At 42.3% G+C, this 124,584-nt stretch overlaps 1 protein-coding gene across 4 annotated transcripts; it reads right to left on the bottom strand.

The window, feature by feature from the left end:
* Nucleotides 1-7,754: 7,754 nt before the first annotated feature.
* On the bottom strand, nt 7,755-103,104 carry HYCC1 (hyccin PI4KA lipid kinase complex subunit 1). Of its 4 annotated transcripts, none has more exons than XM_075271446.1 (12): nt 102,876-103,103; nt 62,385-62,467; nt 56,765-56,866; nt 52,429-52,608; nt 42,742-42,822; nt 39,796-39,911; nt 34,456-34,551; nt 29,076-29,192; nt 23,736-23,823; nt 23,058-23,217; nt 15,498-15,706; nt 13,474-13,622 (listed from the first exon to the last, which is right to left on the bottom strand). In XM_075271446.1, exons 2-12 carry the CDS (start codon nt 62,433-62,435, stop codon nt 13,608-13,610), a joined length of 1,215 nt encoding a protein of 404 aa, XP_075127547.1. In that variant the 5' UTR covers nt 62,436-62,467; nt 102,876-103,103; the 3' UTR covers nt 13,474-13,607. The 4 variants fall into 4 exon arrangements, with proteins under 4 accessions (XP_075127544.1, XP_075127545.1, XP_075127547.1 ...); XM_075271445.1 differs by having other exon boundaries at nt 13,513-13,622; nt 15,420-15,706; nt 102,876-103,102; XM_075271443.1 differs by lacking the exon at nt 15,498-15,706 and having other exon boundaries at nt 7,755-13,622; nt 102,876-103,104.
* Between the last annotated feature and the right edge of the window lie 21,480 nt (nt 103,105-124,584).

Below are 124,584 nucleotides of genomic sequence, written 5' to 3'. Positions count from 1 at the left end.
ATATATAGTGGGGAAGGTAGCTCGGTAGAAGCAGTGGTGCAGACCCAAACAGTCAAGACAGAGACACAAAATATGCAGCAAACTGGTTTATTTAGAATAAAACAGGAAAATAAATAAACCTTGACTTCAAGAACAAAATAAATAAAACAAAATACAACCTTAACTTCAGGCAAAAATAAAACAAATTCCTGCTTGTCTGAGCAACTAACTAAACAGGAGTAATAACCTAACTATACATGTGTCTTACACCAGCCACATGAAAAATATAAATTGCTTTAGAAAATCTGCTTTGTTTTCCTGCTATGTGAAATTATTCCACCTCATTGTTTACACAACATTGTCAAGGAACTTGGTCCATATCTCTCCTTATCTAACATTATAGATCAGATAATGTGACTCACTGCTGTCTGGAGGGGAGGGGGGGGGGGTGAATTCACTGGATTATGCTTGCTCTCAGAGCTAATTATAGTTTGCTAATAAAAGCTCGGACAGTGTCTTATTTCTTTGTTGAAACAAAGATAACATTGGATTTACTGCATGTCTGTTTTTTTTTTCTCCAAACCTATATAATGAAATATACATTATGGGTCAGTGCACACAGAGTTTTTGACACTGAATTCGCCTCAAAATCAGCCTCCAAAAAAGCCTCCTAACTCTATTGGGAGGCTTTTTTGGAGGCTGATTTTGAGGCGGATTCAGTGTCACAATCAGCGCCACAAAACTCTGTGTGCACTGACCCTTATGGTGCATATTACTCGATCTGCAATATCATAGATTTAGAGTAATCATAATAAATTATGTCTCAGAGTAAATGTGGTGTCTATATTTATTGAGATACTTCATGTGTCCTGTCCATCAAACAGTCAAAGCCCACCACTAGCTGGCTGAAGAATAGAGGAAGTGAGAAAAAGAGACAGCAGGCAAACTGGTGAGAGAGGGAGATGGGAAAACCTCTTTAGTTTGGCGAGGTTTCTGTTTCTGAGGACCATGGCATTATTCACTTGACAGTGAAAAATAGCAGTGTGACAAATAATGTATAGAAAGTGGATGCAAAATGGCCATTAAAATTGAACCAATTCATCTGTTTTTCACAGCTGAGAAACAGACACGATCGTGTGAATATGGTCTATAACAGATATTAGAGACCTGATGATCTAAGACATGGAAAGTTATGAAGACGAAGGTAGGGAAGTAGTTGGGTATTATTTTTAGAAGCGGGCTGGCTTCTGGGCTCATCCATTAGCCCCTTCTCATGCTTTGCATCAGCCATGATTGATAAAAGGAATGACTTAGGTGTTGAACTTTTCTAGACAGCTAGTCCTTCACATATCACCAACATAGAGACCCTTGTATCAGTATGAAAGCAAAAGCGGGTTTCTAAGACCATGGCAACAATTTTATTAATGCATATTTCCATAACAACCAAATATCTTTCTATGTCCCTGGACAACGCAGTTAAATATTCAGCTTTTGGTTGTGAAATTCCTTTTACAGAATAAGAGCTCAACCATATCCGTATTTGCAATCTGTCTCATACACATACTTAATAGGGTGGCATTGCATCCCTAGAGATACATAACTATGGTATTATCTTTAGACGCTTGAATAGGTTTTTTTTTCTTGAAGAAAATAAAATACTTATTGCCAAAAATGCATTGCATCCCATCATAGGAAAGAACACCTTTCCTTCCTGCTTTGCTCTGCTGAAATCTTTTCCCATTTTTTGGCAAGAAACAAAGCCTTCACATGCAGGGATAGCATAAAAAACGTGACCCCAACCTCACTTTCTGCCTTAAATAGACACGTTACGTTAAAAACATGTTTTCTTGTGTTCTCCTTGTCTATTGCTACATTTTCTGTAAGTATCAGAACTTGTGTTCTCTGCTCAGAAACAAACTGAATGGTTCCCCCTGGAGTAAGTATGAACTGAGCCTTACAGCAGAAAGAACTACTTTATTTTCTTGTCAGACATAGGATTAATACATTGGAGCAAGGAAGGAATGGAGAGCAGAATCATCACAGATACCTCAAGGCTGCCAGCTGTGTAGTTCCAATTGTATTTATTCTGAAGAAGAGATTCAGAGAATAAAAAAAGAATATGTAATGGGAGCATTTGAAAAGCTGATGTGAACTAGTGTATAACAATGGAAATCTGGGCAAACAGCAATTCCTCAGCCTATCTACCTCCTCCTAGCAGCAGCAGAAGGCTCCTCAGACCTATCTACCTCCTCCTAGCAGCAGCAGAGGGCTCCTCAGGCCTATCTACCTCCTCCTAGCAGCAGCAGAGGACTCCACAGACCTATCTACCTCCTCCTAACAGCAGAGAGCCTATCTACCTCCTTCTAGCAGCAGCAGAAGGCTCCTCAGACCTATCTACCTCCTCCTAGCAGCAGCAGAGGACTCCACAGACCTATCTACCTCCTCCTAGCAACAGCAGAGGGCTCCTCAGGCCTATCTATCTCCTAGCAGCAGCAGAGGACTCCAAAGACCTATCTACCTTCTCCTAGCAGCAGCAGAGGGCTCCTCAGGCCTATCTACCTCCTCCTAACAGCAGAGAGCCTATCTACCTCCTTCTAGCAGCAGCAGAGGGCTCCTCAGACCTATCTACCTTCTCCTAGCAGCAGCAGAAGGCTCCTCAGACCTATCTACCTCCTCCTAGCAGCAGCAGAAGGCTCCTCAGACCTATCTACCTCCTCCTAGCAGCAGCAGAGGACTCCAAAGACCTATCTACCTTTTCCTAGCAGCAGCAGAGGGCTCCTCAGGCCTATCTACCTCCTCCTAACAGCAGAGAGCCTATCTACCTCCTTCTAGCAGCAGCAGCAGAGGGCTCCTCAGACCTATCTACCTTCTCCTAGCAGCAGCAGAGGACTCCACAGACCTACCTACCTCCTCCTAGCAGCAACAGAGGACTCCACAGACCTATCTACCGCCTCCTAGCAGCAGCAGAAGGCTCCTCAGACCTATCTACCTCCTCCTAGCAGCAGCAGAAGGCTCCTCAGACCTATCTACCTTCTCCTAGCAGCAGCAGAGGGCTCCTCAGGCCTATCTACCTCCTCCTAGCAGCAGCAGAAGGCTCCTCAGACCTATCTACCTTCTCCTAGCAGCAGCAGAGGGCTCCTCAGGCCTATCTACCTCCTCCTAGCAGCAGCAGAAGGCTCCTCAGACCTATCTACCTTCTCCTAGCAGCAGCAGAGGGCTCCTCAGACCTATCTACCTCCTTCTAGCAGCAGCAGAGGGCTCCTCAGGCCTATCTGACTCCTCCTAGCAGAAGCAGAAGGCTCCACAGATCAACCTACCTCCTCCTAACAGCAGAGAGCCTATCTACCTCCTCCTAGTAGCAGCAGTAGGGGGCTCCACAAACCTATCTACCGCCTCCTAGCAGCAGCAAAAGGGGGTCTGACAAAGGAGGAAGTCTCTGGTTATAACTGGGGAGTGGTACTCGTTGGGAAAGCTGTGACAATGCCAGACTGATACTATAGCTACTGGTGATATTCCCAATGCTGATGCTCTGAATAGTTTTCTGGTTGCTATGTCTGAATTTATGAATTGGTCTGGAACTAATGGGTTATTGGCTAATACATGGTCTGGTGAAGAACCCTCAGCTGTAACATTCAATCCAATAGTTTTTGTTTCGCCTTCAATAATGGCTCAACAACTGTCATGAATGCTTGCTTTGTGGTGGGTCTCATGCAATGGCGAATTGCTATAAGAAAGCCAGTCAGTCCAATTTGCAGCAAAACTACCACAAAAGAGTTTATTTCAAAGAGCATTGACACCAGTGAGGCTCTGAAGAACGTCTCCTTGGTTGGAAATTTATTCCGACAAGCAGAAAGCAAAGCATATTAGATACGACTTTAGTCATGGTGTCTGTATGCTTGAATATACAAGGTAGAAATGTGCTTAGGTTTAACCATTTGAAGTCTATTGATGCTCATAAAAGCATTGTGAAGTCTGAAATTGAGAAGGAGCTTTCTGGTGGCAGACAAGTAGGTCTTTTTGATGACCCACCTTTTGTTAACCTCAGACTTTCATAGTTAAGCGCTATCCTCTAAAAGGAGCAAAGTATGTGTAGTATTTCATCCATCATATAATTATGTGGCTGACTCTATCGATGACTCTTTGTCTCCTGTGGAACAAAACTCCTTGGAAAGTGTCTTAGTTTTTAAAGGGGTTTTCTGGGCAAAAAAATGATTTTTTATAAAAGGTGTGTTAGTGCTACCAATGGGTTAATAAGTGCACCCAAATACCTTTTGCAGTATTTTGAGTGATTTCTGGCTCTCTCTCATGTCCTCTACATTTGTTTACATGGGCAGCTTCCTGCTGTCTTACCCTACAACTACCATGATGCATTGCTTCACTCAGATTCCCCTCCCCCACCTTTTCTTTAGCTAATGGACTACAAGCCCTATCTACCCTCCTAGTTACCTAAGGATGCATTCACACAGAGTAAAGTGGCGCTGATTTTGCCGCAATAACTCAAGTAAAGAATCAGCGCTGAAAAACAAGCTCCCATTGATTTCAATGGGTTCCATCTTTCGTGTGGAACATACTGAAATCAATGGGTAAAAAAGCCTCCCATGATTTCAATGTGTACTGCGCGGAAAACGCAACCCATTGAACTCAATGGGAGTCTGTTTTTCAGCGCCGATACTTTACTCAAGTTATTGTGGCAAAATCAGCGCCACTTTACTCTGTATGAACGCACCCTAATTCTTCTCATCCTGGAGATGACTTTGGGGTGCTGCTGCCCCCTCTTCTGCCTCTGCACCTGGAATCTGGAACTGGAGCCTGTGCAATAGAACACCAGCAGAAGCCACACGTGCAGTAGAACACGGCTTCTTTTTGGTTCTGCCAACATATTGTGCAGGTGCCGGCTCCCTTGTGAAGGAAACGACGCTCAGCAGAAGAGGAACTCAGCATTGGTGAGTATGAGGGGGGGGGTGGAAGAGAAATACTAGTTGCCTCCCGTCTCCAGAAACGCCAAAACAGAACATCACCAGGAGATTAGAAAATGTGCCTGGGCGGTCACATGACTGCCCCAAGCATATGGGTAAATATATATATATATTTTTTTTTATAGGGAGTAAATTAGAGGTTAGGCAGGGGAGGGGATTTAGCTTAGAGGTAAAGTTTTAATGTAGCCCAGACAACCCCTTTAAGGTGTTTTGCTGAGGTAAATCTGCCTTCAGGAGTTGGTTTAACTCATTAGGATTAACACTATGTTTTACTGTGCCGTATGTCTCCCAGTTGAGTTTACCCTGTCACGCTTTTTACTTTGAATGTTTTGTGACCTTTATTGAATATGTTGCGACTAAGAGTACGGCCACATGTTGCAGCAGCCATGATAATTCAAGATAATTATTTACTTCAGAATATGCAAATTATTTTGTGTTCAAGGAAAGGGCACCTAAGTTAGGCTGAGAACCTATCGTTTGATGTTAACAAACTTAAATGGGTTATTTGCCCTTTAAAAATTGATGTCTTATCTTTAAGCTCAGCTGTTTCCTGAAGTGTGCAGGCTGCAGCGACATTGCGCTGTTCACTCGCCATACTTTTAGTAGCAGTATTTGCAAGTACTAAAGTTGTGTCCCATTCAAGTCTATGGGACACCAATGCAGTACACCTAACACCAGGCCCATACACGATGCTGGGAGGTGTGCAGGGGACCCACAGTTGGACCCCAGCTTATTTAAAGAGATTCTACCACTAAAGCAAACTTTTTTCTAAATACCACGTCGGAATAGCCTTATGAAAGGCTATTCGTCTCTTACCTTTAGACGTGGTCTCCGTGGTGCCGTTCCTTAGAAATACCGGTTTTAACCGGTATGCGAATGAGTTCTCCGCAGCAATGAGGGTGGGCCCCAGCGCTCAAATGGCGATGGGAGCGTCCCCACTGCTGCCCGAGAGCTCACTCCAGCGCCGCCTCTATCTTCAGCTGCAAGCTCGCCTCTTCTGTCTTCCGTCTCGGTCCAACTTCTGACACCTGTGCTGTACGCTCCTGTATTGAACTACAAGAGCAAGAGCAGCCTCATAAAATTGGCCGCCGTAATTCAATACAGGAGCGTACTGTGCAGGCGTCGGAAGTTGGACCAACAGAAGAAGACAGAAGAGGCGGGGTTGCAGCTGAAGATGGAGACGGCGCTGGAGTGAGCTCTCGGGCAGCAGTGGGGACGCTCCCATCGCCGTTTGAGTGCTGGGGTCCGCCCCCATCACTGCGAGAGAACTCATTAGCATACCGGTAAAAACCGGTATTTCTAAGGAACGGCGCGGCGAAGACCACGTCTAAAGGTAAGAGACGAATAGCCTTTCTAAAGGCTATTCTGACGTCTAAAGCAGAAAAAACAGCGTTTTAGTGGTAGAATCCCTTTAAAATTGATGGCCTAACTTAAGATTAGGCTATTAACTTTTAAGGATGATTGGGTGAGTATTAGTAGGTGGTAAGGCAAGCTTTAAGGAGGAATTTTGGTCTGTTCCAGATGTGTTGATACTACATGTGGGAGGAAACTAGTTGGCAAAGTGGCTTAGCCCTAAAGGCACACGAACATATCTGGTAAAATAGCATGGACAGCCAACAATGGTCATCATTTCAGTCAATAAAATCAATTTCCAGTTAACTAATGTTTAGAGCTATGTAACTTTGGTCTGCACAATACCCAGTGCTTAAATTAGGAAAAAAAAATTTTTTTGGGGGGGGAGAAATGTGTCTCCCCCCTTATCCCCTGGATTCCTGCACACACTATTATTGGGCATAATACTTTTCCCAAAGTAGCCCCTGCACATAGGATTATGCCCCATTGTGAACACCCATGAAGGAGGATACAAACAAAGAATACTGTTACTTAAGTCTCCCTGGCTCCAACGCACTCCCCGCAGATGTCAGCCATCTTTAATGATGTAGGGACATCATGTGAGCAGGGGCTTGCGTCACAAAGCATAAGGACACAAGCCCTGGCCCACGGTATGCCTGGGATGTCATCAAGTTGGCCTCAAGGCTTCTGGAGCCAGGAGAGGTAAGTAACTGTTTTTTATGTTCCACATCAGAAATTGGGCATTCCGGCCCAAATTAACCACTGAAAATACCATATCATGACAGCTGGAGATTCTGTGTGCCAGAACAGAAATCCACACAAGTCAGGTATGGTATACAATTCAGATATAACTCTTGTAACTTTTCTGGTTAGAGAGTTATAACAAATCTAATTGTCTGAGACCCCTCCCCAACTTGTGATGAGCTGGACGCAGAGGGAACAAAGAGTCACATCTTTACTGCAAATATGGACTGTGCAAACAACACTCACCATATATATGTCAGCTTTCTACCATAAACGAGACAGTATATTTCCCCACACACACACTGGATTTAAAATGTGTTTTCAACACCCCGATACTGTACATTGTAGATTGTGGTTTGTTTTTTTATCTTAATTTCTGTGCATGGTCATAGGCAGCCATCTTCCTCGAGTTGGTACTTCATTCTAAAAATAGTTGAGAGATCTACTTTCTGCGGTCACATGGCTATAGGGAACTATAGCCTGCAGATGAGTCATTGACTTCTATAGGAGCATGTCATGGGAGTATTCTATGCAAAGGTCTTCATTCTGCGAGGGGAAGGAGCTGTGATGTCAGCATCACCTACAGTAAATGGTGTGATCATGTTTTATCCATATATAAGCATTAACTTTCATTGTAATCCTGCCCGGGAGTAGTCAAATATTTCTCATTTTTACCATTAAATATTTTTGGAAAAGTGAAAATTCACAAGTAACAAATTTTGCAAGGATTTATTTTTACATGAGAACAAATGTGCAATACTAAGTACATTACTAGGGTGTAAAAAAGCAAGAGAGTCAACACTAATCTTATATTACAATAAAGCAAAAACAGTTTTAACATACAGAAGACGAAGAATCATTTCTACATTAAAGACAAGGAAACAACAGGGTCATCCTAAAGATGAGCATTACAAACCGTATCAGCAGTTACACCGTATGGCACATCCATAGTTCATTACATAACTACACAAGTAACAAAATAATAGAACATTAAACAAGAACACGACACATACATTGAATAAAAAACAAGAAAAAAAAGTCATTGATCATCAGGTCTGGATTTATCTGCCTTCTATGAATGACGTTGTGTTATAAATATCCTATGAAATCTAATAGTGCGTTGCTTGCAGACCATGACATTTTAATGTAAGACCTGCAACTTTATACCCCAGCATTAAGCAATATGTGCCTATATTAATGGCCAGTGCAAGAGCTCCGGAGTGTAACCCTATGATTTGTGCAGTAAACTATAATGGGTTGCTTCATATACCCTACATGTAGGGCTAGGTTCACATCATGTTTTTACATCCTTTTTGGAAAGTGCTCATCTTTTTGGTAAGATCTAAAGATAAAACTATGTCCAAAAAGATACAAAAAATAACGCAGACTTTTTTTTGCCTGCCTGCTCCAAAAAAAACCAGGATATAGAAGGATGTTCTTTTCTGCAATAAAAGTCAATGGTCACAGGATAGCCATCCCTTTGCAAGCCCTTTAGAATCTTGGAGTAAAAAAAACAAAAAAAACAAAAACAGCAGTACTTTGCAACAGGATACCAAAACATGGTGGGTGCGAATCTAGCCAAGTGGAAGCAGACGCCAGGTCGGCCTGCAACTCCAAGCATCATAGACCATTATGAGACATTGATTTTGGCTCAGCAGAGCCCAGGTAAGTCTGGGAAATGTGGCCATATTAACCAGACCACAAATGGCTGCATGAATTCATCCCAAATCAAGATTAAGGCTAAGGCCCCACGGGCCGTAATCGCAGCGCTAAAGCTCTGCGGAAAGAACTGGGGCGTGAACGCATTGCAGTTCTTTCCGCAGCGCTTTTAAGAGAAAGTTCACAGAGTTTTCCTCCGCGGACTTTCTCTTTCCTCCGCCGGCGTTTCCGTAGATATAATTGACATGCTGAGATTTGCAAAGCTGCAATGGCTTTATGTCCACATATGTGTCCGCGCTGCGATCTTTTACGCAAAGTGGGGATGGGATTCGCATGAATCCCATCCACTTTGCCTGCACTGTACAACGCCGCGATTTTTCCCGCAGCGTCTCCGCTGCGGCCAAATCGTGGCATTTACATCTCATGGGGCCCCGGCCTAAAGGAGTTGTCCAGTATTAGAAAAGCATGACTACCAAAAACAGTGCCACAACCTATGGACAGGTGTGGCAAAGTTTTGGGAAACCAATCATGTTTTTGTAATCCTTACCCCTTGAAGGAAATATGTTCCTGTCTTCTAATATGTGACATCTGGGCCTGGCAGAAGAATGACTATTTAAGGCTTAAATGAAACACCAGCTTTATAAATTCAGGATCTGCCATATTGTAGAGATCATGAACATTTGGAGAAGACTGTGCAGCGGTGATCCCGGAATGTTACACAGATACTGTATAGAGTAGCCCAAGGAAAGCTACTAAATAATGGATTGTAGACGAACAAGTGTGACATGCTAGCATATGGACGTATTCATTTCACAAACATTGACGGAGAGGACCCGTCATCTCTCCTGACAGATCTGTCTAGGTAAATAATTGCATTCCTATTAATATAACAATCCTGGAACGCCTCTTCTCTCAGTTATGCTTTTCCTCTGATTTCCTTTGATTTCTACCCTCCAAAATTAAAAAACTATCAAACTGAATTTATCAGTTAAGAACGTGTCCCTTCATAGTCTGACACCATCTAAGGGCAATGATAATACCCAGTTGTCCATTCATAGTTTTCTAGGAGGAATAACTGAGGAATGGCACAATGGCTCCATAAGTCTCCTCTATTTTAGCAATCTGCCTGCCCGTTGTTCTGGTCTGACAGAAGGAAGGACATCCCAGCACTAGTGTGAACCTAGCATCAGGAGAGGCGACACGTCTTTAAGTTGATGTTTTAGGGTGGAAAATTATTTTGGCTTTTCTTGAAGGAGGTTTTCTCCCTGGAAATAAAATGCCAAAACAAAAAAAAACGTCTGGGTATCTGCCCTGGTACACAGCCATATCCTCTTAGTGAGATGCAGGAGATTGTTTTGGCCCTAGGGACCCAGCCTGGACATATTCCCTACTGCTGGAGGAGATTACATCAGTAGTGGGACTGGGGTAGAGTTGGGGGTGAAAGGGGCAGCACTGAGGGGTGGCTTAATGTTAGTTTCTGTCCAGGCTGTGTATCAGTCCTGCAGGATTACTCTGGCACTCACCATGTCTGCACTAATATCAAAAGATGTCGGAGGAGCTAAGAATACAGGTTGTTCTGCTCCATAATCCTCTGGTATTACTGCGACCATGGTCAGTAACAATCCCATCAGACTAATATACAGCATGATCAGAATTGAAGAATGATCCCAGCCCAAGAGCAGACATCCAATCAGGAATGTTTTTTTTATGTAATATAACCACCATACCCCTCTTAGACCCAAAACAAACTACAAAAAGGATACGGGTATGTATCAGGGCAGGTACCACAACTTTTTATTTTTTGGACAACTGTATGAGAATCCCTTTAGCAGGGCAAAAAAACAGCTGCGGGAAAAACTGCAACGGCAACACATCACGTTTTATCCCACAGCGCTTTTCACATGAAGTCCGCAGTTTTCCTCTGCAGACTTTCTGCTTCTCATTATACCTATAGGGAAACCGCTGGCGTTTACATAGGTATTAATTGACATGCTTCAATATCCAAAACTGCAACGGTTTTGCAAACTGCAGTGTGTCCATTGCGTGTATTTCTCTGCAATGTGACTGTAAAACGCTGCACTTTTTGCCCTGGTGTTTTCTGGAAAAGATCAGTCATGTCATGCTTTTTCCCATAGAAATCACAGCATTTCGCAATGTTTTCGTAAAAATCAACCACATCCTATCATATGATACTTGCATAGGTATTCCCAGTCTTACCATACTTACTATTACTCCAGGTATTAAAAGACACAACATCTGGAACCTTTGCAATGATAGAGAAGTCCAGTACGTGATGTAATGATGACATGTCCACTGTATGCTCTGGTCACTTGCTTTATATCCACCTATACTAGTACAATATTCACATCAACTCTACACTTGCATGAAACCACCTTCGTCATTCTGTGCCCACATTACTTCCCCTACAACAAGCTGCTATATGTATGCAAGCCCCCAACACCGGTGTGTAAGTTTGGCAGTGAGTGGCTGAATTCTTTGTGCCATTTAACCTTTAGGATGTGCTTTGTGATCTGCCGAAAAGAACGTTAATGTAAAAAAACCCTCCTGTTGCTTAAATCATTACAATCTATGCCAAAACCTACACATGCATCCAAGCTGCATGTGTAGATTAAATTAACTATTTCATGGCTTAGATGAGTTGGTTTTTTTTGTTTAACTGGCAATAAAAAAGGTAAGAGAATAAAATATTTAGGAATTTCAAAAATATTAAAATATTGTCTAAAAAAGGCCTAAAGGAAGTGTAAAAAATGACTTTTTGGAACGCAATTATAGTCACAAAAAAGTTAAACGTTACAAAACTTTATGACTTTGCTTTTTTCCTATCAAATGAGCAACAGACCTTAAAACACTGGCGCATTACACTGCCATCTACTGGCACACTCAGGTAGTTATGTGCAGGGGTTATCCAGGATGAGAAAATATGGCTGCTTTCTTCTTCTCAGGAAGTGACATCATATACGTTGGAACTGAATGGGACTGAGCTATAGCACTGTCATGCGACCAAAGGATGGGATATCACTTCTTGAGAAGAAGAAAGAAGCCATTTGATCCTGGATAACCCCTTTAAAAGGAGAAACAAATCCACAGTAAAGTGCTATGCCCACTCTATACTGTAGAGAACACCACTTCTTCACTTCCACAGTTCCCAATTCCTTAAAGGGGTTGTCCAGCCCCAAATTGATACTGATCACTTATCCGCAAAAGGGGGTCATCGGTAGGTGATTGGTGAGTTCTAACACCCATACCCTGCACAGATCAGCTACTCTGACAGAGTCTTGATGCCGGAATCTATAGCAGTGGATGAGTGTGCAGGCTCTCCTATGTAATTAATAGGAATGGTGCAGGATATACTCTGTATAGCGCAGGTTCCAAGGAAGTGACATACACTCCCAGCCCACTACTGTAACTGCCGGTGGCCAGATGCTGCCGGGACAGCTGCTGTGCACAGGATCTGGGTGTCGGACCCCCACATATCACTTACTAATGACCCATTCTGTGGATAGATCAGTAGTATGAAAAAAATCAATTTGGGGCTGGAAAACCCCTTTAGGCTGAGGCCCCATATTGTGGAAACACAGCTTTTTTTTGTTGCAGATTTCGCTGCGTTTTTTTGAGCCAAAGCCAAGAATGGCTCCAAAAGGGATGGGAAATATATAGGAAGTTCATACACTTCTCCCTTCTACTCATCCACTCTTGGCTTTGGCTAAAAAAAGCAGCAAAATCTGCAACAAAAAAAAGCAGTGTTTCTGCAACGTGGGGCCATAGCCTTAAGGCTAAGGACCCAAGCTGCGAAAACGCAGCTTTTTTTGTTGCAGATTTTGCTGTGGTTTTTTGAGCCAAAGTCAGGAGTGGATTTAACAGAAGGGAAACATGTAAGAGCTTCCTTTATATCCTACATTCCTTTGGATTAAAAAACCGCAGCAAGACCGGCAACTAAAAATGCTAGGTTTACGCAACATGGGGCCTTAGCCTTAGTCTGGTTTGTAAAGCGCCTAGCCTACGAACCGCTGCATTTTCTAGAATATTCCTTCAAGACACCTGAAAAGAGTCACCTAAGCAGCAGGCAGTGTAAAGGTGCACTTTCAAGTAAAGAGTACAATATTAAAAATCTATGGCTAGATACCGATCCAATGTATAGAAACTGTTTAATGCTCTATTACGTAGCATGTAAAAACTTTGGCAAGTTACTCTATACAAGTCAATGAAATATCAAAGTTTTGCCATTCGTTTTAGAAAAACATAAGGTCAAGAGAATTGAGAAATCCCCATTCCTATTCCACCTGACACTTGGCCGCCAGGTCTAGTCGGTAGACAGGGTAATACAGATACTTGGGGACCTTTGATGGAGATTTGGTTGGGGTTTACCAGGCACTGCAAGCTCAGTTCTCTCAGAAATGTACACCAGGTTTTCCTCTTGCAGGCTACATGCGCTAAACCGATTTGTTTCCACGCAGGAGCCTGTACCAACATTGTTTATACCCACAGCATTATGTAAAACTGCCGCCCCGCTCATTTGCTCAAAGGATTTACTGAATACAGATGTTGCAGTTCGTGCAAGACTGTGACTCCCAGGTTTAGGGAGGGACTGACTTGTTGTCAAGGTCAGCCTCTTCAGAGACACCAGCTCCAGATTTTCACTCATAGCCCGCTGGTTCTGCTTCCTACTGAGATGTTCCCGGCAAGAATCTCCCCCAGAATCCCTTTCTTTAACCCCAGCCCGGGCGCCAAGAGATCTTCTCTGGGCCTTTCCCAATGGCGGTCTGCTGAAACTGCCGCTACTGCTGTGAGACAGGGCCGACTGGCTGGAGCTAGAGGCAGCCCTTGAACAAAAACCTTCATCCACCTCAGCTATTTCGGTCAGCTCATCTTGTAGTGTTAAATCTGCAGAGTCTGGAAGGAGAAAAAGTTCAAGTCATTGTCAAAGTTCTTTGTGCGAGACAACAAAAGAATCTAAAACGCTAAATTGCCATCCAAAGCCAAATCATTGGGAGCAAGAACACTGAATACTTACCCCGATGATTAACCAAAAGCACAAATCAAGAATATTGTGCAGATGTACAAAGAGAAGCATTAAAGGGATTGTCCAGATGTCTAGACGTTTACTTAAAAAACAACTTGGAATAGCCATACTTGCCTTACCGATCCCGCTTTCTGATGCCCTGTCGGTCTCTACTTCCTGCTACGTCGTTGATGTCCCAGGTTGGCTGGTGACTACCACAGCCTATCCATGGCTGTAGTGGGTAATGCTGTGGCCAGTGACTGGTCACATGGTTGAGTCAGGACATCATTACCGAAACAGTAAGTAAGGAGTCTGGCAGGGGATCTAGCAGTATCAGAATGGGAGTGGCAAAGGTTCCTGAAGGTAGAACACTTTTTTATTTTTAACATTCTAAGTTGCTTAACAAATTAAACGTTCGACAACCCCTTTAAGATTTAAAGAAACATGCGCAAGTTGATTGTGATGAAAGCTGTTAATCATGCAAATAAGGAGTTGATTGTGTGATCATCCAAGTCACAGCAAACTGCAACACCCAATTCTGTCAGAATTTAAAGGGTTACAAATGGAAAGGTCGCAGGATGCATGATGTGACTCGCCATGTTAAGTCATATACTACTTCCTCCAAAAGAAGAGAAGAAACCCTCCCCCATTAAGCATATATTCCTTTATATAACAGTATGCTAAAGAGATATATGCCTTCATGCAATCTAGGTTAGTCATCCACGTAACCACCTGAAAGGGTTCGTTCACACAGCAGAAATGGAAGAGGAACTTGAGGCAGAATTACACCTCAAATTCCTCTTCTCCGACAAAAGCAGGGCTTTGGCTTTCCATTGAGGCTTTTACAAATTCATTAAAGGGAGTCTATCATTAGAATCTCATTTTTAACTAAGCCCATGTTGGAATAGCCTTAAGAAGGGCTAATCTTCCCCTACCTCTAGAATTCCTCTCCGTGTTGACGTTTGGTGGATATCCCGGTTTTCGTCATTATGGTAATGAGTCTCCAAACATCCCAGGGTGCAATCCCCTGTGCTGCTTGAAACTCTCTATAGCGCCGCCTCCATCATCTTCTCTGCACCTGGCTCTTCTCTCACGTCACTGTCGCGTCTTCATCCAAAAGCGCCAACTGTGCAGAGTGGGAGAGGCCTTAGGAAAATAGCCGATGGACTTGCGTAGTCAGCCATTTTCCTGTGGCCAAACGGGACATGCACAGTTGGTGCTTTTGGATAACAGTGACACGAGAGAAGAGGCGGAGAAGAAGATGAAGGCAGCAATGGAGAGTTTTCAAGCAGCACAGGTACGCCCCCAGTGCTGTTTGAGCATGCGGGAACGCCCCTGTGCTGTCTGGAGACTCAGCAGAACGATGAAAACCGGGATATCTACCAAACGGCGGCGTGGAGAAGAATTATAAAGGTAGGGGAAGAATAGCCTTTCTTAAAGCTATCCCGACATGGGCTTAGTTAAAAACAAGATTCTAATGATAGACTCCCTTTAAGCTCTTGTAATTTCACCTCAAATTCAGCACGAAATTCCACCATGTGAACAGGTCCTAAGAGCTGGCTAGATGGAATTCAGGCAAACTACTTTTCGTGTAGTGTATAGTAATATACAAGACAAGCATGCTTGACTCATTTCTAAAGACTATAGTGTGCGCACCCATGCATTGTGACCCTTTCACTTGCAGGTACCTTGACGCCCATCTACCAAGTGATTTAACACTGCACTCTGCCAGATGATGCCATTCCGTCCTCCATCAATCTCCTTACAGATTTTTGCCTTCTGATCTCAGGTTTGCCCTCAGCTCTAGCTTCTGAACAGATATCCTGCATTGCCTGAATATGCTGCACATCATTCTCTGTTAGTGATTTCACTCTCTCCCCATTCCCGATTCTGTCTCCGGACACATTTGTGACACTAATCTCGGGAATGACAAGATTTCCCGAATCTGTGGAGTCAATACTTGTGTCATTTTGTTCTAAATGAGAAAAACAAACAAACAAAAAAGAAAAATGGCGGCTGAAATGAGGATGATGGCTTCTCTGGGGAAACAAATACATGGTAATGTAATGTTAACATGGTTACATGAGAAATGACAGAATATTGGTCTAGGCTCCGTCCACACCTAGCAGTTTTCTGATCGCTGCAAAAACATTGCTTATTTCAAACCTACTATTTATACTGAAGTCAGTAGAACAATGAATGGAAGAAGGACAACAGGTGACAATGTCATTTATCATGACTTTTAGATTTCAATGCGATATGAGATAATGATGGTAATGGTTAGAAACTCACGACAATGTTGAATGGATCTATAAAAGCTGATGTCTAAGCACAACATTTAGAACAGAAGCTCCAGTGTGAACACGGTCTTAATACACAAACAGTTTTGGTTAGAAGTTTGAGGATACATTAATACATAGAAAAATAAATAAAGGAGTTTTCTGGGACTTTAAATGGAGTCTGTCAGGTCCAAAATGCCCCCTAAGCCAATAGCTGTGCCATGTAGCAGCCTTTAATAAGGGCAGGAATATACCTTTGCTTTAATTCACCACTTTGTGACCACAAAGATATTGCAATTATCTCTTCATAAATATGCAAATCAGTCAGTGTCTCTAGGGCGGGACCTGATTTGCCTAATTTACATCAGGACAGCAATAAATGCTCTGGTTCTCCTCCGAAATTGGTGCCAATATGTTTCAGCTGTTTGACATTCTAAGCCTCCACCTGCATCACTGTTGTCTGTAGTCAAATCTAGTAAAATCAGACCCCACCCCCAGGGCAGTTGCAGGCTGATTTGCATATTCACAAAAGCTGAATATCCTCATTGTTTTGTGGCTATACAGGTACTCATCTTATCCTATAATGGGCCCCTTCATAACACCATTATTGGTTTCCGAATTACTTTGGACCTGACAGACTCCTAATACTGATGATATAAAGGTCGGTGTCTGCTCCTATAAAAGGCCTCTTTAATTGTGACTTTCTTTAAAGGGATTCTACCATTAAAACTTTTTTTTTTTTTGTGGATAAGACGTCGGAATAGCCTTTAGAAAGGCTATTCGTCTCTTACCTTTAGACGTGGTCTCTGCTGCGCCGTTCCTTAGAAATACCGATTTTTACCTTTATGCAAATGAGTTCTCTCGCAGCGATGGGGGCGGGCCAAAGCGTTCAAACAGCGATGGGGGCATTGCCACCGCTGCCAGAGAATTGTCTCCAGCAACGCCTCCTTCTTCATCCGCAGCGTCATCTTCAATGTCTTCTTCCGGCGCAGGCTTGTAACTTCTAGTCGTCGGGCCTTGAGAAGAGCAGACTGCGCAGGCGCACAGGCCAAGGGAAAATAGCCGCTAACAATACTGTGCAAGCGGCCATTTTCCCGTGGCCTGTACGCCTGCGCAGTCTGCTCTGCTCAAGGCCCGACACCTAGAAGTTACGAGCCTGCGCCGGAAGAAGACATTGAAGATGACGCTGCGGACGAAGAAGGAGGCGGCGTTGGAGACAATTCTCTGGCAGCGGTGGGGACACCTCCACCGCTTTTGAGCGCTGGGACCCGCCCCCATCACTGCAAGAGAACTCATTTGCATACCGTTAAAAACCAGTATTTCTAAGGAACGGCGCAGCGGAAACCACGTCTAAAGGTAAGAGACGAATAGTCTTTCTAAAGGTTATTCCAATGTCTTATCCACAAAAAAAAGGTTTTAATGGTAGAATCCCTTTAAGCTTTTTCAATCAACTCAGGAACAACCTCCCAAAAATATCTACTTTTGAGTATTATCTGCATTATACCCCACCTCTTTGTAAGTTTATTTCATGGGACCATCTCATCCAAAACTGGGAAGGCTATGAGATATTCAATTTCTGGCCCTCAATTTCACCCCGATGTGACAATGATGACTTATATTACGTTGTAGATCATAGACAAATACTCAAAATCTCATGAGAGCATTAAATGGTGTACTGGAAGGAATGACAGTGTTTTCCTTCTGTGTTCTGTCGCTGCTTTCCATCCATGTTCTGACTTCTCCAGGTCACGAGGCTCAGACACAGCACATTACAATGTAATTATACAGTAATCAGTGATAATTGTGACAACCACCCTCAAAGGAGAGCAAGAGGCAGAAACCCGTGCCTAATACTGTCATCACTCCGCAGTAGTACAATCCTAATGCAGGCAGGGGCACCAAAAGCTACAACTGTAAATCCACAGTGCACAACACTCGTTACATTTTAGAGATGTAATTATTACCGCCATACTCCTGATAACATGACTATCAAATGCAGCAGAGTAAGAGGCATATGTACACTCAATGACAAAAAAGCACCCAGGTAGAAATGTCAGGTTACTGCAAAACAATGCATTCAGGCATATATGTAAATTATTAGAGGTGTGGTCTATTAGGTGCTGGGTCTTCTCATAAGAGGGCATAACATTTCTTATCTCACTTCAATATAAAAAAAAGTTCTCAAAGGCTACTTTTGGGTAGTGTATTACTTGGTGAAAACACACTCCATTGACAGACCTTAAGGAGGTGCCTCACTGAACTGAGATAAATAGGATGGTTGTTTCAACTAACTGTCCGCCATCTATTCTGCTGTGACCTGTTAAGAGGTGTCGGTTATGTGAAGGCATGCACACTTGACAAAATGGGCCCCAAACAGCCATGAGATACCACCAGTAGAAAGGATTGTCTGATCCACCAACAAGCACTGAAAGCTCCCACAGTTCCCCTATCCAGATGCAAGTGGCACCTTACACCCCACCATCTCTGGCCAGACCATTTCAGGTGCTTAGCAGAAGGAAGTTTGATGTCCTGGTACCCATTATGTGTCCTCCCATTTACAGCCAGCTTTTGTCACCGTTCATCTGCAGTGGAGGCAAAAAACCTGGACTGTTGTGGACTGGATCTAGGTCCTCTTTAGTGACTAATCCAGGTTTTGTTTGGGATCATTCAATGGTCGTGTTTCAGTATGGAGGCCTCGTGGTGTCAGCTTCAACCCCTCCTTTGCTATGGAATGACACACTGCCCCAATTGCAAGTATGATAATCTGGGGGCCACCAAATATGACAGTATATCACCAGCATACCTCCATTCCAGCCGTATCTCATCATGTATCCAGGCTAGAGGCAGCCCATCCGTGTACTAATTTTACCCAATAAACTTCTCCTTCCACTCCAATATTGTAATTTCTTACATATATCATTATTACGGTCACACATAGAAAGTTTCATTTAATTCCAACAAGTTCTACATGGTGCCTTTTTTTGTCAATGAGTGTATTTTATGTGGTGTTGTCATTTAACATAGAAGCTTTGTATACCAGAGTAAAATACTGCGCACGTCACAACAGGAAAAAGGTTGTCTTACGGTAAAAATGGATTTATAATTTCAGATTGGCAAAGTGTTCACATTGACCCTTTTAAATAGTACAATAATGAATGTGTTTAAAGAGGCAGTACAGAATTAACATGCCTGCTTTATTCCAGAAACCGCACCAGGCATGTATGTGTGTTGTGAATGGTATCGCAGGATGACTTCATTGAGCTGAGATGCAATACCAGACACAACCTGTGAACAGGTGTGGCACTGTTCTTGGAAGAAACAGCCATGTTTTTCTAGATCTGAATACTTTTTCATTTTAAAGTGCACATTAAATAAACTGCCTAAATATTAACTCTCACACAGGGTTAATATTTGTGGCAGCACAGCTCCAACCTGTAATGTTTATCTAGCTTGCAATCACTTGGTAATCTTCTCAGTGCAGACAAAGTCTCTGCTATAAAACGCTTATCTCTTATTAAGCTCATCCCAGCTCTGAGCACATATTGGGCACCTCTCATCTCAGGATTTATTCAGCTACATGGTTTTACGTATCGGAGACTCATTTAGTGATGGACACATTAGCAACCTCCTTAAGTCCACAAAACAAGATAATCCAAAACCACAGCAGATCCTATTGCTGATCCTGCGATTCTGCCCAGCAGGACAAGCCTTTATGGTTGGAGTCATCCTCCATATAGTCTTGGAACTCAGTTAGATGACACTGTTATTTACAAGTGATTGGATACACAAAATCGGTGATAGGTATCTGAACACTGGTAGTCCAATATATATCAATATTAAATAAACACCAGCATCTGATAGCAAACAACAATGCTGTCTACATCTGTAGCTTAAAGGGGTTCTCCAGGGAGTAGTTTACTTCCTCTGGGATTCTATTTGTGATGAACCACTGGATTCTGGGCTGGTTCTGACATGATCAGAACCAGCACCCAGTTCCCAAGTCACTGCACCTCCTCCCTCTTCTCCTGTGTTCACTGCTAGTTACTATGCTATACCGATACTATGAACTATTCAGTCTCTGTTACTAGAGAAGGTCGTCTTTAGAAACCAACTGGTTCAAGACGGAACTCAGGAAATGGAGGGGGGAGGGGCAGGTCTGTCTTCACCTCCTCTGCATGTTCACATACAAAGCTGCTCTGTACTCCCTGCCTGTACACTGCTTAGAGAAAAGAGTAGTTTCTCACAGCTCACAAGGTGAGCCTGTCTACTTCTAACTAGCTGCTTGTGTTATTGCTGATGGGATGTTAGTCAGCAAGCAGCTTTATTATTATGTTCAGATTTATCTTTTTCTGCATTAGGGGTCATTTTAGCTGCATTATAGCATGGATTAGAATCCAATGTCCCTGGATTTCCTATGTTATGTTCACTTGGGCTTTTCTCAGCTATTCATTTGACATTTTACAGTTATTTCTGGCACAATTACATGTAAAGAAACCAGTAGTAGTAATAATGGAGACTGCGTTGTACTGTACATGACTCTGCCTCTGAGATGCAAAATGTGCTGCAGCATCAATACGGCTACTAGCTGCAGTAAAACGGATAGGACACCATGTATGAAGGCTTTTACAGCCGGAGAATAGATTGTCTAGCAAAACCCTGCAGATATTTCAACTTTTGATGAAAACTCATGTGCCCTTTAAGGAGAAGTGGGTGTGCTTACACATTTGCTTTTTAGAATGGCAACTCTTGTATCAAGTAACTTCAGGAGGGGCACCAGGAACAAATGGAAGGTAAGAGTTAAGTCATTAAGGGAACTTTAACCCCTTCACATAGGACAGATATCTTGCATTGAAATTTGCAGATCCATATTTGGTGAAGTGATAGAAGATATGGAAAGGCCAATACAGGCTGTTGCTTGTCATTTACAGGATTAAGCGCTACTTTCTTATATGCCTGTGGCCACAATATCAATCACCGTCAGTGGACACAGTTAATAAAGGCCAGAGGCAGAAAGTACTGCATGGTCAGAGCCTTGGCTGGGACCCTGTGTCTAGAAATAGGTCTTATTTTTGAAGAATATAAAGCATATATGTGTTTCTTATATTCAGAAAAATATATAAAATTCTAATAGCAGGTTTTATAACATTCTAGGTTCTAAATTTTGAGCTATTTTCGAGCTTTAAGAGAGAAAACATTGTGGGCTCGATCACCATTGATCATAAGGGAAAATATAATTCCCACTTCCTTCAGGACATATCGTAGACAATAAGCCATTTCAAGCCAGGACATCAATAAGAATTTGCCTGAATGAAGTAACACATTGCTGAATTCTCACTCGATTAGCGTATCTGCTACACCATCTCAGGAAGGCTATGGAAACAGATCAATTTTAACAAGGCTCATTACGCTGTTATATGAAGGTTAAGTGATGCTCCTTACAGTCTCAAAACAATTGTGCACTCCTAAGTGTACTAATGCTACGTAAACGGAGGCTTATTTAGTGTACATTTATATAGAAGGAGGAATAATTCAATATAACAGCTCTGAAATGTGTATGGAATTTGTGGACGTGTGCATATTGCAAAGCTGAGTTCACATTGCTCTTACATTCTCACGTGTAGTACATTTGAAGCTTTTACCCTGAAACTTTTTTTTTTGTGCATCACCAATTATCAGAACTTCAAGTACAGGTATCTTGTTGTTAAAAAAAAAAAAAACCTACAGCAAACACACATCTTCCATCATAGAAATTGCATAAGGAAGATATGACACTTCTCTGATTGATAGCTTTTTCCATACAGATTTCACAGCTTATTGAGCCGTTGCGTTATTTCTTATACAACTGACTAACCAGATGCTGGTGGAAAGTGATTGGCAGGTGATATGGATAAAGATATATAGAGAATGGGTCTACTGGATAAAATATAAGATAAAATTGGTGTAGTTGGTATTTGCAAACAGGCAAAATCCAACAAGTTAAAGGAAATAAAATATAGAAATGACTGATATGGACAATGGCTCCATTGGGTCCTTGGAGAAAGATGATCATTTGCACTGAAGCCCTACGGGTGCAATCCCTTATCTTTAGCGCTCAAGTGTAGTCTCCAGATCAAAAACATTGCCTACAGAGTTCTTGATCTGACTTGTTGGCAAGTCTGGAATTGTGCCCCATTGAGGCTATACATCACCAGTCAGCCAAACTGTTATAGTTGTGTCCACATCAAGCACAAGATAACTGGATGGACACATCTGATACATGTAAATCCAGCCCTACTAGCCACACCGTTCTGAAACATATTTCACATCTGTGCAATAAGACGTGAATGTTGACTTCCAAGTGATCCCATCTTGAAAACTTCAGTTTCTATTTTACTTATATAGTGCCAGCATATACCGCTTTACAGATATTGTGAACACTATTCCAAGTAGGGTACACTGTCTAAAGATCTCCAGCAGTATGTCTTTGGAGGGTATGAGGAAACCGGAGTACCCAGAAGAAAACAACGCAAACATGGGGAGAACATACAAACTCCTTGCAGATGTTGTCCTTGGTCAGAGTCAAACCCAGGACTCCAGCGCTGCAAGTGCTAGCCACTGAGCCACCATGCTTCCCTATGATCTTCACCAATACTCCTTTCAACGGATTATATTTACATTGAAAACCTTCTTGTAATATTTCCTTTTTTACCTATTTGACGGTATAATTGGAATTGATGTAGAGCAGTGATGCTTGGTTGGCTTTATGTTGTCATGGCCGTCCCAGGTTAACCAATCCTTAATATGTTTATATGTCAAATGCCCTGCTGTGATAAGACTGTTTCGCTGGGTGATTTTAATTGAGATATTTATATGTGTCAAAATTTGTATAAAAATCTTTTTAAAAAACCTATAATGCTATCAGCAACGGTATTCTGTAAAGTAAAGTGGTCTTGAAGAAATCATGAAAAAAAAAAACATTCTAGCTGACTTAACCGAACCTGTCCAAACCCCAAAGTATCCCTTCCTGAACGGTACATTAAAAAACCAGATACAGATTTAGAGTCTCACCGTTCCTCTTCCACCGATGACCCCGTATAGACATACTGGTCACAGCATTTCTAGATATCCTGGAAGATGTAGGGGCAATTTCAACTTGGATGCATTTAGTGCCTTCCTTAGTTCCCTTAATAGCTCCTTGTGGTAATGAGGCCTTTATTGCATTGGCAACCTGAGACAGAAAGTAAAAAAAAAAACCTTAGAATTAGCAGATTTATATAGAATCCCATAAATAAAACACATCCAACATGTCATGGTGCTGATGGAGAGGTTGGTGCCATGAAGAACTCAGGGTCTTAAGGATTAGAAAAGGGCTTCACAGACTATTTTACAGCTGCAATTTGCAAATCACAGATGGGTTGCAGTTTATGATGATAAAGTCTTGTGAGACTTGTGACCGATAATTAAAAACATGTCTGGTTTTCTTTTACAACAGTTGTGGGAGATGTAATGTTGTAATATGACCACATTGCATTACTGAAATGTGAGTGATCTTCACATGACACGGCACAACCCTAGACTGATATAAATGTTCCTACAAGACGACTCTCTTACTCAACCATAGACAATCATTAAATGCGATGACACTATGACACTGCAATCTTCATGTTACCCAACACAAATCTCTCTGTAGTCCTATTCTTAAATGTATCCAGACTGGAAGAATAATCCTGTAATCCACACACTTACCAATAGAGGCTCTGGGAATAATTCCAGCTGTGCCCTGTATAGAACATCATCCAGTGCTCTACGCGCTACATCCCATTCTCCATTGTAGCTATAAGAGACGAGAATATGTGAATACCAAGAAATCCTGGAAAAGATCTGCCACTTACAGTTATAACAAAAAATGCACCAAGCAAACTGATAAAAAAAAAATAAAAAATACAGGGTTAGAATAAATTTAGGCTGCAAATACAATATTATTGCATGGATCGAAAAGTAAGATTTGATATTTTTGATAAGTGTACCAATTTTATAGTATACAATGAGGTCAAGATCCCAAAAGGTTCTTTATTTTACATCTTTGAAAATATGCGCTAAAGGAATTATCCAATTCAGGGCTCGTTCACATCTGCGCCCGGTTCTGCAGGTTTCCGTTTCTGAGCAGGAGACGGAAGCCTGCAGGACTCTCACCCATTCGCGGTGGAGAGCACAAAACGCTCACGGCCGGACCCGGTCTGTGATTCGTTCTGTGGTTTCCGTCTTCTGCATGCAAGGAGACCCCAACGCAGGTGTGAACCTAGTGTCATCCAATAGACTATAATGGAGTGTGCGTTTTCCATGCAGAGAGGAAAGTAGTTCATGAAGTACATTCCTATCTGCATAACTCGTGCGGACAGCATGCGGAAAACACACAGAACCCATTATAGTCTATGGGGTCCGTGTGCTTTCAGAAGCTCACCACTTGTCAATGTGTTCGGTATTCCATTCAGGGGGGTCCCCAAGCGGACTCCCCGAACAGAGTACCGAATGCAGATGAGAACTAAGCCTTACATGGAGGTGGCAGATGAATATGATTGGGAGGAAGGGGGCGATAGACTATTTTAATATGCATACCATTAGCCTTTTACCTAGCCATACCTATCATATATATATATATATATATATATATATATATATATATATATATATATATTCATATCCATTATGTCTCCTAATGTGAAGACTAAGAATAAACACTCAATGATGTGAAACAGTTAACTGAGTTTCACTATATTGTACGCCTGGTACGCACAACTTAACACTGATCACGATAAATTTTTCGCCCCCTTGCATATGGCCTTGGTTAGATTATCAACCATGAAAAGTAAGTAGACAGGTGGGTGTAGGACTGAAAATCACTAATTTCCTAACAGCTTCAACCCGACCATCTATGGCTGTGGGTACCTGCGCGTACTAGTTGCCATGGTTTCATGACTTTCTTTCTCAGCTCTTTACGTTCTTATGCCCTTACATCAATAAGATATTAGCAGCTATTCTGGAACAGATTGCCATCTATATGCAGGAGTTATTCTGCACAACTATTAAACAACGACAACATTTATAAATATATTAGCAGATGACACAAATACACAAGATTGATGGAACGGGCTGTGTACATTGTGATCTAGTGCTCAGACAAGAGATATAACATATGACTTCACCTTCACGTAATATACAACCAGACAATGAATATTGTGCCCATCCTCAGTATAGATCTGGGCATAGCAAGACAACAGGAAGAAAGCCCCTACGTTCTTAAACCTTTAGGCTAAGGCCCCATAGGATGTTCCGCAGCTCTAAAGCTCTGCGGGAAAAACCGTGGCGTCTGAACAGAAAGTTCACAGAGTTTTCCTCCACAGATTTTCTGTTACCATTATATGTAAGGGAAAGCCAACGGCGTTTCCGTAGATATAATTGACAGGCTTTGATTTCCAAAACCACGCCGATTTTCGAAGTCACAGCATGACTGCAAAGTGACCATGGGATTTGCATGAATCTAATCCACTATGCAGATACTGTAAAACGCCGCAATTTTTCCCGCGGCGCAAATCGCTGTGTTTCCAGCTTGTGGGCCCCAGCCTGAAAGAGGTATTCCTATTACCTGCATTATATTTAATGGGTCCATAAAAAGGTGAAATATGTGCAGGGTCTTACTGGGCAGTCTGTTCCATGACTGTATAAGCCTTCGTACATGGTATCCTATCAGTTTTTCTGCTACTAATAATCATATTATGGCTGAAATAGTGTCTACATTTGTAGCTCAGCCAGGGAACTTGTATACAATAAGGAGCAGGCTGCTCCCCTCCCCTAAACCATTGCTGATAATGTTCTGCCATTCTGCCAGCAGTAACTATACAATTGCAAACAATACTTGAATAAAGCCCAAGTGACTGTAATTTTGGAGATCCAGGAACACTGGATTGTAAATACAGGGCAAATACATGCAACCAAGCAGATAAAACGCAAGATAGAAAAACAAAATCAATCTAAGAGCACAATCCATAAAGGAGAATCAACCCCTCCCCTCTCCATTGACTGTGTGAAGAAATGAGGAACGCCCTGTACATTCACATTTCATTCTGTCTTCCTTATCTCAGTATCTATGGATGAACTTCCGTGGTAACAAGAGTGAACTGCAAATTAGTTAGAAGGGAGACACCTAGTGGCAGGAACTTTAGAGGGGTTTTCCAGGCAGTAAGCAGTCACATTTTTAATTAAAGCACATTACATATTGGTCCAGAATCACATGCTCTATAACATTATACTGATTTGGCTGTAAATATAGTGACTATTTAAAGTTGTATCGAAAGGTACGGCCCCAAATGTGAGTTTTCCTACTAATTACCTATTCAGGGGATCTGTGGGGGTCTGCCAACCCAAACCCCACACAAATCATCTGTTCTGGCAGCCACTAGGCATCATGAGTGCATGCAAGGCTTCTCATATTCAATTAGTAGGAGCGATGCTACAACCTATCCATTACATAGTGGTGGATCCAAGGAATTGCTTGCTTGACGTTCCCCATCCACTGCAGCAGCTTTTAGCACAACAAGGCTGTCAGAGCTGCTGATCTGAGTGGGGTTTGGGTGCTAAACTGCATCAGATCACATATTGATAATCTATAATTAGAAAAGGTTATCAATATAAAAACTCCATCTATGGCTGGAAAACTGAAATGTTTACCCAATATATTTCTTTATCTATCTTGCTCTATTAGTTAGATACTGCTCATTATTCCTCCTTAGTGTTTTTGCCTAGGCTTAAAACAACCCTCGCTATCTAGCTGCAGTGGTCCGGCTGTCCATCAGTCCTTGTTCCCAGCCACCTCTTTTCTTTCCTGTGACTGCAGAGGCCATTGATTGACCACAGTGCTCACGTGCAGCAAGGATATCTGCTGGAACAAGTCTCCGGGTGCCCCTGGACCGGACAGCGGCCAGTGAAACTGAAAAACTTGGGGACAGCTGAGTAGGTTTTATTTTTATTTTTCACCTTCCTCATCCTCCTGTCAGAAATCTGGACAAGCCCTTTAGTGGTAGCAGGCAACGGACACAGATGGTGCCCCCTATGTTTGTGTCCGTTCCCACTGACTAATGTAAACAACAAGATGGTCGCGGTCTTCTGTCCTGTGTTTACTTTTGAAATGGAAGAAAGATCTGCATGCACAACTTTTTCTTCTCACAAATGAAGAAAAACAAAAACATGACAGAGGCCTTTTTACATTAGCGTGTCTGTACTGTCATTTAATGTCCGTTGCTCACATCATGTGATGGATGAGAGCAATGGACATCAAATAACGGTAGTGTGACCTTATCCTAACCCTGCCCACTTATCACAGAAACTAGGAAGTGGAGGAGAGAAGAGCCGGTGAAACCCTGATATGGCAAAACCCCTTTAATATTTACATACATGAATATGATATCACTTGACCACTATTTCACCAGCAATGCAGATTAGAGAAAGCCGTCTCCTTACACCGCCAGGGATAGCTGCTAATTTCACACCAGTGGATTTCAGGGCGCTGCAACCAAATATCATCAGTCTCCACTGCAACAGAAGTCAAGCAGACTTATAAGGAGCTGGGATTTGGATGTACAGCCTGGAAATTGATATGAAGTATCAGCTACGCCTGCAAGTGTGCGGAGACACCACTCTCTCATCTGCATGCTGGAGGTATTGTAGTCAAGCTCAACAATATTTGCACAAGTGCCGCTTCACCTTTGCTGATGGGCAGATTTCCAATTACAGCCCAGAATTCCCCTTCTATAAATGAATGGAGGCAGACATGCTTTAATACAGATCCTTTTTTGCCTTGATTTTCTAATATGAGAGAAACGCTGCTTCTGGATAAAAATTCACCTAGAAATATCGGCTTGTCACAGATTCCCCCTAGTATGGTAGCAGACAAATGTAAGGCACAGTGCTGTTGCGGCTTATTTTCCATGTCATATATATCCTCTGCTAGGAACAAAATCTACAGAACTGTACGCTATGGAGATCTTGGCAGCACTGACATTCGAGGCAGAATACACTTACTAGACGTGGACCCCAATGATGGGCTTCAGGTAGGTTTAACAATTTACAGGTGGAAAGAAAAAGTCACCTCGAGGTTTATCTATGCCAGAGGATGACATTACACTCTTCTCCATTAGTCTTCTTGTCTTACACAACATTTGCATGTTCTCTCCTTTAATTTCACCTCAGGCGCTCACAGTGCAGAAAACATGCAAAGTGACTTCACTGCTAGCACAAATCCCCCTCCCCATCATAATGTCCCCTACAATGCACTGTGGATGGTTAGATATTCCCGGTGGCTCCCTTCATCATGTTCAGCCAGGGGATGGGAATAGGCACGACAGTCTAAGCATTTCCTTAACCATCAACGCCATTTTTGTCTAAAAAGGCATCTAATCCTTTTCTGAAGCGGTCAGCTGGGTAGGCTATTCTACAGATTCACAGTCTTTACAGTGAAGAAGCCTTGTCGGCTTCTGAGATTAAACCTTTCTTTTCTCCAGTTGGCCCTATTGTCTTTTAGGAGAATTGTACATAGAACAGCTTTTCCCCATATTTATTATGTCCCTGACAGCCCCTATGTGGCTTAGAAGAAATATTGATGGTGGTCAGGTTTTTGCATTGCACATGGAAGTGTTCAACAAATTCCAACTATCTCATATTTTATAATAAGATGTAAAATATAATGTACATCATCATGGACATACACCACTTGTGCACACATAGGTCAGTAGATGACCTCTATAACAACTCTTTATTTTGACAGTACAAAATTCAAAATGCCCATCAGGTTAGGCCCATTAAGGGTAATTCATCAAGACTAGCATTACATCATGATTTCCATCCCATATTCCAAAGACATACTGATAGGGAAAAAATGTACATTGTGAGCTCTATGTGGGGCTCACAATCTACATAAAAATAAATAAATAAATGTATAAATAACACTCCTCCATTGTGTTGTCTTGTACAATTTTATGCGATTTCAGAAACAAGTCCATGAAATCTAATAATACCGCATAGACATAATCTTACAATGAGTAGTAAATGCCAGTCAGGAGCTGCACCATAAACTCTGAGGACGCTGGTATTCTGTTCTTGACACCTGTATATTTTCTTGCATGTTGCCGAGGATATCCACATACACAAAGCCTGCGAAAATAATAGAGAATATAATAGAAAATGGTATATTTATTTGTTAAAAATCTTAATTTGTTGAAATCAGAATATCCCTTTAAAGAGTCAATGAAGGACTTAGAAAATGTGGCTGCTTTCTTCTCAGGAAGTGACATGTTGGCAATGAACTGTAGCTCTTCCATGTGACCTTGAAATGAATGGGAGCAGGCAGAAGAATGGCCATCTGCCCAATGGATGTGATGTCACTTCGTAAGAAGAAGAAAACAGCTGTGTTTTCTAAGCCTAGCACAACCCTTTTAAGAAGTTGTTTTATAGGCTGATGCCCTCCTGGCATCTAAGACCAGGGCTGCGGAACCAGTTTTTGGTGGAATCAGAAAAAAAAAAGTTACTAAAATAAAATGACTTGTCATTTTTAGTTAAACAATGTTTACTATTGTATAATTATTAGATATATACAGTAATTTACTTCTTATTTACTTTCATAGGGGTTTAATAACTAGCTTTACAGCTTCTATGGCCTCGTTCACATCTGCGTTGGGGAGTCTGCTTGGGGACACCGCAAATGGAATTCCGAATACATTGACAAGTGGTGAGCAATGAAAGCACACGGACCCCTAAAGACGTGTGTTTTCCGCGCAGTGTCCGCACGAGTCATGTGGAGAGGAAAATAGTTCATGAAGTACTTTTCTCTCCGCATGACTCGTTCGGACACCACATGGAAAACACATGGACCCCATTATAGTCTATGGGGTCCATGTGCTTTCATTGCTCACCGCTTGTCAATGCATTCGGTATTCCGCTCGAGGGGTCCCCAAGCGGACTCCCCGACTGGCATACCGAACGCAGATGTGAACCAGGCCTATCTAACCATAGCAGTCAGCCATTTGTGAAGAAGTTGAAGTTGGGCTGAAGTTAAAGATCAGTTATAGTCGGAGACTTGGAGTACGGACTCCATAGCCTTGTCAACAACAGCATGTATTCTGTGGTAGACTTCTCCTGAGTGTATTTATTTTTTGATTGCACAGATTTTTATTTTTACCCTTTTAGGATAAGCATTGTCCATGAACTTGCAACGTACTCTTGCCATGGGCACAAATGTCAGCCCAAAACACTAAAACAAGTCCAATATTTGCTATGCTGTCCAAAAGAAGGCCAGTGAGAGTCTACTATCTGTTTTATTTGCATGCACAAAACACCATTTACTGAATAAGGTCTTTACTTTGCTCAGCCACACAGAAAATTAAACTGCGCTGGGTACTTTTTCTTTTTCAAGCACCGTTCTGTCCATTAGCTACTATATTAATACATGGCGTGCAGAGATGATTGAAATGTATTGGGATGAAGAGTCTGGGACTGTGCAGACTATTGACTGACTCCACACTTAATTAGTTATGTGATCAATACTCTCCGGTCAGCAATCGTTCAGCCGCAGCGCTCATTTCCACTTATATGGCATTTACAATGTAAACCAGTGCTTAAGGGCAGAAAGCTTAAAAAAATAAAATGCACGTTGCTTTTTTTTTTTCTCAAAGCACTTGAAATACTGTGTAAATTGCTTAGACATTTACTTATTTCACTGGAATAATAATCATTATGATATGATGAATTAAAAAACACTGCTGCGCACTTGGTTTCCTGTATTTAAGAAAATTAAAGGGGATGTCAGATTTAGAAAGCACATCTTTAAATAATAATAGAAAATAAGGAGTTAATGGAAAGTGACCCCTATTCTGGAAGCCAGAAATTGTGCAGTACTTCATTACCCATGGGGTGGCGCTGTTGGGGAAATCAGCACCTGCTGATGGATGGAAAACCCAGAAACAGGAAAATCGGTACTCAGCTTTCCAAACCGACCGCTCTGATTTATTTGGAAGACTAGTCAAATACCTAGTTAACACTCTCTCTGTACTATATGGTACCCATCTGGATTACGTGATTGTATCTCAATGTCCCAGATATGTATTATAGGTAGAGTGGACAGGGAGATACTCTTTATTTATTGCAATAGTGTCTTTTAGTTTATATCATATGAAAAAAAGCCTTATAAATATACCTATCGAGTGTCAGTACCTGATGTCAATATTTAACCCTACCTTTAAAGAGAACCTGCTACCAGGTCTGAAAAGCCCAAACATACACCATCTGATAGGCACTGCCACCTTGAAAATGTTAGTGTTTTGTTTATCCAATTCTGTTCGGTCATTACAAAGTTATAAGCCCTTTTAGTGCTAATGTAGATTAGGGTATACTAGACAAGTGGACAGTGCCTTCTTTGGTGGCGGGGTCTCTGCGTCCTGTATATCAAGCAGTGTTACCACCCACTTGGCTAGTATACCCTAATCTGCATCACCACTAAATGGGCTTATAACTTTGGAATGGCTGAACAGATATAGTTAAAACACCAAAATGCTCAGGGTAACAGTGCCTATCATATCAATCGGCTATTTAGACCTAGCAACAGGTCTTTAAAACTACTGCAGTTCCGGTTTATGTCAGCCAGGGTTCAGTCCCCAGCCTTTACACTGAGGCCTGGTTCACATCTGCGTCTGTAATCCGTTCAGGGGAGTACGCATGGTGTGCAGTGAAACCACACAGACACCATAGACTACAATGGGGTCCATGTGCTTTCCGCACGGTCTCTGCATGAGTCATGTGGACAGGAAAGAAGATCGTGAACTACTTTTCTGTCTGCATGTTCCGTGCGGAGACCATTCAGAAAGCACATGGACCCCATTATAGTCTATGGGGTCCGCGTGCTTTCACTGCACACCGCTTGCCAATGTGTTCGGTAGTTTGTTCAGGGGAGTCCCTATGCGGACTCCCCCGAACGGATTACCAACGCAGATGTGAACCAGGCCTGAGCCATATGGAAACGTGATGATTTATAGAAGTTCCTCACATTGCCATAAAAAATATATAGGAACCTCAAGTTCTGGAATGTCTACTGTGCACTAGCCCTTACAATGCAACGCCAACTATCTATCTCATTCAGCTACGACGACTTCTTTGTACATCCATGTTACTATGTTCTACAATAATGTACACATGTAGATGTCCTCTTTACTCATTTATTATAGGAGTCTATGTATATTGACAATTATATGAAATTTCCCTGCAAGGGGGCCATTTTATTATCCTGGCAGATTGATTTAAGAAACATCTCCAGACCTGAACGCGCATAAATAAGTAATTTATTAATAGCTTCTATGATTATTTTTTGTGTGTTTTTGTGTGCAGCTTTGCTTTAGTACTGGGTGGAAAATGTTAGATGTAAAGAAAGAAATACAGAGACTTATTTCTGGCAAGATGGCTCCCATTTTATCCTATTTAGCTGAAGGCCAGGAAAAATTATCCTTGTGGAATTTATAATTGTGCAAGCTGAGAGAAGAACACCAAGGACTGTAGGCTGGAGAACACCAAGCCTGCTCCATCTGTCAGAAGATCTTCGTGTATAATCGGCTGCGCGTTCGCTGTTCTTCATGTACTAGATAAGATAGATGTCATAGTGCGGTCTCATGTAAAAGTACAGTCTGACCATACATTTATAGTACGGTAGACTCATTTTAGTATGAAGGTCCCTTACCTAGGAACGGCCTACAAAGGAAGATTTAAAAAGTTGGTCATTTTCCTTTGTATTCGTTGTACAAAGTGGGTTAAAAATCTTCTTAATCTAAACAATAAATTTCTGCTATCTTCCGATAAGATAGAGAGGTATAAGAAGTATTCATAAAAACACGTCGTTCCCCTTATAAATATGATCACGGCATGGTTTGTTGAAGCAAATAGCATGTAAACTGATCACCGACTGGGCTCTTTTATAAAAGGGCTCAAATAAAACCCGTCAAGAGTTCATTTCGCTTGACCAAGCGATCAAATGAAATGCATTGGTATCAACAGGAGCCTATTACACAATACACTGTTTTGCATATGGTTTGCAAAAAAATGATCCAAGGCTCATTGCTTGCACAGTTGGTTGCCTATGTGTGTTACAGACATAGCTCAGAGGTCATTAGAAAACACGTGAAGTCTGTGCAAGATGAAGATATTGGATTTATTACTGCAAACTATTTCTTTTCCTAATACGTTTGTTTTCAATCTTTGCTTTAACCTCTTCCCATTCTGCAACCGACACTTCTGACACTATGCTGTAATTGTACAGGCAGAAAGAATAGAAAACCGTAATAAAAACGATTGTATAAAAGTGTAACAACTACAGTAACTGTTGTCTGGATCCATTACTAGGCTACATGCACATGACATGGAGTGCACACTGGTGTGTGTGTGTGTGTGTGTGTGGGGGGTAATTTCATATCGGAAAGCACTTGGATGATATCAGTCCGCCACTGACTTCAATGGGGGAAGGGGTTTGGTTCCACTTTGTTCCGATGCCATGGAGCAGGATAGGAATTGCTCTATAATCATCGGACCGACTTGGCCTGCACACTTGTTCATGCTCGCTTGCTATAAGTCACAAAAAAAAGAATAACTTCAATACAGAGCTGTGGAGTTGGAGCCATGGACTCAGGATCAATTTCAGGATGAGGCTCCGGAAAATTGGCTTTTTCTGTTGGAGATTTTTAATATTGCACAATTAAAAAGATATTTTGTATATTTACTTTTATAGAAAATCGATAACTAGGTTGTTAATGAATTTGAGGATCTTTAATTCTTCTGACTGAGCATGGTTGTCACTCAGCCATTTATGAGTCAAAAGATGGCTCAGTAGTTCGCACTGCAGCCTTGCAGCGCTGGAGTCCTAGGTTCAAATCCTGCCAAGGAAAACATCTGCTAGGAGTTTGTTCTCCCCGTGTTTGTGTGGGTTTCCTCCAGGTACTCCGGTTTCCTCCCATACCAAAGACATACTGATAGGGAATGTAGATTGTGGGCCCTATATGGAACAGTGACTGACAATATCTGTAAAGCGCTGAAGAATATGATGGCGCTATATAAGTAAGCATAAGAAATAGATAATAAGTATGTATCAACTTGTGGAAAAATGGAGTAAAGAGTTGGTGGATTGGCCTATTGCAATGATTCCCAAAGTGGTCCAGGAGGACCCCCAGAGGTCTCAGCCACGATGCAAATTTCCATTGTTAGCTCTAATCTTCACATTTTTTGACGAGTTTTGGGAATATGGTAGAAAAGTAGCAGCAGGTAAAATTATGAAAGTGGTCTACAAGAAATAAAAAAAAGTTTGGGAACCTCTGGCCTATTGGCTCCATAGCCCTGCTTAGACAATACTGAAAAGGAGAAAAGAAGAACCCATTTATTGTCTTACCTTGAGGACATCTGACACAGGGATCGGAGGGAAGGTGCTGGCATGAAGTTTAAGGCAGAATTATAACACAATAGGAGGAATGACAACACTTCAAATCTAGAGGAAAGAGATATAACACTATCACTATAGAGGATTCATGGAGAACAGTTATCAAAAGCAACAATATAACATATCTGAACATAGCAACTAGTCTTAGATGTCATTTCAAGTCATTTTGTTATCAAAGAAAGAACAAAGTGCATATTATTCTGGATGAATATACAGAGGTTGTACTGACCCTGATTCATATACTCAGCAGGATTTACATTTGGTACAATATGTAATATGTAAATAATCCAAGGGCAAAGTATTACTGCTGACCCAAACTTACATAAGCATATGCTCGTAGTAAGAAAGTGCAAGGGTTCACGGCGTTACTTCCAAAATAAGTAGTGTTAGGTGGTCACTAGCTTTTCAACAAAGTCTGCATAAATCAATAGTACAAGTGAAGGCAAGAAACTTCTTTCCTCGTTTATCAGGTTCTTTTTCTATTTCCCTTCCCGGCCTCGGTAGAGCAAGACAGACACATTACAGCTTACAAGAGAAGTCTATAGAGAGGAGGAGGGAGGAACGTGCAGGGGCTTAGTCAGGCGTGAACCTGCCCCTTTCACCGCCCGAAGCGAACGACAGAAAGCCCCCCCCCCCCGAGGAGGGGGCGTGGCAGAGAGACGGGGCGGGGCTTAGTGAAGGGGGCGGGGCTTAGCGCCATTCGCAGGCAGAGAGCAGGCACGGAGACGACCTGCTCTCTGCCTGAGCGTGAGGGGAGGCTGCCGGAGCAGCGCTGCTCCAGTGGCCTCCCCAATCCACCGCTCCGTGCTAAGCCAGTCCAGGACAGCTTGTCCTGGACTGGCTTAGGTAAGAAAAAATGCCGCCCTCCCAGGGGCCCTGGCATAGCGCCGTCTGAAGCGCTCGCTTCAGGTCGCCTCATGGGAGGTGCGGCGCTGCAAGAAAGGACAGACAGAAGCACAGAGAGACTTCACCGAGCTACATATGAAGTTTTCTATATCATCCCAAGAGCTTTACGCCTATCAATACAGGTCAGTAACTCAACAAAATGTTCTATAGGACCCTGCTGCAGATTCTCCTCTACTTTCTGTGTGCTATCTATGAAAGACATTAGATAGCTGATAGTCGTCACCCACCAACTCAGAGAGAACTGAATATTAGAGATTCTGCAGGGAGGAAAAGTGTTAAAATGCAGAATACAAGTCATATAATGGGCAAAAAGGTCCAATAATGGAAAAATATGTTAACTCTGATGTGGATTTGACAACAATGCCGCACGAGTACAAGGTTAACCACTGAGAATCCCCCACCTTGTTAAGCACAAGGACATCCATATATCAGAGTTTGCAGATTTGGTCCCATGTCAGAAGACAACATTTTATTAATAATAACTGAATCATACAGATCAAAGGGTAGAATACTATTACTTTCGATCTCTAAGTGAACCTGCACAACATATACAGTAGAACATGGTAATTTATTATATTTAACAATACAGTATTCTGCGCTGTATACACAACATTTAAGAATATATCGACATAAATAAAATAATATATCAGTTAGGTGAAAATCCATCCGCCAAGAAAAACTTCAACATTTCTTGAAATCAATGCCATTTTTGTGCTGCGTTATATAAATCCATAATGACAAAGTAGCTTACGATAAAAGACTTGCAGCGCTTTACTTCCCTATTCTTACAGACTGTACACAAATAAAAGGGTTACGGCATACAATGCTAGACAGGAGATGAATTGCTTTTGTTGTCTGAAGTGCTCGGTTTCTGTAATGATCACATATAAATGCAGATTAAAATTGCCTTTGATAAGTGTTATGCTGCAATGTGCCGACATCGTCATGAAGTGGTGCTCCGCAGGGAAGAGAACACAAACCCTAGACCCATCAAAATGTGCGGCTAGCTTTACCATACCAGCATAAACCTGGAGTTCTCGCTGCACAGTAGAATTCTAAAAACAGGATTATAAATATTAACTATTTAAATGCTGCAGGAACAGCATTTAGAGACATCTTTGTGTTTTGGTCGGGTTCATCTGAGCGTATTTCATTTGTGTTCAAGTGTATATTGTATTGATTGTAAATTGTACTTCATGAGTCTGTTCTTGGATAGAATTATAAAGATTACTTTAGTATTCCAGAAATCAGTTTAACCAAGGGAGGTCATATTGTAATGTCAGACTAGAAGGGGTTAGATAATCGGCCCCCAACTGAAATGGAACAGGAATTTGAGGCCAACAACCGCTTCCAAGTCATCTCCACTTTCTGCCCCCCTGTCCTTCTGCCGGAGGTTTCACTTGCTAGAGGTTTCACACGGTTGGAACCCATGGCAAGACTAAGCAGAAAGCTGAGTTTTTTCCAGCGACCTGTTTTGACTTCTGTCTTCCATTGAATACAAAGCCAGGCAGATTTGGGGTGGAAACTGCCTCAAAATCAGCACCAAATTACTCTCTGTGCTTTTTTACCATTCTATTAAATAAAATGGGAAACCCTGTGAAAATGATCATGTAATTTGTCTTGAATACAAGACAGTAGATTGCATTGCAATCTGGACCACCAGGGACGTGAATGTATACAGCATTTTTTCCCCTTTGATAGCTCTCTAAGGACTAGTTCACATGGGGAAAAATGGTCAGGATTTTGACGCGGAATCTGCGTCAAAATCCTCCTCAAAAAACCGCCTCCCATTAAAATCAATAGCAGCCGGTCATTTCCTTTTTCTGCAAGCGGGAACAAAAAAGAAGCGAGCTGCCCTTTCTTCAGGCTGATTCTGCAGCTGATTCAGCCTCGGACGTCCGCCTCGCGACACCACCCTCTAGACTAGGCCCATTCACTTGGGTGTAATCCGTAGTGGAAAGCCGCGACTGAAAAAGTGTTATGTGGAATCCTGTGTGAACTAGCCCTATGATTTTTGCTGCAGGAAACTTGCTAAAGCATTTTAAAGGGAATCTGTCAGAAGGAAACTGGGTATCAAACTTAAGACCGTACCTTGTAAGGTACACTTTCCAATGATCCCTTACATAATCTTCATTGCAGCTCCATTCTCATGAAAATTAGTGTTTTATTCTTATGTAAATTAGCTGAAAGGGGCTTAAGGGTCAAGTCCTCTCCTCCTTCTCACTCTATCTGAAGCTAAGGGTGGAGAAGCTCCCAGGGTGGTAGTTAGGGGTGATTATCTAGAGCAGAGTAGAGCCCCAGCATAAAATGCAGATTTTAATGAAAATGAAGCTGCAATATAGAATACAAAAAACATCTTTGGAAAGTATAGAAGTCGTCCTACAAGGTACTGTCAACGGTGATACTGATTTTTCTGCTGACAGATTCCCTTTAAGCAGAAATCCATTGAAATTCATAGCAATTTTTTGTGTTGTTATGCAAGATTATTGCAAACAGAAATCAGGCCAGATCTTGAAGGGATTTCCCCATCTGAGAGTTTCCCCTGCTTTCTTGTCTCTTCTCCCCTCTACTTCTTGGTTTCACGTTAGTGGGTGTGCTTAGCCAGTTCAAGCCAGCTTGTCCACATTGATCAGACACTGTTCTAGCCCTTACCAAGGCTTGGCAGCTAAATGCACTTTTCAGAGCTGACAGAAGACTACATTACCTAGCAATTACATTGAAGGGAAACAGGAACTGAGATCACCACCGCATGCAGTACTGCCAAATATCAGAGGTGGTCTGAAACCTAGGCAATGAGCTGTAAACATTGAGTAGATATATTCAGCTGTATCTGACAAAATGGAGCAAGATACTATAGGTAAAGCAATGTTCGCTTAAATTAAGTTTAAGCCTGGAGATGGGAACGGCTCATTAAAGGGTTGTCCACAATCAGATATTGATTGTCACCACAGATATCTGGTGATCAATCACCAGACACAGATCAGCTGATATCATTGGTTTATAGAGCTGGAAGTGGCCGGCTTTGTACACTGTGTAGAGGTTGCTCAGGGTACTGCCGCTCAGCTCCTAGTCAAGTGAATGGGAGCTTAACTGGAACCCCTACCAGCTCTGTACACTATGCAGAATTCAACTGATCAAAGAGGGTGCTGGAGACCCTCACCAATTTTGATACTAAGGAGCTATCTTAAGGATAGGACACCAATATCTGGTCTTGGACAGCCCCTTTAAGATGGACATACACATTAGTTTAGCATCATTTGTTGAATTTCAGCCATGCCCCTACTTCTGTCTAATGTATATGACCACTTTTAGGGCTCTACAGCTTGCTTTTGTTCTGGTCTACGTTACAACTCCTCCATTGTAATCTTCACATACAGTATGCATCTTGGACATATTATTTCCACTTTAATAACTTATGAAAACACCAAATCCTATTCAGAGCCATATTCTTCTTCATGGGGTGCAGTATTACAACACTTAACACTATTGTCACAAAGGAGTGTACGAAATGAACTCTTGTTGTACTCAGAGTTTGTCACTTCCCTCCCTCCACTCCTCTTGGCAGGATATATATAGTCTGCTGTATCCGGTATTGTACTCCCATAGTGCCCATTGTGAGCGATGTACATGACACACAAAGTAAATCTGGTTAAAGAAATACACATTAGTGACCTGTAAGTGACATGAGACAAGTCTGCCGCTGCATGCACCACAACTGCACTTTCTTATCTATATCAACAAGTAGTAAACAGAAAGCAATTGCTAACCAATCTACTGCCAAACACGTGTCTAGTATTAAGTGAGGCAAGACAGACTCTTGGCAATGTACCAGGACAACACACATGATCCTTTGTACCTGACCTGTCTCTTGCAGAGCTCATCTCTTACTGCACAGTCGCTATTCTAAGGATTATTTTATACCAAATGTCACAAAGCACTGCAGTTCTAGAATAAAAATACATTTCTCATCATGTTTTGCTTATACATCTACCATTGTGCTGCTAATGCTTCTGGAGGAAGACTCTGGACAGGATCACAATCCTTCCCCTTCTGGAAGCCAACTAGAAAGCCCCTTCCTTTACAGCTATACAGTCATGCTACTGTAGATTATTTGCTCCTTTCCTGACATGAAGGCAAAAAAAACATTTCTATTGACTGCAATGCAGTGAGAAGAGGATCAGAGTGCAGAGACCTGGCTGCGGTCACAGTGACTGAGCATGCATGACCACTAACACACAGCACACTGCTGAATACCGAGGGGTGTCATACCATGTAAACTAAACATCGTAACTCTTCATTGGATCAATTTTATAAAACATGTAAATGGAAAATATTGTATTAATATGAGATGTACAATAAATATGCAAACTGAATGCTGCACTTTACCTGTTCTGAGCGGTTAACATTTCTCTTTGTGGATGAGGCCCACTGTACACAACTCTGGAAAGACCATGCTGGGATAACGCTCCTTCAGTAAGTGCCATGGACCCTATACTGGAGGGCTAGAGACAAAACAAAGATTTAGGTTGCTACTGCCAAAGAAATTTACAGTGTAAAGGGAATATCTGCCTCTTATCCGGTCTATGTAAGAGCCAAGATTATGTGCAGATTCATTAGTCAATATATCTTTATAGCAGCTGGAAATTTTTTCTGTCACAACATGTTTTATGATGCACTGCCTGGATTTAAACATAAAACATCGAACCCTGGTTGCCTGAAACCACCACTAGAGGGAGCATAGGAGCCAACTACATACTGTCACATCATAGAGTTTCATGTATATGTAGCTCCTTCTAGTGCTGGGTTCTGACGGAACAGAACAACGGGAAAGGCAGCGATAGAGTGAACCTAGCATTAGGCCTTATTCACATGTATGAAATTTGTGGATGTGTGATGCCTGTGATAACCGCAGACAGCACATGGACCAGCTATTTTTGGGTGACACCAAACAAATGTCTTCATGTGCTCAGTAAAAGAAGTAGGTACTAGAGATGAGCGAGTATAAGCCGAATTTTTCAGCACAGTTTTTCGTACTGAAAAAGCCCCCCTCAGCTTATACCCGAGTCAGCAAAAAAAAAAAAAAAAAAATTCTAGGGGGGGGGGGGGGGGGTTATGGGGGTGTCTATGACCAGCCGCAATATCAATGAATAGAATCTCCCATAAAATAGGGGGGGGGGGGGAAGAAGCTTTAAAAATTTTTTTTTTTAAAGTTGTAAATCCCTCCTTTCCCTAGAATACATATAAAAGTAGAAAATGACTGTGAAACACAAACACATTAGGTATCCCTGTGTCTGACAGTGCCCGGTCTACTGAATATAGGGTATCTGCAGTGCTCCTGTTCCGTCAGGAAGGGGTTAATAGGAGCACTGCAGATACCCTATATTCAGCCAGACTGAATTCCAAGTGGGGGAAAAACAGCAGTCCTCAAGCTCAGGGAAGGGGCAGACAGGCAACCAAAACACCCCCTCCACTTCCCCAGCACCCAGGAACTACTGCACCCAAAAACTCCAACCATTTTCATTTTTGACATTTTCCAGTAGCTGCTGCATTCCCCCCCCCCCCCCCCCCCCTCGGCTTATACTCGAGTCAATAAGTTTTCGCAGTTTTTTTGTGGTACAATTAGGAGCCTCGGCTTATATTCGGGCCGGCTTATACTCGAGTATATATGGTTTTCGATCTAATACCTCCCCTGCATACTTATTGGTGTAATTGGTTGCATACCACGTGGTAAACGCAGTAAAAATTCGATGCCCCTCCCACCTTCCCTGGCGCTTTTTTTACACCAATAACAAGGCAGGGGAGGTATTCGCTCATCTCTTGTAGGTACGTATTCTGTCTGTATTTTTGCAATATGTGAATAAGACCATAGACTTCCTATAAAATTACAACAGCTAAGACCCCAGAGTATAATGATCAGAGGCCTATTTAAAGCCTTTCCAATATCCTAAACATTAATCAGATTTTCTTCCTATACACAAGGTCTCTACTTTCTATATATACTCTCAGATATAAGTTGTATGCTACTGCTGTCTCTATACTGGATTCAGTCTATATACTGTATAATAAGGCAATAGCATCGCCGTGATCCAAGCTCATTGATATTCCCAGCAATCTGGACTAATGTGCCCCATTGTTTCCCTGATATGACCAGATAAGCTGCTTAACATTACAGCTCCTGCATTCAGAACAGGAAGATAAATCTTCTCAAATGAAAGTGGGAAAACTTAAAGGAAAATGAATCCCAGATGAAGAAAGATTATGATATCACAGATCACAACATAAGGATCAGATACGTAGAGCAAGTATCAACGATAGCAAGAAGCTTCCCCCATAGGCAGTGGCGTAACTAGAAATGGCGGGGCCCCGTGGCGAACTTTTGGCATGGGGCCCCCCCCCAACCGACACCGAAGACCTCGACCGACCCCCTCCTCCACACTCTATTATGTCCCTTAGTAAGCCATGCACACAGTATTATGTCCCTTAGTGGCCCCTGCACACAGTATTATGTCCCTTAGTGGCCCCTGCACACAGTATTATGTCCCTTAGTGGCCCCTGCACACAGTATTATCCCCAATAGTGGCCCCTGTCACCAGGCCCCCTAATGTCCCGGGCCCTGTGGCAGCCGCCTCCGCTGCCTTTATGGTAGTTACGCCCCTGCCCATAGGGATCCTGTCTGGAGCTTCGTGTTGCCTGAACCAAAGGTATCATGCAAACCAACAGGATTCCTCATTACGAAAAGCTATTTAAAAAAAAGAACCAATGCTGAGCTTTAAGTGAAGGTTTTGTTTTCTTCCAATTTCCTTGTGTGAACCTGATCTTAAAGGAGACTCCTTAAAGTAAATATAAATACAGTCATACCATGTCCTATTTTTGGGCACAGACTATTCTTATTTTTGCCAGACCCACAGATGAGAGTTGAATGAACTAGACATATGGACAGCTCCGTGCACTTGTCTCCTCCACTGTGTATTGCACAATAGTAATAATTTCTGCATAGTGTGAATACTGATGTATATGGAGATCTGCCTGAACAAAAGGTCTCAGTACAAGAACTTCACAGAAATAAGGAACCAAAGTGCTTAGAGACCAGGCAATCATAGTTTAGACTAAACTTGGAAGAATTGGCCACGTAACTCTTCTTCTGTCAGCAATTATGGGATGTCTATGAAAGCTGTAAAGGACATCCAGTCCTTCTCAACAATACATTAGGAAGCAGATCTTTTCCTGTGCCCCCTCCCCGACATAAACGGACATTGGCCATAAGCACAAAATAAGTTGAAGCCTGCAGACAAGTCACAGAGAGAAAAAACAAAAACAAAACTAATTTCCTACCTCATGGAATACAGAAGGTTTTGACAAGGATGGGATGGTGAAAGACAAGATCCTACTGTGCCCTTGTTCATCCATAATTTCCTGAGGGAAAAAGAAAAAAAAAAATATATATATATATAATTTCTTTTTACTTGAACACATTAAACCTCAGCAAAAACATCCCTTATCTGAAAACAATTTCCTCTCTCCCTGCGGCTAAAATCATATATTAATATGTAGTTGGAATAATCCTAATGAAAGAGAAATACATGAATGGCGTATATATAATTATATACATACAAATAGGAACTGGCTGGCAGTGGTCTGTAAAAGGAACCTGCCATAGTGTGGTCTGTAGGCAGAATGTTCCATAGCAGACTGAGCGGAGCAGGATGATATATAGGATCTTGGGAAAAGATTCAGTATAACTTGTCATTTACCATTGAAATCTCTGCTCTATGATGAGAAGTCAAGGAGGCGGAGCTATCAGAGATTGACAACCTCTCCTCTATGACTGTGCATACAGAGATGGCTGTCAGTCACTGATAGGACTGTCTCCTTGACTTCTCAGGATAGACCAAGCAGAGATTTCAATTTTCTCTGTACAATCCGCTCCTCTTGCTCTATAAGATGATGCCTATAGAAAGAACAGTGGACCATAAAACAAAAGTGTCTCCATCATAGAAACTGTTTTGGATGATAAGATGTATCTGGAATAAAAGGCATGCACAATTTTAAGGAAAAGGGGGGAAAAAAAAGAAGAAAAAAAAAAAGTTTCAGATTTCCCGGTCAGACTTCCCTGGTGGTCTAGGGTAGTGGAGAGATTAGTGCCACCATATCTGTTGCTCTGGGGCAGTAGCAAAGTTAAAGGGATTGTCAAGTTGCAGACAAATATTGAGCCACAAATGTAATAGTATAATGAAAAGTTGTACAATTTACATTATACTTTTTGTATCAATTCCTCGCAGTTTTCTAGGACTTATCTTTGTAGAGATAATATAACATTTCTAATGGTTATATTGACGCTATATCATCATTCTGAGACCATTATCTGGTGTCAACCTGTTATAGTATCACAACACATCTAGATAACGTCAGCTATACAACACGATATCTTTTGCACCTTCGTATGACACCATATAAATTTTACCCTTGAAAACTTTTTGCCCCCTGGACTAATGCTGACATCGCCAGTGCAAACAATGACATAGTTATAAGGGCATGTTAAGACACTAATAATACGTACAGATTTTCAGAATAAATCTGTATAAATTTTTACATTTTATACATTTTTTTTCAGACAGTTTTTCGGCAGAAAACATCCAGAGTCTGCATTATCATTACTGGGAACTGCTATCAGGCTTTTCCCTCTAATAACGCAACCCATTAAACATAGTGAGGGCCATCAGTATTTCCAGGGATCTGTCTGAAAATGGATGAGGCACAGCTTTTAATGTCTCCCGTATAAATGGGAGCCTTGATGCTAATATGAACAGATCCTTAGTAGAGTCTTTCCCTCCAGTACAGGATATATGTCTCAAAATAACAGTGACAATAACAGAAGAATACAGAATAAAACAGAAGAAGACATGAAAGAGCTCTGCAGGGAATCCCAGTCATTGACGGTAACATATACTTATTAACCCTACACCTCCCCCACAAGTAGCTCCTTCTAGTACATGATCCAACAATGGCATCCTCAATTACCTTCATTATAGCATCAAACTGCATTGTTAACAAGAAGGTTTCATTTAGCGGGTTAATAGCATCAGGTTTTTCCATTAATGGAAATAAAACGTAAGCACAAACAGTCGTATTTTAGAGCCCATAAAAGTAAGATGTGATAAAAGTAAGCAAAAGCAAAGCTGATGCGGGGTTATTTTCTAAAATTCACTGCTCACCTTTCACCCCTAGTTTTCTCGCATACTTCCCGAATTCCACCCCTTCTTTCTATTAACCGGAACCTCCATCGGCGCTTTATTAAGGTCACTAGAAGTGCTTCGAAAAGTAACCCCATAGATGTATGGCGCGGCGGTCACAGCTGCTGTGCTTGATGATCCCCCCACGGGGGCAGCTGCAACTGACAGCCAATGGACCATGGCAATAGCTGAAATTGTCAGCCAAGTACTGACAACTCTGGGTTGTAAACAAAGGTGACTGTATACAGACAGCCGGAGGCCTACAGAACCCTCCGGTGTACTGTAATATTTGCCTGGTAAGGCATACCTTAGGTGTTTTCCAACAGCTCCCTTTACACGTCATACAACTAAGACAACTAAGATTACAAAGTAAGAAGTAAAAAAATATTTTTATTTTAATAAAAATATAAAAGAGAAAAAAAAAAAAAAAGATAAATTTCAAAATCCCAACAACTCATAAAAAAAATAAATGGCAGAATAGATTGGAAATCCAACAGAAACTTAAATGAACCCTTGTATGACCAGGGGATTTGCAGCTTTATATCCAAAATTATTTCGCCTTTTTTCCCCCTTTGCTTACCAGTTTTGAGTCTTCTTCTACCAGCACTTACACTCCCCCTTGCTCCTTAGGCCCGGTTCACATCTGCATTTGGGTTTCCGTTCAGAGAGTCTGCTTGGGGACCCCTGGAACGGAAACCTATACACATTAAAAAGCAGTTACCTGGGAAACCCGCAGACCCCTTAGATTATAATGGGCTTCATGTGATATAGGAAAGAAAACTCCTGCAAGCAGGTCTGCGGGTTTCCTTAGGTAACCAGTTTTTAAATGCATATAGGTTTCTATTCGGGGGTCCCCAAGTGGAAGCCTGAACGCAGATGTGAACTGGGCCTTATATTGAAAAAGTTCAAAGTAGAATGGACGTGGCAGTGTTACTATGGGGTGACTATGTTAACTACTAGATGTTTAGACATTCCTTTGTGACTGATGTACGGTTATTGTTGACCAAGACTAAGAACCAAGTTTGTTACTCCATGTTATGTGGATTTTGAAGTCTCCAGAATAAAGTTTTGATAAGGTCCTCACACTGTGCCGGACGAACCTACTGTCTACACAATTTACAATAAAGAAAGCCTGATTTGTCTGCCGACAACCGTGACATGGGGAAAGGCTGAAAATGTCATTCACAGCTAAGGGGGTTGGGGGGTTGGGAAGCAAATCCAAAGGAGAGCCAGAGCACTTGTGGTGGTCTGTAGGGCAATCTGGAAAACTTCACGTTCATACTAATTTGCATATGTATAAATGAGTATTATCTCTGCATTGTCTTATTTGTTTGTAGCACAAAGGGGTTTGTGTGACCATTAAGCTTGATGAGTGCATACAGGCCACAACAACTAATTGGACATTGGCAGGAAACCAAGACTCCAAGCATGATGGAGTCCTATGATGTTAGGAGAGTCCGTGTTCCCTCATGACGCAGTCTCGTACTACATACAGTACAGGACAGTGGAGCCATAGACCACAATGATGCAAGGAAACCGGTCTTTGGACTAGTTCAGTCAAGGAAATGCAAGAATAATATGGTCTGGATTTTCCCAATCATATCTGCCTATGTGTATGGGGTTTTAAAATAACCCAACACATCACTATCATTTGGAGGTCATTTGGAACCTGACAGGCTGCCTTTAAAGGGAGTCTGTCACCAGAACACAGCCTTGCAGAGAAATAAAAGCATCCATGAATTGAAAAAATCCAGCATCTATTCCTTTGTATAAAACGTAACTTTTATTATGAAAAAGTTTTCCGGAGCATGAGCCGCTCCATAAAATCAAATACAAGTATGCATGATGGCAGAGATGAAATGACGTCTGACTGACGCGTTTCGGGGCGTTATTGTAGCCCCTTAATCATAGTCTGAGACTATGAGACTATGATTAAGGGGCTACAATAACGCCCCGAAACGCGTCAGTCAGACGTCATTTCATCTCTGCCATCATGCATACTTGTATTTGATTTTATGGAGCGGCTCATGCTCCGGAAAACTTTTTCATAATAAAAGTTACGTTTTATACAAAGGAATAGATGCTGGATTTTTTCAATTCATGGACGCTTGTACTTACACCTTGGGCTGAGAGGCCGAATTTTCCGAGCACCTTCCTTTCTTCATAAGGTAATGGACATTTTTTTTTTTTTCTTTTTAAATCAGAAGATCTGTGGGTGAGCTGACATATGTTATTTATTTAGTCAAGTTGCAGAGAGATAGGTTAGGGTTACCTGAATCAAATCTACTATCCCTTGTGAATCTGTTTCCTTTGTGACCAAGATATCACCATTTTTGTCAATATACAAATTAATTCTATGGCGCAACAAGAGTGTTCATTCTTATTTCTTTGGAGTAATGGCAACACTGTCATTGTTCCAAAAACAGTGATACCTTTGCAATGGAGGCTTCGGATCACAAGCGGAAAACACTGTTGGTTTCAAGTGACCCTAACCCATCTTGGGGATATTAGGGAGTCCAGCACCAGATTTCTCCATATGCAGCTATCAGCAGGGGTGTATAGGGTTTTTTTTTTGTTTTTTTTTACATATCTTTCCTCTGCTTCAACAATATCTCAGCTTTCAAAAATACAGCCAAATGAGCGTAATAGTCCGTCAAGGGCAGTTCTGGTGAATCATTAAGCCCATCTATATAATCAATAAAAGTTTTATTTCTGTAATTTTTGTTGTGCACATAACACATGAAAGTTTTATGAATTTTTGCCGTACTATTTAAGCTACTTACGCAGTTCAGAATCATTACCAGAAATGGATAATCTGCTTGCGTTCTACTCCTCATATGCGTCAACAGTTCTCTTTTATCACAATATTGCTGCACCTGGCTGCCGTATACCAGTGAACGCAATATAGAGGAAGACTGAGCTTGACTCACGCTCATCTGGGAGTCTATACATCCACAGTTGCTAACAGACTAGGTCCTGTATATTAACTCACAAATCATGCTCCCCGGCTTAGAGCCGCGATTATTAGCATAAGTAATGTCAGTAGAGCACCCTCAGGGGACGCAGAAGTCAAATGTGCTGACAGATTCCTGGAAGGATGGAGGCAAGAAACCAATGAAGATGTAAGATGCAGTTTCCTGACACTAAACTGGTGACACAAAACCAAGGAGGACAGGAAAGCTAATTTTTCTTGTCTCTCCATCTTATTAACACAGCAGGGACGAGGCAAAAATCAAGTCATTATCTCCTAAGTATCTATTAGCGTCTACTGTGGACTAGAAGAAAACCTCTATACAACTAGGTAATTCACATATATTACCTTATGCAACAATGGGGCACCGTATATGTGTGTATACATCGTGACTATAACTCATGATGGTTCTTTGGATTCACATTCAGCTACAGAATAAGTTTCTCTTATGTTCTCTGCCACCTTCAAGTCAATCTGGGAAGACTGGACATGAACAGTCTCATTTCATATTTGTCTTGAATCGTAGTTTCCAACCTGAGGTTCTCCAGTTGCTGTAAAGCTAGCTGGCCAAACTGGGCATGCTGGGAGTTGTAGTTCTGCAGCAATTCGAGAGAGCTGCGTTGGTGTAGAGCAGAGGTTCTCAAACTTATTTTGTCTACCGCCCACTTTGAGAATTAATTATTTTCTAGCGCCCCCCCCCCCTCTAATTTTTTTAGCGGCTAAATTCACTTGTTTTCGTAATATCGTCGAATGACATGACTGGCTGTGACATGATGGCGCATGCGCTTTTATATGAGGCAGCGGGCGGGCCTAGTACTTTCGAGAATGGACTAGAAAGTTCTCGCTTCGCATTGGAGCTTACCGCCATCTATGGTACAGTTTGACAACTTTTGGACAGTAAATAGTTACTGTCTAGTCCCCTAGATGGCGTTACACGAGGAAACGCGCGTTAAGCGTAAAGGAGCGGTAAAGTTTGTGTTAAAAGCAAAAAAAACAATTTTAAAGGGGTAGCCTCATGAAGCTTGATCTGCCTTCTAAGCTGCCTAAAAATCTTCTTTCTTCCTGTTTGCTCGCGTCAATTAGCCCCGCCCCAAATTAGTGTGTAGCTCCGCCCACCACATAGCGTGATCCTATGGGATGACTGAAGGGCCTGTGATGTCATCAAAAGGTCCTGTAGACTTGGATTTACCTTGTACGGAGTTTCCTAAAGGACCTGGCTCCTCTGCCCACTAGCAGCCTGCTCTACATAATAAAGCTTTATCCTAGTGAACAGAGAGACCAGGTCCTTTAGCCCAGTAGGATTTAGGGCTAGTTCACACGTAGGCAAAGGGGCGGATTTTGACAGCGGATTTCGCTTCAAAATCCGCCCCTTTACAATGGTGGTCTATGTAGACCACCAGGCTTTTTTTTGCCGCTAGCGGAGAAAAGAAACGACATGCCCTTTCTTCAGGCGGAAGCCGCACGGGCTCAGCTGCGCGGCTTCCGCCCCCGGCAGCTCCCTCCTATGTCAGCTCATTCATTTGAGCCGACAGCGGAGGGGAAAGCCGCGACCACGATGGTCGCGGCAGGCGGGTTTTGACAAGAGAGAGAAGCGGCTCACCGCGTCTCTCTCGGTGTCAAAACCCGCGCGGGCAGTTCACGTGTGAACTGACCCTTAGACTGCTTTATATAAGAAAGCAGCACTTATTCCACACACACCCCTCTATCTCACAGCAGGGAGCTAGGTGATGTGTATGTGATGTGTATGTGTGGTGCAGACACAGGCTGGCTCCATACACTCAGCCCCCCACCCCTCTCTCCCCCCACACAGCAGGGAGCTACGTCATGTGGCTCCCTCAGCAATGAGCAGGGGGCCAGGTGCTAGTGTCCATAATGAAGTGAATAAAGTAAGATAGTGGACAAACAAAGCAGTTTTGCTGAAGCAGTGTATTTAGGAAAAAAGTCTTAAATCCACATTAACAAGCAGTATAGATAGGATCCTTGTTATGATACCACCCCTTTAAATTAGCCATCGCCCCCCTAAACCGCTTCAACGCCCCCCAATCTTCTCTGTGCCCTTTACTGTCCCCCTATAGGCCTCCAGCGCCCACAAGGGGGCGTTATCGCCCACTTTGAGAAAGACTGGTGTAGAGTAACTTAATTAACCACGGTATGGTTGTGCTCATATTTTACCATATCTAGGAACTGCTTATGCAGAAATTTGACCCTTCCATTCATCTGAATATGAAGATACTCCTGTTTTGCCCTATAATAGACAGGCATATCACTTATCAGTACAGGTTACATTGCTACATAGGTCAGGAGGGGTACTAGGGCTGGGCAAATAACTGAATAACCGAAGGTCAGCTCAGTTAATGGATTTCAACTTTCCTATATCATTACTTCAATTATATTGCATCCATGCCATTCTATATCATATAGCCATTTGCTAAAGGATATGTCACTAACTGTACTTTCGGATCAGGATTGCTGATATGTGAATAACTGAAAATAAAATTTAATGGCAAGGCATAAAAATAGTGGACATGGCATGCAAAAATCCCGCAAACTAGGGGTACTAGATCTTCTTATTGAGACTGTGCTTGCAGGCCATCTACATAGTTGTATGTAGAGATGAGCAAACAGTAAAATATTCGATATTCATTTCGAATAGTCCCTCAATATTCGACTATTCGAATGAATATCGAACCTCATTATAGTCTGGGGGGAAAAAATGCTTGTTTTAGGAGATCCCACACTTAGACTCAGGAGAGTCACCAAGTGCACTATGACACCCCAGGAAATTATGCCAACACCCTGGAATGCAACTGGGACAGCAGAGGAAGCATGCCTGGGGGCATATCGCAAGCTGACAGGGATCCCAACCAGATAGAGCCCCAAAGATCTGGTTGAGTAACATTCCCACCTAAATAAAGGTAATCCCTAGCTAACCCTGCCTACATCTATCCCTGTCTTACATTCACATATTTCACAGTCTCAAATTAAACGAATGTTAAATCCACTATTCGTACAAATTGGAGGTCACCTGATTTAGCCAGCCAATTACTTTTTCCGATCCCACCTCCCCTGCACAGTTATTGGTGCAAAAAAAAGCAACAGGGAAGGTGGGAAGGTAATCTATCCGCACCAGACTATTTCTGCCTGCAACAACCAACAATCTATTTTTCATGCAAGAGCTAGAGCTTTGTCCATGTCAAACCATAGGTCTTACAGGAAATGCATTACTGTAAGTATTTAGCCAAGCTGAAGTTCTGCAGTCAGTTTCTGCCCTTTTCTATTCTTTACAAGGTCAATGGAGAACGCACAGACACTACAGAGGAAGAATGGTGGAAAAGGATTCTTACAACAAGGTAATAAAAAAAAAAATTACTGGCAAAGAAATCACTTTTTGTATCGAGACAGATAAGACTTTCTTGCTCTACTCTTGTCCTTTTCCACCATATTTTTCTCAGTAGTGTCCATGTGCACTTCATTCACCCTCAGCTCCAAATCCCACAAACCTAAAAATCAGAGAGCTCAGAGTCACTGCCTTTATTATATACCATGGCTTTTTTTCTTATATACAGCTCTGAGATGGGGCAGCATAAATCACCCCATGAATTCACTTTTGGGATGGGATTTTTTTAAAACTTTTGGATAGTCCATAAACAGCTAATTTTTTCAGGGATCTCCATATTATACCGTGCACAGAGCCAAAGGTAAATAGCTCCATATACTATATAGTGGCCCAGGCCCATTACTTTATCTCAGCTCCCATTGACGTCAACGGGATCTGAGCTTCTATAAAGCAGTCGGGCTACTATACAGTGTACAGAGCCTTCTGCTTCAGAGTCCGTGCACTGTATAGTACAGGATTGGAAGCCATTTTGGTGAACCAAAAAGGAGCTAGCTGCTGTCATATATATTTATGTCCTATCCGAAGGATAGTCCATAAAAAATGTTAACAATTTCAATCAACCCCTTTCATGTGAATAGGAAATCTCTGGACAATCACCAAGACCTGTAGCACTGTACGGCGCCATATGCCAAATAAGGTTTCAATAGATCTGCTTTAGGGTTAGTAAGCTAATAAATAAATTAGTAGAATAAATCCCATTATTCATATGTGAACTTTATTTGCAGTTTAATGGGTTTTTTTCATAACCACACAGCTCTGCTGTACATTATTCCTGGTGAAAGATGAGAAAGTTACTTGTAGCTTATCAGTGCGAAAGTTGCCCGAATAGACAACAGTAGTAAATTAAGTCCGTAGGCACCTTCTCTGAATGAGTCCCCATACTGCGTCCAGCATGCTTTGCATCTCTAAACTGCTCTCTGTGGTAGACATCACATCTCCAGTGAAACGTAGGAACATCACCCCTAGGCAGCAGGAATAGAATAAATGTCCTCTAAGGAAGGACATGAGTATTGTCACATTTACTTACATAAAAGACATATCAAGTAAAGCAGTTTACTGCCGGCCTTTCTGCTGCTCTCATTTTAACTAAGACTTTTTAACCCTTCCCAGCAGAACTATGACATCTACCATTCAGTAAAGAGAACGTTGACTAGGAGATTTCTCCATCTTTTACCATACTACCTAAAAGCATTAAAATGGGGAAACCGTATTCTTGCAATCAGTCTATTACTCTGAACCTCTGATGGATCAGAGCAGTGGACTTCAAAGAAAGAAGTGAACCTACCCTAAGAAATTAGCAAAAAAGGCAATTCTTTATTATTCTTAATACTGTGCATGCCAAAGCTTAGAAACATAGTAAGTGGGCGTTTCTGCTCAAGTCTTCCTCTTACAAATAGAACTGTAAATGAACGGATACTAACCAAATTGTAGATACTGAGGAGAAGAGCCTCGATGCATCCACTGCTCTGTAGGTCCCTGCTGGTAGACACTGACAGGTAACACCATATTAACTCTGGAAGGAACTGAAGCGTAAATGTCCTCAGGTTCTTCTCTTTACTTCGATAGAACTCAAAGAGCTGGTGGCAGACGGGTTCTAGTAACTGCAAACAAGAAAAAGTCAACTCATGATCAGACACATATGTAGATGTAGAAAGAAATACTACTGGTATCACTGGCTCAAAAAGAGGGAGTAAAAAAAAAAAAAATCTTAAAGAGGACCTTTCACCACTGATTCTGGAACAGTTGGATTTGTTTTCTCAAGCTCCCACCATTCCCAAACAACGAATGCTTTAAGTTTTGGAGTTTGTTATGTCATTTAGGGTGGGTTCACATCTGCACCCTTTAGCCAATCCAGCTGGGTTTCCGTCTTCTGCCCCGAGAAACTGGACAGGGGACGGAAACCCGGCAGTCAGTTTCCAAACCCATTCAAGTGAATGGGTTTGAAATGTGAGCGCCTGTGAGCGTTTTGTACCTGTCCACTGCAAAACAGTTTTTTTTAACCGGACACAAAGTCCTGCATGTCCAACTTTGCTCAAGGGCGCTCACTTTTGAAACCCATTCACTTGAATAAGTTTGAAAACTGACTGCCAGGTTTCCGTCCCCTGTCCATTTTCTCGGGGCAGAAGATGGAAACCCAGCTGGATTGGCTAAAGCGCACACAGGGGCGCAGGTGTGAACCCACCCTTAGGCTCTGTATACAAGGCACTGAACTGCTTAATAAAAGGGCCATGGACTGAGTGGTGGGAGGAGAGCTGTGACTTTTCAAAATACAGTGACGTTGGTAAATAAAAGTGAAGGTAAGGGGAGTGCAGTATAAAATGTTGAGAAGGGCTGTAGGCAGTGTCTTAACCTCAGCACCCATGTGAGAAACACCCGTCCACCCTGCCCTTATGTTGTTTCTCCCTTGTGTGGTTGGTCTTTTGGTCTCGTTTTTTTTCTTTTTTAGGTCCATCTATGTGGTGGGAGTCCATGCCCAAAAGATGGATATGTAGGTCCTTCATGCCCAGTGCTTCTCAGCGGGGCATTCTGGGTGGTTGAAGGAAAGTCTACAGGAAGCGGAGAGTGGGCATGGCTTCTTGCTTTGGTGTTTATCTGATGGTTATGTTGGTTTGGTACATGTTGTTAAATCAACGTTGGTCAATAAATTAAGTGGCCACCCCCACGTTTACCCACACCAAGGTCTCTGGGTCTTTATTAACGGTTGGCAATTTATGGGGGGGTTTTGTTTTCTAACACATGTCACTAGGTGTTTAATGGCGGTGGAAGTCCACTCAGTTCTGTCAGGAGCAGACAATGGGTGTGATTCTGAGCTCTGACTCTGGCTGCCTCTGATTTAACTTTGAACTTAAATAGCACATCAAAACTATCTGCACTTATTGCTAGGGAATGGTGGTGGAAGAGAGAAAAAAAATTCCTGTGCCGGACTCAGTGGAGCAGCACCTATTAAGAGATACTAAGAATTTGAATATTTGGAAGTGGCGAAAGGTCCTCTTTAACAATCTGTCACATGAGGGGGGAAAAACAAACAAACTACTTTTGCTTAGTTTATTGACTGTGAGATTGTTTAAGGAGGAATAAGCAATGTAAGGCTATATTCACATGATCGTACAGCCTTGTTCTTATATGTCAGCACCAGTATGGCATCCTTTTTTAATCAGGTCCATTGACTTTCAATGGGAGAGTAAGTTCTGTGAAAACTGAGCCAAGTTTCCAGTCTGTCAAAAAGTAGAGCATGATTTATTTCACAGATTATGGCACCTGTGAGTGTAAACAATACTCCAACTCAAAGAATGTTAGCATGGATGCATCTATGGGTTTTCGCCCAAAAATGCAGAGAAAAGACCTACCTACAGGAATTCTCTCTCCGCTTTTTCAGGCAGAATGGGGGACGGAATCCCCAAACAGTCACCCAATGCGGTGTGACCGTAGCCTTTGATACTACAAATTTGCATCTCATATTTGAGGTGGCCATACTAAAGAAGTTTCCCAGCCAGGTCCCTTAAACCCAAGGCTGTGGAATTGGGAGTTGTGGGGTGAAAGCCTACCTTGGTTACAGTCAATGTCAGAAAAAGTTAAAATTTCAAAAATTATTAATTATACAATTTTTAATATTGTATAATTAGGAATTCAACCACTAATGTTAATGCATTAGAGGAATTTTACTGCTTCTGATCAAGTCAGTCATTTATGAAGAAGTTGGAGAGAAGTCTGAGTCAGTCGCTGGTCTGGCCTACCAAACCCACAGGCCCACTTGAACCCTAGGGTTCCTCTAAACCTGGTTAGGGGTTTCCCAAAATTTTGCAACAAGCTGGAACTTGTACAACAGCATTGGCAAACAGATGTAAACCTACTGAGAGATCCTTAAAACAGATTTCAGACAGTATTTAGGCGGCTAAGAATTATAGTAGGATTACAAGATGCTACATCAAGCTACCTGGAAGGCATCATTAGGATTATTCATAGCATTAAGTACCATATAAAGTACCCTAGGAAGAGGCATCACCCAACATGGTCTTTATAGAATAATCTTAGCACATATTACAGCGGTATTATTGCCATACAGTTAAAAAAAAACTGCACTAAAATCCAATAATACATTGAAAAAGCAGGCATTCAACATAAACAATTCTCCATAAGAGCTGGTTGGGTGGGTTGCTAAGCTGCGGCAGAGAGTTAAAGTACCTCTTCCACCTACACGTCTTTCAAGAAAATAAACATTTTATGAATCACCATAGCTCGCCTTTCTTCCCTGACTCTGCCACGGCGTTCTACTTCATGGCTGTAAAGTATAATTGGGTCAATCATCCTTTGACGTAGAATTGTGATCACAAAATCATGTATAGGCAGGGAGCACCTAATAGGCCTGCTCCTATATAAGAAGCCATTTTAGGTGGCCTATAGAAAAGGGGTAAAAATGTGACTTAGTCTGCACCAGTACTGGACATGCAAAGTGTAAAATGACCTGTTAAATGCATAGGGACTAGAGATGAGCGAACAGTAAAATGTTCGAGGTTCGATATTCGTTTCGAGTAGCCCCTCAATATTCGACTACTCGAATCGAATATCGAAACCTATTATAGTCTATGGAGGGAAAATGCTCGTTTCAGGGGTAGGCAACGTTCGATCAAATTATACTTACCAAGTTCACGAGTGAGGGTCGGGCTGGACCCTCCGAGCAGTCTTCTCCGTGCAGCGTCCTCGCGGCATCTTCCGGCTCTGAATTCACTCTGCCAGGCATCGGGCCTGGGCAGAGCCAACTGCGCATGCCCGCACTACAAGCCGACATGCGCAGTCGGCTCTGCCCAGGCCCGATGCCTGGCAGAGTGAATGAAGAGCCGGAAGACGCCGCGGGGAAGTTGCACTGAGAAGACTTCTAAAGGCAGGAGAAGAACCAGCGTTGATTGGCTGACTGTATATCATTCGGCCAATCAATGCTGGTTCTGCATCGAACTTTTACATTCGAATAGCGAGTGGTACTCGATCGAGTTCGAGTATTTCGAATACTGTAGTATTCGATCGAATACCTACTCGATCGAGTACTACTCGCTTATCTCTAATAGGGACTGCTCAGATATTAATTTACAATGGGGGGTGAAGGGTCAAGATTATAGTATACATTGAGAATAGAAGGTTACCATTTTTCTACTCTTAAGCGAATATGTGAAAACTTTCTTTACCAGCTTTCTACTGAGAGTTTACAATTATTTGGTAGTGTTCACACAATCAGTATTTTTTGCAGATTTTAGTGCCAAAGTCAAAGTGTATATTCAAAAGAAAATAAAAAGGAACAACCCGTACTGTTCCTTCTTGCAGGGTCCAAATCTGGGGTATTATCATACAGGCCCAAAGCCTTATGGTAGCAGTAGCAGCCTGTTGCCATACAGGCCCAAAGCCTGTGCTAGCAGTAACAGGTTATTACTACTACCACAGACTTTAGGCCTATATGGTAATATCCCAGACCACGTGACATCTGGGATATTACCATATAGGCCTGAAGACGGCTAGGATTAACATGAGCACAAACAGAAAGTCATGCATTTCCCCCCCTCGAGGCAATAAGTTTTATCCGTTTTTTGTGGTAAAATTAGGGGGGGGGGGGGGTCGGCTTATATTCGGGGCAACTTATACTCGAGTATATACGGTACCCTACATAATAAAATTAGAACACAACTGTCTGTGGAACGTTACAACGTTTACATTATAATTTTAGATTTTGTCGATTGGGGTATATGTACAAAATTGCCATTTGCTACTCACCTCACTCTGAGGTTCCTGAATGACTTCATAAAGAGCAGAAACCAAAGCGACCTTCTCCTTCAGACTTACAGCGTAACTTGTAATAGAGGCCTCAGGTAGAATCTAAAAACAAAACATCCTCTGTAAATCAACATTATCTTCATACTTGTTCAAGAAAAAAAAAATGCCTTGAAGATGCTGGAGATCACCACAGGCGACACAGAAAAGTGCTTTCTACTCTCCTTAAAGTCAATGTGAACGCAGCTTCGTCCATATCTCTAACCATCGGAAACATGAATAATCATTTACTTATAGACCGTATAAATCCCATCACTAAAACATCACCGGCAAATACCAGCACAGGTTTGTTACATTATAGAGCTGAACCATAATTAGAGGGGCTGGTCACCATGGGAACCCCTATTCCGGACCCCCTGTAGGTGCCAAAGTGCTCTCATTCTGGCAGACTGGTGCAGCCATATATGGAAATCAATGGCTATTCGTTTAACCATCATGAAGATGTAATTCTACATTGATTTTTTTTTTTACATTGTTTTTATATATATTTTTTTTATAGTAGATACAGTTGGATAAAGACTAGACCAACCTATAAGCCTACCAAGTCAGGAGTCCAAAAAGAAAATACACTGGCTTCCTCTTTCAATAAGGGTTGCCTTTGTGAGACAAATCACTTAAACGTGCACAATAGATAGACCCCATTCACATGGATTAGGAAATAAACCAAAAGTACCAATATTGTCCCTAATAGCTGATTATTATTAATTATTATTATTTATATAGCACCATTAATTCCATGGTGCTTTCCATTTGGGGGTTACATAGAGTACACAGAATATACAGGTAGATATAATACTAACAGTGACCGACTGGCACAGTGGGGTAGAGGGCCCTGCCCGCGAGGGCTAACAATCTATGAGGGAAGGGGGTAGAGACAGAAGGAGAGGGGGAGACTGTACAGATGGCGGTGTGGTGATCGTGTTATTGGAGGTTGTAGGCCTTCCTGAATAGGTGAGTCTTCAGGGCTTTCTTGAATCCTGTGATTGTGGGGGTCAGTCTTATGTGTCGTGGTAAGGAGTTCCAGAGTACGGGGGATGCGCGGGAGAAATCTTGGAGATGGTTGTGTGAGGAGTGGATGAGAGCAGAGCGGAGTAGGAGGTCATTGGAGGATCTGAGGTTACGTGTAGGTCGGTAGCGGGAGATTAGTTCAGAGATATATGGAGGGGACAGGTTGTGGATGGCTTTATATGTTAGCATTAGTAGCTTGAACTCAATTCGCTTGGCTATGGGTAGCCAGTGGAGGGACTGGCAGAGGGGAGCAGCCGATGAAGATCGGGGGGTGAGGTAAATTAAGCAAGCAGCGCAGTTTAAGGTGGACTGGAGGGGGGCGAGGGTGTTTGCTGAGAGTCCATGGAGAAGGGTGTTGCAGTAGTCTAAGCGGGAGATTATGAGGGCCTGGATGAGCATCTTAGTAGTTTCAGGGGTGAGGAAGGAGCGGATTCAGTGGATGTTTTTGAGTTGGAGGCGGCAGGAAGTGTTGAGGGTTTGAATGTGTGACTTGAAGGATAGGTCGGGGTCCAGTGTTATCCCAAGGCAACGGGCCCGTAGGACAGGGGTAGGTGTGGTTCCGTTAACTTTGATAGATGGGTCAGGTGGAGGGGCAAATATGATGAACTCCGTTTTCTCCATGTTGAGTTTGAGAAAGCGGAGGAGAGGATGGAGGCTATGGCCGCTAAACATTCTGGAACTCTGGCCAGCAGGGAGGTAAGGTCTGGTCCAGAGATGTATATTTGGGTGTCATTGGCATAGCGATGGTCTTGAAAACCATGAGATTCTAAGAGTTGGCCCAAGCCAAGGGTGTAGATGGAGAACAGGAGGGGTCCTAGGACGGAGCCTTGGGGGACACCTACAGAGAGAGGGCGTGATGAGGAGGTAGTATGCAAGTGGGAGACGCTAAATGTGCGGTTGGTGAGGTATGAGGAGATCCAGGAAAGGGCCAGGTCTGAGATACCAAGCTGATCTCAGTTACTGTGCCCATCTCTTGACAGCGGGCTTCAAAACACAATGTTTAATTTTGTAAATCCTTCATGCTTATGTATTGTGGGTTATAGATGGTTACTGGTGAAATAAAAAAAATTAAAAAAAAAAAAAAAAATTACTTCCCTACAACATCCAGTTCCTTGGATGGTTGTTCGTTTAGTCAAATCTTTTTTTTTATCAGAGTGGTACAAAAACAGGAAAATGCACAGAAGGGGAAGGAACTTGCAGACACTGCTGTGCGGACTGTGGTCACTGCGACTGGTACTCCACAAACAGATTGTAAATCCCAGCTGAAAAAACATCTGGGAGGTATTAGAGAATTGTAGTATGATTTTGCATCTATGTTGTCAGGGATCTAAAAGAAATCCATATACCGTATCCATTATATAAAATCAATGACTCTCAGTCTTATTACCATAGGGGTGGATGTCTATTCCTATGCAGTAAATCCACTGGGTTATAAAGTATCAGCAATGTCAAAATCTTCAGACATTCATGTTGCAGATTTTTTTCTGCATGTGATGTAGATTTTGAAACCTATGCACATTACAGAACAGAATCACAGCAGCAGCGAATCCCTTCATTCACTCCTCAAAGAAGCTTGGTGTAGACAAACCACTTTTCTTGTATCGAGGAATAAGTTGTAAGGATATGTTTAGGCAGCGGAAATTAAGAAGATTTTGAGGTAGACACTAGAGATAAGCGAGTAGTATTCGATCAAATATTGAATACCATTATAGTCTATGAGAGAAAACGGGAATGTTGTTCCAGTTTCCATGGAAATCAAAGTTCGACACATTAGATCCTCCAAGTTCAGGAAGTAGCAGGACAAGGAGGTTTTTGAATTGAATTCAATGGAATTTTCCTGCGTGGTATTCGACCGATACGAGTATTCGATCGAATAGTAGTATTCGATCGAATACTATTCGCTCATCTCTAGCAGACACCAATCTCAGATTCCTCTTCATTTTCTGGGCCTCCATCTTTCCGCTTCAGTTTTATCTTGATGTTTAGGCTCAGATGAATGAACCTAAGGCCAAATTCACACAGGGTTTTTTGGATCTGATTCTGATACAGGAAGCTGCCTCAGAATCTGAATCAAAAAAACGCCTTCTGCGACTAGCCGCGACTGTCACAGCATTCCGCTCCTGATAAGACCCAAATGAATGGGCCTAGTTGGGAGGGCATGTTGCGTGGAAAAAGGAAGTGAACGGCTCCCACTGTAGTTAATGAGAAGTGGTTTTTTGAGCCAGATTCTGAGGCACATTCAGTGTCAAAATCCAGTCCAAAAAACCCTGTATGAATTCAACCCAATAAGGCCAGATTCACATCTGTGTTTGGACCATTCCGTTCCCCTATCCTGCAAGCAGCATTTTTCTCTTGTCATTTTTCGTTTAGAAACCGAGCAGAAACCACATGGACCCCATTATAGTTTATGGGGTCCGCCAGTTTCCTTAGGTAACTACTTTGTTATGCGGATAGGTTTCAGTTTGGAGTGTCCCCAAGCGGACTTCTCAAACGGAAACCCGAACACAGATGTGAAATGGGCTTAAGTGGGAGTCTCATGCTGTGAACTCTGCGGCGGAATCAGCTGCGGAATCTGTGGCAAGATCGAGCAGGATGCTTATTTTTTCAGCGAGAAGCAGAATCAGGGACGAATCTGGTTCAGGTTTTGAAGATCAAAAAAAATGGCGTTAAAATTTTACTTTTATTATTGTATTAAAATATTACTCCCGGGTATTGAACAAATTCTAAAGATAACTAATAAACAACTAGCATAACCTTTCTCTTTAGGTTGCTAAAAGGTTATGCTAGTTGTTTATTAGTTATCTTTAGAATTTATACTCAAGTCAATATGTTTTCCCAGTTTTTCTGGTAAAATTAGGGGCCTCGGCTTATATTTGGGTCAGCTTATACTCGAGTATATACGGTAGTTAAGTTCCTTTGATTCAAGTGGAGTTTTTGTCAGGTTTTGAAGAGCCAGATTGTCCAGTAACAACCCTTCCCTGCTTAGGAGAGTAAGCATGGTGCCTGACTGATCTGTAGACATGTTTATAGGAACGTTGTGAGATCTTGTTGTGACTATCTTATGAGTCCTTTTAAAAACATAAAAGGCTTGGTATTGCATCTAGATACTTAACCTGAAGTAATAAAATTTCTGAGCAATACACCACATCCTTCCTCTTCTCTTCCACAGAAAAACAAGGACGCGGCTATATATTGGCAGAATTCCCCATAGTACCTAGAAATCGCCCACCGACAAAATGGGCTTGGGTCTTCACAGAAAAGCATGGTGCCAACAATCAGACTACACTAATGCTGCCAAATGCTTCCATTCGTCACAGAAAGATGAAATAACTCAGCAAACATTGTTAACTAAATTTATGCTTGTAATATTGGTTTTATGGTTTTATTGCACTCGATGAGGAAAACAACATAAAGCCTAACTGAAATGTAACAGCAAGCTTAAATCAATTCACTCCATTTAACTCAGTAACCAATTTTTTATTTAGTTTTTTTGTAATATTGGCAACATATTAATGATTATGTCCAGATATCCAAGTCATGACAACCAGATACCTAAGAAAAAAATACAAAAAATGATGGTTATTATGATAGGTTCACACTAGTACTCTGCTCTCTGTTGTTCGGGTCTGCATGGGAACCCAAAAGATGAGAGCCTGTCCGCTTAAAAAGCAGTTGAGGACACCCACGGACCCCATAGACTATAAAAGGGTCTGCCAGGTTTCCACAGGTTTTAGACTAAAACTGGTGGAGAGAAAAATCTTTTTTGCAGGACTTTTCTCCCTAACAATTGTAAGTATTTGTGAAACTGGCCATAAATGAAAACCAAGAATCACACAAGGTTAAGCTCACATCAGAGTCCCTATAGGAGACAGGCTGACCATCTTTCAGGTCCCCATGAGGACCCAAACAACGGAAAGACAGATGCTAGTGTGAACCTAGCATTAGGGTTAATGAAAGACTTAAACAATATCTGAACGCACAAAAAAATTTACAAGATCAATAGCTAACACTTGCATAAATAACAGATTTGTTAAAAGAATATAAAATGTCACTTTTTTCTTTCTAAGGCTAAGGCCACACTCTACTACAGACATCTCGCACCAGATAAGTCCATGACGAAAAAAAGCAGAAAATAGGCTTGTTTGTGCTGTAGGTTTCCCATGTGACTAACCCAGGTTTCAGACTTTGCATTGCCACAACCTGCAAAATCTGCAGATGAAGATTCAGAAATGGTTGACAATCAAAATCTGCAGCCCAAGACATTTTACACCATTTTTCTCTGCAGCATAGATTCAATTTCTTGAAATGCCATCCGTACTTGTACCATACTTAAGGCGGCTCAGTGGTTAGCACTGTTGCAGCACTGTGGCCCTGGGTTCGAATCCAACCAAAGGCAACATCTGTATAGGATTTCTATATTCTCCCTGTGCTTTGGGGTTTCTCCCACACTTCAATATCATACTAATAGTTCATTTCGAATTTAGATTTTGAGTCACAATAAAGACAATGAATAATGTGCAAAATGTACTGTTACATAAATAATATAATAAAATACCTTAAACTCTGACAACCATTCCTCCACGACTCCTCTCTCTGTAGTCAGCATCTTCCCGCATTGAGCAGCTTATCGCTGGTAACCTAGTGGTAGGTAATAGAATGAAATTAATTGTGTACCTGAGCATTTACCAAATGATGTTGAAAGAAGAAGTAAAATCAGGAACTCCTTTTCATACTATTATGGATTATGCTTATGTATTTATTTTTATATTCTTTTATTGAAAATTTAAAACATATACAAAAGGACAAGAACATAAAATGATGCTCAAATGAAGAGTCATATCATGACAAAGAGAACAATAGTCAATGTACAGGATAGAGTAAAACTAAGTAAAATACAATCAAATTCCATGCCACCTCCGATCCTCTTCCCCATTGCTACCTGCCATAAACATGAGTCAATTATCCCACTGAAATAGGTTATATAGCCCATGTAGAATTTCCAAGGAATATCACACTGTATATTTGAAACAATCATATAGTAACCTCTGAGTATATAAAAGTCTCATATTTATAAATGGATCCCATTATTGGAATAACCGCCCTGTCAGCTTATCTTTGTGCAGGGTCATAATAATACAACATACTGATATAAACTAAATTTGGATCACCATACTTACAGTAGAGGATGCAAATAGGTCCCCATCTCACACTTAAACTGGTATTCTAGGTCTTTGACTAAGGCTGGTCTTACACGGCCATAATGATTTTACGGTCCGCAAGTTGCTGATAATCAACATAGACCCCGCAGATGCCTGTGTCCTGCCGTACTCGCCCAGAGAGTTCTATGGGCAAGTCCGTGCAGTGCCGCAATTCACGGCCATTACGGACATGTTCTATAAATTGCGGACCATGGTTGCGGCCTGGCCACACCACGGATAAAATATGCAGTGGTCTAAGAGGCCGCATTAAATATAATGTGTCCGCAAATGGACCGCAATTGAAAACCCTCAATTGTGGACAATTTGCGGACTTACATAACGGCCGTGTAAGACCAACCTAAGATTACCCTTCCTTAGAATAGGTTCTCTCTATCAGGTTAAGGCCCGCGGTGAGGCCCCAACTCTTCATAGACAACTATGATACTGTCTGGGGTTACGCACAGATTGCAGTGTTGAAATATGGGCAATATACAGACCATATTTTCCAGCCCAAAAAAATATATAACATCTGCAAGTGACCAAGAGGTGTAAACCTGGAAGGCCCAAAAACTCAACCTCTCCCAAAGGATGGAAATGTAGCATAGCTGGGCAATAGCCCACTCACTTCAGTGTAAAGCATTTTCACTAGGAGTTTTTTGAACCACCCACTGCATCAAGTTCAATGTGCCATCCTGGCCGAGCTTTATATGCCAGGAATGTTTCTGGATTTTTTTTTTAGATGTGTGGTTTAGATAGATCTTATATTATTGTAAAGAAGTCTTGTTGCAGTTCTGCAGAGCTCTTGTAAGCCCTTGCGAGCAGAGCCTTCAGTCCCATTGTGTATACTGACTTATTGTCTCATTTTGTCTGTTTTTGAACCCTACAATTTGTAAAGTAAAGAGGACTATGTCGGCGCTATATAAATAAAATCTAGTATTATTATAGTATGTCCTGTCCTTCACAATCACTAAAATTTATTTATTTTATTACTATTTCTGCCTTTTCATATCAACGAACATTAAAAATTCCTGTGCCCAAATAAAAAAAAACTTCAGGCTCTGCAGTAACAAAAGAAGGAATGTCTTGAAATGAATAACTAACATCTGCAGCCTGGTGTCTGGAAGCAGAAAACCTTGGCATGCTTTCTGGATTTAGGGCATAATATAACGGAAAACACTGAACATAATTAATCAAGCAAATAAAAAAGGTAATGCAAGCGTAACAGGGGAAAGAGGGAAGAAACCATTCAGATTTAGGCTGTTTATTTTCGATAAGAAAAGATCAATGAACTTAATCCTCTACATATTAAAAGAGGACCTTTCATGTCCTCAGGCACATGCGGTTTTACATACCGATAAAAAGCCGACAGTGCACTGAATTCAGCGCAATGTCGGCTTTCCCGTTATGTGCCCTGGGGCTGGAGATATTGGTGCAGTTAGATTCGGCACCAATCTCTGCCCACCATCAGAAGGGCGTTCCTGACAGGCTAGCTGGGTGGTAAGGAATGCCCCCTCTGACAGTACAGGTATATGGACGAGTACTGTCAGGGGGCAGGTGTTCCTCACAGCCCAGCTAGACTGTCAGGAACGCCCTTCTGATGGTGGGCAGAAATTGGCGCCAAAGCGAACGGTGACTGTTTTTGAAATCGCAGCATACCCATTGCACATATTTATCCACAATGTGTGGATGGGATACACTAGAATCCCATCCATTTTTTTGCAGGGAAAAATGCAGGGTAAAATGCCCTCAAAGATTCCCACGCTGGTCAGATTCCCTCAATCTTCACTTCCTACTGCCTATAGACACACAGGATATGCCCATTCAACCAATCACTGGCCGCACTGGTTACCCACCTTAACCCCTGACTGGCTAAATAGACATTTCCAGACATCATCTGCGCACCCCAGAGCCACATTGGACCTAGACTGGTACGGGTATTGTTGAGGGCAAGTTCCACCATTTTTTATGGCAAGACACATTGTAATTTATAATATATTTTTACTTAACTGGAAACCACCTTTAAACATTAGATGGTTTGGTTTATGCCAAAAAATGTGGCAGAATATCAGCGTACTTTTCAAAGCCAAAAGTCACATCCTGGGGCATGCGTATTTTCTGCCAATAACCTTCCCCTTACTGGACGAGCATAGAAAGTGTCTAAAACCATTGATAAATGGAGTAGAAGAAATGTTCTCCAATTTTTGGTACAAATTGCTCCAGAATTCTGGTGCATTTTCATTAAGAAATTTGCTCCTTTATAACTTAAAGGGAGTTTTTCAGCAGAACCCAATATATGAATCCATTAATGACAGAACGGTTTCACTCCTTAAGGAAAACTCAGGCAGGTGTCCAGTGGGCGGAGTCACTAGAGCTCTCCAAGCCTCACCCAGCTTAATTGACAGGTCTCTCCCTATTTTAGTATAGGGGAGTCAGGCAAGGAGAAACCATCACTATGACCAAAACTATTACAACACAATGCGGTGGGGGTTGCCATGGCAGTCAGCGGCCTAAAATAGTCCTCTAGGTCTTTCATGTACACGAGGTTAATGTACTGTCTGTAAATATAGCACTGACAGATATAGCAAACCAATACAGAAACACTACACTGCATAGTGATCCAAGGATAGCAAGTACAAAAAATCAAATCATATACAAAAAATAAATAAAATAAATAAATAAATGGGAATTGCCACCTGTCTCCATCCAAGTATGAATTTTATTATATGATCCCGGACAACCCCTTTAAGTACAATTTTCTACATTCTACGAGGAAAGATCATGGCCTTTGGAGTAATAGACAATTATATAAAATAAATCATATGTATATATATATATATATATATATATATATATATATATATATATATATATATATTAGCAGATAAAACAAGAAAAGGGAAAAATTAGATTTTACTAGTTAGCCCGACCACAGAAATATCTCAAGCACAACTCGGCTTCGTAGCCATCAACAACCCCCTTCACATAAGAAGAATGAGCGTCTGATATGATAACACGTGCCATTAATTATACACCATTTCTCTCCTGCGTAATTTACCCCAGACATCAATCCAAGCAAACAAGCCCACGCTACGCTAAGTAATTTGCCATCGCGGTAATCGGAAGCTGTGAGTCTATAGCATTTTGACATCTGTTTAGCAATCTCTGAGAAGAACCAACAGGCGTACTGTAGAGCTGGAGAAAAAGGACATCGTGTGAGGTTCACTTAAGGATATCAACATGCACGCACCTTGTGAAGAATGGCAGCCGCAGCTGGATAACTTATTTTCCATTTTGTAATAAGACTGAAATGCCATGCACCGTGACAAACATGGCAGAGCACTGTAGCCCACTACACACCCACTCAGAGTATTCATCCTCTTCTAAGTGCTGCCGCGCTGTCATCTCAGATGGAGTGATCTTCTCTATTATATGAAGTTTACGTCATTATCAACATATGTAGAAAATTCGTTTGCTAACTGCAACTTGACTACCCACCTAACTACTTGAAGGAGCGATATGAGATAATGGGAACAAAATAGAAAAAGCATGGTTTCTTACAAAGTGAAGAAGACCCTATGAAGACCACATCTATGGTACTTTAGAGAAGGGGACAATACGTTTTTATGGTAGTTCATGGGTCAATGTTCTTGACATAAACCCTCCTGTATAATTCTAGTAGGTAGACTACCGGTATATAGAGAAAAGTATGGAACGCATTTCTTATTCACAGAATTCAAGGGTATAAAATCCAGCACGAGGCCCTGCAGTATCTGTTCTTATACACATCTCTAAAGAGTGTGGTGCTGTAATAGCCAGCGCTACAACAAGTGAGGCCCCTTACAGACGACTGTGGTGGGGGTCAGTATACGATCCGTGTATTTCACAGATAGCACACGGACCCGTTCTTTTCTATGGCCTGTACACATGACTGTGATTTTCACGGTCCTGTGTGGGCTGACAGTGAAGGCCGCATCAGGTAGGACAAGTCCTATTCCTGTCCTATTTTGAGGCCCATGCTTGTATGGCTCATATTTATTTAATGAAAGGAGACGTGGAATCATGGCCCATGGGGACTAGAGGTGAGCGAGCAGTATTCGATCGAGTAGGTATTTGATTGAATAGTCGAATATTGAGGTCTACTCGAATCGAATTTCGAATATTTTACTACTCGCTCATCTCTACTGTATATGTGTTTTTGTTTTTTTTTATGTCTACGTTGTCCTAGTTCCTGTCCCACCTCCTCTGCATAGTTATTGGTGTAAAAAAAAAAAAATGGCGCCACGGAAGGTGGGAGGGGAATCGAATTTTAACTGTGTTTACCACGTGGTATTCAACAGAGTAAGAGTATTTTGAATACCGTAGTATTTGATCGAATACTACTTGCTCATCTCTAAAGGGGACATTTAGTTCACGGCCAGCCAATTGTAGCAGTCATCTGCCATCGACCTTAGTTTGTGAAATTCCCTCCTAGATATTCCACCATCAGCTATGAGTAACATCATTGAAATGTGGGGCTATTTAGGAACCACAGCAACTCAGAAATTCTTCCCCTATTCAATATATAGAGAAAAATGCTTGTGATTCCGCAGCCAAGATGAACATTCTGCATTTTTCAAAAATGTATGCTTTTCTGCAGCTATTTTTTTCCGCAAGGTGTGAATAAGACTAACTCAGTTAGGGGCAACATGGTGGCTCAGTGGTTAGCACTGCAGGCTTGCAGTGCTGGAGTCCTGGGTTCGAATCCCGCCAATAACAACATCTGCAAGGAGTTTGAATGTTCTCCCCGTGTTTGTGTGGATTTCCTTCCATTCTACAAAGACATATTTAAATGAAAAAAATAAAAAATGTAAATTGTGATCCCTATATGGGGCTCGCAATCTACAAAATAAATAAATAAAATAAAAAATCTTTAAAAAAAAAAAAAAGTAACTCAGCTGAGCAACTGAGGCAGAAACCCCAGGTTGAGAAAAAAACAGCATTTCTATCACAGCGGAAATACCACAGCAAAAAAAATACTGTGTTTTACATTACCTGCAAAGTAAATGGGATTCAGGCCAATCTCATCCACACATTGCAGAAAAAAATCTGCACTGGAAAAGCTGCGATTTCAAAAACCACCAGTTACAAATCCATTACACCTATGGAAAGGCTTTGGAAAATTCTGCGGAAAAATGTGATGAGTTTACGCATTTTTATCTGTGACTCGCTATGTGGGACCTTAGCCGACCATAGCAAAAAAAAAAAAAAAAAAAAACACTGCAGGAAAAACTATGGCGGCAATGGCAGATTAGTAAAGTCACAGAAAACACATGTAACATCTATGATGCTTCATGATAAAATCTCGCATATGCACTGTTGTTTATTATTGATCCTTTGGTCTAACGTTTACACTTAGTCGACTGTCTTTCTGCTTATGAGCTTGGCTTAAAATGGCACACCCATACACATAATCCCTAAATTGCATGTAGCATTTTCCACAAAGTGACTGTTGTCAGCTACGTAATGACTGTCAGCTATGGCGCATCATAAAAAGCTTTTATCTAAAGGTGAAATTCTGCTCACTGCAACTGGCTCTCAATGTGCGATACAACATATCATTTCCTATGCACTTTGTAGTTTTCCACTGGAAGGTCTGTCTGAACAAACAAGACTGCCATTCTTGCTGGGCCTTTTATTATATACAGTATTACGATATATAGCACAAAATAAGCATGATGTTCTAAAATTTCCAAATCTAAATGTTTTTGTTCGCAAATCATTCCTAGAATACCTTTGACACTAAAAAGATGATATTTCAGAGAAATATGCAATAATTTGAATAAAGTTGTGTCATTTTCACAAATATACAGTATAACCCCATTGGCCATGTCTCCCATAAGTCCAGTTCAAAGAGATTCCAGCTGTTCCAGATTCCAATTCTTGCACCAATAAGATAATATTCATATGAAGTGAACAGCAAATTTGACCAACATTTGGTATTAATGGATACAATTTCTACTTTCGATAACTAAAGTTCTTTGGACCTTTTTTAGGCACCAAGGCCAGAGTGACTGCTATCACCTTAGGTCTCTGTATCTCCCGATTTTACATTCCTGCATGACATAAGTGTGAACAGAGCTTTAGCATGAAGACCATATGTTGTTGACAAATTGCTGCGATTTAACCACAACTTACCTATGGAATAGACATAGTTACATATATAGGTGATGAGGTTGGGTAAAGATATTAGTCCATCAAGTCCAACCTATAACTCTACAATCCCTACAGTGTTGATCCAGGGGAAGGCAAAAAAAACCCCATGAGGCTCATGTCAATTGCCCTATTTCAGGGGGAAAAAATTCCTTCCAGACTCCAAATCTGGAGGTCGGTATAAAAACCCTGGATCAACGAGTCCTTAAAATCTAGAGTCCATAATCAGTAATATTGTTCTCCAATCCTTAAATTAGTTTTATAATGCTTTTAGCAAGAGAACAAACTATGCAGCCATTATACCACCATCATGTGCTATGTCCACTCAATGTGCCCAATGGCCAAACAAAGCTTCACCTACAACATATGGGTTCCTGGGTTCATAACCAACCAATGACAACATCGTCATGAAGTTTGGAATGTGGAGGAAAACCATACAAACTCAGGAAGAACATGCAAAGACATCCTTGTTTGATTGTGAGCCTTACTTAGGACAGCGAGTGCTGACTCCATTTGTAAAATAATGTGAAATACTGTATGCAGGTGTTAGAAAGAGAAATAAAGACATTATAGGGAATGTTCTAAACCATCTATGCCAATTTTCTGGGATAGATATGGCGCATCTCTGTGACCCACTCACCACTTTCTATAAAAGTAGGTAAAGTGGGGTAGAGACCAAAACATGCAGAGGATGCCTTGGCCCCACAAATTTACACCAGAAAACTGTTGTGAGGTATATCAGAAATGTACGCCAGTTCTTGGCTGCCAGAAATTTCAATTCTAGCACACAAGACACCCTAGGGTCGTCAGAATTATTAAAGAGGCTGGAGCCTCTTAATAATTCGGGCATATCTTAAGCCAACAGGGGAATGAATTAAGACTGGTTTAGGAAACCTTAGTCTCAATAAATCCCCCCCCCCCAGAGTTGTTCGTAAAAGAGCGGCAAGCATCTTTATTCTATATCGCTTCCTTTCTTTTGGATCAGAAGTCCAATGTCAAATGGTGACCACATACAAACATACTTATACAAAGATATTACCTGCCCAATTGTACAACATTAAATGTGTCCCAAGCTGACACCTTTGGAGAACACAGATCTGGCACTTAATAGTGCTGGTATTTGCTCAAGAGTGAAAGATCAACACTGAAGCAGAAGAAATAACTCAAGGAAAAGTCAAGGAGAAAATCGGCCTGTACAGAATGTCCCAAATCAAGTCGAATTTACAAAATCTGGTGGAACCATTTGCAGGAGAAGACACTGCTATGGTCTTATTCTTATATAAGTTGTCCGACATAATTAAATATGGACCTAAAGCCAGGAAATGTGATAAAACAATAGAATACCTACATAAACATTTCACCCTCCACTCCTCCTTCAGTCCTTCCCAACATGCTCTGTTGACTTGGGTGCCATAATATGTCTGCATACTCCATACGACCACTGCAACCAATTACTGGTCTCAGTAGCTTCATGCCATCTACTGCAGAGGCCTGAGAGATGGAGGGGTCCGGTCGCCGTGCCAGGTGCTTCCATTCATTTCTATGGGAGCGTGCTGTTCAGAACGGCTGATCCGAACAGTGTTCGCTCATCTCTAGATACAAGGTATAGATAGATCACCACTACAGTCAAGTAAACATAGCCCAACATAGAGGACCAGGGCACAGAGCTCAGCTGCAGTGTGCGCAGGGACTAGCTGCTATGAAGTTTCCCATACACAGCACACAGAGGACATCATGTACCCTTATCTGTCTCATGTATACAGAAACAGCAGCAGCATGGTGGGCATTATACAGTGTGCTCCTGTGAATTTAGCTCTAGGATGAATTAGTCCAATGTTTTCTAATCTTTTAGAATCAATCTTACCTCTGTCTCCTGCAAATAAAATCTATCTCCATCTCTGCAAATAAAATTCACAATGTACAGTCAATGGGAATATAGCAAGTTTATCCGCACTTACGGTAATTTTACCTGTTTTCACAATGAAATTCACTCAATCGCCTCCTCAGAGAAAGAATGAAGAAACAAAATAATAAAAGCAAGGACGAAAACAGAACATATTTATAGAAACCATTCCAAGTTAATGTGAGACGTTGTGAGACCTTTGGCTCATTGATTGTACTGAATGCCAAATGTGATCCAGCCCATCAGGTGAAAATAAGATTGTGACCCATAAGCAATAATATCTCAACCCTGATAACCAGGAGAACGGAAAAGGTCAAAGGACAACACATGGTCATCTTATTCACTATAACTAGTGATGGGAAATGTGCAAGATGCTCAATTTAGATATTATAAGAGAAGAAAACTTATAGTTTGTGGTCTCATATTTCACATCTAAGACTTCGCTCACATCTACGTTGGAGACATGAGACAAAATAGCATATCATGTTGTGCTATTCTGAGAAATGGCGGACACCCTGATGCAAACCCAGCGGTCCCAATTATAGACAATGGGGTTCAATGGGCACCATAGGTGTCCGTCGTATGACACAGCAAGCACAGCGGTTGATAAGACAGAGAACAGCAATGGAAATATTGTAGATGTGAACAAAACTGTAAACTGTAGTAATACAATAACTTGCATGTCCCTCTACTCATATCATGACATATCATCATGGGGAGCTTTTCAGCAAACGTATAAACTAGATCAGTCAGGAGATGGCAGCAAGAAAACCGAAGTTAAAGGGATTCTATCATTAAAATGGCATTTCTTTTTGTCTCTAACACATAAGAATAGCCTTAATAAAGGCTATTCTTCTCTTACCTTTAGATGTCTTCTCCATGCCGCCGTTTGGTAGAAATCCTGTTTTTTATTGGTAGGCAAATGAGTTTTCTCACAGCACTGGGGGCGCCCTCAATGCTGCGAGAGAAATCTCCAGCGCCATCTCTATCTTCTTCTGGAATGGCCCTCCTCTTCTTCCGGCACTGGCTTCAAACTTCTAGGCATGCGCAGTCGGCTCTGCCATCAGGCCTCGGACAGAGCCAACTGCGCATGCTTGCCTGGTGTAAGCGGCCATTGTCTTGTGGCCGCTTACACAGTAAGCTGGGGTAAGCAGCCACAAGAAAATGGCCACTTACACCAAGCGGGCATGTGCAGTCGGCGGGCATGTGCAGAGCCAACTGCACATGCATAAAAGTTTGACCCCCAGCACTGGAAGAAGATACGGAGCGAGGCAGACGAAGATGGAGGCAGCGCTGGAGATTTCTCTGGCAGCATTGGGGATGCCCCAATGGGGATGCAACCGAGCGGAAACCACATGGACCCCATTCTAGTCTATGGGGTCCGCAGGTTTCCTGTAGGTAACCGCTTTTCAATGCGTATATGTTTCCATTCAAGGAGTCGGAAACCCAAATGTAGATGTGAACCCGGCCTGATACTTATCCCAACTATCAAATCCACTCCTGGCTCTAGCTCAAAAAAACTGCAGCAAAATCTCTCTTCCCCCCCCCCCCCCAAAAAAAAAAAAAAAAAAAAAAAAAAAGCAGCTTTTTTGGGGCATTCAGAAGACATTCTTGTGAATGATGTATTACAGATCAACTTCTGCTGACTTTTTTAACGAAATATAGAAAACGTTCCATTTGGGAAGAGGGTCATTTTGGGGGTTAAAAAGGAAGACTTTTTTTTTTTTTTTTTTTTTTTTAACTTCAAAGAGCAAACCTCACTAATCTTTAGTATGAATTAAGTGTTCAGACATGAAATCATTAATATCATACTTTTTTTTTTTTTTTTTTTAACCTTTGTGTTCACTAGTAAAATAGAACAAAAATGCAAAGAAGGGAAAAATCTGCTATTCTTGGTGAACTGCTTTTTAGAAAGGCCCACATTTACAAGTAAAAGAAGGAAAATTCCGGCATTCAAATAAAATGTAAATGGCCCACAATACTCTGGTGCGTGTTATCTTTGAAAATGCAAAGATCCAATTCAACCGCGATCTTGGCACAAATTCAGGATTTCTTTAAACGTGTGTCCTGCGGGATGTGTTGCCATGCAGCAGAGGCAAAACCCACTGGAGGTTGTAAGCAGAAGTCTCTGATCTGGAAACATTTGCACAAACCACACATGTAACTTATTCTGTTCCTTTTGAGAAATCACGGAATATCAATGACGCTAGGAAGGATTTACAGGTATTGCAACAATAAGATTATACAGTTATCTCAATGTACTCTGAGATAGTCACATGTAGCACTCTGTTATTAAAGTCATTCCCATAGAGTTGAATAGAGCGCCAGCACACACATTCTACCAGGACTCTATTCAAACAAGGGGCACAGGATCCCCTTCCCGTAATCCTGGGGGCTGAAGCCAAGCAGACACATCATGACCTATAAGCTTTGTCTGTATAGTTGTATAGATTTAACAGGATGGGCCTCGTTTAAGCCATTGCATGTGAGGTACAGTGTGGTTTAGGAATAAATGTAAATTCCTGTATTATTTTCCTTCCATGTATTATTATTATTATATATTTTTAGACCACAATTAATTGCAATATTGCTGTACATTATGATATTAATTCCATGGTGCTGTACATTATTATATCATTACCAAGGTGCTATACATCATTAATTCCATGGTGCTGTACATTATTATATTATATCCATGGTACTGTACATTATTATATTAATTCCATGGTGCTGTACATTATTATATTAATTCTATGGTTCTGTACGTTATTATATTAATTCCATGGTGCTGTACATTATTATATTGATTCCATGGTGATGTACGTTATTATATTAATTCCATGGTGCTGTACATTATTATATTATTTCCATGGTGCTGTACATTATTATACTAATTCCACGGTGTTGTACATTATTATATTAATTCCATGGTGCTGTACATTATTATATTAATTCTATGGTTCTGTACGTTATTATATTAATTCCATGGTGCTGTACATTATTATATTGATTCCATGGTGATGTACGTTATTATATTAATTCCATGGTGCTGTACATTATTATATTATTTCCATGGTGCTGTACATTATTATACTAATTCCACGGTGTTGTACATTATTATATTAATTCCATGGTGCTGTACATTTGAGGGTTTACATACAATACACAAGACAAGTAAAATACTAACAGTTACCAAAGCTAAAAGGGGATTTGGATAGGATGTCATAATGTTGGCATCTTCCAGAGATAGTCACGGCACAGGAGAGCAAAGTCAAAAGGTTCTCTTAAAGTAGACCAGTTCTGGTAGAACAGCTAGTCAGAGGCTGTCAACCATTTACTGCAGTCTGGATGGTTTTCTACATTGGACACTGGAGATCGCACAGTATTCCTCACTACACCTGGGATTCAAGTAAAGCGGTGGTCATTCTGATATCCAAATAAACAGTTTTGTGCATTAATTCCTTGGTCTAGGTTTGTGGTAGTTTTAAGAAGGAGTGAAAGTCTACCCCATATACAGAAGCCATGAGTCTGTCTCCATTGCTCTGCTATTTACTTACAATGCTCTCTATGAGGGACAGAAGGTGTAATTATGTATAAAATGGATTTGACACACCCAGGAACGTACCTGTGAGCCCTGTAGATGTAGCAAGCGTACAACCTAACCAGCATTGCAGCAGCTCTATATGGACAGAGAATACATTGTAACTCCTGTCATGTAGGAATATCTACAGAATTCAGTCATACCTACTGTATAGAGATGAGCGGAGAGTAAAATGTTCGAGGTTCGATATTCGTTTCGAGTAGCCCCTCAATATTCGACTACTCAAATCGAATATCGAACCCTATTAAGGTCTATGGGGGGGAAAATGCTCATTTCAGGGGTAGGCAACGTGCGATCAAATTATACTTACCAAGTCCACGAGTGAGGGTCGGGCTGGATCCTCCGAGAAGTCTTCTCCGTGCGGCATCCCCGCGGCATCTTCCGGCTCTTCATTCACTCTGCCAGGCATCGGGCCTGGGCAGAGCCGACTACACTACGACTGCACTACAAGCGGACATGCGCAGTCGGCTCTGCCCAGGCCTGATGTCTGGCAGAGTGAATGAAGAGCCGGAAGACGCCGCGGGGAAGCTGCACGGAGAAGACTTCTAAAGGTAGGAGAAGAACCAGCGTTAATGCTGGTTCTGCATCGAACTTTTACATTCGAACAGCGAGTGGTACTCGATCGGGTACGAGTATTTCGAATACCGTAGTATTCGATCGAATACTTACTCGATCGAGTACTACTCGCTCATCTCTACTACTGTAGCATACAAGGAACAAAGCCAAAAAAGTACCAAGGAGGTTTCAATGGGATGTGACGCATATGTCTAGGTTTCATCTGTATCCTGTTTATAAATCATTAGCATCAGATCCCAACACTCAGGAGATCCACAGTATTCCCCACTTCATGCACCTAAGTCTCCCCCAGGAGACAGACGCGAACCGTGGGGATTGAGCTTCTCTCGGATGCGAGAGGCTGCAGGTTAACAGTGTTCAATGTGTACTGTCCCGCCTTAGTCAGCTATCAAAACCACAACAGGACACAAATCTACATCTATCTACACTACATACATAAGAATGGCACATGTTCAAATCCTTCCTGGAACAGATTCAAATGTTTAATAACTTACAGACTGCCGTGGTACGGAGGATTCTCAAGTGCTTTTGACAACATATGATCACTCCACTTATCATTTCCGACCCTTTTGCAATTTTCCCCCATCATTCCTGAGCAATCACGTTTGCTAGTTTGAGGACATGTATATTTTCTGCAGTCAGATGGGTGATCCCTGGGCTGGACAAAAAAGACAGGACCCATCTACCTTATAGCAGAAAGCATAACTGTGCTGAAGATAACTGCATCAAATGCTCAAAAATGGTGGAGGCTAGAGAAAAAAACATACCAACTGTGCTGGAATCATTGGAGCAGCGCCTATTGAGAAATACGAAGAATTGGAGTTGGAGGAGGTGATGAAAGGATCTTCTAACATATATGGCAGTCATTAGAAATTGAAAGGGATTTTTCCTGGCTTTTTTTTTTATGGCCTATCCTCAGAAAAGAAATTTTATTTTATTTTTTTAAATGTAGATTGTGAGTACCACATAGAGCTCAAAATGTACATTTTACCCTATGGATATGTCTTTTTGGAATATGGGGATGGAAATCCATGCAAACACGGGGAGAACATACAAACTCCTTGCAGATGGTTTTCTGCCCTTGGCGGGATTTGAACACCAGGACCCAGCGCTGTAAGGCTGCAGTGCTAACTACTGAGCCACCGTGTGGCCCCTCTCAGAAAAGAAAATCCATGTGTAAGTGGTGGGGGGGCCAATACCCGGCCTCTACAACTATTGGCCCTTCAGGACTGCTGCCAGCCCTAGCAGATGGCTTACTATATAGTACTAGCTTCTGCCCGCGACTTCGTCTGCGGGTTGTTGTTGGCGATGAGCTGCTAATAATTAGCCAAATGTGGTTGGCGGTGATCCGCCTGCATCCGCATGTCGCCTCTGCTACATCTGTGCATATGCGCAGCAGCCCCAGGTATATGCACATCCGTAGCTCAGCTACATCGGGAAATTCTGTGTTAGACACGGCTGAATGGCTGCTGGTGAAATTTGACACAGTTTGCCCTCCCATCCCCACCCCCTCCCCCAGCACAGTCCGAAGACCACATGCCCCTGTGTTACGCACACAAACTGCTGCCTCAGCTCTGCTACATCTGCTGATTTAGAATACAGGCTTGTGTTGTGTGAGAGTGTCTGAGCAGCTTGTGTGTTAGACACGGCTGAACGGATGTTGCTGAAATGTAGAACAGTTCTCCCCCCTCTCCCATCCAAGGCAGAACAACAGATTCCCCATCCTACTTACTGAAACTCTACAGCTGATACTGCTCTTGTCCAGACACAGCCTGTATGTTCTGTAGTCTCCTGATCTTCTATGAGACTCCATTGTGTTCAGCTTACACACTGTCTGGCTCCCTCCTGTTTAGCTCCGCCCCAAATTAGTGTGTAGCTCCACCCACCACATAGCATGAGCCTATGGGACAGCTGAAGGGCCTGTGATGTCATCAAAGGTCCTCAAACATAGTGTGTGTGTAAATTCGTGCTTAACAGTAATATAGTGATGTTATTTACCAGGATAAAAAGTAGCCTATATTTTAATCGAAGTTCCTATCTATCTATGTGCCAAATTTCAGCCAAATCCATTTAGTCGTTTTTGCGTGATTGAGGAACAAACACACAAACATACAAACTTTCACATTTATAATATTAGTAGGATTAGTAGGAAGGATAGGATAGGATAGGATGTGGCCATATAATGTTAGTGCATCTCAGCTCCCATCGAAAATCCCGAATATAGGCCATCAAAAAAAAAAAAAAAAAAAATTTCCAGGCTTTTTTCTAAGGCCCCACATTGCAGAAGTGAAGTCTTCTTGTCTTCTTTGTCAAGACAACTTTTAAAAAGTTGAATTTTATTGAAAGTGGGGTTTTCGACACTAGATTGTGTTTACCATGAGTCACTGACTACCATGATCATGTGGTGCTGGAGGACACAGCATCAAACCACAATCTCAAAAAAGAAGTGGCGGGGAACCCCAACATTAGGCAATTTCACACAGGATATAAATATACATTATACAGAGATATTATGGATCTAGCGTTCATATATCCTCAGGACTGCATCTGCATTACAGATCCAAAATATTCACTGGTGGTCCTCAAAGAAGGAAATGCATTATTGCAACTACATCTCCTTTAAAAAAGCAGATATAATATGAATAACATATAGATGACATACAGAAGCATCTGCATTCTGAATACTCTCCATAGACTTCAATGGGCGTTTTGCACCCACAAACGAACAGTAAGGGTGCATGCACACTACGTAACGCCGGGCGTGTATGAGAGCCGTACACGCCGGCATTACGGCAGACTGCCGAACACTTCCCATTCACTTCAATGGGAGCGCTCGTAAACGCCGCTGTTACAAGCGCTCCCATTGAAGTGAATGGGAAGTGTTCGGCAGTCTGCCGTAATGCCGGCGTGTACGGCTCTCATACACGCCCGGCGTTACGTAGTGTGCATGCACCCTAATAACACATGCACACATAAAAAGTCCCATAGATTTACAATAGCACCAGATCAATAAAAAGAAAAAACGGATTAATAGACTTGCTTGACAGCAGCCTCACAAGTCAATTTCAAGTTTGGATGTCAAAAATCCCTTTATATATGACCCTCCATCTATATTAAATGAAGCGCTTATTACAGCAAGTCTAGCGGATTCTGCGCCTTCACTAATTGATATACAGATGTGAACCTTGTCCTACTGTACAAGTCGTAAAGCCAAGACACATACTCGCTGACTAAGACATGGTTAAAGGTCAGCAATGGGTCTGCTTCTGTTACTTCCAATGTCCAGATGAGGACGAAGGAATCTCAAACTGCCCATTCTACTTAATGACAACTCTTTCCAAAACCAGACCATCTGGAACATAAGAATCAATTGTTCATTAGAGGGTTATGGCCTCTGCTGGGAAGTGCACAATATAATAGAGAGCATGACCAATCACATAAAGGAGGAAAAAGTGGAGAAGAATTAGGGGACACAATAATTAAAGAGGACCTTTCAGCGCCTTCACCAACTCCAGTTCTTTCCCTCTGACCCTACCATTCTTGAGCAAACAGCACTGTTAATTTCAGTGTCAGATAAGAAAATTAGGCCATGTATTGTCAAATGGGTAGTCTCGGTGAGAAGCAGGCAGAGGGTTTGGGGACGGAGAGGCTGAATATGGATACCCTGTGGCCGACAGTGGCAGTAGTGTGAACGCCCCCTTAGCAATTTCTGTAACTCATAAACAAGACACAACTTCAGACCTCCTGAATTATGTCGGGGACCGCTGAGGCCTGTTATTGGTGTTGTGACACACAGAAGCAAGTGTTACGACATTGGTCATACAATGTCGTCATGTTTGTGACTTTGTGTTACAAGGCCATGTGACCAATGAAACACATTAACAGGCCTCAGCAGTCCCTGATATCATTTGGCATTTCTGAAGACGACCATACGCAGTGCCGGAGCCCTGAGGAGGTGAGTAAGAGAGCCTTCACACGGAGTAAACGCGCGCGTATTTTTGCAAAATACACGTGTAAAAATACATGTATAAAAATAAGACTCCCATTGAATTCAATGATATTTTTTACACGTGTAAAAATACGCCTGCAAAATGTCATTGAAGTCAATGGGAGTCTTATTTTTACACGTGTATTATGCAAAAATACACGCGCGTTTACTCCGTGTGAAGGCTCGCTTGCTGTTTTTATGTTTGCTCACTTCCCTGGCCCTCCACTAATTATACTCTGGGGTCTGAAGAGATCTTGGAATATAAAAATAGCAGATTTTGATTTGGAATCTCACGAGGTTCTCCCAAAACATTCTAAAGGGGGGATAAATGGCTTTAAAAAGGGACAAGGCTTAAGTAGGTAAAATGCCTGATGTATCACAAATTTGATAATCCTCAAGCCCTACCTTAAGGTCAAGAAAGAAAAACACCACAAAATAACAACATGCCGGGGATGCTGTGAGAGAGGGTACATAGAAGCTACAATAAGTTATGTAGTACAGGTCTCACATGAAACAGAGGAATCCTCAGAAGACTCTCGGGCCTGGGTGCGACCACAACCTCTACACCCCTATAGTTACATGCTCTGGTTTAGTCAAGATCGAGAATGCTGCAAACAATGATTCTGACATCATCGGACTGGTTTAGTAATCTCAGCTGACCTGCCATGACAGGTTCTCCTCCTTCTTCCCTTACTAAGTGTCCCAGCAAGACATTCAGAGTGGATTCTCTACTTCTTTGTCCCCACACCCCCTAAACTAAGCATTAGTACAGTGACAGATTTCGGTTTATGTGCACATTACAAGAATGAGGTTTTTAAGAACCTTTGTAACAAATAGTATTTAATAAATGTTATATTCTTGCACAAAGCCTCTCGCCTGTCACAGCACACAGGGCAAGATATTAAATCATTTTCTATTTCCAGGGTTGTACTGAGAGTAGAGATAAGAGACAGGCCAAGTGCTGCTTCAACAACACCTTACATACTGACAAAGATGGCAAATCCAGAACATACTGCTATGGATATCACTTAAAATACCAAGTACCAATAAAGACAGCCTATTCACAAAGCAACAGAAATAGCTGCAGACATCTTTCTGAATGACGTCTGCAGAAATCCATGCACTTACTGGAGAAAAAAAAACCAAAAAAAAAAAACACTCAATTGTATGCAACTTTTCCGCAACAATTCTGCTGCATGGGAATACAAATCTAACAAATACAAATGCTTTGAATTCTCATTACTCATAACTTTTTCCCATCTTAGGGTGCATTCACACTGGGTAAACGCTAGCTTATTTTGTAGAGTAAAATTACACTTGTAAATTTTGCTATCCCATTGACTTCAATGACATTTTACAGGCGTATTTTTTACAGGCGTATTTTTACACTTGTAAAAAAATATCATTGAAGTCAATGGGATAGCAAAATTTACAAGTGTAATTTTACTCTACAAAATAAGCTAGCGTTTACTCAGTGTGAATGCACCCGGGTGCATTCACACTACATTTTCTGAAGCTTATTCTGAACGTAAATCACGTTCAGAATAAGCGGCGTATAAAGCAGCTCCATTCATTTCTATGGGAGCCGGCATACGAGCGCTCCCCATAGAAATGAATGGGCTGCTTCTTTCACTGCGAGCAGTCCCATTGAAGTGAATGGGAAGTGCTGGCGTATACGGCAAGCTCTGCTCATGCCGGGCCGTACACGCCGGTACTTCCCATTCACTTCAATGGGACTGCTCGCAGTGAAAGAAGCAGCCCATTCATTTCTATGGGGAGCGCTCGTATGCCGGCTCCCATAGAAATGAATGGAGCTGCTTTATACGCCGCTTATTCTGAACGTGTTTTACGTTCAGAATAAGCTTCAGGAAACGTAGTGTGAATGCACCCTTAGTAGTTACTCAGGGACATTGGGAGTGACGTAACAATCCAATGTGAGAACTCCAAACAAACAGCATCGCAGATCTCAGCATCTTATACTACAGCAGGCATAAAACTGATCATACACTTAAAGGCAGCTGGAAAATTGGTAGCAAACTAATGACAGTACCTTGATTCTACACTTTCCAAAGAGGTCTTTCTTAATCTGTATTGCAGCACCATTTTCATTAAAATCACTGTTTTATTCTCATACAAATTAGATGAAATGGGCTTTAGGGGTGATTTTTTCATACAGGGGTTTCACTCTAAAAAAAACCTGCCCTTAGCTGCTGCTCAGCTCCACCGCATTGACTGAGTGACATCTTTGTCTACTTTGTCTGCAGTTAGAGGTGGGATATCTGAATCGGCGAGTGAAGCCCCAGCAAGAAAAGAAATGCTCCTAAACCTCTTTTCAGCTAATTTACATAAGAATAGAACACTGATTTTCATAAGAAAGGCATCTTCGGACATTATAGAAGCCACCCTCCAAGGTACTGTCATTAGTTTGGTACCCATCTTCCTGTGACAGACTCCCTTTAAATGCCCTTCACAAGAATCATGCCCTTCAGATAGTTTCGGATTACCTAAATTAAATGATGTTTTCCCCTTGTAAATCCTAGCCTGCACTGCCAAGAGATTTCCTTTTTTGTAAATATTCAAATAAGTTCTTTAGAGCATTATGGGCATTACCATTTACCTCTTCAGAGCATTGACTCTTTGCTCAAAAGAACTCCTTTGTATATTTCCAAAAATAGAGATCTCTCAGCAATGGAGGTTCCAATCCACAGGGAAATAACACCCTTTCCAGGAGTTGATATGCTGGATTATGGTGACAGACTCTCTTCAAGATTATGTGGCCAATCAGATGCACAGCAGATCTATTAGTACACTAACAATCTGACCAACGACAAGACAGACTATGCTTGGACAATCAACACTGTGGGCTCTACTTAGTAGTGTCATATTTGTCAGGTACAAGACTCTCCTGCAGCTCAGTCCCATTCAAGTTAAAAGACTCCACAGGATAGGCCATAAAACCCTGATAGGGGGAAGGGGGAAGTTGATCTCTAGCCCTTGCATGGATCAGTTGTTCAGGGGCCATGCCATCCAGAGATAGCAGATTATCAGGAGGCCAAACTTTGGACCCCTACTGATCTGATATTAAGAACCTACCCTAGATATAGGCCATCAATATAAATTTCCCAAAATACCCTCAATCCACTCCGGGCTTCAGCACCAAAAAAAAAGCTACGTTTCCACAACATGGGGCCGCAGCCTAGAGCTCTATATAACTGGTTTCAGAGTCATTTATCATCAGCAAATTCCACTGAAATCACATGGATCCGCTGATCAGGAAATAAACCATTATTATCTTACACCAGCTTCACATTTTCATCCGCTCTTAAAAAAAATAATTTAAAAAAAGACCATCCGGGAACTGACGAAGAATGCTGAAAGAATATAATTCCTCTTTAGAACAATCTCAGCATAAACTTAAACACATTCACATCCAGGCCATTAGTTATTCTGGAGAAAAAGTGGTAATGCCGATACAGACACTGCAGGAAAACGACCTATTGCACAGAATTTAGCAGCAAGAAGAGCGAGGCTGAAGGCTATCTACAACAGCAGCTTCACTAACCTGTAATAAATGAGAATAGATCTCACCACTAAATGAGTAACAGATCTGCTTTAAATAACTTCTTCCAGCCTTGTCAGCAAAGCTAAAACTTTCCAAATCATGTTCTGCATCACTAGCTGACTGCCCTGGCTTCAAGCTGTCCTCAAAAACCAATGGAAAGCACACAAAAATACATATAAAGGCAGACTTCTAGTTTCCACATTGCAGCTATGAATACATACGTATTGTACCACTTGTGGCCAACACAGATTTTTCCATTAACATTTATAGCTTATATTGTTCCATGGTGTAGTAAAATTCCAATATTCAGACATCTGTAGTACAAGACAAGCTCCAGATCATCAGATTTTAAAGACAACATGCCCAATAGTTGCATAGGATTACAGCAAACAATTACAGCACAAAGAGAAGTATAAAATAATGATACCGTAATGTCAAAACGTTCGTAAAGCGCTTTTCTCACCAAGGGACTCAAAGCACAGAGCGCACTGTGGGGTGGGGGAGTTTGTGGCTTCAGTACAGGCGCACTCACTTTACTTCTCTGTATATTTTCGCCATGTTTGAGGAAAAGGATACCCATACAAATTTATTGAAGATGTTCTACTTGGTAAGATTCAAACCAAGGACCCCAATGCCGCAATGCAACAGTGGTAACCAATGAGCCAGCGCTGTAAATAGATCAATCGGCACTTTGTGCGGGTGGGTGGATGAGTAGGGGTTCAGCCCAGCAAGACATTAACAGAAAAAGAATTCCACACTACAAGGTATAAATCTTAAGGTGTACAGGGCTTTTGCCACTTATACAGCCCAAGTTGCAGACAGGGGGGCAAAGAGGAGAAACGTAGGGCACAGCTATGTAGGTGCCAGACCTACACACCAAATAACCTTGCACCTTACCAACCATTGCTGTAAGGCGTTCTCTCTCTAACAAAGACAAATATAGTTATATGGGCCGTTAAATGCTAATATAAGTTTTCACATGGCGCCATTTAAAAGATCATTTACTATACATGCATATAAAAAAAACTTCTGGCACCGACACAGAACTACATAAACAGACACCACTGAAGAGATACAGGACGTACTCATGCATACAAATATATCATGTGTCTGAATTTAGTCACCAGTATGTGGTCTATGGGACTGCAGCAGCCGCCATTCATAGAGATAGAGAAGATATATAGAAGGTCCATGCACCAGATTCATCACCAGTACAGAATGGATGAAGTTAAGATTAGATTAGAAAAGTATCTGAAATCTTTGGTCAGTTGATAAGAATCTGAGGCCTGGCACATTTCTTCTGACACACTTGTATACAGCGCTGGGCCAGGTGTCTCTGTGGTTGCTAACCACATGTGTAGTCTTATACTGCAGTCACTTACTATGAGCTTTCATCTGCCTTTTATTCTTGCTAACCTACCATTTATAGTAACTAAAAAGAGGAAGAAGAGCAAGGTGGGCCATCCATATCAGTTTTTTGGCCATGGCCAAATGGGTCCACCTTTTCTTCCCCCTGAAACAGCGCCACTCTTGCAAGTAGGCCATGTCTGGTATTGTAGCCCATCCTCTTTGAAATGAATAGAGATGAACGGCATTACTAGATGCAGCCCATGGACAGTAGGGCCATTTCTGTTAAAGAAGGAGACCATATTTCTAATCTTGGACAACATTGCTGTGGTTTTCCGTTATTAGAACCATGAAAAGAAACAGAAGCTGTAGAAGATTTTGCTAGATAAATTTTTACCCCTACATAGAAAAACATGAAGAATAACAGAGCTTCCTTTACTAGCATCTGGCAGACAGCTAGAATTGAAACCTTTCCAGACACCTCTGGGGAACATTCCTTCTATCTGCCGCTGGAGAACTTCGACTTCCCAAGACACTTCTCTGCTTCATTATCGCATTAAATAATACAAAGGAAAACACAAACACTAAAATCCAATCAATGGTTTATAGATTTACAAGACGGCGTTGCGTTATCCACCCCACTCCCTCCCCAAAAAGTAGAGGCAGGTCCAAATATATGCTCATGGAAGAAGTGCTTACTACACCCCTGGCTGACCCGGATCATCCTAAAGCCAAACTCAATAATTCAGCCTATTATAAGATTCAATGCTGGATAGTGAGTCAATCCATCCAATAATGCGGTATTGACACCGTTTAACATCTGCGTGCAGCAAGGACATTGCGCTAAATACCATTTACCTTCTGTCTAAATGCTCAACCAATAATACAAGTAAATATATAGGCATCTGTTGTGATGGAAATAGTCGGGATTGTTTCTATCACACAACCCCACCTGTTATTACAACACAAAGCCTTGCATGAATAAATGTTATACAAAGCCACTAAAAGCAAGACAAATGTATAAAACATTTCAAGGAAAGACTGTGCGGCTGTCACTGAGAGGAGCGGATCAAGATGTCTCGCAGCAGAACGCGCTTGCAAGCTTTGCTGGCCCAGAAAAGCAGAAAAACACAGGGAGCGTTGTTTTAATTATTCTATTACTAATTTTAATAATAATGAGTCACTGAAGCATACAGGGCATTTATTAATGTAGGATGAGAACATCTCCAAGGCTCTGCTAATTGTTACTTCCTTACTGACGGTAGAAAACACTGCGGCTCAATAGTGGGGAGCAAATAATGAAAAATCTACATAATTTATAAGAAATTTTCAATTCACATAGGGTTTGCTATAGAATTGTAGAGGCCGAAGTCATTTATATGTAGATCTACTGACGTTTGCATAGGAGGGAACGGCATATAAAGCAGTTGCTTAACATTTAGCAAATCTAGAAACTGTGCCTTTATGTATAGGTCTGATCGAGATTGAAAAATTAAAAAAAAAAAAAAAAAAAAAAAAACCCCTATTGGCAAAATACAAAAAGCCGTAAATTGAAGCCTGTATTCTACAGACTTGTACAAAAGGCCATGTCTCGATACATTTAAAGATGAAATGAATGGGGAGGGAATACACTGTGCACAAGATCTTCCTAAACAGCGACGAGGAGCACATCAGTCTCTTCAGATAGCTGATCGGCAGGGGTGCCGAGAGTGGTATCCCTACTGATCTGATATTGATGGCCTGATGCTAGGTTCACATTAGCACTGGGTCTCTGTCAGAGGACCAAAACAACAGAGGCGGACTGCTAACATAGTGGTTACACAAAGAGAACAGCAGACCCCAATGATTATAATGTGGTCCGTCAAGTGTTCATAATTTTATTTTAACTGAAACCATTGGTAGGAAAAAGTACTCCCTGCAGGATTTTTTTCCCTTCACTGAGTTTCGGTGGACACTGCAATTGAGTGGACACTACAGGTAAATGTGAATGTAGGCTTTATACTAGGTTCACATCTGTACCAGGCTCTCCGTTGTTTGAATCCGGGGAACCGAACAATGGAGTGCCCATCCACTAGAACAGCGATTACCCAAGGACACGTGCAGCCCCACAAACACTAACGGGGTCTGCCAAGTGTCCTTCAGGTTTCAGTATAAGAACAGCGGAGAGAAAAGTCCTCTACACAGGAAATTTCTGTCCAAAGATTTTAGGTGGGAATCTGCCTCAGAGTCCCTGATGGAGACTCCGACACAGATGTGACTGTAGCCTTAAAGAAGCTCTAAAAGACCAATGACACACTTTATCTCATAGGGTGCTGTCACCCTCAGTATTTTGATGTTTTGTTGATTCCATACTAAACAAGTGGGTGGTAACACTGTGGTTTCTCAGGAGGTGGTATTTCTGTGTACCTCCTACGTGGCTAGTATAGCCTAACTTACATCAATACTAAAAGGACTTATAGCTTTGGAGTGGCTGAACAGATTTGGAGTTTTGTTTATCCAGATTCGACCAGCTATTCAACAGATATAAGCTCTTTTACTGATGAAGCAAATAAGGGCATACTAGACAAGTGTGCAGCAACACTGCATGACCTCACCCTAAGAGAGAACACAGTATTACTGCTGACTAGGCTAGTATACCCTAATTTGCCTGAACATTAAAGGGGCTTATATCTTGGGAATAGCTGAATAGATTTGGATAAACAAAACACCAAAATGTGTGCGACAGCGCCTATCAGATGAGGTATGTCTTTTCTGACCTGTGACTGGTCCTCTTTAACAATAGGCCATCATTATAAAGATGAACCTAGCCACTTAAACTAGCTCAAGATAAACATTCCCATTTTCAATGGAATATCAGGCATGACTATTACTTTACATCATTTTTATTGGGGAATAACAGCCGATATGATGCATCCTAAACAGTAAAGGCATTATTACAGAGCCTCTACTGTGATCGAGAAAACAGCTGATCAGCAGCGCTCTTAGGCTGAGTTCACACTGGGTTTTTGGTCAGGATTTTGAGGCGGAATCCGCCTCAAAATCCTGACCAATAAAACTCCTCCCATTGAAATCAATAGGTTCCTTTTTCCGTGAGCGGTTTGTTGCTTCACCCGGAAAAAAGAAGCGACATGCTCTTTCTTCAGGCAGATGCCGCGGCCGGACGTTCCCCTGAAGGCACTCCCTCCCGACTAGGCCCACTCATTTCGGCCCAATCCGGAGCGGAGTGCCGCAACTGGATGCTGGTGCACTGCACTGGTCCATCTAATAGGGCCTTAGCATCTAAGGCAGTCTTTCTCAAAGTGGGCGATAACGCCCCCTTGTGGGCGCTGGAGGCCTATAGGGGGGCAGTAAAGGGCACAGAGATGATTGGGGGGCGTTGAAGCGGTTTAGGGGGGCGATGGCTAATTTAAAGGGGTGGTATCATAACAATGATTCTATCTATACTGCTTGTTAATGTGAATGTAAGACTTTTCCTAAATACATTGCTTCAGCAAAACTGCTTTGTTTGTCCACTATCTTACTTTATTCACTTCATTATGGACACTAAAACCTGGCCCCCTGCTCATTGCTGAGGGAGCCACATGACATAGCTCCCTACTGTGTGGGGGGAGAGAGGGGGGGGCTGAGTGTACAGAGCCAGCCTGTGTCTGCACCACACATACACATCACCTAGCTCCCTGCTGTGAGAGAGAGGGGTGTGTGTGGAATAAGTGCTGCTTTCTTATATAAAGCAGTCTAAATCCTACTGGGCTAAAGGACCTGGTCTCTCTAGGTTCACTAGGATAAAGCTTTATTATATAGAGCAGGCTGCTAGTGGGCAGAGGAGCCAGGTCCTTTAGGAAACTCTGTACAAGGTAAATCCAAGTCTACAGGACCTTTTGATGACATCACAGGCCCTTCAGTCATCCCATAGGATCACGCTATGTGGTGGGCGGAGCTACATGCTAATTTGGGGGCGGGGCTAATTGACAGGAAGAAAGAAGGTTTTTTTTTTTGTTTTTTTTTAAATGTAGATTATGAGCCCCACATAGAGCTCACAATGTACATTTTTCCCTATCAGTATGTCTTTGGAATATGGGATGGAAATCCATGCAAACACGGGGAGAACATACAAACTCCTTGCAGATGGTTTTTTGCCCTTTAGGCGGGATTTGAACACCAGGACTCCAGCGCTGCAAGGCTGCAGTGCTAACCACTAAGCCACCGTGTGGCCCCGAAAGAAGATTTTTAGGCAGCTTAGAAGGCAGATCAAGCTTCATGAGGCTACCCCTTTAAAATTGTTTTTTGCTTTTAACACAAACTTTACCGCTCCTTTACGCTTAACACGCGTTTCCTCGTGTAACGCCATCTAGGGGACTAGACAGTAACTATTTACTGTCCAAAAGTTGCCAAACTGTACCATAGATGGCGGTAAGCTCCAATATTAACATAATGACTGCGATTGTGATTCTTAAGATGTAGTAAAGTAAAAAAAAATTGGGGGGGGGGGGCGCTAGAAAATAATTAATTCTCGAAGTGGGCGGTAGACAAAATAAGTTTGAGAACCTCTGATCTAAGGGCTCGTTCACATCTGCGCCCAGGTTTCCGTTTCCTGCATAAAACAGAGCAGGATACGGAAACCTGCAGGAGTCTCTCTCACCCATTCATTTGAATGGGTGAGAAAGCTGTCCGGCCGTGAGCTGTGGTGAGCGTTTTATGCTCTCCGCCGCAAAATCGGGTTTTTTAATCCGGACACAGAGTCGGACATGCAGTACTCTGTGTCCGGATTTAAAAAACCGGTTTCGCAGCAGAGAGCATAAAACGCTCACCGCCGGACCCGGTCTGTGGTTTCCGTCTTTTTACATGCAGAAGACGGAAACCACAGAACGGAGACCAGAACGCAAGTGTGAACCTAGCGTAAACCATACACCATAGAGGGTCTGAAGCATAAGTTCAGATGTTGTGAAATATTTGCAGTTTATAAAAAAGTGAAGTCTACAGCAAAATAAGCAGATTTGGATACTATAATATATAAAATATAAAGTTTTCTTATGAAAAGGCTTCTATTCTCTCAACTACTAGAATGTACAAACCCCCCCCCCCCACTCCATCCCTCCAAAAATTTTACTAGAAATGTCCAATTAAAAAGCAGTGATCTAAAGCACTCGCCCATGTATAACATCATCTTATCCAGCTGTATCAGAGGGAAAAACCTATTTGTATCATTTCCACTGCCGGTACCTACAGTCCTGAACACGAGACGCCTCAAGGCAGATCAAGGAAAGGAGATTACCTAAGTGCTCATGGGTTTGTGGAGCGAGAGTATAATGCCTGCAGGCCTATGTACCATTAGTAATATATGCATTATTATACTGTAAATGCTTATTCTACACCATAAATACTTATTTTACACTAAATACTGACATACTGTTAAACCATGCCTGGGAGGGATTTAGGAGAAAGGAGTCACTGGTGATGAAAAGAATTCTGTTTATATGTAATATACAAAAACATCACTTTTATACAGTGGCGTCGCTAGGAACGGCGGGGCCCCGTGGTGAACTTTTGATATGGAGGCCCCCTCCCCTGACTGACGCCCGCCAAAGACCCCAACCGACACCCCCCCGCCATTCCTGTGCTCTCTATTATTCCCGTGAGTGGCCCCTGTACACACTATTATGCCCCATAGTGGCCCCTGCACACAGTATTATACCCCATAGTGGCCCCTGCACAAACTATTATGCCCCACTGTGGACACCCATGAACAATCATTATACTCTGGGGTCTTTTCAGACTCCAGAATATAATAATCGGAAACCAAGAGGGGATACAAACATAAAAAACACTGTCACCTATCCCCGACTCCGCTGCAGTCCTCGTTGGTGTAAGCCTTCTTCAATGATGTCCGGGATGTCACATGACCGGGACCTGCGTCCCGGGTCATGTAACGTCAGAGAGCATCTAGAAGTAGGCCCGAACCTGCCCGGAGCGTGGAAAGATAAGCAACATGGTTTTTTATGTTCCTTTACCTCCCTTGGACCTCCGATCATTATACTCGGGGGTCTGAAAAGATCCCCGAGTATAATAATGATGTTTAAGGGGCCTGTGGCTTCACTTACCGATCCCGGTCACTGCCAGGATCGGTAAGTAAATAGGGCCCATTACCAGCTGGAGTAACTCCAGCCAGTAACGGCCTATTAAGAAAAGAAAAGAAAATGCAGGGGTAGCGGCTGTCGCCGGCCCCTAATGTCCCTGGTCCTGTGGCAGCCGCTTTCCCTGATGGGCATGTGTTTACATAGAGTCAATGTTAAATAAAAACAGATCAGTTACTGTAGGACAGTAGGACAAGCCACACTTTTTTGTCCCACAAAAGAACGAACAAAGTGATTTGTTTTTGTTTAACGTTGACTATATAGACGCACGGCCATCAGATTCCATCCTTTATTCGCATCAGTTTTTTGCATCTACAAAACTGCTCAGTTACACTAGGTTCACACCTGCATTCGGGTTTCCATTCATTCCGCTTGGAGACCCCATGAATGGAAACCTAATCCACTTACAGACTATAACGGGTTCCGCCAGATTTCTGCCTGCTTTCGACTCAAAAAATTTGTTAAAATGCGGCAAGGAAAGTTCTGCTTGCAGGACTTTTGTCTCTGCACTTTCTAAGTGGAATCATGCACAGAATCCCCGAATGTAGAGCCAATGCTGGTGTGAACCCAACCTTAAACTCATGATCAAAACATGATGTGAATGGGCCTTTAACTGATGTGTGCGGGGTCCATTTGCTGGGCAGTTCATATACTGATGAACAGGAAGGGCCATACAACAGCAGCAAAGACTGGAGAAGTAAGGCCCCAAGAAAGTACAGCAGGCATACTGGCGTCTTGCAAAAACTGTTTGCATGGCCAAAGAGGTAACATGTAAGTAACAGCACCCAGCATCCGACTGCACCACCTCAGGAGCATAGGGCCCTAACACTAACAGTTTTGAACAAAGCAAAAAATAGAATAACAGAAAAACGTTAAACATGAATGAATGTGTGAAGGCCCTGGGTGATATCCCATTAGATAACCACACTTCTCCTTGTGTTCCACCCATGATAGCTCTGCTATTCTACATAATGAATGTGCTCACAAGAGAAGGGCCATGTGTGATATTTCACAGTAGATCGTGACTGCTTGATAAATACTGTGGTAGAAAGATGAGAGCCCAGAAAACCAGAAATATGACCATCCATCTCTGACACAGTATTTTATTAGATCGATTCCACAACACTTAAGGGCACGTTCGTTAAAACCGGTATTTATAAAGGCAAAGGCCTCTTAATAATTGTGGTGCATCTAGTGCGATTCGTGCATCAGAAACTGAAATATAGTGACTGACCTGCTATGACAAGGAAATTTCCATTATGTTAAGCATCTTATTAGTGATTGTATAAATTAGAAATAATTAATAATTTTATTTTAAAGCCAAACTTTTTTCAGACCCCACCCAAAATTGGTCCTGACTCCAACTGAGCCCTGGTCTGCAGTCTCTTCTGCATCTCATGCCTGCACACACACACACACACACTATAACTCCTGCTACGACTTCTAGTCACACCCCATGAGATGTATGCCGAAGATATCACAAGACGTGTACTGAAAGATGGAAGAGAGAAGCTGGATTCTACACTCCAATGATAAAATTTAAAGCATCACCCCAGCTAAATCACTTTACCCCGCTCTGGTACCCTCAATAGATCCTCTTTCACGCTTCGCACTTTTATGCATAGTCCACTCATATGTAGTTCGTTATTGTGTTTGTTTCTGAGCAGACACTATCTTAAAGAGGTGCTTTCATGTCCTCTGAGACGGGCAGCATGATATACCACTAGAAAGCTGACAGTGCGCTGAATTCAGCACACTGTCAGCTTTGCCAGTATGCACCTTGATAGTACTGTCAGAGAGAAGGAGCCTTCCTCCCAGTCCAGTGATGATGCTGAGCTAAACAACAGCGATATCTCCTGCATCGGGGGGGGGGGGGGGGGGATAATGGGAAAGCTGACAGTGCATTAAATTCAGCACACTGTGACCTTTCTAGCGGTATAGAATGCCTCCGGTATCAGAAGACATGAAGGTCCTCTTTAAAGCTTTATACGTCACCATTTTTATGGTATGGGAGAACCTTCTGTTAACCACTCCATTCTAGTCTCAATCCTGTCTCTCTGCTCCACTGTTAGTACCAAAATGCCACAGCACAGCATCACATGAGCAGCTAGAGATAATACCATCTCTGTCTGCTGGGGGACAGTGTAAATTATTGTCTTCTCTCTAAATAATCAAAGAGAACATAAGTATACAGTAAGGGAGGCTGAGCCGTGAACAACCTGTCTACCGTATTTTTCAGACTAGAAGACGCATCAGACCATAAGACTAGATTTCAGAGGAGGATAATAGGGAAAAAAAAATTTTTGAAGCAAAAAAAAATGTGGGAAAATACTTAAAATAAATAACATATGGGAGTTATAGTTTTGCAACAGCAGAAAGGCCACATTAGCAAGTGGCTCTGAAGTTGTACAGGGAAGCATAGGGCATTTTTTAGTTATACCACTTTGGGGAAAGTCTATTGCTTTGATCACCTTTTTAATCAGTTCAGAGGTGAAACAGCGAAAAAAAAAATGGCAGTTCTGCACTTTTGATTCTTTTTCCCGCTACAACATTCACCCTACGGCAAAAATAATTTTTAGAGTTTGATGCCCAGTCTAAGTTTGTAGACCGGACATTTCCAGGCACAGGGATACTTAATGTGTATGTGTTTCATAGTAATTTTCTACTTTTATATGTATTCTAGGTAAAGGGGGTGATTTAGAACTTTTATTTTTATTTGACTATATTTTATTAGCCCCCGCCTAAGGGGCTTGAACCTGCAATCATTTGATTGCAAGTCCCATAGACTGCAATACAAGTGTATTGCAGTCTATGGGAGATACTGTACATTACTATTGAGGCTGGTCATAGACCAGCCGCAAGTGTAATATTACTATGACAGGTCTGGGAGGTCTTCATAAGACTATCAGAGAATGGGGGCTATTCTCATGACTAGAGATGAGCGAACAGTGTTCTATCGAACACATGTTCGATCGGATATCAGGGTGTTCGCCATGTTCGAATCGAACACCGCGTGGTAAAGTGCGCCAAAATTCGATTCCCCTCCCACCTTCCCTGGCGCCTTTTTTGCACCAATAACAGCGCAGGGGAGGTGGGACAGGAACTACGACACTGGGGGCATTGAAAAAAATTGGAAAAAGTCATTGGCTGCCGAAATCAGGTGACCTCCATTTTAGACGAATAGTGGATTTCAAATCCGGGTCATATGAGAATGTGAACTTTGTGACTATGAGACAGGGATAGCTGTACAGGCAGGGATAGCTAGGGATAACCTTTATTTAGGGGGGAATGTTATTAAAAATAACTTTTTGGGGCTCTATCGGGTGTGTAATTGTGATTTTTGTGAGATAAACTTTTTCCCATAGGGATGCATTGGCCAGCGCTGATTGGCCGAATTCCGTACTCTGGCCAATCAGTGCTGGCCAATGCATTCTATTAGCTTGATGAAGCAGAGTGTGCACAAGGGTTCAAGCGCACCCTCGGCTCTGATGTAGCAGAGCTGAGGCTGCACAAGGGTTCAAGCGCACCCTCGGCTCTGATGTATTAGAGCCGAGGGTGCACTTGAACCCTTGTGCACCCTCGGCTCTGCTACATCAGAGCCGAGGGTGCGCTTGAACCCTTGTGCACACTCTGCTTCATCAAGCTAATAGAATGCATTGGCCAGCGCTGATTGGCCAATGCATTCTATTAGCCCGATGAAGTAGAGCTGAATGTGTGTGCTAAGCACACACATTCAGCACTGCTTCATCACGCCAATACAATGCATTAGCCAGTGCTGATTGGCCAGAGTACGGAATTCGGCCAATCAGCGCTGGCTCTGCTGGAGGAGGCGGAGTCTAAGATCGCTCCACACCAGTCTCCATTCAGGTCCGACCTTAGACTCCGCCTCCTCCAGCAGAGCCAGCGCTGATTGGCCGAATTCCGTACTCTGGCCAATCAGCACTGGCTAATGCATTGTATTGGCGTGATGAAGCAGTGCTGAATGTGTGTGCTTAGCACACACATTCAGCTCTACTTCATCGGGCTAATAGAATGCATTGGCCAGCGCTGATTGGCCAGAGTACGGAATTCGGCCAATCAGCGCTGGCTCTGCTGGAGGAGGCGGAGTCTAAGATCGCTCCACACCAGTCTCCATTCAGGTCCGACCTTAGACTCCGCCTCCTCCAGCAGAGCCAGCGCTGATTGGCCGAATTCCATACTCTGGCCAATCAGCACTGGCTAATGCATTGTATTGGCGTGATGAAGCAGTGCTGAATGTGTGTGCTTAACACACACATTCAGCTCTACTTCATCGGGCTAATAGAATGCATTGGCCAATCAGCGCTGGCCAATGCATTCTATTAGCGTGAACTGAGTTTGCACAGGGGTTCTAGTGCACCCTCGGCTCTGCTACATCAGATTGCTACATCTGATGTAGCAGTGCCGAGTGTGCATCAGATGTGTAGTTGAGCAAAACTGACTCAGCACTGCTAAGTCTCTGCATTCGCATAGGAATGCATTGGCCAGCCTTCGGCCAATCAGCGCTGGCTCTGCCGGAGGAGGCGGAGTCTAAGGTCGGACCTGAATGGAGACTGGTGTGGAGCGATCTTAGACTCCGCCTCCTCCAGCAGAGCCAGCGCTGATTGGTCGAGTTCCGTACTCTGGCCAATCAGCATTGGCCAATGCATTTCTATGGGGAAAAGTTAGCTTGCGAAAATCGCAAACTGACAGGGATTTCCATGAAATAAAGTGACTTTTATGCCCCCAGACATGCTTCCCCTGCTGTCCCAGTGTCATTCCAGGGTGTTGGTATCATTTCCTGGGGTGTCATAGTGGACTTGGTGACCCTCCAGACACGAATTTGGGTTTCCCCCTTAACGAGTTTATGTTCCCCATAGACTATAATGGGGTTCGAAACCCATTCGAACACTCGAACAGTGAGCGGCTGTTCGAATCGAATTTCGAACCTCGAACATTTTAGTGTTCGCTCATCTCTACTCATGACCATTATTATGAAAGTCCTTTGTCACATACAGTCAACCCATAGATCATGTCCTATTTTCAGCTGTTTCACAGATTCCTCCATACACTGAAAAAATGGATGTTTTTTACAGCCGGTTTGCACCTAACCGAAATCTATAGGGAGCTTGCTTCCAATAGGTAGTGCTAGGAACAAATGACTCCTTTACACCAATGATATCTTATTTGTATTCTTGACCCAAATAAAAATTTATAACGAAATAAGGTAATCGTGGCTGAATGTATTGGGGAACTAAGTATACAATGAAAGAAAAAAAGGTTAAATGGGAGAAATAGAAGAATGATGTTTCAATGTAGGCAAGGATTGTTTGTGTATGTGTATATACACACACATGTATATATTTGGGTAAAAGACTAAATCATGTGAACATCTGTCAAACAGAAGTACAGGATTACATTTTACATGGATGAGTAAGAACCTACAGTAAATCATGATGCACATAAATCCATAAAATGTACTAATACCACAATCCTCATTTGAATTTATGTATTTGACCTACTTGCGTGCAAAATGCAGAGAAAATGTGCATTGGGAAATAAAAAATAAAGAAAGAAACAAAACATATCTCAGTAACCGCCCTCCATTTACAAAAATATATATCAGTTCATACATTTACCAAACCAAAGACCACATCAAATAGAAAATATTTTGCTCAAAAAAAGAAGCCTATTTACAGAAAGTTAGATATCCTTTTCTTCTTTAGGCTCCATGCACATATGGGAATATGGGCCAGAAAATCCAGCCAATATATTGATCAGATTTCCCAGCCCAAACCCAATCACGAAACCAGGATTCCTTGCATCACAATGATCAATCCTACCAGGAGCCTCTGTCTCCTCGCAACTCTATGATCTGTACTATATGCAGTACAAGACAGTGAAACTGCAGGCAGAAAGGGGCTGCTACCATTGCACATCACAAAGATACAAGGAGTCCCAATCTCCTGACTGTGTTTGGGCTGGGAAATCCAACTGATGTAAAAACCGGATTGTCCCATCCCATGTGCATGGGACCTAAGCGTTTTGTACTGAATGTTATCACAAAGCCCTGATCATTGAACAGGAAGTCCAACTTCTGGGACCGAACATGAAAAAAAGATTCCATGGAAATGTTTTAATAAGTTCCATAGCTGAAATTCTAATGGTATTTCCACTTTACGATGTAGCCTTAGAAATATCTTTGTCACCCCTGACCACCTACATGAGCTGCTAGAAAGCAGCGCGTGTGACGCAAGAGAAGAAAGGTTTTATAACATGGATTCCTATAAAAATGGTGTCTTAGTTGCCAAATCTTGGCAAGAAAAATGCAACCTTTCATGAGGTTTCCCAAATAGCAAAATACAGCTCAACCTTAAAGGGGTATTCCCACGTCACATACTCAGCAGTCTTCACTGCTGTAAAATCTTCTTTCTTCCTGGTTTCTTGCATCATTTGGTGGGCAGGGTTTCACATGCAACCTGCCGTTTAGCTCTGCCCCCAAATTCACGTGTAGCTCCGCCCACCCATATTGGACTATGAAGTGCAGGCGGCAGCAACTCCATTCTGTGTTAGGCTGCATTCACACAGAGTAACGCCAGGCGTCATTTGTGTGTAATTTGTGTGTCTTTTACGGCCGTCATAAAACGTTTACATAGAGTTCTATAGGAAAAGACGGCCGTAATTTACTGCCGTCATTTACGGCCGTCATTACAATGACGGCCGTAAATGACGGCCGTAAATGACGGCTGTCTTTTCCTATAGAACTCTATGTAAACGTTTTATGACGGCCGTAAAAGACACACAAATTACACACAAATGACGCCTGGCGTTACTCTGTGTGAATGCAGCCTTACATACAGACACTGCCTGTCTCTGCCAGAATGAACACAAATGAGTTAGCTAGCCTGATAACTGGGAGAACAGAAGACAGTTCAGAAATGAAAGCAGCTCCTCTCCTCTATCTGATAGCAGGGAACTAGGTCACATGGTATAGACACAGGAATAGCTAGATACACAGGCTCGCTCCCCCCCCCACCACCACCTGAGAGCAGCAGATACATCACTTGACTTTTGAACAGATAAGTCAAGGGCTGTGTCAACAATGAATTGAATAAAGTAAGATAGTGGACAAACAAAGCAGTTTTGCTGAAGCAGTGTATTTAGGAAAAGTCTTACATCCACATGAACAAGCAGTATAAATAGGATCCTTGTGATGGGACAACCCCTTTAAGATAATGCTAAAATCTTCAAACTAATGTCAGAGTGCATACACTATATGGAGGAGTGTAGGGGCACTACGGGAATGAAGCCACATTAGTGTAGAGAATAATGTGAGGTTAGCGGCATCTCAGGTGTACAACATGGTCCAGAAAGATGTGGATGCCACAGGGAAAGGGAGACTTGTAAAAAGTAAGTAGGTAAGTAATTCCAACAAAGAACTATGATAGTAACATCTAACAATATGATCAACCAATGGGAACCTCATTGATCACGAGCATGGGGGGGTTCCTATGTGCCCTGTGTTATCAGAGAAGTTGAACTTCTCTAGGAATTATGGAGATTGCCAAGTACAGTGCTCTGTCACTTCAAAGGAAGTAAATGAAGCAGTCTTACCACACAGTCTTGTGACCATTGGGGGTCGGTACCACCAGTGATAAGACTTAATACCTTAGCCTAAGAACTACAAGCTGTTAGATGTTACTGACACCACATGCACTATAGATGGAAACACAAGCAGCTAGATTTATTTGCTAAAATTCAGCCCAGTATGAACTCTTTAGGCTGCCATATAGGGCCACGAACGTGTTTGTTGTGCACATGACCTAAGAAATTAAACTTTGTGATCCACCCTGAGATATTTGTGAAAGTAAACTTCAGAAAAAAAGAAAAGATAATAATAATAATAATAATAATAATAATAATAATAATAATAATGAATAATAATAATATATTTCCAAAGTAACAAAGAAGTTTTAAAGCACAATGAAATAAAATTGCTAATTAAAGCTCAAGCTGCTTTGCCAAATCTAAAACGCAGGAGAAATGAAAAAAAAAAAGATTAGGATATTTAATCACATTTGTGGACTTCTCACTAAGGTTTCCGCGAGCCTACAGGCAGAATCTCCTTGGAGACACAGCAATGCAAGCAATTAACGAAAAATTGTGCACATGCTGGATTGGCCATTACAAAATAATAGTGTGATATATTATATAGTAATAATGTTATACATACATACACTATGAATCAGACCTAGCATAGTTTAATAGCCAATAATGATGATAGCCCCCCTACCCACTATCATAGCCAAGCTCATTTATTGCTTCTGATTTATTCCCTTTTTCTGCAGGCACAGACCCTATTACGTCCTATGGATGACAAAGTGTTATTCCTTGGTCTTGACCCACTGTATGAACCATGAAGAGCTTCGGTAGACCCGTCTGTCCAGCCATATAGTGGAAATATAAAACCAAATTAAATTTAAAGGGGTTTTATGGGACTTGAATATTTATCACCTCGGTTATCAATATCAGTTTGGTGGAGGAGCAATATCTACCCCCCTCCCCCAACAATCAGCCATAGTATTCAGAAAGGTTCTTTAGGACCAGAACAACAAGTAGTCAATGCTATTGGGAACCTAGTGCAAGTTGCAAACAGGCCATGTGACCAATGATGTAACATGACCTGTGAAGAAGCACTCACCAGGTTACGTTCAGCAACTGTCCTGAGGGGGTCCAGGGCTTCGAACCTCTGCCCAAGTAATATTGATACAACGATGGATCATCAATATTTATTCCCTTAAAACACGCATTAAAAAAAGCGAGTCCCTCAATGAGACACTCTCTTTAACTAGTGAGCACTGTGGACTCAATCTAGCTGTGCAAACGCCCCTTATGATCAGCCAGTGCCTGATATGACCACACTCTGCTGCATGCTCTCCCGGTACACACTGTCTATACTATGAAATGACTGAACACATGGCCAGAACAGAACTGGAACTATTTATTCCTTGGTGGATTGAGACGTGAGATTTGCTCGCCTCCACTACGTACCATGTGTGTAACCTGAGCTCTTGCACAATCCACAGAGTTAGATGGTACACAATAAAACAGCTCTCATCTTTTGCACATCTGTGTGGGTGTAACCAGGACGACTCTGCTAAACCAGTTCCATTCTTATTGCTCATTTGTGAATAATCATCTCGGAGCAGGATCAGCTCCCGGAGAAACTGATGGTCTGTAATTGAGAAATACCTATACAAAGGGTCAGGCAGCTGCAAATCCAAGCCCACAAGTGATTGTGAAATAAACCTGGGCTCCTTTACAACTAGAAACCATCCGAATGCCAGAAACAAGTCAATAATGGCGCTCTATTAGGATTCAAGTGGCATGGCCTCCTCCCAATCCTATATCTGTGTTAGGAAGTTAATTTCAGCCATAAAGCTGGACGCCTGGCCAGAACATGCCCCCTCCTTTTTTCCATCAAGAATTGGCCTCCATTCAAACAGCAAAACTGTACTTTGTAACTGCTGCTTGGTACAGCCAGATCAGATATACTATTGACCACACAAAAATTTTATTAACCTCTTTGCAAAACCAACACTGTGGAGAAAACCCACAGTGGAAATGCATTGCTTTCTTTCTGCAACGTTTTTTCTTTGCAATTTCGCAAAGTTTTCCTCTGCAGACTTTTTGCCCCTGTTATACCTATATGTAAGAGCAAGAGTTTCTGTAGGTATAAGTAATATGCCGCAATTGTCACAAATGCACCTGTTTAAAACACAACTTTTCTGCAATGTGTAGATGGGATTAGCCAGAATTTCATCTACTTTGCAGATAATGTAAAACGCAGCGTTATTGCAACGTTGAGCCCCGGCCTAAAGGGGTTTTCCGAGATTGTAATATTAATGGCCTTGCCAATGATAGAGATAGGTCACCAATAATAAAGACACCCTCAACTTCTAATTGCATGTCCATGGCAAGTTCCATTCAATATGTAAGAGAAACCTTGCCCTATTATTTCTACTCTTTCTATTAAAAAAAAAAAAAAAAAGTTTCTCCTCTTTGTAATTTCAGGCACCCTCATTTCTATCTTCTGTAAACCCAACAATTGCCATACAACAGAGTTACACAGCGTCTATTCAAATGGATCTGAATGACACGGAGCCATTCTTTGCGTTTTTTAGAACATTGGGAATCAAAGGGTACATGCATATGTCCATTTTTTATTTAAACGCCCTGTTAAAAAATGTGATGTCCTATTTTTGTCTGTTTTCACAAATCGATGGAGCAATACAAGTCAATGGGTCCATATTTAATATCCATCAAAATGGATTTGCACCCATGTGATGGCCATCAAAAACTGGTGAGTAGGTTGGGTCAATGACGTTCCTGTTTTTTTAAACTGGATGACAGTGTGATGCAAAACTGACACTATAAAACTGAACAGATTGTCACAAAACTGATGAATAAAGGCGACACGGTGGAAAATGGGCAATAAAAACTGACAGTTTCATCCATTTTTAAGGGGGATGGGGGTTCCCCCATTGTGTGCATATAGCCTAAATATAGTCGTGGTTAAAAGAAACAGTGTCCCCCATGGTGGACCATTGTCTACATCCATATGTCCTTATAGGGATAAGCCATTTAAGACAGAATACTCTGCAAGGGGTTCTCATGAATATTGATGGCCTATTTTTAGCATATGTCATCAGTATCAGATCATTGAAATTCTGACACCAGGTACCCTCACTGATCAGCTGTTCAGAGCACAGAGTGTGGAGCCAGAAGCAGACAACTCCATACACTGTGTAGTGGATGTGCCTCAGTATTGCAGCTCAGCTCCCATTGAAAGCAGCATAGTAGGAGCACGTGTGCACCTGTAAGGCCCCATGCACATCAGCGTTCGGGTTTCTATTCAGGGAGTCCGCTTAGGGACCCCCTGATTGGAAACTTATACGCATCAAAAACCGGTTACCTGGGAAACCCCAGTTATCAGTGCAAGTAGCACTTTTCTTTCTGCATGTTTCGTGCGGAAACCACATGGACCCCATGTGGTTTTGTTACATAATCATTTTTTAATGTGTATAGGGGTCCCCAGGCAGACTCCCAAAACGCTAATGTGAATGAGGCCTAATACATTTCCAAGTTACACTTTCAGCTAAACTGACATCATCATATTAGGATAGACATTAGGCCAGAATTTGTGTCCATAAACCGAGCACACAAATACACCTGTATTACATTCATCTAAACCACAAACATAACAGCACTGACTATAATGGGGTCTGCTGGATAGCCACTGCTTTCTCCCCGACACTGCCTGATGGAAAAGTCAAACTTACAGGACTTCTTCATCCGCGATTTTAGACAGATTGTGCGCCAAACACAGCCTAACTCGCCATTATACTATTTTTTCCAATACTTTGTTCTCATATAAACCACCACTGTAATCCCCTCTCCCCCATTCAATATACCAGCATACAGGTGTATGGGGGGAGTTGGGAGGAATAGCTCTCGGTTGAACATCTATCTAAAGTGGCCAGCTTTAGGATATATTCATACATGACAGAGTTGTTGCTGACAATTCTGCAACTGAAAATGACCCTGTCATTCATCTGTATAGGTTGTTTCTGAAACCCGAATTCAAGTCAAGGGAACGTTCAACTTTCTGCAGTGTGTGAATAGAACCTCAATGCAAAGCTGACAGTTTTTCCCAAAAACTAAAGCATTATTTTCACAAAATAACAAATGCTTGTAAATAAGAGCACATCACATTATCATGGTCCATTAAAAACCCAGTGAAATGTCTCGCCTGGTCAACTATATTCCCAAATACATCAACATTACAATTAGTGATCAATTATATGGAAATAAGGTCATAAAAAGGAACGGCGGAGGCGATTATATCCGATCATATTGATGGAGCAGAGAAAAACTCCAATACGGGGGGGGGGGTTCTATGAAGATAGATAGATAGATATATATATATATATATATATATATATATATATATATATATATATATATATTTTACACACACATATATGAACTCATTATACATACATATATATATATATATATATATATATATATATATATATATATATATATATATACACACACACACACACATATATATTATATGTACTTATTATACACATATATACTTATTCCACCCATACATACTATTGCACTATATTGCACACACCTAGACATGGAGTATATAGAGCAGAACAATAGGATGATGTGATACACAAGCTGTGGATTCCAGGACATGACTCCCCAGCTGTCAGACATTACTGCTGGCCATACACAACTTCCTCATATAACGAAGACACCCCGCACACTTCTCACACCACATCGCTCCTCGCCCCCTCCCGCACTCCCCGCTACTCAGCAGCCGGTATCCAGTACAGACATCTCCCGACCATGCACACAGGAGCTTCGGTCCCGCGGCACGTATGGATGGAGGATTTTGGGTGATGGCATGAGCTGGGTGTGATCGCCAGTGTCATAAAGTCCATGCATCACCCAGCACAGAACAAAGTACTTACACAGCAGAGCGGAGCGGCTCTCTCACTGGACAGGCGGCTCCGGGTTTGCACAACTAACTTTGCAGACATCTGAAGGGAAGTGCTCCCTCCCCAGTAAGTGCCCACAGCAAAGAGAAGAAACCATAAGAGGCTGCAGAAGAGGGGGAATCCGCTGCGAGAAGGATGTAGCTGGCAGCGGGGCTGCTGGCTCAGGCTCTGCCTCCCGCACCCTGGCTGCTGTCTCCCCTCCTGTCTCGGCGCTGTCAATCAAAGTACGTCACGTGACTCAGGCCACTTACCAAACTACGAGTTCCGACGAGTGTGTTAGGCAATGCGGTGACGTCACGTAGACACGCCCCCAAGCTGTGGAGAAGCTGTGTGTGAGCGGAGCGGAGTGTAGTGTACAGTCAGTGTCACTTCACCAGCACAGCCTGAGAGAGCGCTGAGGGAGTGTGAAGAACCAAGGCTGTATGGGGGGAGTATGGAGAGGCACAGCTGTACAGACCCAGGGTGTGAGAGCAATAGGGGGGTATGGAGAGCCACAGCTGTATACACCCAGGGTGTGAGAGCAATGGGGGGTATGGAGAGCCACAGCTGTATACACTGGGGTGTGAGAGCAATAGGGGAGTATGGAGAGGCACAGCTGTATACACTGGGGTGTAAGAGCAATGGGGGAGTATGGAGAGGCACAACTGTATACACTGAGGTGTAAGAGCAATGGGGGAGTATGGAGAGCCACAACTGTATACACCCAGGGTGTAAGAGCAATGGGGGAGTATGGAGAGCCACAACTGTATACACCCAGGGTGTGAGAGAAAAGGGGGTGTATGGAGAGCCACAGCTGTACAGACCCAGGGTGTGAGAGCAATGGGGGTGTATGGAGAGCCACAGCTGTATACACTGGGGTGTGAGAGCAATGGGGGTGTATGGAGAGCCACAGCTGTATACACTGGGGTGTGAGAGCAATGGGGGGTATGGAGAGCCACAGCTGTATACACTGGGGTGTGAGAGCAATGGGGGAGAATGGAGAGCCACAGCTGTATACACTGAGGTGTAAGAGCAATAGGGGAGTATGGAGAGGCACAGCTGTATACACCCAGGGTGTGAGAGAAATGGGGGAGAATGGAGAGCCACAGCTGTATACACTGGGGTGTGAGAGCAATGGGGGTGTATGGAGAGCCACAGCTGTATACACTGGGGTGTGAGAGCAATGGGGGGGGGGGTATGGAGAGTCACAGCTGTATACACTGGGGTGTGAGAGCAATGGGGGGGGGTATGGAGAGCCACAGCTGTATACACTGGGGTGTGAGAGAAGTGGGAGTGTATGGAGAGCCACAGCTGTATACACCCGGGGTGTGAGAGCAATGGGGCAGTATGGAGAGCCACAGCTGTATACACTGGGGTGTGAGAGAAATGGGAGAGTATGGAGAGGCACAGCTGTATACACTGGGGTGTGTGAGCAATGAGGGTGTATGGAGAGGCACAGCTGTACGGACCCGGGGTGTGAGAGAAATGGGGGAGTATGGAGAGCCACAGCTGTATACACCCGGGGTGTGAGAGCAATGGGGGAGTATGGAGAGGCACAGCTGTATACACCCGGGGTGTGAGAGCAATGGGGGAGTATGGAGAGCCACAGCTGTACGGACCCGGGGTGTGAGAGAAATGGGGGAGTATGGAGAGGCACAGCTGTATACACCCGGGGTGTGAGAGAAATGGGGGAGTATGGAGAGGCACAGCTGTATACACCCGGGGTGTGAGAGCAATGGGGGAGTATGGAGAGGCACAGCTGTATACACCCAGGGTGTGAGAGCAATAGGGGTGTATGGAGAGCCACAGCTGTACGGACCCGGGGTGTGAGAGAAATGGGGGAGTATGGAGAGCCACAGCTGTATACACTGGGGTGTGAGAGCAATGGGGGTGTATGGAGAGCCATAGCTGTATACACCCGGGGTGTGAGAGCAATGGGGGTGTATGGAGAGCCATGACTTTACAGACCCAGGTTGGGAGAGCACTACTAGAGGTGTATGGAGAGCCACAGCTGTACAGACCTGGGGTGTGAGAGAAATGAGGGAGTATGGAGAGCAACAGCTGTATACACTGGGGTGTGAGAGCAATGGGGGAGTATGGAGAGCCACAGCTGTATACACCCGGGGTGTGAGAGCAATGGGGGTGTATGGAGAGCCATAGCTGTATACACCCGGGGTGTGAGAGCAATGGGGGTGTATGGAGAGCCATGACTTTACAGACCCAGGTTGGGAGAGCACCACTAGAGGTGTATGGAGAGCCACAGCTGTACAGACCTGGGGTGTGAGAGAAATGAGGGAGTATGGAGAGCAACAGCTGTATACACCCAGAGTGTGAGAGCAATGGGGGTGTATGGAGATCCACAGCTGTATACACTGGGATATGAGAGCAATGGGGGAGTATGGAGAACCACAGCTGTATACACCCGGGGTGTGAGAGCAATGGGGGTGTATGGAGAGCCATAGCTGTATACACTGGGGTGTGAGAGCAATGGGGGAGTATGGAGAGCCACAGCTGTATACACCCGGAGTGTGCGGACAATGGGGGTGTATGGAGAACCACAGCTGTATACACTCGGGGTGTGAGAGCAGTGGGGGTGTATGGAGAGCCACGGCTATACAGATCTGGGTGGTGAGAGCGCCACTAGAGGTGTATGGAGATCCACAGCTGTACAGACCCGGGTTGTGAGAACACCACTAGAGGTGTATGGAGAGCCACAGCTTTACAGACCCGGGTGGTGAGAGCACCACTAGAGGTGTATGGAGAGCCACAGCTGTACAGACCCGGGTGGTGAGAGCGCTACTAGAAATGTATGGAGAGCCATGGCTGTACAGACCCGGGTTGTGAGAGCACCACTAGAGGTGTATGGAGAGCCATGGCTGTACAGACCAGGGTGGTGAGAGCACCACTAGAGGTGTATGGAGAGCCACAGCTGTACAGACCCGGGTGGTGAGAGCGCCACTAGAGATGTATGGAGAGCCATGACTTTACAGACCCAGGTTGTGAGAGCACCACTAGAGGTGTATGGAGAGCCACGGCTGTATACACCCGGGGTGTGAGAGCAATGGGGGTGTATGGAGAGCCATGACTTTACAGACCCAGGTTGTGAGAGCACCACTAGAGGTGTATGGAGAGCCACGGCTGTATACACCCGGGGTGTGAGAGCAGTGGGGGTGTATGGAGAGCCACAGCTGTATACACCCGGGGTGTGAGAGCAGTGGGGGTGTATGGAGAGCCACGGCTGTATACACCTGGGGTGTGAGAGCAGTGGGGGTGTATGGAGAGCCACAGCTGTATACACCCGGGGTGTGAGAGCAGTGGGGGTGTATGGAGAGCCACAGCTGTATACACCCGGGGTGTGAGAGCAGTGGGGGTGTATGGAGATCCACGGCTTTACAGACCCAGGTTGTGGGATCACCACTAGAGGTGTATGGAGAGCCACGGCTGTACAGACCTGGATTGTGAGAGCACCACTAGAGGTGTATGGAGAGCTACGGCTGTACAGACCCGGGTGGTGAGAGCGCCACTAGATTTGTATGGAGAGCCACAGCTGTACAGACCCGGGTTGTGAGAGCACCACTAGAGGTGTATGGAGAGCCACAGCTGTACAGACCTGGGTGGTGAGAGTGCCACTAGAAATTTATGGAGAGCCACGGCTGTACAGACCCGGGTAGTGAGAGCACCACTAGAGGTGTATGGAGAGCCATGGCTATACAGACCCGGGTGGTGAGAGCACCACTAGAGGTGTATGGAGAGCCACAGCTGTACAGAACCGGGTGGTGAGAGCACCACTAGAAATTTATAGAGAGCCATGGCTGTACAGACCCAGGTTGTGGGATCACCACTAGAGGTGTATGGAGAGCCATGGCTGTACAGACCCGGGTGGTGAGAGCGCCACTAGAAATTTATGGAGAGCCATGCCTGTACAGACCCAGGTTGTGAGAGCACCACTAGAGGTGTATGGAGAGCCATGGCTGTGAGAGCACCACCGCTGTACATATCCAGGCTGTAAGCTGAGGAAAATATACAGCGGATACATGTTGAGCTCATGTACCTGCTATATATGTGAAGAGGAATGTTTTAACCCCTTCATTGTTGGTCTCCTAATATATCCTTCACTATGTGGAAAACACTGGAAATGTCTCATGAAGCAAGTAACACATTAATAACTACTCCCTGTGTCCTCATGCAATACAATAGAGAAACTTACCGCATCTATACCAGTTTTCTGGCATAGATGGATGACACTGTGGCGCATATTTGCGCAAGGCGATTTCTTAAGCCACATGTGCGTCACATCCTCCGTAAATGTGAGTGGAACGGGGCAGGAATGTCTCAGCTGGATTATCACTAGAGATGGGTGATCTTTATGATATTCCTGAGGTTCTGCCTTCTGGTTCATTGTGTTCCGAACTTATTGTATATTATTATACTGATCAGACCACTGTTTATAATGAGTGGAGGGCCAGGGGAGGTGAGTAAAAATAACAAACATTTATATTCACCTTACCTCACCACTTCTGAGCACTGTTGCTGCATGTGTTGGGTCCCCTGTGTCTTCTTCTGGTGTCCGCACATCATCACGCTTTCCCAAGTCACCCTTGAGGTCTGTGATTGGGCCTGACTCCACACTCTATGGGGCCACTGAAGCCCAAACACAAGTCTCAGCAGTGATCCTGGGGTAAGTGACGTCAGTCAGAGGCCTGAAGAGGATGCAGGGGCTGCCAGACACTCAGGAGAGGTGAGTATAAGTGTCTATTATTTCCCCTCACCTCCCCTGGGTCTCTACTGAAGAGACCCCAGAATATAATAGTGTTTCATGGGTGAGGAACCCCAAAAGTTTGGAATTCTCAAGTTGAAAACAAATTGGTTTTCCAATCCCTAATTATAAACTCTATACTCATTTTCTGGTGTGAGTTATACTATGAATCTACACTAGGTCCTAACTGGCATAGGTTTCCATTCTCTCATACGGACATGATTTGGCGCATGGTCCAGACCCTCTTGATTAATCAGTCGTACCTTGCACCTGTCAGGCACTTTATTAAGACTGGCATACAAAATTATGTACTTGTCACATTGACAGCATAAGCCCTACTTGTAAATAAGTTGGTCCAAAGTGACTTAAGTAGTCGACAGCAACCTATGGAGGAATTCAGCCAGTGTATTCAATTTCTCTACAGCGCCACCACTGACAGGATTTAGCATTACACAGTGTCTAGTCTTATTATTGGCTTGTCCCTTTAATGCAGGCCAGTACGGGTTCTCCATAGCAGGAAACACACTTTGTAATTGCTATCCACTATGGTCAAGTGGTGAGAATCCAGAAATGGGGGCGCCACTCTATTATAGTAGCAGTCCTAGAATTGTTGTTTTTTTTTATTCCATAGCCTTGTGGTTCAACAAATACTGATGTATAATGTATGAAGAAGTGAATCATCTGTTGTATCCTTCACTTATATTGCAGGCTAAAGAACGCCCTGACAGGCTGACCTGCCAATTCGTACAACAGCTGGAAATTGATGGCTTCTATGCAAGTCTATGAGAGTGTAACGTCTATGTTCCCCTAGATTTCCATAGAAAAAGTGACTTCCCACTGTTGTGTCAATTGGCAAATCAGTCTGACAATCACATAACAAGAGAATGAACCTGTGCACTGGTGGGTAAAGTCAAGCATGCGTCGGGTGAATGACTGCCCTGTTCATTATATATCATTATGTCTGGTACTATAGTGCTAATGGAAAATCTCCATAGTGGGAGATATTGGAAAATAGGTTTTCTAAACTGAACATCCCCATTAAGTTATCTTGTACCTCAGCCTGACAGAAACCAACTGTGCCCCATTCAAATGACAAAAAGAGAAACACAGGTATTATTAAGTCCTTTGACACATGACTTAGAGGGATCATATGATGAAGATAACCCCCATTTATATGCCACAGTAGTGCTTATGGACTGCTATGAATCAGAACATATGCTTGGCTAAGCAGTTCTGTTTCTGACAGGTTTCAGGCCCCATCCATGTATTATATACATTCACTTCTATGGGATTTACAGAGTAGCAACATCTTGTAATCACATTGAAGTGAATTGAGCGGTGGCTGGGCATGTGCACCGCTACTCTTTGCATTTGCTGATGGACTCCCAGGAATTAGACACTTAACAGGTGGATAGGAAATACATGTCAGTAGTGGAAAAATCTCTTTAAGCAAACAAAAAAAGAAACAACATATATGAAACATGTACAGTGGGTACGGAAAGTATTCAGACCCCTTTACATTTTTCACTCTCTGTTTCATTGCAACCATTTGCTGAAATCAAAAAAGTTAATTATATTTCTCATTAATGTACGCTCAGCTCCCCATCTTGACAGAGAAAAAACAGAAATGTAGATATTTTTTCAAATTTATTAAAAAAGAAAAACTGAAACATCACATGGTCATAAGCATTCAGACCCTTTGCTCAGTATTGAGTATTTGCACCCTTTTGAGCTAGTACAGCCATTAATTCTTGGGAATGATGCAGCAAGTTTTTTACATCTGGATTTTGGGATCCTCTGCCATTCTTCCTTGCAGATCCTCTCCAGTTCCATCAGGATGGATGGTGAACGTTGGCGGACAGCCATTTTCAGGTCTCTCCAGAGATTCTCAATTGGGTTTAGGTCAGGGCTCTGGCTGGACCAGTCAAAAATGGTCACAGAGTTCTGAATTCACTCCTTTGTTCTTTTAGCTGTGTACTTAGAGTCATTGTCTTTTCGGAAGGTGAACTTTTGGCCCAGTCCGAGGTCCAGTGCACTCTGGAGTAGGTTCTCTTCCAGGATATCTCTGTACTCGGCCGCATTCATCTTTACTTCAATTGCAACCAGTCGTCCTGTCCCTGCAGCTGAAAAACACCCCCATAACATGATGCTTCCACCACCATGTTTCACTGTTGGGATTGTATTGGGCAGGCGATGAGCAGGACCTGGTTTTCTCCACACATACTGCTTAGAATTAACCCCAAAAAGTTCAATCTTCATCTTATCAGACCAGAGAATCCTATTTCTCATAGTCTGAGAGTCCTTCATGTGTTTTTTGGCAAACTCTATGCGAGCTTTCATATGTCTTGCACTGAGGAGAGGCTTCCTTCTGGCCACTCTGCCATAAAGCCCCAACTGGTGGAGGGCTGCAGTGATAGTTGACTTTGTGGAAATTTCTCCAATCTCTCTACTGCATCTCTGGAGCTCAGCCACAGTGATCTTTGGGTTCTTCTTTACCTCTCTCACCAAGGCTATTCTTCCACAATTGCTCAATTTGGCTGGACCACGATTGTTCAGTTTGGCTGGACGGCCAGGTCTAAGAAGAGTTCTGGTCATCCCAAACTTCTTCAATCTAAGGATTATGAAGGCCACTGTGGTCTTAGGAACCTTGAGTGCTGCAGAAATTCTTATGTAACCTTGGCCAGATCTGTGCCTTGCCACAATTATGTCTCTGAGCTCCTTGGGCAGTTCTTTTGACCTCATGATTCTCATTTGCTCTGACTTGCACTGGACTCCAGTGAAGGAGTAGAACCATCTCAAGGAGGATCAGAAGGAAATGGACAGCATGTGAGTTACATATGATTGTCACAGCAAAGGGTCTGAATACTTATGACCATGTGATATTTTAGTTTTTGTTTTTTAATAAATTTGCAAAAATATGTACATTAATGAGAAATAAAATGAATTCTTTTATTTTAGCAAATGGCTGCAATGCAACAAAGAGTGAAAAATTTAAATACTTTCCGTACCCACTGTATGATCCCTGTATAGCCTTCCCACTAGTCAGACTGGTGTATCTTTTCCCTTCAAAGTTCAGCTGAATGGGCTTCAGTTTCAGTTTCCCAATTCACCAACGGAAAGTTTTTAACAGTGCCTGCCATCTTACGGATACAATGAAGCTATTAGTATTATTATTATTGTTTATTTATATAGCACCATTAATTTCATGGTGCTTCACATTTGGGGGTTACATACAATACACAGAATATACAGGTAGATATAATACTAACAGTGACTGACTGGCACAGTGGGGTAGAGGGCCCTGCCCGCGAGGGCTTACAATCTATGAGGGAAGGGGGTAGAGACAGAAGGAGAGGGGGAGACTGTACAGATGGGGGTGCGGTGATAGTGTTATTGGAGGTTGTAGGCCTTCCTGAATAGGTGAGTCTTCAGGGCCTTCTTGAAGCTTGTGATTGTGGGGGGTCAGTTTTATGTGTCTAGGTAAGGAGTTCCAGAGTATGGGGGATGCGCGGGAGGAATCTTGGAGATGGTTGTGTGAGGAGAAGATGATAGCAAAGTGGAGTAGGAGGTCATTGGAGGATCTGAGGTTACGTGTGGGCAGGTAGTGGGAGATTAGGTCAGAGATATATGGAGGGGACAGGTTGTGGATGGCTTTGAATGTTAACGTTAGTAGCTTGAACTCAATTCACTGGGCTATGGGTAACCAGTGGAGGGACTGGCAGAGGGGAGCAGCCGATGAGGATCGGGGGGAGAGGTGAATTAAACAAGCAGCACAGATTAAGGTGGACTGGAGGGGGGCGAGGGTGTTTGCTGGGAGTCCATGGAGAAGGGTGTTGCAGTAGTCTAAGCGGGAGATTATGAGGGCCTGGACGAGCATCTTAGTGGTTTCAGGAAGCTGCAGCCCTGTGCACACCTGCCAACTCATATTACACTTACTACATCCCCTCCCCTATAAATGCACTCCAATTTACTGCTTATATCAGGGCTGTTGCTGCAGTAATTACTGGGGTTTAGTAGCTGGCAATTATCACCTGGACACACACAAAGATATCCGACTTCACAGTGACTCTTACAAGAAAATCAACTTTGTGTAAGAGCTCCTATACCAGTGTTCCGGCATATATGGGTGTTAATTTGGTGCACTGCCTTTTCTAGTCACATGGTGGTCTGGGGCGCAGACTCCTCAACCCAACAAATTTATTGTAACTCATGCCTGAAAACTGGTATGAGTTAGATAGGACACCAGTTCCTGACTGTCATAAATTTACATTCTAGCACACAAGAGTGTGTCTGACTTATGTTAAAACTGGCCATACACATGAAATGAACATGATCGTTCGTATGGCCAATTGTTCCAAACACATGAACAAAGACACTTGGAAAATTAACAGATGAAAGTCATTCAGTGCTTATAAAGTGCTGAAAACAGTAAATGACAGACACTTTGTGGGTGTGTTAGTAATACAAACAGTTGCCCACAATACTAAATTGATCACAGGTCCAGTCTAGCCCATACACAGCAGATCATGGCAGTCAGATTTTGGTTGTGACCAACTTTAGTTGATGGTCGGCTGTATGAGACTAACTGTTGAAGGTTTACAGATGATCAACTATCAACAGACTGTTCAAAATCTGCTATTTCAGAAGTAAAAAATGTAATGTGTATGGACAGCTTAAGACTGGTGTAGGAATCAATAACTTAATAAATCCACCCCAGTGTATGTGGTCTGAAATGACCATCAGTGTGAACAGGGATAGTGGTCGAACCTTTCAAATTCTTTTCCTTTTGTATGTTTTTCATTTGCACTAAACTGCCTTTCATATAACACATCTAGAAGTGTTCTCTTAAATGACATGCTTGGTTTCCACTTGCAAGATGCAATTTCAAGGGTCAGTCAAGAGTGAATCAGAGCATGATTCAGAGATTTTAGGTTACAGAACTCCAAAGAGGAAGTGTGCAGGACTCCAGAACATGTGAGAAGAAACACAGCAAATGCTATCCGTTATTTATAGTATAGTTACAGGGTGATAAGAAATAATAACAATTGTAGATTATCTACGGTTATGCAAAGCCATAACAATGCAAAGCTAGAATAAAAGTTGTCTTAAATATGTCAGCTAAAGATTCACACCATGTAGTCAAACAGTGAATACAGATGTGTTTTTACTTTAGAAACAGGAAACGGGATAAGAGGGGGCGGATTTTGGCGCTGAATCCTCCTCAAAATCTGCCCCCTCACAATAGAGGTCTATGCAGACCGCTAACGTTCTTTTTTCCGCTAGCGGTTTGTTCCTGATAGCGGAAAGAAGAAGCGAGCTGCCCTTTCTTCAGGCATATTCCGCAGTATCTGCCTCACAGCAGCACCCTCTGGTCTGGGCCTATTCATTTGGGCGTACACCGGAGCGGGAATTCGCGGCAGGCGCATTTTGGTCCTATTCTCACACGGCTTCCCGCGTCAAAATCAGGACCAAAATACGCGGTCCCGTGCCCCGTGTGAACGGGGCCTTAATGTTTTCCATTGCAAAATTCTAGTGTTCATCGTGATTTTCTGTCCTAGTCAGTGTAGTAAAAGTGCTACAAGCATAGTTCAGGTGTGGCTTACCATGGGGTAGGATTTTAGGTGCATGATTTGTCATGGAGACTGTGTTCTTTTACTTTTGCTTGTACCTTAGCAAAAAAATATGAATTTTTTCTAAATATTACCTATATATTGTCTTCACAATAGAGACCTTACAGTAAGGACAGTCTAGAAGGAAGAAGCGCCTGCATCAGTGATCTCAAATGTCATTTGCTGTTACAGTCAGTCAATATTCGCTTTTCTTTAGAAAGCTACAATGAGTAGTGCCAATTGAAATAAAATCTGCTTGATTCACCCCCAAACATAAGGAGGCGCACAATCTAATATACCCCTATTGCTCACAGGATTAACAGCCATACGGTTAAATCCTTCCCAGCATCTGCCATAAATATATTACAAATGTTGGGTTTTAAAGACGATGGAATTTACAGGACTTATATAGTTGAAGTATTGATAGGTCATCAATATCTGTTTGGTTGGGTTTGGCACCCAGGGCCCCCATAGATCAGCTGGTTGAAAAGACTGCAATACTCAGGGCCGCTTTAACCATAGGTCCATTGGTGCAGTTGCACTGTTCCCTATCGTTCAGGGGGCCCCCTCAGCCACCCCGGATCAAGCAGGACAATTCCCCATTTTAGATGATTTCCTGCTGTTCCGGGCAGTGCTCAGTGATTTCACCTCTATCTGTGCAGCAGGGAAGCGTAATGAGCACCGAGCCACATACACTATACTCGGAGCCTGTAGGTACATGGGAACGCGGTTCAGTGAGTAGGCTTTTTTTTTCTATTGTAGCATTGGTGGTTGAGGGGGCAGGGGAAATTAAGTTATGAGGGTATTGGGGGGCCCACTTTCAAAAAGTTTGCACACAGCCATCCAGTGCATTAAAACAGCCCTGGTTGCAGCCTTTTCTAATGTACTGTGTCATTTATACCGTACAAGGGGGAGGTGAAAGCACTCAACACCCAGGGCCCCAGCCAATGACATGTTTAAAGAGGCCGTGTCACAATTACAAGCACCACAGTGTCTTCCAGTGCTGATGATGTTATGTTCATAGGTCACATGGTTCAGCATCAGCTTATTCACAATCAAGTGAATGGGGCTGAGCTCTAATACCAAGAATAGCCCCTACGATATTTACGGCGTGGTTGGTATTTTAATGAAGAGACCTCACAAACACTGCAGCCTCTTCAGGGTCAATGCACACAGTTTTTTGGCAAGGATTTGACGCAGAATCAGCCTCAAAAAAAGCCTCACCATAGAGTTCTATGTATTCCGCTAGATTTTTTTTTCCGCTAGTGGAAAAAAAGCAACATGACCTTTCTTCAGGCGGATTCCGCCTGAAAAAAACAATGGGGGTCAATGGGAGGCGGAAAAACCACTAGCTGTTTTTGATGTGTTTTTTACGCTGTTTTTCCAAACACTTTTTCAAGGTCCATCCACTGCGCTGGAGGAAAAAAACATTTCCTAATTCCTGAAGCGGATTCTTTCCTCTCCAAAATCCTCACCAAAAAACTCTGTGTGCATTGACCTTCAAGGAGCTGGGGTTTCTATATATGACTATCTAAATTCCAGATAACCCCTGTAAAGCTGGGGACACACCATACAAACAAGCTGCAGAATTTGCAACAGGTTTTCTAAATGTATATAACTGCACACGTGTGAGTAATAATGATGGAACAACATGCACGATTCATTGATTATCGACAACTCTTACATCAGCCTTCAGCCTAAGGTTTACAGCCCAAAAGATGAGATAAGAATAAGACCGAGAAGTGATTTATTAATGGTAAGGCAAACACTAATAACACTTGGAATGGTAGAAGTTCTCAAGGTTCAAGGCCAGCTCCAAGAGATTTATAATGCAATCTTCCATCTATTAAACTCTAAGTAGAGAGGATAAAGTCCATTATCAAGGACGCTTGTGAAATGCAGAACAACACAGCAACAATGATGAAATATGATCTGTAATATGACTGGAAGTCAACAGTGTTATTAGGCCAAATAATATCTAAGTGACCTGAGAAACAAGGTGCTCCTCACCACTATTCACCTGATTACAATACAGGGAATGTATTCTACAGTGTTATTGTGTTTTGCTATCAGATAATTATTGTGGTAATGAAGTAATGGCGACTACACTCATAATAATAATATGTATACACGTTCACAACTATTTTATGAGACTGATTTTATATGCCTAATACTGACTTTGGCACCTCTTACTGGCATTGGTCTCTGAACAGGGTCATATAAAGTCAGAGAACCTAGGCTGGTTTTACACGACCGTAGTGGTTTTTACCGTCCGCAATTTGCGGTCATGCAACACAAATTTAACTTTAAATATTAATTCCGCAGACATCCGCAAAATGCATCTGCAACGTTCCATGTGTATCAGTATTATGCGGATCCGCAAAAAAAACACACCACAAAACACACGTTGACATCCGCAATTGCGGATATACACTGATGTATGTTCAGGGTATAGCCGCAAAAATGCACACGCTCATAGACTTCTACTGGACCTACGGACATACGGTATACTGTCTGGACCACGGTTGCGGCGCGCCGCACCACTGACAAAATCTACGGTCGTGTAAGAGGCCTCATAGAAAACTATGGGACCGTAAATGGTCCGCAATTTTGAACCCACGCTCAGGCAGAGAGCAGGTCCTCTCCCTGTCTGCTCTCTGCCTGCTAACGCCTCTCCACCACGCCCCCTTCGCCCCACCCCCTCTTCCCAGGGGAGTGCTTTCTGTCGTCCGCCTCGGGCGGCATAAAAGGTAGGTTCACCCCTGGCGTGGGGATGGGGCTACGGAGGGTGAGGGTCAACAAGGAGCATAGTTCAAACTCATATGTTACACTTGAGATCCGAGAACTATAATGCAGAAGAGATGCCTCAATACCATGATATGTTGTTTATATATTAGAGCATAGTGTTAGAAGTGAATCCCAGATAATGTTATTTTTCTGTCAACATATCTCTATGAGGACTTGTTTTGCAGGATGTTTTGTGTTTTTAATTGGCTCTATTTTTAGCATACATATAATTCATTAATTAACTTTTTTTTTAAACTCTTTCTGGGGGAATGGAAAAAATATTTCACCAGCTCATTGTGCAGTATAAATAACATGGTAAACTTTATTCTTCAGGTAATTACAAGTACATATTTATATTATGCTTTACTACTTTTGCAGAAAAATAAGACAATGAAAAAATATAAGATATATGAAAAAAATTATAATTTATCACACTAGATTTTATAAGATCCCACCCATCCTTCTCAGCACAGACACTGAGAGGGCCTTTGATAGGGTCAATTGGGGTTTTATAAAGCACATCCTCAGAAAATGTGACATCCCATCAGACTTCATTTCACAATAATGGAACCTGAAAGGGTTGCCACGACTCGCCGGCTGTTGCTGCTCACGGAAAAAAGAAGCAAGCTGCCCTTTCTTCAGGCGGATTGAGCATTGAGGCAGCATTGAGCTGCGGCATCTGCCTCGTGGCAGCTCCCTCCGGACTAGGCCCATTCATTTTGGACCTACTCCGGAGCGGGAAGCCATGACTGACAGTAGCGGCAGGCGTATTTTGGTCTCAATTTTGATGCGGCTTTCCACATCAAAATCAGGACCAAGATACGTTATTCCATGCCCGTGTGAACTAGGCCTTTATATGCTGAGTTGTGGTGACAAACTCGCTTTCAGATTAGCCCATTTCTATAGATATGTTTATTTATGATTTGTACATTGTTTTATTCTTGTCTTTATATCTTTAGAAATATTATAATATCTTAGCTTTTGACTTTAGTGGGATTAAGATGTGTTTTTTCTAAGACATACAATTTTATTAAAGGAGTCATACCTCACTAACATCGCAACAGTGACAAATACTTGTTTGTAATTTACTGTAACAAAATGCCACAAAACTAACAAAGGAGTCAATAAAACCACAAAGTGTTTGAGAAAGTTCTCAATGTCTCTAGAAAGTTCAGTTGTTTCTATGGGACATGTAAGGAATTACCCAAAAGTGTGCTAGAAAGAAGTGAGAGGACCACCAGGGAGACCATCACACAGGACCTCCTGCACACCCCCTACTCTGCTCCAGCCAAGACAGAAGGAGATGACTGACTCTCTAATAACTAAAGGAAAGGTTTACTGAGTCATCTTTATTCACTAAAGTTGTGGGCTGCAGATAAGGCGTGTATTGGTTGTATTTGCTATTGGGTGGCTCCATAAACTGTGTATATTTGTATTTCTTCACGTTATCAGTAGATTGTTGCTTATCAGATTTGGCTGAAATTGTAACAGATAGGTGGTTTTCTTTGCATCTTATATAAATATTCATCAAGAAATCATCATCGTTGTTCATAAAAGATATTCTTACAATGAATAGTCTGCTAATATTAATAACAAACCTAATGCAAGCTTTCCCACAAACAACAATTCAATAGCACTTCAGACTTTGAGCTAAATTTCAACAAATCAGAGGCTATCAATCTTTCTATACCTATACAAGTTAAATTGAAGCTACAAAGCTAGCCATTCTCATATCTATTACCCTAAACCCATCTCTCTTATACAAGAAAACATATCCCTTTACTTGTTAAAATCAGAAAACAGTCACATGCCCCCCCCCCCACACACACACACACACACACGCGGTATTATATGATTCGCAGTTCGACCCCCCACACAGTATTATATGCTCCTCAGTATGTCCCTCCCCCCAAAGTATTATATTCTCCTCAGTACACTCCGTACACTGTATTATATGCTCCTCAGTACGCCCCCCCTCCCCAACCCACACACACAGTATTATACATACTCATGAAGAGCCGCCAGGCATCCTGCATTCTGCATTAAGTGTAGGCAACGGTTGCACGGAGCATGGCCTACACTGACTGCTTTCAAATGTATGTGCATTTGCACTTACAACTGAAAGCAGCCATCGCTTTCTAACAGGGATTCCGGGTGACGGTGCACGGGCCAAATGCGGTGGCCCGGAAAGATGTACTCAGTGGGCCGCATGTGGCTCGTGGGCCGTAGTTTGAGGACCCTTGTTTTAGACAATGCAAACTTTGAATAGTCTGCACCAGATTTATCAAAGTGTCTGGTGCTCTTTGATAAATTGGCATATTGTTAGATTGACTTTAACATTACAATACTTATTAGTTGTCTAGGGCTCGGTTCACATCTGTGCCTGGTCTCCGTTCGCCTCTCCGCATGAAAAATGCGGAGACAAAAGCGTTGCAAGCAGTATGCTTCTCTCCACATTTTTCACTCTTTTCAGGCGAAAGCCGAACGGAAACTCACGCGGACCCTATATTATAGTCTATGAGGGTCTGCAGGTTTCCTAAGATAACCGCTTTTTTATGTGTATTAGGTTCGGGGAGGTCCCCAAGCGAACACGCTGAACAGAAACTCATACTCAGATATGAACTAAGCCTTAGTTGTTTTGGTGCATTTTTGGTGTACACCATCACCTCATAAATGCTACCCCTTTTGAAATAGTACAAGTTGTAAAAAATGTCTAACAAAATGTTCAAAACACCTTATAAATGTAGCACACAGCTTTAACAAAAGATTGCATCGGAGCCCACAGGACTTTAGTTACACCACTTGTGCTACAATAGTTTGAGTTAAAGGGGTTGTCCCATCACAAGGATCCTATCTATACTGCTTGTTAATGTGGATGTAAGACTTTTCCTAAATACATTGCTTCAGCAAAACTGCTTTGTTTGTCCACTATCTTACTTTATTCAATTCATTGTTGACACAGCCCTTGACTTATCTGCTCAAAAGTCAAGTGATGTATCTGCTGCTCTCAGGGGGGAGGGAGGAGGGGCTAAGTGCATGGGAGCGAGCCTGTGTATCTAGCTATTCCTGTGTCTACACCATGTGACCTAGCTTCCTGCTTTCTGATAGGGGAGAGGAGCTGCTTTCATTTCTTCTGTTCTCCCAGTTATCAGGCTAGCTAATTCAATTGTGTTCATTATGGCAGAGACAGGCACGCTAATTTGGCGGCGGAGCTAAACGACAGGTTGCATGTGAAACCCCGCCCACAAAATGATGCAAGAAACCAGGAAGAAAGAAGATTTTACAGCAGTGAAGACTGGTGAGTATGCGACATGGGAATACCCCTTTAAGTTATTCTACTTATCATTGAAAGGGATGCCACTAGACATTACATATTAAAAATAAAACAAAGTTCTGGTATTCTACAAGTTACCCAAAAGTAACATGTTGAATGTAAAACTAAGCATTCATTTTATAGTTGTATATTATAGTCGAAAAGTAGTTTATTTCTTTGACAGAACAAATACTGTATAAGTGTTGTAATCTATTTCTTTTGTAACTCACAGAAGATATATTGTACAATCATTTTTTCCAATTTTCTGTTCTCTCCTTAGAATGCTATTAATCAATTTGGGTTACTTCAGCTTTTTTTCCAACCTAGTAATTTTCACTTTGCTCATCAGTAACTTCAATTTAATTCATGAGAGTGTTTTGTACCACACTAAAATCTAAATAACTGAGAAACAAAATTGAGACAAAAATATGTTTGTAATGATTTGTCGACCTGTAACGCTACAACGCCAGTAAGCCTGGAAACAGCATTGATCTGAGCCAATTGTTCTGTACAGATGCTATTTATTAACTATAGAATTCAGTTAGATTAATTAATTAACAATATTTATTATGCTTACTTGTATAGCACCATCATATTCTGCTGCGCTTTACAGACAATTGTCAATCACTGTCCCATATAGGAATCTTAATCTACATTCCCTATCAGTATGTCTTTGGAGTGTGGGAGGAAACCAGAGTATCATACAGAAACATATAAAGGTCCTGGCACCAATGACAAAATGCTGGCTCCCAGTATTATTAATGTACATCATGCTGTACAGAACTATTTACATGGACAACTTGGACAGTACAGCAGTATATAACTATTAGTAGGTATTGTTTTGGAGATGTCATTATTTTCAGGGGTGTGAATAGGGCAAACCAATTTTGGAAAATCTATTGCATATAGGACATTGACAGTAATGGCCAAGAACAAAGGCCAAGAACCTTGCCAATTATTCGGACCATCTGTTCTTAATTATATTTGCTCCATATGAAAATTCTAAGGATCACCCAACAAAATGATCTTTATTCTCTTGTTCAGCCTATACAAAAGGAACCTTTTGAGCAATAAATATTTTTTTTTTATGTGCATGAGGTGGGTGGGTTAAAATAATAGAAGAATAAGTACTCACCTATTAAAATCTCCTGTGATAGTTGCAGTCAATCACTGGCCTACTGGTAAATATGTCAAGTTCAGTATAACGGCAACAAACAGATATTAACAGTTGTTGAGCCATTCTTAGTAATAATGAACTAATAGCAGGCACATGGAACATTGAGAGCAGGCCTTAAATATCTATTCTCTACTGCTGATAAGTGCAGAATACCAGAGCTCTGACAGCTACAGAAAACTTCATGTATTGGCATGACAACTTAAGTTCCCGGGGGGAACTGATGGCAGCTATGGTGCGGCCCTGGAGTAAACTGGGCCTCTTTCACATTGCATACTTGTTGCATTGACTATGGAGTTCAGGCCTTTTGATTATTTCCCCTCTGTGCTACGCTTGCTTACCTCTGAGTGGTTCCACTACCAGAAAATTGTCCTTTTTGTGGCCTCTCACTTTGGTTCCCTGAAGGTCTCAATTCCTACTACCTTTTAAAAAGTTTGCCGAGCGGGTACCTGTTGGAATAATGTATATTTGTTTATATGTAAGGCAACAACTACTACTGTATTATATGATGAGACATTCTGTCTGTGTTCATGTTGTTAAGTTGTTAACAGAGTTCTGCTGAAAAGAAAAAGACACTCACAGATAGGATGTTCCTCCCCTTCTTCCTGTGTCAGTCTCTCTCTCCCTCCACATGTCATGGCTGCAGGAGCTGCTGCAGTGTCTCCACAGAACTGGATTCTATAAGTTATAAGCTGTTTGTTGTGCTAAATAAACGCACATTGTTTGCTACTAAAGTGAGACTAGGTGCTGATTAATACCGCTGCTGACAGTACCTCCATGGCAGGCCTGATGTTGGGCATCTACAGGCTCCTCTCTTCTCCGGAGGGACAGGCCCCCTTTCTCATAAGTATGGTCTGGAGCTCTAAATAGGCAGATCTCACCCGAGCAACGGCAGCTAATTTGATCCCATGCATCCAAGTCCTCCACGTGTATTACTTTCCGGGAGATCCAGTACAAGTTACTTATGCATTGGTACCATACCTCCACCTTGCTCCATTTCCTTAACCCTAACATTCCTTCCATTGGTGGTGATGTCAGGTGGGGGCGCGTACAATATATCACATTTTCTGGTAATGTTCATGGATCTGCTCATTCTGGACAGAAACCAGATCACTTACCGACACCCTTTTTATTCAGGGTGATCCCCTGGATTCCTTTACCTATTTGCTTAACATCCTCCCCGGGCACCTAGGTAAGCAGACCTCCAGATTGTTTCTAACTCTATGTACTGTCGCCAAAACCCTCATTGCCTTCCCCTGGAGGAAGACCTCTCCTCCCACTGGTCCGAGCTTGTTGCCCACAACCCAGCATATCAACACAGCCCCGCAGGGAGGTAAGTGACAACACCATGAATGCTTCAAAGAGTTTGTTTGCATATTGATAAAAATATCAATATCTGGGCAATGGAGGATTAAGGTGACCCTAACCTATCTGCAAGGCTGGGTTGATTTTCTGGGCTCTGTTGACAGACTCTCTCTAAAGTGTAATATGTGGGGGTACGGTACAACCCCTGGACACCAATAAATCAAAGTCTGTGAATCCTTAATTATAGGAATCAACATTGTGTTGGTTTTAGGCTGTGTATGGAATTGCAGCTCTCCCTTATAACGTTGAATGGGACTAAGTTTAGGTGACTGCTCCCTGTTTTCTTCTCATTGATAGCTTTCCCAGGGGTTGGATCACTAAATACACGTTGATATCCTAAGGATATATCTTCAACATTATATCCTTGAAAATGCCATTAAAGGGAGTCGATCACCTTCCCCAGCCAATTTAAACTACACCACTGTGCTGTAGATACATAACATGAATAATGTAACATGAATAAAAATCATACCTTTGCTATCTTTCACATCCCCATGGATGCAGTGAAAATTACGTTTTATTCCATATTCAAAGTAGGAACTCCTCCACTGCTCCAAGTTCAGAATTTACTATACATTACTGATGGAAATATCAGTCTGTTACTGGGAAATGAATTCAAACTAAAATTATGCATAGGAAATAGCTAGACTCAAAAGGTAATTTTTCGAGAACAAATAAAGTAAAAAAAGAAGTGATAGAACTGAAATATTTCTCCTGGTTTTCTGCACTAGTTGGTATGCATACGCTCAAAAGTGTCAATGGCTGCGTTCACATTGCCATCAGGGGCTCTTGTCAGCAGTTTCATCAGATTAGATAGGAAGAATGGCCCAGTATGCAGTGCTATTGTTCTTGTTAAAATGACAGAAAGCACAATGGAATTCCCATAGACACCATTAGTAAGTCAATGGAGTCCATCGGGCAGCATTGGTGTCTATCATGTGTCAAATCTAGTACCGAGTGATGGTTTCCATTTATAAGAGAAACCATGACGGCAGTGTGATCGCTATCAAAGAGAGTACAAATTGTAATACATAAATGTATATTTTTGTCGATTATTCAGTCTGTACTTATTCATAAATTAATTTATATTGTTCTGAATCTTGTGTGAACAGTTTCCAAGCTCGGCCACCAATTTTTCTACTGAAATTTTCTGTTGGCACTAAATCACTACTAAACAGTAAGGCATCCTAGGATCTATCCATAAAGCCGTGTCCTCATCTCAGGATGCCTGCCGGTGTATGCCGCTGATAATAATTCTCAAGTCATGTTTATGCCTCGCCTAGATGAACTCTGGTTTTATTCTCTTCATGTTTTCAAGAACTGAGTCAGAAGCTGCTTAAATAATAGGCTTTGTTATGTAAATGACAGAGAATGGCAAGCAACACAATGAAGCCATTAATATTCTACTCATACCAAAACACCACGTAAGACCTGTCCAAGTTCTTCAGTGTATACAGCATCTATTTATAGGTCTGTGTTATTTTATTTGTGTAATGAAAATTTATTATTCTTTACCCAAATAAATCAAGTCTGAGGTCATTTTAGTAAATAGAAAGAACACGCAAGACACTTAGGAAACATGGGGGGGAGTTTAATAAGTCTCAACTTGCAGCAGAGAAAAAGTGTGCACCAGATTTATAATGTGTTTGAGACATTTTTGTAACTTGATAGACAATATGCTGTGAATTAGCAGGAATAGGTATGGCTTAAATGCTATGAATTGTACAAAATTATTCACAGTAGTAAGAGTCTGACATGTGTAGCAAGATGCTTAAAATTTATTATACAGCACCCACAATTGTATATTTGGTCTAAGGCTAGGTTTACACCCTCGCAGGGCTCTTCGTTGTTCTGGCCCACTGAGGCAACCAAAGGACGGACAGTCTGTCTGCTAAAACAGTGGTTACCCACAGACACCCACAGTCCCCATATACTACAATGGGCTCCGCTGGGTGTCCATCGGGTTTCCGCTATTTCTATACTGAAACTAGCAGAGAGAAAAGTGTTTCCTACAGGACTTTTCTCTCCGCCATTTTTCGGTGGATTCTGGGGCACAGTCTCCTACAAAGACTCCGACGAAGATGTGAACCAAGCCTAAGCTTACAGTTCCTGAAAATCCGACAGGATAAGTTTACATTTCTAATGGGTTCTCATTTATTTGCTTTATTAGTTAAAATCAGAAATCCTGACATGAATGGATCAGTTAAACGACAGACACCAAGGGGTCCTGAAGGATGTCATTGATTATAATGGGGTCCATCAAGTATCCATTATGGTACCACTCATTTAGCCAGATGAAAAAGTCCTGTATGAAGCACGTTTTGGTTCCATATCCCATATTCCAGACACCCTAAAAATTTACCAGTTACGTTTTATCAGGATATGTAGATTATACTTTGCATCTTTCTAGATCTTTAGACATAACACATTCTTGTACATTATAGAATGTCCAAGTTTTGATATTGTAAGCCTGTAGTTCTCAAACTGTACAAGGGATCATAAGAAACTTCAGAACTAGTGGTGGCACCCTTTAGATATTTTATTGCATGTGATCATATCTCCGCCTGAGAGCTAAAGCTGTTCCCTGTTGCAACAGGTCAAGCAAACCTAGTTTAGGAAGGATCATTTTACAAGAACACTTTGCAAAACACAGAAGCAATAGCTCATGACTGATCTACTTCTTACGTGACAGTGCTTTT

The sequence above is a fragment of the Leptodactylus fuscus genome, chromosome 4 (assembly GCF_031893055.1).
Source record: "Leptodactylus fuscus isolate aLepFus1 chromosome 4, aLepFus1.hap2, whole genome shotgun sequence".
Classification (NCBI taxonomy): Eukaryota; Metazoa; Chordata; class Amphibia; order Anura; family Leptodactylidae; genus Leptodactylus; species Leptodactylus fuscus.
The sequence above is the reverse complement of the archived record's forward strand: the minus strand, read 5'-3'. Positions and strand labels throughout refer to the sequence as shown.

What these genes read in the sequence shown, in the direction of transcription:
- HYCC1 (XM_075271443.1), bottom strand. Translation starts at nt 62,435, where the DNA reads ATGCTGACTACAGAGAGAGGAGTCGTGGAGGAATGGTTGTCAGAGTTT. An exon ending in AATGGTTGTCAGAGTTTAAG is followed by an intron (nt 56,867 to 62,384) that starts GTATTTTATTAT and finishes TTTTGTTTTTAG; the next exon opens with ATTCTACCTGAGGCCTCTAT. An exon ending in ATGTTAACCGCTCAGAACAG is followed by an intron (nt 34,552 to 39,795) that starts GTAAAGTGCAGC and finishes TCTTTCCTCTAG; the next exon opens with ATTTGAAGTGTTGTCATTCC.